Source organism: Lepisma saccharinum, chromosome 3 (genome assembly GCF_977018435.1).
Source record: "Lepisma saccharinum chromosome 3, izLepSacc3.1, whole genome shotgun sequence".
Classification (NCBI taxonomy): Eukaryota; Metazoa; Arthropoda; class Insecta; order Zygentoma; family Lepismatidae; genus Lepisma; species Lepisma saccharinum.
Window position 1 is genome coordinate 63,754,234 of NC_139231.1, and position 144,179 is coordinate 63,898,412.

General features: G+C 39.2%; 1 protein-coding gene across 1 annotated transcript; it reads right to left on the bottom strand.

Annotated features, from left to right (window-relative positions):
* Window positions 1-38,162: 38,162 nt before the first annotated feature.
* Window positions 38,163-101,124, bottom strand: LOC145985556 (uncharacterized). Its single transcript, XM_083119626.1, has 2 exons — window positions 100,216-101,124; window positions 38,163-38,336 (listed from the first exon to the last, which is right to left on the bottom strand). The coding sequence occupies exons 1-2, from the start codon at window positions 101,122-101,124 to the stop codon at window positions 38,163-38,165; spliced, it is 1,083 nt and encodes a 360-aa protein (XP_082975752.1).
* Window positions 101,125-144,179: the final 43,055 nt, after the last annotated feature.

Here is a 144,179-nt window from a genome sequence, read left to right on the forward strand (position 1 = left end):
CCTTAATATGTCAAATTCATAAATTAATTTGTTTAATATGGAATAAAGAAGAAATCCCTCAACAGTGGAAAGAATCCATAATTGTTCCTGTGTTTAAAAAAGGTGATAAAATGAACTGCAATAATTACCGTGGAATTTCTCTACTCTCAACAACATACAAAATATTGTCTAACATTCTTTTAACAAGACTAACCCCATATGCTAATGAAATTATAGGTGATTATCAATGTGGATTTAAACGTAACAGATCAACTACAGATCAAATTTTTCACATCAGACAGACACTTGAAAAAAAGTGGGAATATAATCAAAATGTCCATCAGCTATTCATTGATTTAAAAAAAGCATATGATTCGGTCAAAAGAGATAAATTATATAATATATTAGTAGAGTTTGGAATACCTAAGAAGCTTGTTAGTATGATAAAAATATGCACCAGTGAAACAGAAAGTAAAATTCGTGTGGGTAATAATATGTCTGACAAATTTACAATTCATGATGGGTTAAAACAAGGAGATGCATTATCTCCATTGCTCTTTAATTTTGCCTTAGAATATGCTGTAAGGAAGGTAAAAGAAACTAAGGAAGGACTAAAATTAAATGGTGTGACTCAGTTGTTAGCATATGCAGATGATGTAGACTTACTGGGGGATGATGTGAATACAATTAAGAATAATGCTAAATTATTTTTCAAAACTGCTAAAGAGATAGGTTTGGAAGTTAACAAAGAGAAAACTAAATATATGCTTACAGGCCGAAACCAAGTGTTAGGTAATAATAAAAATCTAATTATTGATAACAACTCATTTGAACCAGTTTCCAAATTCAAATACTTAGGAGTAATATTAAGAAATGAAAATTATATTAAAGAGGAAATAAAAAGTAGCCTTAATTCAGGAAATGCATGTTACTTCTCTCTTCATAAACTTTTGTCTTCTCGTTTAATATCTAAGAAACTAAAAGTTAAAATATACAAAACAGTAATTTTGCCTGTAGTATTATATGGGTGTGAAACTTGGTCCCTTACATTGAAAGAGGAACATAAATTGAGAGTATTTGAAAATAAGATCCTTAGGAAAATATTTGGACCTAAAAGGGATGAGGAGACAGGTGAGTGGAGAAGGTTACATAATTTAGAACTACATAATTTGTACTCATGTCCAGATATTATTAGAATAATTAAATCAAGAAGACTTAGGTGGGCAGGCCATGTGGCACGAATGGGAGAGGAAAGAGGAGTTTACAGGATTCTTGTTGGGAAACCCGATGATAAGAGACCTGTAGGAAGGCCAAGACGAAGATGGAGGGACAACGTTGAGATGGACCTAAAGGAAATCGGTAGGGATTTAAAAGAGTATATAGATCTTGCTCAAGATAGGGACAGATGGAAGGCCTGTGTTGCTGCAGCCATGAACCTTCGGGTTTAAGAAGGCTAGAGAGTTAGTTAGTTAGTTAGTCAGTCCATCCAAGCCAGTTATCAATATCCAAAAAAGTAAGTACAGAGACATTTGATGTACTGATGAAGATGAAGCTATCCTTTTGCCCATTGCGACATTCCGTGAAGGCATGTAGAGGTGGCCTCCCCGATGGCGTAGTGGTAACGCACTCTCCTTGTGATGAAGGGGCTACGAGTTCGATACCCGGTGGAGGTACATTGCACAGTAGTTCGGATCCCACTATAAACTGGAGGTCCAATCCCGATTATCCCATCTGTATTAAGTGGAGTTGAAGCAACAATTCAAACAAACAAGTATATGGAGGCAGGGCTCCATGTATTCACAATCTCGGAGGTGATGTCAGCATCACGTTCCGACAGCCTTTATCCCGCTCAACCAAAGCCCTTCAATGTAGAGACATTCCCAAATGGAATCATCTACACCCGGAAAACGAACCCCGATCTCCTGTGCACCAGGCAGATGCCCTTCTGACCGAACCACACGTACTAAATAATAGCTGAATGCATCATCAAGTATGTTGATTGGCGATTGGCTCCTTTTTTTGTCCACAACTTGTTGTAGCTTGTCTCCAAAAAGTAATAACACTGGGTATCTAAATTTTGCTCGAGCAGAAGACCTTGCCGAAAGTGGTTCGTTTGATGCAACACAAACATCTCTGTCGAGTGCTCATTCCGCCTGTTTGGCTGTGGGAGGAAGGCAATCGGTTCTCAACATCTGGAATAATTTTACCTACGTACATCAGAAATACATAATCTTCGACTTTTGTAGACTGGAAGGTATCTAAAATGCCAATATACAAACTTAAATTAGATCGAATTTCCCATATAGTTCCTAATTAAGCAACCTAACTACATTTGATACCTATTGATTTCTAAAAAAAACTACTAGGAAGTGAAAGATGAAATTTATTGTGATTAAAAGATCTATGAAGTATTAATTTACTACGACTTCAAATTATCACTATTGACCACTTCATTCATGAGTTAATGCCCCCCAAAATGTTGATATTCTTGGTTCCGATTAATATCCATGTAACATATCTCAATTGTACAATAAACTGAGATCCAACCTATTTTTAGCACTGTTGATTGGAACTAAAAATATAAACATTACTAAATTTCTAAATGTTAGTGACAATTGTTTGTTATTAGAATGCAAAGTAAATTGGACGTTATCCATTTTCTAGTGCTTCTTTTACACTATTCAAACACTATCATTCCAAGAGACTCCCTCTTCTCCAACCTTCAGATGGACAATTTCTTTTCTTACGGTACTGGGGATCGAACCTATGAGGAACCTTTGATTACAATTCCTGCAGGAAGAAATTGTTCACCTGATTTTTATTATTTTACTTTGCTTTTCAGTCACTTATGCCTAATAGCGAAAATGAGGATGATTTATTACATGATGAAATTAATGCAGGGACGAACAGAAATACAAACACAAGAATAGGACACAAGAAGTCCGTCAGAATATTATATTTGCTGTGGTTCCAGGGGCCAGAGGCTCGTTAACCTGCATAAGAGAGTCCTGGGTGTACTACGTGTAACCGAAGACGAGAGATGTTCTCTCTCGAAACGTAGTTCTAGAACAGCTGTATGCAATGGAAGCACTAAACTATGTATAATGTCCATTCAACATTGCATGCTAAGATATTCTAGTAGTTAATTTACGTGTGTAAGTACGTGTATACCCAAAAGGCTTGCCTATCGTTTTTACTGTGCGTGCTTCGGTTACTGCCTGGCTAAAACAGCAGCGCACAGAGTTTTCCATAGCTCATACCACTGTCAGTTTACTTATTGCATTCCACTGCAGCTCGGTGTTGCAGCAGACCTCGTCCACTCCCCCATTTAGCGGCTGTTCACACCGCATTCCACAGCCTAAACGTGTCGCGGGATTAATTTTCCCGTCGCTTGGCCTACTCCAGAATTCCCTCCTTGGATGTCCAGAATGTGCTTGTTGGGTTCCCGGACGGGAAAATAATTTTTCCTGCCGAGTTGGATAGTCCACTGCAGGTCATGGTCTTCTGCAGGTGGTGATTTTTTCTTAACATACGTTTCTTTCCTTCATGTTACATGTAAAGTACGACCTATTGATTTTCTGTAAACAATCCGTTTTGGAAATCACTCCTTGCCGAGCTTGTATGAACGATTTCATTTCTCATTTTTTTATGCTAGCTTGTGATGCTATGATCATGTAAAAAGTACTACTGATTAGAAATTCTTTCCACTTCAGCATTTTTGAATCACATATAGTCTCGTGTTTGGAATTTGTTCCTTTTTTTCAGCTTCGTTGAATTCTGTAAGTTTTTATTTAGATTTTTTTCCGTTTTAACTTATATGATGTCATCTACGTATTTGGATTCTCTCCGCTTCAGCTTCTTCGAATTCTGTACATTTTCCTGTTTAGAATTTTTTCTAGATTCAAGTCCTTTGAATCCTGTAAGTTTCTTATTTGGAATGCTTCCAGTTTCGTCTTCTTTGAATACTCCTGTATAGTTGTCTTCGTTTCAGCTTCTTTGAATCCTGTAGTCTCCTGTTTGTATGTTTCCGTTTCAGCTCTGAATACTGTAAAGTCTCCTGTTCGTACTATGTCTCAGTTTCAGCTTTGAAGACAGTAAAGTCTCTTGTTTGTATGTCTCAGTTTCAGCTTCGAATACTGTAAAGCCGCCTGTTCGTATGTCTCAGTTTCAGCTTTGAATACTGTAAAGCAACCTGTCTGTATGCCTCAGTTTCAGCTCTGAATACTGTAAAGTCTCCTGTTTATATGTCTCAGTTTCAGCTCGGAATACTGTTAAGTCTCCTGTTTTTATGTCTCAGTTTCAGCTCGAAATACTGTAAAGTCTCCTGTTCGTATGTCTCAGTTTCAGCTTTGAATACTGTAACGTCTCATGTTTGTATGTCTCAGTTTCAGCTCTAAATACTGTAAAGTCACCTGTTCGTATGTCTTGGTTACAGTTTTGAATACCGTAAAGTCTCCTGTTGGTATGTCTCGGTTTCAGCTTTGAATATTGCAAAGTCTCCTGTTTGTATGTCCCAGTTTCAGCTCTGAATACTGTAAAGTCTCATGTTCGTATGTCTCAGTTTCAGCTCTGAATACTGTAAAGACTCCTGTTTGTATGTCTCAGTTTCAGCTTCTTTGAATCATGCAAATAACCCCCTTCTTAATGCTTTGAGTTTCAGCTTCTTTGAATTCTGTTAAGGCTCGCCTTTGGAAATGTTACCCACTTGACCTCCTTTGATTCCTTTAAACGTCTACTTGTAAATTCCTTCCGTTTACGATATTTTATTTGATTCCTACAAAAACTACAGATTGGAAATTCTTTTCGTTGAGCTTCTATATGGAAAATCTTATCTGAAGGGAACAGATCCATTTGTTTCACCCTTTTTAACAGTAAACTTAACAATTCTGCATAGGAAAGAGAAAAAGTGGCGACTGATATTTTTGAACACACAGTCAACAACTGGATTGACAGTACAGCCGAACAACATGAGTGGGGAAAACATTAACTTTTTGTTGAAATCTTTTCGGTTGTTTGATTCCCGTTCATCACACGCAGATTTAGCAAAAAATAATGACCACGAACGGTCGAAAAGTCTTGCAGACCAATGGACCATGTCTTTTGTTCAGCGAATCCCACTTCCTGAAAATACTGCCTCATACATCATTGTTATCTGGATAATAATGACGCCGCTACGTGTCAAAACAATGGACTCCTCTTCATGGTTCCTTTGTTCGCTGCCGTGCTGTCGAACACCACGTCCCATTGTTGAGATGACAGCGTTCGTGGTGATCCATTGGCGGCCGCCTTCCGTCACGATCATTGTTCCGACCTGTCGTGATATGCCGAAGATCTACGTGTTGATTTTTCATCGCTCCGGACGACAATGAAATCACAGCAATGGAAAAAGTGGAAATGGAGGGGAGGCTATGCAAGTAGTTGCAAGTTTTCGCTTTCCAGCCTATCTGATCACTTTGATTTCCTAGGAAACCTTAGGGATCGGATTTCAATCTCTCTCTCTCTCTCTCTCTCTCTCTCTCTCTCTCTCTCTCTCGTCATGTTTGGATGCTACGACGTGTACAAACACGTGGCACAGTCACGGTTTCTAGGGAAATTTCATTTTTCGTTAGACAGGGTAAAGTCAGGAGGAATTGTTGCTGTTAGGGATTTATCGAAAAACATGCTGTAATTCTTACAACTAACCTTCTGTGGTACCGTACAACAGGGGATACACGACGTAGGTTTCAGCCAAAAATTCAGACTCGACCAGGACCCTATCTCTGGTCTCTGGCATGCCGTGTCATTGTTGAGTTATTCCATATCGAGCCTGATTTTTCCTTACGCTTTTTTACATATGGAATTGTCTCTGTCAGTGCCACCGCAACGGAGTCTGTTGCCTTTTAAACATAATGACGTCGACGGTACCTGGTCTGGTGTAGAGTTGTAAATTTCGTTATAATTTCGCACACACAGGAGATGTACTATGAAGAACTTTAAGCTAAAAATATAGGTTCGACCAGGACTCAAACCCAGGTTCCTGGCCTATCGTGCTTTTAGTCTATCAACTGTTATACCGAGCCAGCCCTGATTTTTCAGGTGAAACCAGATATAATAGTTTCGTATCATCGTAGGCCTATTTTGTATCAAATATGTTTGGCCAACAGCAAAGGAAAGCCTTCGTTAAGATAGTCCAGAAGGAATTCTAAAAATATGTAATTGTTCTGAATTTGGGACAATCTAGTCAACATTTGTACTGGGTACAGAGTCTGAAGAAGACCTTGCTATAAGGTTGAACGTTACGTTTAGTTTTTTAAATTAAATATAAAATAAATTTTCTGCCTTGGTCAGCATATTGAGTTTTTCAAATCTAGTCGGTTTTGAGAATGAGAGAAATTCTCGAAGATGTCTAGTAAAAAAGGCCAGAGGTTGAGCGGAATTCGCTTATCAACTTTTGTGTCTGACAAGTGTTTGGAAGAGGACTAACCGAAATATAAGTAATGTTCATGCATTTCCCCCGATTCTAATTCGTGATCCGTGCATTCGCAGCGGTATACAACTTTTTTCAGATCACTATGCAGTGTTCGATATATCTTTGACAAATGCTTGCTCATATGGTGCGTTTCATTCAAGTCATAAAACGTATTGCATTTGGTGGTTGAATTACTTGTGGACACTAATAATAACCATGTGAAGAGCTCAGACACAGCTCTCTCGAAATCGGCGCACCCCCTCCATTTTCTCTTCTCTCCCCCCCTCTATTCCGGTTTCGTTTGCGTCGAGCATTTACGGATTTTCTGTTATTATCCTCTCCGTCCCTTGCTTTTATGTTTTTCTTCCTGTGCGCTTAATATATCACATCGACCTCTTGCCCGTCATATATATACGCATTTCTTGTCCGCTCTCTTCCCCAACCACTTTCCGCACATCCGTCCTCCTCGCAACCCGAGGCCGGCTAAATCGCAAGCGATCACCATCTTTCACTCCTCGCCAGCAGGGATTACATATGAATGAAAAGCAGAGGGTAAACACAGGAGCTGCGCTCGTCTCTGCTCCCAGCCCCTGTGACGTTTGATCAGCCTTCCGCCCGGAGACAAATTCGAGAGGTAATAGAAAGATTAAATAAGCCATTTGTTTCCTTCAGGGGAAAACGGCGCCCCTCCTTTTTACCCGTGTTTCGTGGGGGGCGAAAGTGAGATTGAGGGGGTGAAAATCCCTCTACCTTTCTCCCACCGCCACCGTTTAAACCTGACACCCTTCTCCCTTGACAAACAGCATCGGCTTCTGGAAGCTCTGACTCACAGTATCCTTCAGGATAGCCTAGTGCCCCTCATCCCTCTCTCTCTCTCTGGAGTCAGGTCCCCGTTTCATTAGATCAGGAAGTTCCTCTCTCTTTCTGGAGGAAATTCGGTGTAATAATGTTAACATACGGTTGCCCTCTGCAACACGCCTTTCCCAGGCACACTTCTGTGAAAGGTGGCAGCCAGAGGGTGATGTGGATTAACCAGAAGCTCTGTTTGAAATGTTTTTCTGTACTTGCAATGTACTTGAATTTCTTTTCTCAGCAGAGGTAAATCTTTTGGGGTTATTGTAAGAATTTTAGATAAGAGGATATTTCCCAGTCTACATTGAAGGGTGCAAAATGGCCTAAAATTCCTACGCACCCAAACTTTCAAACAATCAATCTTTTGGGGTTATTGTCGGGGATACTTGAAAATTCTGTTTCTCAGTTTGGTGAAATCATCAATTTGCGACCATGCTTCCGATCCGATATCTTGGCTGTTTTGTATTTTTGGAAGTTTCGGCAACATTTGTTGCCCTGGCTTCTTATTTCGTTATTGTGGTCTTTCTTCATGTCCTGTTTTGTGTTTTCATTGCTTTCTGGCGATTTTCCATTTATCACAATTGTCGTGCGAACTGAGCAATTGACATTATATACCCAATGTATAGGTAGCTAGAACTGATTATAATCGAATATGTTGGTAATTATACACTTACATTTCACCGTATATGGCCTGTGTTCTGATTTGATGACCAACGGCGACACTGCTTGACTTTCGTACATGCTTTGGCTGTGTATTCGGTGTTTTATAATTCTTGGCATTTTCTTCGTGTAGGGATAATCATTAATTGCGTATTTGTTGCTAAGATGTTGAATGTTAGAAATCAATTGTTTACTTTATATTGTTTTACTCTCATAGGCAGGCGTTTCTGTTCCTCTTTATCATGCAGCTTTCAGTTATGGGGGTGCAAAATCTAGACTAATAGACAAAATGGATAAACCATAGTGAAAGACACTGAGAATATATGTAGGACTCATGAGTGTCCGCATGGAAACAGAGAAACTTCTCTGACACCCTGATGGATACATCTAACAACAATATTCAATGAATTGTTTGCAGTGCAAAAAAAACAATGAGCTGAAGCTGATGTCACAACACTACTTTTTTACTTTGTAGCACATACTGCCATTATATACACACTCAGAGTCCCCTACCAAGACATTACTCCCTACAGCCTTCGATGTACAAACTTAATAAACACAAAATGTATGATACGTTTTAGGGACCCAGGGCAGTTTGCAATGTACAGAGAAAACTGGCTAACACGTCTAATTACGAGTATACACACACCGATGGTTCCAATGACAACCAAGGGGTAGAATGCGCCTATTATATTGCTACGCCTTGTTTAGTTTTAACGTGTATATATCTTATTTCTTTGTTATTTTACCATTAATATATTTTGTTTTTGTTTTAATATTGTTGTTGTTAGTGTTATCAAATTTATAGTTTTTGGCTTTATGCATGATTAAAAGTAATACCGGAGGCGGAAGTCATTTCCGGTCTCTAGACATTTGCAAAACTATCCATTCTGAACACATAGATATATCTGTTGTTGAATGAGTTGCAATGACAACAGTGTAGGATGAGAAGACAGAAATTTGATTGTGGAATGTAAAAATATCTGTTATTTTGGTTACAGAGTAATTTAATAGAGAAAGGTTCATTGAGTTTTAATTGTGTTTGTGAAATAGTGATAATATATCACTGTAATAGATCTTAATTAGAAAAAAAAGACAATTAACTTTGGTAATGGCAACAAAGTATGTTTTTAACCTTTTCAACATCACGTCCTGAGAGGGTTCTGTGCCGCAACATAAAGGAGAGTCTCATAACTCTGTCACGCAAGGGAATTGGGCAACTACCGTGGCTCATGACCAGAGAGCATAGGCATGACCGTGACGTGGTAATTCTTTGGGTCACACCAAAAGGAACGTCACAATAGTCCAGAGAAAAATATCCACCACCGTTTCCTTTACTAATAGATTCTTACATCTTTACTGCAGAACATGCCATTCACAATTATTACAAACCAACTCCTAGTTATGTAAACAGTCTATATTTAATATCCTCATAATTAGAGCGCCGGACTTTATGTTATAACATATTTTTTATTTGGCATTGAATCGAGTACTGGGGTGATATTTTTACATATGTTATGAAAATCAGCCGAAATAGACGAACTTGATGTGGCATATTTGGACATATTTGACCAATTTCACGTTTTGACAACATATTTCTTCCAATTTTCTCGTAATGAGACTTTTTCTGTATAATTTCGTAATTGTCTTGCATATAATCGGTTATTTTATATTTTTTTCTCGCACATTTAGGGCAACGAATAGTTTATATTATCGATGGCAGGATAAGGAAATTACGGACAAAGATATTAAAAGCAGATGTCGTCTTTCCTTACCAACTAGTACAGTGGGATTTACTTAAACTGCCGGAAGGCGGGGAGTGAAGCTTCTTCTCCTTCTCCTTCTCCAGACAGCTGTGTGGATGTCGCTAGGGACGAGCCTGGTCAGGTGGTTCTACCTGCCTGTTACGTCATATCGCACAGGCAGCTCAAGCTCCTGGCTATGGTTGCCAGGAAAGAAAGTAAGCGATGATTCACATGAACGGCCCGTGACGCCTGCACATTTTGGTAAAAAACATATACTTGAGAGCCCATAATCGGTTACAGATACTACATTTAGAGCACTTTCGATTTCCTTTCTGATTAAAAATTTAGAAGCGACTGCGAAATAGTGAGTGTCGTAGCACAACTGGCCAGGTTTCGCGAGTTTTGAAACTCATAGACGCTTGAAGTTTTTTATAACGCATTTTTGGTATTTAGCGCCGCTCTCTGTCATTTTTAATCAATCACGGCGATTAGGGTGAGTAATTATTTGAAAATACACTCACAGAGAACACCCATGCCAGGATTCGAAACAGGGAACTTCGGGGTGTGACTGCGTCAACCAATGAACACACTAGATCACCTATCCGTATGGCATATATGTGTATATTTATAAAACTGGCTGGCGTGTAAAAAAAGCATGAAAATGATACATTTACTTGTATTTTAGTTTTCCCCTTAATTTTCGTCCACATACGAATTAGACAATAGTGAGTTTCTCAATTTCAAATCTTCGCCCCCCCCCCCACTCCCAACCAATCTATTAATTTTTGAGAAATTAGAATTACACTAACACAGAATATTTACCTAGTATTCTTGATATATGCCCACCTGAAAATATTTCTTTATTCGAAAGATTTATTTCGATTTGAGCAGTGTTTTGAGGAGAAGGATCGAGAAATTATTCAAACTGGTAAAACAATTTGAAATTATAACTTCACTCTTAAGTAATCGTGTTTCCAAAAGGACTACAAAAGTAGTGATTGCTGCAAAACACACACACACAAACGAAAAGGGGATACGATCGATTTACTAAAATAATGAAACAAGTCTGTGTTAGGTGATTGGATATGAATTTGTTGATTTGCATTATTTCATAAGTCAAAACAATGAACTGAAAACGTAGCTAAGATAATGGTAGTGAATTTTTATTCATGAAGATCTAAGCTACAGTTTTGTTAATATTTTCGATATTATTAACAATGCTATTCTCCCGGGGAAGAATATAAACATCTCAATATCATCAGACTATATTTCCACCCCCTTATCTGAAATTGATCTCCTGGGAAGGGAACCACTGTAGTAGGCAACTTTTCTGTGATCTTACATTACGTAAGACACCGTGTCACAGAGTAAATGTGCCCTAAACTAACATGCCGAGTCATAAATTAGTTTACAGTGGTGGGTGAAAAATAATGAATATGAATGTTTTAAACACTTCTATACTTCGCAAGTATTTATATATTGTAAATTGCGTTAACTTCTATATATTTAGCTAATGTATTCGTGCTCTTTAGCTATGTTTATATAAATCGTTGGTTCAAATGTAGCAGTCGACATACAGTGGCGCCGCTATCGGAGAAAAGTAAAACTAGACAATCCCAGGGGAAAGTATGAAGGGTCAGAATATCCTCAACCTATTGGAACCAACCTCTCTTTTGACGTGAACTTGTTATTAATATAAAATTGTAGCCTTACGTAAGTCGGTGACTCATACAAAATACTGTACTTTACCCCTATCTATTAGGACGGATTGTATGAATGAAAAATTACATTAATATTAATAATAATAATACACCAATATTGAAGAGACCTTTGTTACTTCTAAGTGATGCCGTATACAAGTGAGGTGACAAGGGGTCGAATGATCGGAATGTCGGAATGTGGCCGGTCAGTAGAAGATATCGCTATGGCTGTTGGCAGAGACCCATCTTGTGTTAAATATTGGATTAAAAGATATGAAGAGGAGGGTGAAGATGGTTTAAAAACTCGCAGAAAATCAGGCCCGAAACGAAAAACCACGATGGAACAAGATGCGGAAATATTAAATATGAATAGAATGAACCCATTTCTACCAGCATCAAAAATTTGTCAAGATCTGAACCTGCCATGCGCAGCATCAACTGTCCGGAGGCGTCTTCATTCGGCAGGTATTCACAGCCGAAAGCCAGCAAGGAAAGAAATGTTGACAACCTGTCACAGAAATGAAAGAATTGGATTTGCTCTGGAATATATGAGTAAACCTGCAGAATTCTGGGACACAGTTATATGGAGTGACGAAAAGGTATTCAGTTCAGATCAACTTGGTCAACTTACGGTGTGGCGACCAAAAAATACTCGTTACGTTCAACAACATGTTTTGGCGCAGAAAAGAAGTGGAAGGGTGAGTGCTGCATTTTGGGCCTGGATGAGCAGTGCAACTATGGGTGAATTGATAGAAATTTCTCCCAGAATGAATTCACAGGAGTACGTTTCAGTGTTAGAAGAATGTATGCTTCCTACTGTCCGTACAGTATACCCAGTTGAGGAGATGCCCATCATTAATTTTGTACACGACAATAGCAGTGTCCACACATCTCATGTAACCAAGCATTGGCTTTTAAGTCACCAGGAAATTTCAACTTTACAATGGCCACCAAAATCACCTGACCTAAATCCTATCGAGCACATCTGGTCGATGGTTGTAAGGGAGTGGGAACCACGGCAAGAACAGAGAAGAGAAGAGTTGGTTGCCCATGTTCAGGACGTGTGGAAGACCGTTCAAAACCGACCACGAATTTGTCAGAGACTAGTTCAGTCTGTTCCTAAGAGACTTAATGAGGTTATAGATTGTGACGGATGGTGGACACATTATTAAATAATACACAATATTAGTGTAGAAAGCAAAGAAAAGTTCCTGTTGCAATTGTAATTTTCTATGTAAAGGGTGTGACTTAACTGAAATAGTAGTTTGTAGAATAATCTGTAATAATTATTTGGCGAATACGGGAAAAAATAGGAACAATACAAAAAAAAGAAACTTGATGACAAAAACATGTTTCACTCTATTTGTACTGTGTTGATTTTGTATTTGCTTTATAATATTATGTTCGTAATTTTACTCATGAGTGAAACAGGAAAGACAGAGTGAGAAGCATTTGTGAATAGAATAAATAGGTTATAGTGCTAATAAATAAGATTGTAATTTATGGACTAAATTACAGACTACAGAAAAGTGTTCATTCTATATTTAAATACACTAACAAATATAAACCTACATTATCGTCTTATAATAAACACTTCCACTCCCGGTCTCTTGTAAAACATGGCAAAGGGTCCATTGGAAAAGATATCTTGGGTGCATCTAACACATGGGCATCTGGAGAGGGGGTGGGGAGCAAACCGGTTTCTGCAACTACCTTGGAAAATGACATTTTAAATCAAAATAAAAGCTAGTTAATATTGTAACCGATAAACGAAATAAATATGCCACCAGAGTAATGAAAGTATAAAATACATGAACCAGATCAAAACTTCATGTTTTCATATTCTACTACTTAATGCAAGTTCTACATGGATCCACGAGTTTTAAAAAATTGAATTATGAAGATTTTGATGTAACAAGTTACAAAGCACAAATATATGATTAAAATTTTGCTTTTAGTTTCAAAGATTTTTGTTAAACTAGCTGCGTAAAAGTTAATTACAAAATAAAATAACTACGCACTTCAGTGTATTAAATATAACGGATTTTCATTCGTGTAGTGGCTCGAATAGAAGTTTGTCCGAAGGCAATAATAATAATAGCTCAGTCATTAGGGCGTCTAACTACCATGCGAGAGACCCGGGTATGATCCCGGCGGTGGTGAACCGGGATTTATTCCACCTGTTCAATCGGCTCCGGCACTTACCTAGCGTCGTATAAAGTGGACACCTGGAGGAAACTCTGTGAGGTAAAGGCGGCCAGCGGCGTGGTGCTGTTCACATCACCCACACCTTAGGCCGGGATCAAGAAAGTGTGGGGCCCTAACTCCACACTCCCTGTGCGCCTTAATCATGGCGTGATGCAAAGCACAGGGAGCATTTTACTTTTTAAAAGTTTTAAATAATATTAATAAATATAATAAAATGATAGTTTATTAGTTATAATGACATTTATTATTGTTATAAATTACATCATTACATTTTATGTCATGGACTCACCACCTCTAATAAAATTCATGACGACTCCCATGCACGCCAAACGTATGAGCTAACATTTTGTTGCAGTAGGTTTAAATTCTGGCGTCGTGAAACACTGCAACTGATTTCTCTCATTCACAATACGCAACCGACCATTTGAAGTATCTAGCAGCTATGACAATTTCCGCTCAGTCTTAGTGTTATCGTGTTCGCAAAATTAATGTTCCTCGCCAAAATTTCTTAATTGGAGCATTAAACAAAATCAACACATTATTACTTTTTTTAATGTAGCTCTACAATGGCGAAGATACGTTGCTCGAGAAAGCTGTTTCCATATTAGTTCTCAGCAATAAACTTACTGTCAAGTGTAGATAAACAGTTGCCTACATTACAATTTCAAAATGGAAATATTGTCCACGTTGACTTGCGCAATGTAATAAACTATTTTTTGTATTTCGCCTCCAACAAAGTTGCTGTGGCTGTTGGATTATCTTATTGTAGATGGGTTTTGATTTGATTTGATTTAGTTTATTTTACTTCGCGTTTTGTGCCTCTTGGCTAATTTGCGAAGATGGGGATGAGTGATGAAATGATGAAATTGATGAATGGACATTCACAAACAACCAAGCCCGACCGGGATTCGAACCCGGGACCCTTGGCGTAGATGGGTTTTGATTATACACACGTTTAATGTATATTTTCCCAACTGTTTTAACTATTTATAATAAAATATACGCGGTAAATAATGGAAGTTGACATGCAGTTCACATGTTGCAGCTAGGTCCTCCCCAGTGTAACAAAACGAAGGGGCTCCGACGTCTAGCCTCGATTAGCCTATTTGTGCACAAAGTTGACTTGAAACTAGGCTTGTCAACCCTCTCGGAATGACCGAGAGTCTCCTGGGACCGAACTCACTCTCCCGGTCTCCAGGACAAATTTTGTTTTCTCCCGGCATGACAAGATTGAGTATTATTACATTTTCATTATTATCATTTTTCTTTTTTCAATTGGTATTCACTAACAGAGTTAAGAGACTTGTTATTGCAAAAGAAACAATTAAACTTCAAAATATTATTTCGAAGGTTCATGAAAAATTAGTCCATATTTATCTGAGTGAGATGAAGGAGGGATAGAAAATTTAAACATATTGTTGCCCCAAAGCGTTTACACCACAGGTGCAGAAAACGAAGATTTGATTTGATTTAGTTTGTTTTACTTCGCGTTTTGTGCCTCTTGGCTAATTTGCGAAGATGGGGATGAGTGATGAAATGATGAAATTGATGAATTGGACATTCACAAACAACCAAACCCGACCGGAATTCGAACCGGGACCCTTGGCGTCGCAGCGCGATGTGCTAACCACTTTTTTTTTTTTTTTTTTTTAAAAAAAAGGAAATACCCCCTACACGGAGGTATCCCCCACCATTCACTCTTTTTCTCACTTTTACACTTTTCACCACTCGGCCACAGGGTCGGGCAGAAAACGAAGAGAAAGGCATTGTCTCGAGACTTCCTTATTTCCCTGCACCCAATTTTGGTTCTTTATTCAGATTTAGTTCGTTATTGCACAGTGTGGTTATCAGTTCTTGTCATTACCAGTTTCAGATCGTGAGAAAAGAAAAGAAAGTATTACTACAATGCAATTCAATAATGCGTGGAATAGTTATTTCGATTGGTTAAAAGAGTCAGTTTGAAAAGGAATGTAGAGGCCCTATACGTGTAAGACTGTAGAGTATATTAATTTTGATCTGTTTAGTTACAAATTGTGGTTGCTCTGTTGCTTTGATAAAATTTTTTATTCCCAATAAAACAGGTTTCAAAATCCTGGGGGACGGGGTATTTCCCCCACCAAACATTTTCGGGGGCGGGGAGAGTTTTTGTTACAACAAACAAGAGATAAGCAATTACTTTTAATTTGAACTATACTGTGCTAAGAATAATATCGAATACATACACAAATTAGTGTAGTTGTGTGTGTTCAATGTTTTTTCTCTCTCAAGAGATCATTAACAATTCTACTTCAATACACACAATAAAAGTAAAACAAGAATGCAAAACAATAATAACTATGAAATCTAATTGATTTATATGAACATAAAGCAAAAACTTAAAAAAACTTACACATAATAAAACCACTTCAACTATTTAATAATTTATTAACATCTTTAACCAATTAGTAAAGGACGTAGTTTGCTACTTTATAATATCTGATATTTAACAATAACAAATTTATTTATTTATGGATAATTAATAATACATTTTTAAGTTAGTAATTTATTTTTACTTTTAATAACATTATGAATATGTATATCGTATAAATTATATGTATGTTTGTGGGGAGGGGCGTTTGTAGATTAAGATCTTTCTCCCCCACCCCCAACAGTCTTATATGATTTCGCACCCTGCAATAGAAAGTCCACAGCTAACATTCAGGGCATTAATCTTCCATAACATTTTAATCTAAAGCGTTCAAAAGCTGCAAAGAAATCTCCCGGAATTTTATTTTTTTGAAGTTGGCAAGTCTACTGGAGGGTCAAATTCCTGTTACAGCTTCCTTCCTCTTCTCTTAGCAAATACTTGTAATAATAACTGGATTGAGCAGTCATTAAAGATTCCTTTCTCAACACGAAATATTTTGATTTTCCTTTGTGCTATACCAATGAACTATCAAGGCATATAAGCTGACATGGCATCAAAATGTGTTTTTCAGAGGATTCAAACTCACCATCTAAAGCCTTCCTGCTCTTCAAATATACATGTGCATTTTTCAGTGCTGCCATTAAAAGTAACAAACACGCAGGTGTTTATTTCGCTGTATACCTCCATCTATCTCTCCCCCTCCCCCCATTCAGCACGAGAAACCGGTTCTGCAAATGTAGTTCGCCTGCTATTTCACGAGCGTTAGGTGGATGAAACCTTTCAACACAGACGTTACTTGGCTCGTACCCGGCGAACAACGTCCTACCTGTCTGGAAGGAGAGTTTCCCTCCCCACCGTCCGGAAATACAAAAGGATAGCACAGAAAAATAACAACCCCCCTTTCTTTTATCCCGCCGACAATTGATAGCCGTCCGAATATTATTGAGGAAAAATGTTCTCCAACATTGTTGTGCGGGCATGAGAATCATGGTAAACAAGTTTAAATTGTTCTCATTTTTTTTAGCCTTTTGTAGCTTCTCACAACAATCAGTCAAAAGTAAAAATAGTATTCAGTAATTTCAGCCCTTACTCTATTGGCAATCGAGTACAAGAGTTTCGGATCACTTAGCGTTTGAAGCCGGCACGTATCAGTGTGTAGCAGTGTGAGTGAATTGATTAGAATGTAACAAACAGGAACTTCTGCGGCAAGATTGTAAGTGCATCGTGGAACGGAAACGCATTTTGTGTAACTTGTTCTAAAATAAATTTTGTAGGCTGTTTTTCAAATTCTATTTAGTTAAAATCTTCCTAAAAAAGTTGTGTTTGTGTATTGATAACCTAAATTTACCAGAGCTGTTGCGAGCTGCCAATTATGCTTTTGTTTCCACGAACGTGTAAACCTCACATAAAAGTAAATGAAGCTTAGGGTAATTCCATAGACGATACTGACTTCCCGCATAATGAGAAATTCCAAAGTACTCTTGTGCATATTTTTGGCATTACTGGGAATTTTTCTGCATTTTTGTGGCATATTTTTAATTTTTATGGCATATTTTTCAATTTTTAGGACATAACTACATACATATTTTACAGTTTCATAGGACATAAAGTCCATACAGGTACAAATCGCATGTAAAAGAAATATTGACGTTTAAGTCAGTTTTGTCCAAGCACATAATATAATCACGGCAAACGAACGCATGGACGTACTGTATATGCCAAACTCGCCGGACAATAGAAAGACAGTCACGATGACAAGGATTCAACACACAAATATCTACTCTATCGAGTAAAAAACAAAATGATACTTCAACAGTATGTATTGTACGAAAAATTACAAAAATCAGGGTACACATATTGGTGGCTAGCAGAGCACATCAGGAAGAAAATGGTACTTTAATTATAATTTCCCTCGAGCAGTCTTAATTTTTATTTTACAGCCATACACTTCAGGGACCTAGGGTGGTATGCAATGCATTGAGAAAACTAATCAACACGTCTAATTACGAGTATACCTATACACGCCGATGGTTCCAAAGACAACCAAGGGGTAGAAAGCGCCTTTTATATTCCAGAGAAAAATATCCACCACTAGTTTCCTTTACCAATAGATTCTTCGTTTTTTACTGCAGGAAGCTATCGTTATTACAACAGGTATTCAAATGATTACACACCAAATACTTCTCTATACAGGCGCTTTAAGTGTATTACATCCACTAACTACATCATATCCACAGTTATGTCAACATTCTATATTTAATATCCTCATAATACTACAGCAGGTACAAATAGCATGTAAACAAAATATTGACGTTTAATTAAGTTATGTCAAAGTACACAATATAATCACGGGAAACAAACGTGTGGACGTATATGCCAAGCTTGCCGGGACAGTAGAAAAACAGTGAAAATGACAAGGCTTTCATGCACACACATCTAGTCCATCGAGTAATAAAAACAACAAAATGATACTTCAACGGCGTCAGTGGTGCACTAAAAATTACAAAAAACAGGGTACACATATTGGTGGCTAGCAGAACACGCAAGGGAAATAAAACATGGTACTTTTATTATAATGTCCGTCAAGCAGTCTTAATTTTTATATTACGGTTACTCACTGGTCGTGATTAACCAACTTGCACACACACAATGTATGATACACTTCAGAGACTTAGGGCAGTGTGCAATATACAGAGAAAACTGAAAACGTCTAATTACAAGTATATACACACCGATGGTTCCAAAGACAACCAAGGGATAGAACGCACCTGTTATATTCCAGACAAAAATATCCACCATCAGTTTACTTTACCAATAAATTCTTCGATCTTTACTGTAGGAAGCTTTCGTTATGTTGAGTATTACAACATGACATTCACAACGATTACAAACCAAATATATATATCACACAAATGCTCATATATCCCGATTGCATATCGCCACAAGAAAAACAATGCTCTGAATGTGACAGCTAGCGTGATAGACTTTACATTAGCTTACGTCGTCATAACATCCCATTACCGATTTTCCCTTCATCACTTTTAGCTGGTTCCTTCCCACCCATTTTAGTATGGTTTCTTTTCGGACTTGACATTGAGTGATTGATTGATATGTTGTTTTAAGTCCACTTTATGCACAGTAAGGCTAATCGGGACTGGACCTACAGTTAAAGTGGGATCCGAACCACTTGTACCTCCACCGAGTATCGAACCCGGGACCCCTTTATTACAAGGCGACGACGCTACCACTGCACCATCGGGGAGACCCTTTTTCGGACTTGATACTTGCTAGACGATGCAGCATAGTGATTTAAGTGCTATGCCTACATTAGTTAAGAATAGTGACTCAAAATCGTGCTATGTACACGCAAATAATGTGAAACAAGTGATCATTGATCACTGACCTTAGTGATCCAGTGATCTGTGCTCACAACACAGTACCAGTGAGCAAGGTAGACTACCATTTCTTGGATAGGATCTAGAAAGGAAGATGGAGAAAGCACGTAGGTTTTGCAGTTCATTAAATTAACTTTCTGCATCTCTGCTCTTCTTGACTATTGGATAGATATCTTTGATTGGGTTGAATTCGATTCTTGACTATCACCGAGAAGTGGACAGACCGATTATACTATATCAAGTATAATTCACAGATCTTTCAGCTCGTCCAATTTGGTGGCATGAATTATTTTGAAGATATAGTAACATAAACAATTAATCAATTGTTGACATTGTGCTACCTTGTTTGCCTCGAAATGTCCTGTGACACGTTGATGCTGGTGCTGGGTCTTCTACTTTAAAAAAAAATATATATCTTCGCATTTATTGTTTTCCGAGACATCGATAAGTCCATTTATATCGATGCTCAATAAATATCTAGGTGGATCGATTTAAATCGGGTTGATTTAAGTTGCGATTTAAATCAAGATTTAAATCAGGTGAAAACAAAAATCACTGATTTAAATCACTTGAAAAAAATAATTTATAGAAGAATGTATGTACGTACACAAGGATTTTGTAGATATCAGAATCACTTTTGCTTAGAGTACATTGATATCTTAATCATTTAATAGTGTTTATTAGGCTATAAGAAAGGAAAAGAAAGGAAACAACATATATGTACTGATGGGGTGAATGAAGCTCATACGAAAGGAAATGTAATATGTAAACTGTAAACACATTAACATTTCTCTTGATTTAAAATTCAATAATTTTTATAGGCAAAAATAGCAAACATTTTGTGTAGAATAATATACAAAATACTAATCACGATAAACATTAAATAGTATCATTATCATTAAACTGTAAATAAACATGGCACCTGATATTTTGCAAACTATCATTAAAAGATTGCCAAAATTCAGCTACAAAGACTATAAAAAAATACTTCTTCACAATTATATAATACATCGAGAATGTTATATTTTCACTAGAAGAAAAGCTACTGAAATTATTATAGTTTAATTAACACACTCAACAAACATATCAAAAGTAAATTCATATATATAGTATCAGAAAAATGTATATTTACATATATTTTTTATTTGCTTTAATCCAACTGTTCAAATATTTTACAGGGCCTTTTACCCGAAATAGCCTTTCTGAAAAAAAAAGAACAAAAACATATATGTATACGTATGGGGCCCAAAAAACATACAAGCGATTTTAAGCGTGTTTAACAGAATCGATTTAAATAATAAAAATAATTAAAAATGATTTGTGTAATAAAAATCATGATTCTTATCCACCCTGCTAAATAGTGAGGCATTTCTCTTCTTTATAAAACATTTGTCTTCAAGGTGAACTTCGATCGACATATATTTGATCCTTTTTAAGCAATCAGCCTTTAATTTTTCACAGTCTAAAACTTTCTAATTAATTTGACAATATGTTAAAATTAGTGCAACAAAATGGCGTTGTATAAATTATAAATTACAAATGATTTTCTTGAATGTACAAGACCGATACATAACGGTACTTCTTCAGCATTGTGTGGTGTAAATGCATGTTGGTGATTGTGGCCAGTTCTGGAACTAGCGCTGAGGAGTGAGTAATTCTTTGCCACATTAGACTAGTCAGGTGAGAATAAGTTACCACAGAAGTTTTGTTCCGAGTTGCAGACCTCAAAGTCTATTCCAGCTCGTGAAATAAACAAGTCAAGAACAGCGGGTAGGTTAATAAAGTTCACAAGGTTGTTAACGACTCGAAAGACACAAATTCAACTTAGATTATTCGACTAAGAAAGTGGAGAAGTGGTAAGAAGTGCTGTTTAAGGCCGCAGGTTCAGATCTCTTGTAGAACCGCCTTTTTCCTTTCCTTTTTTGGGATGTAGCAGAATTAATGTATTGTCGACATTTATTACAGACAAAATATGAACACTATTTTTCTGATAAATCTAAATACTCGTTAATGTCCCTTGGGATTTGTTTTCCACTTAACTCCGATAATATTAAATTAGTTACCATAGAAGACAAGGATGGAAATTCTATCCCTTTGTAGACCAGGTTTTTTTTCACGAGAACGGAGACTGAAGGTTATACAAATGAAACTGACTGTTTACAAAAAGAAAGCCATTCCGCTCCTTTATGTTCATATCCCTTCTTACAAATTTGTGGGCAGGCCACTATAAATGAACTAAGGATGGCATCGTATTGCTGACAGAAACTTTACTGTGCGAATTGTGGTCTCAGAGAAAGATCATGTAGCTTGCTAGCAGTAGATCTGCGCATGCTCATTTTATAGAAGATTGATTGATTGATATTGAGTTTTAGGTTCACTTTATGCACAGAAAGGCTAATCGGTAATGGACCTACAGTTTAAATTGGGATCCGAATCACTATGTGCCTCCATCGGATATCGAACCAGGGACTCCTTGATTACAAGGCGGCGACGCTATCACTGCGCCATCGGGCAGGCATTATCTTACAGAGGATATTATAAGAAGTGGTAGTAATAATTCCCCATCACTAAAAAAAATAAGATGTTTTACAAATGTACATATGTGAAGTCATTTATTATAAAAATCACATGTTTAACTGATACATTAGACATTCATGTATCTTCATAATTACGTAAAATTTCAAGAAAGCTATGTCACGGTGTGGGTTGGAAAACAAATATTGGAGCTTCCATTGGCAAGTGAAAAAAAACTGTTTCATCACTGGGGAAATATATTTTTTCTAACTCTTTAGGCTGTTTGATTTTAAAGACTGCTATAACATTTTGCTTTCTACTGCCTGCAGGAATGATTCTGGCACACGTATAGACATCACTTCCAGGAAAGGCTTGACTCTCCAAGATTTGAAGTGGCAATGACATGTGCAATTCATACGATTTGATCTTAAAATTATTCAAATTTGAATTTTCGCTCGCAACGCCATCATTTACTTTCTAATAGAACCCAAAGTGGAGATTTTCATGTGTTAGAGAAATGTCAGTTTCCCTGCGGCACCTACCACTTCCAAACTTTACTTGATGACACTATCATCTTCAGATTTTTGAGTTTCCATTATCGATTCCTCCCCTTTCGCATACACTATCACTTGGACAATTTCCATTCCTAACGTAAAGATACAAATCAACAGTGTGATCTCCAAGTTTATGGCGCTCATAAAATTACCCACAGTTCAGATTCAGTCGCTGAATTTTGGCACGTGCTCAGTTTTATTTCATGTCAATGGCTTGACAATGTGCCAGGGAACCATACAACAGGACAATCCGATGTCGGGCATTAAGCAGAGGGAAGTGTGGCGGAAGGGGGTGACTTACGGATATCCGGTGTTCGGGCGTTCTGGGCACCCGCATAGTTGACTTACCTTATACCTCCCGTAGTTACCTTGGCAACGATTAGGCTGAACTGTTGGCAATTGGAGACAAGGCTGTTTCCCCCTAGACTGCCCAATGGATTTCCATCTTTATTTGTCTGCATGTTTTCTGGCGCTGTAGTTGAGTCGTCTTTCATATGGAAGGTTCGTGTTCAATCCGGTGATTTGATTTCTTCACTGTTTTGTAGCCGAGGTAACTTGTAATCAATGATGAAAACAGAAAGTCTTCTGTGTCCGAAAACATATGGAAACCTTCACTCGAACTGTAATTACACGTAGATATTGTTCCTCGTTTAGGAATTAAATTTAATGGTGCGTTTCCTTAAGAATTAAAGTCAAATACACTGCTCAAAATAATTAGGGGATCAGGCAAAAATAAGTAGGGGATCAGACCAGATATGTTGTCAGCGCCTGTATGAGCTACAATCAGCTGCTAAAGCCCCGTAAACGAAAGTTCCAGTGCCTTAAACATGACGTAACCTTTGCACTGGTGATATCAAAGGGAAGAGGGGAGGAGTGTGTGCGTGCTGGTGTTGTATGCTAGTCGTCTCTGGTTAGCGATACAGTTCAGTTGGGAAGGCAAAGGTTCAGGTGAGAAAGGCAAAGCCGCACCAATGTGATTTACTGGAAGCTATGGCTTGGAGAGTCATAGGAAGGATTGAAGCTAGTCAGTCACAACGCCAGGTAGCACACGCCATTGGAGTGTCGCAAAGTGTGATATCCAGACTATGGAATCGTTTTGAAACAAATTCTTGGAGTGAAGAGTGGAATTTACGAAAAATCTGCAAATGGATAATCTGAGACTGAAGAATGTTAAGTTGCACTACGAATGGATATTCTGACTGAAGAATGGAATTTTAATACAACTTACAAATTGATTATTTCTTCCTAAATAAATGGGTTTAAGTAAAACTGCAAATGAATTATCTGTAATAAAAGAATTAAATTGAAACTGTAAATGCATTATCTCTGGATAAATAATGGAATTTAAGTAAAGCCACAATCGAGCTATTCCAGCACAGATGTGAAATCGCCAAGCGTCGCAAATTCGTCAAATAGATACGGAAAATAGAGGCCTATTTCGGGAAATGGCGTTAATTTTTAGAACTCGCTTGGAACAAAGACAGCTAGCTGCCTTTCTCGCTTCGGCGAGACAAATTTTAAAACAGAGCGCGCAGCGAACCCTTTCTGTTATGCAAATCTGAACGACTGTGGCAATAGCTCCGGACCTACCTCCGGGAGGAGAGATTTACGATCTCCATCGCAGAGTTCGGGGCAATAAAATCATACGAGCTCACATCGGGAGAGCCTTGATTGTGCCGCGGTCTCCTAATTTTTCAACGAGACATGAGGCCGCTGTTATGCCTAATGTGTTAGTCGTCTCTTTATTTTATACTGCACGGAATGTCTTCTTTGTCCAGCGCGATTGCGCTTTAATGTGGATCTCTTGTTTTATGCTGTTTCATAGCGAAGTTCACGTCATAGCTATAGCGTGTTTGGAGTTAGGAAGCTGGTGGGTAATACGTATATACATATACACCGTCTAGTATATAGATATAAACGGTGTAGAATTCTTAAAACATTCTAAGCGAATTATCTCTGACTGAAGATTGTAATTCAAACACCATTACGAATGCATATTATCTGAAGAATGTAATTCAAGTAACACCAGAAATGGATTATCTCTGACCAAAGAATCGAATTGAAGAAATACTGCAAATGGGTTACTTTGAATGAAGAATGAAATTCAGGCAACACCATTAATGGCTATCTTTTTTAATTACATTCTTCTGTCAGCCTTTGACTGAAGAATGTAACTCGAACAACATTATTAACAGTAGATGTAGACATTCCTAGTGGGTGGGGGATGCTTTGTCTAATGATTGATTGACTGATTTTGTTTATTTTACTTCCCTTTTTGTGCCACTTTTGGCTAATTGCGGAAATGGGGATGAGTGATGAAATTGATGAATGGACACTCACAAACAACCATGCCCAGGTTGGGAAACGAACCAGGGATCCCTGGCGTCGTAACGTGATGTGCTAACCACTTCGTCACGTAGGCCAGCCGATGCTTGGTCGAGATTGAGGATAGGTGGTGGAAGCTTGCATCGATCAATGTGGAGACAGTTCAGTATGTGCGGGATGCTTATGCAAATTATTGTAGTTGGGGAATGCTTCACAAAACGTTTCTTACCTGGGGAGGATAGCATCCACTGCCGCTCTTACCTCGATCACTGACTGACGAGAAATTGATTATTTTCGACTGACGAATTGAATCCAAAAAATAATATATATGAGCGAAGAATGAAATTCTACAAAACTTGAAATTATTTATCTCCGAAACTGAAGCAGCACTACAAATGCACTATATCTGACAGAGTTCAATTATGGAAAGGACGAGAGAACGACGACAAAGGAACACCCGTGCCTTTGCTGGGACCAAATTATTGTGACCACCTGTCAAGAATATGTTTCTGCTGAATAAAGTGTTCCCGTTTTAATTAAGATTTGAAATTTGGCAAACCGTAAGAAAATTAATTATATCGTAGAAGAATAGCTCACTGTTCACCACCTCATAAAATTCTCCATGCTTACATATAGCAGCCTCTCCCTGTCTATGTAATTGTTGACTTTGGCGTGGTTGCAGGACGCAAAGGCGGTTTTCATAGCGACATTCGTTGTCAAGGAATCCACGGCTTCATTAGATCTGATTTACAGACGAGCACTTAGAGCCGGCGAGGTGTGGAGGAGATGCTGGAAGTGGAGATGAGATCTCGGAGGAATAAAGGATCATTGTTCCCCGTGGGTGGTCCTGCAGCTCCTTTTTCACGCGTGGTTCTCTTCTGGACCGGCGACAGATGCGAGCAGAGACCAAGCGTCAACAATTACCCGGCCATTATTATTTCTAGGCTGTATGTTTTCGGCAAAGCCCTTCTATAGTGCAAGACAAACACAGTCTGTTCTTGATTGAGAAACATAATTCCACTCTATGGGGCGAGAAATGAGACATTACGTATTCCACACTAAGGATTCTGTAGTAATAACGTACGACATACATATTTTTGCTGGCTTAGCTCCCTACCATACTCCTTTGTATCTCCTACATTTCCTCTCAGCGACATATACCGCACTTACTTACCGCTATTTGTATACTGTATTCTGAAAATTTGGACTGGTTAACCGCAACAATTCTTATTTATTGTATATATATTTTTTTAGACTAAAAGAAATAAAGCACCGATGCAGACATGCAAGTAAACCAATACAAACTTCAAATTTTCCGGAAATTTATATATTTTTCATAAAATTTTTCTTTTCATTGAAAATTGGACCTGGATTTTCCTTCACCAAGAGAAATTTCCCTTCAACAAAGGAAAAATCCCTCCATGTAGCACTACTGTGTCTGCCATCCAGGGCACAGAAACAAGAAGTTTTCTCCCTCCAACGCTGTTTCCAGCGGTGGAACTAACCGCGCAGGTCACGTTTCTAAATAGTCATTCGACTACTGTTTCTTCGGCTCCCTCTCCCTCCCCACGTACAGACGGGGAGGAAACTCGGTCGTCAGAAGGGTGCGATGGAGGACAACCAGTGGCGTACAGTCTTTAAGTTCTATAAGTAAATTACTTGAGTTCTGGTTTAAAAACTTGTTTTAATATTTTGAGTAATACACTTTTAATGTGCTATTTCCAGTATATCAGAGCTATTTGTATAAAAAGATATGAGAAAAGTTGGTTAACCTGTGGTAAACGCGGTAATATGGAGAATACGCTACTGATATGCGGCTACATCTTTCATTCCAATCTTGTGTGAAATCATTCCTTATTGCATTGACCTCAGTTTGTTGCATCCTACATTTGCTTGTATTTATGGATGACCAGCTAAGATATTAATAAACTAATCGACGAGATATCGATGAGTTAGTTGAGTATTGTTTTAAGTACACTTTATTCACATGTAGGTTAATCGGGACTGGACCTTAAGTTTAAAGTGGGATTCAAACGCTGAATAATCAGTTTAATAATAACCAGTGATCATGGTTAGGCACTGCCTACTTGCAGTATTTGTGAAAGCGCGTGTGAATTGCAGGGTAAACAGCGGTACTGCAGTGTATTCCTGCTTTGCTGCTTACTGGCCTTGAGGTGCTGTGTGCAGCCGTTAAGTTCGCACTTCGCGGAGCGCTTGCTGGTCTGCTCACTAGCTCTAATTACGCAAGTACACCAAGAAAGTCATCCATTCAATCATTCATTCATTCATTAATTTATCAAGCAGTTGTTCTACTCATTATGTAATTTACTCTTATCACGTGACCAGTGGCGACGATTAAGGGAGGCAAGTAGGTCAGTTGCCACCACTTTTCCCCACTTTTGCTCCCGCACTATGCTAAACATTATCTACGAAAGGAAATATACTGTATTTGACCCCGCAGTTCTGGCACCTTGCCCCCCACCCGGTTTTGGAACCCAATCGCCGCCACTGCACATGATCTTTTTAAAGTTCCTCATTAAATGTTCTTCAGCAAATTGTCACTTCTTATGTACTTATTCTCTTCTTTGTGACGTTACTGTCATCAACTTATTTGAGGACTTCTTTATTTCTCCGTCCATCTAATTTCAATATTCTTCTGTATGACCATCTGCATGCACTTTTATCCCCCTTCCCCAAGTAATCATACATTATACGCTAGATGATTTAAAGAAGGTTTATCGAGATAAACCTATCGACTTCGGTGTCGTTGGCCATGGTTTTGCTTGATAATCGTGTGTGTCATATATACTCAAGGGGTCCCGGGTTCGATACCCGGTGGAGGCACATAGTGGTTCGGATCCCACTTTAAATTGTAGGTCCAGTCGCGATTAGCCTTACTCGGCATAAAGTGGACTTAAAACACCAAATTAATCAATCAATCAATCTGGGATAAAGAGAATACTCATGTGCTGTATCCCAGAAAGAGTTGTTCAGTGAGTTCGGACGAAACTGGGAGAAGCTAGTGCAACTGGCAGACTTTGCCTTGAAAACCATGGAGATTACATATCTTTCAATCACGTAGAACTATGCTAGCATCAGGTAGCACTTGGGTAGTCTGTTTGTCTAGTTCCATTAATTCATAACAATTTCAGCCAATGAAAGTTCATAATCCAAAGCGAGCCAATTACAGACATCTCAGTTATAGAACGAGTCCTGCCAATTAGAATCTAGGATCAGGAGGGCCAATCACAAGTCTCTTTCCATGCCTTGTGCCTTGAGTGGCAATGCCAACACGAAGAATGAATGCTACTCCTACTTATTGATTTCCTTATTCCATTTCTTGAAGATGAGAGATCACCCGAGAACAGGAAAGCTTGAATTCTTACTTCAGCTTTCTAGTGTTGAACAACTTCTTCCTAACGAAAGCGTCTCAGTATTTCAGTGAATATAAAAAAGGTCGTAATAATTTGGAGTAATCACAAATAAAGGAAGGAAACTTGGTATTCAAAAGGAGAGGATGGACTTTATGGAAGTAGGGGTATGTGTTCTTGTTATCATTACCGGCACCATCAATTTCACCAGCGCATGAAGAAGTATTTGCCCGAAATGGCCGTTTCTTGCCAATAAAGAGAAGCCGAGGGAATATCACGAGCCCTCTGTGCTTTTTCCCTGCGCTCCTCCATGCCGAGCAAAGTAATGGTCCGTAGAAGCAGAGGGAAACTTTGATCGGTCACACCTCCATTGTTTGGCTGTCCGTGGCGACGACAGTCTCTCCCTCACTGCATTGCCTTCTCCACCAACCGATATTGAAGCAATCGCCAATCCAGCGATCTCTTCTCGGTCTCCATGTCTTGATGTCGTTGGTAATTGGACCGATGACTGAGATAGTCTTTGCGGAATCGACAACGGACATTCGTCTTAGTTTACCCATGATCCTTCGCGGAGAAGTAGGATCGCCGGTTGGCTACCTTCCAGTTAATCAGCCAGGTACACTTGGCAATTTTAAGCGAGAACCGGAAAATCACCACAATAGGAGACAGCTGCGAAAATTGTGGGCGGAAGGAAATGTTTCTGGCAGCAAGCCTGTGTTTCAAGGATCCGGATTCGTTTGCTACGCTGTACCTCAAGCTTCTTCATATTTAACCTCAAAGGTACAGAATGTATAGTACCGATTGATACAAATGCAGATATGGGAGAGGGGGTACAACATCTTCACTGACTTCCACCCGTGGGAACGGGCTATTGACAAAAATAAATTTAACATACAGGAGAGTGGAAGGGAAGACAATAACAGGTAATAATAATACGAACCAAGTCATATAGGCACTGACCAATAAATAAGCTCCTTGAGATTATATCTTTTCAAAAGGTATTCAAATGTCAATTTTCCTTTTACGCAGTAAACCTTCGAAATTCATTATAATTGACAAGTTACATCTTTGTGGGTGATCTTGGCTACTCTGTACAGACACACACACACACAAAAAAAGAGTGGGGTTTCCGTAAATGCCATCTACTCGCTGTTTCGGTGGTCGACAGATGTTACAAACTAGGAGGAGAACGACGTGCAGGGGATAAAGTAGCCTGTAGCTACTTCTCTTGCTACGGCGCAACCGAGATTGGTCAGAGTCCACCCACAAAGATACAGCTCGTTCGTCACCTCTAGGTTCGTTGAATCAGAAATCTATGAGACCAATACAACATCATAAGTTTTATTACCTATTAGTGTAACCCAGTGCGTGCATCGTATACAACTCAATAGACATCTCCAGGAAATTCACACACAAGTGAACGTGTATATAAGAATTGCTTCTATAGCTGCTGTTATTCTACGATGAAGGGACGCTCTGCCAACTATCTAGACATAGATGCTCGTGCATGTTCTTTTCGACTTCTTTCATTCTGTTTCGTTTGCTTCCCGTAGCTACGGATCCACATAGGAAGAAGTTTCCCTCCGCGACGGAGAGATGGCAGCAGTGGCAGTTCTCATGCATTAGTGGAAATATTTTCATCCGCCTCGCCTATTTTTCACTTCTGTTTCCCTTAATAATCTGAATTATTTTGGACCAGCCTTTTCTACCTTCGTTTTTTAATGATTTGATGGAATGATTATTCGCGGCTGACTGGCCACAACGTAGAACCCACGCTCCTCGTGTACAATTAGCGCATTCGACGGTGTATTTCACGTTTGGATGCGCAGTTCTGGGTATTCTGACGATCCGATCATCTATTTTTTTCTTAATTCTTCACGGAAGAGCGATGCTGAAGAGTTGAAAAAAAAGTGATGCCTCTGAATTCATTGATATAAAGTGAGTATCGTCAAATGATACTTGATAACAGAAAAAAAAAATGCTTGGGTATGGCAAGCAAGGGACGGGTGGTATGGAGGTTCCCTTTAGGAAAAGAACTCTTTTCATCAATTCGCGAGGGGATTTTAGAGTTGTAGCTGTTTATTTTCATCCCCTTACTTGTAACACTACTCCCTCTTCTGGCCCTGTTAATTCACAACCCCTCCACTGGCTGGTGGCGCATTCATGACTGCACACTTGTCAATTAGTGACAGCTGCTATGAGCAAAAAATGGATGGTGTCTCCCTTTGCGATCGACTTTTGTTTTTTACACCGCCTGCCGATTTTTAAAGGGATGAAGATCGACGCACGATCGCTGATGTGAACGTTGGAGTGGGGGTGTTTTTTAACAGAGCTTTAACAGTCTCTGGCAAATGAATAGTCTTCGTCCAAATTATTTTGCATCATTTGATGCCTGGAGAGTGGGGGGAACGGCAAATTGTTTGTCAGTAAAAGAACTTCAGAATACAATATACGATAATGTCGCATACCTCACTTGTACACATGCCTTCCCCCATATTCCATGGGAGGAAGGACAAATACGAGGTGCGTTCAAATATTTACCAGAATTTCGTTCCCAGGATCGCATAAAAGAATGGATCGAGAGACGCATACTGTGTTATGTTAGATCATATTTCCTGCTTGTCATCAGTATTGTTGGAACTTTCTCTGTTGCACTAGCCAGTAACAATTAGGCTGTCTGGGAGGTAGCGTAGTGATGTTTTTGTCAAACACATATTTTGTTCCGTCTGAATTGTTTTACAGGCTGCGAAGGAAGGTGTTGTTCCGCCCGACATTTTTACGTGGTTGCGAAAGAAATCCGTTGTTCAGCTCGACATTTTACCAGGTTACGGAGAAAAGTGTTCCAACTGACGAGCGCTTGAAGTGGGAAATGTTATTTGGGGGAATGTTTGCTCGAGTCTTCAAGTTAACATGACAGTGAGAAAGCCGGGTGGATGTTTTGCTAAAATTTTGCTATCTTGAAAAGGGTGGGGGTGTGATACCATCACCTTGCAGACCCTCCTGATTTCGCACACTGCGTCTGGCGTTTTAACCAGTATACTAATAAAAACTTTGTTCCATCTCAGATTTTTACCAGGTTTAGAAGGAAAGTTGTGTTTCGTCTGACATTTTTACCAGGTAGCAAAGTAATGTGGTTCCGCCCAACATTTTTACCAGGTTGCGAAGGAAATGTTTTTCATCTGGCGTTTTAACCAGGACACGATGGAAAACGTATTCCGTCTGAAATTTTTACCAGGTTGCGAAGGAAACAGTTATTCTGGGTCTGATATTTAACCAGGTTGCGAAGGAAAACTTTGTTCCGTCTAAGATTTTTACCAGGTTGCGAAGGAAAATGTTGTTCCGTTTGAGATTTTTTACCAGGTTTCCAAGGAAAACGTTCTACCGTCTGAGACACTATCAAGCTGAGAAGAAAAATGTTGTTCCACCCAACATTTTTACCAGGTTGCGAAGGAGAATGTTGTTTCATCTGGCATTTTAACCAGGACACGATGGAAAACGTGTTCCGCCTGAGATAATGTATCAGGTTGTGAAGAAAAATGCTGTTCCGTTTGAAATTTTTTACCAGGTTGCGTAGGAAAACGTTCTTCCGGCCGAAATTTTCGCAGGTGAAGAATTAAAATGGTCCGTCGCAATAGTCAGTCATAGGAAAGGCAAGAGACTGGACCAGTTTAATTTTTATGCGTTCAGAGAGGATGTTTTTGAGCCGATAGAGTAAATGCAATGTACCGAAATCTCTTCAAGATACTGAGTTAACGTGCTCTGCCCAGGTGAGATGGTGGTTGAGTATCACACCCAGATTCTTAACAGTAGTGGAGAAGGGCAGATGCGTATCATTTACGTTGAGTTTATAGAGGCTAGATTTATCTATTTTGCTCAAAATTCAAGGGAAATCTACAAGAATACACTGGGTTTTAGTCGGGTTTATACCGCGTTTGTTACAACCTGTCCCGCTTCCCGCGCTAGTTGCTCCCTGTCTTTTCTCGGTGCTGGGGAAAGTCAAAGCCAGGCAGCCAATTAAAATACGCAACGTCCCAACAGCGTCTACGTAAGCGCCTCTCTTCTGGCTTTCATTCGCTCCTCGCTGCCCAGCAGACGAATTTTTCCTCTTTTCTCATTGGCACCGTAACTGTTGAGCGCTCCCTAGCGCGGGAAGCGGGACAGGTTCTACCAAACGCGGTATAGATGTAAGCCATGGTGTGCAGACCAAGTACTAATTTGTTTAAGGTCATTGTTCACAATTTCTATTGCATGCATTATTTCTTGCGGGGGGAAAGAGAAATATAACTTAAAATCGTCGGCATAGATATATATGGTATTTACAGTGGTTAAGCCCCGTCGGGAGGTCGTTTATACAGAGCAAATAAGAGAGGGCCGAGTACAGTGCCTTGAGGGACACCACAGGGGATGCTTTTCCACGAAGATTTTTCCATCAGATCGACGACACATTGTTGACGTTCTTGCAGATAGGACCAGAACCAATTAACCGTGGAGTCGGAAAAAATGAATAACCATGATAATTAGCAAGTAGAATTTCATGAACAATGGTTTGAAAAGCTTTCATAAAATCTAGAAGTACAAGAATTGCAAGTTGTTTATTGTCCATGGCTATCCTCATGTCATCGGTTACGTTGACAAGAGCCGTGCAAGTGCTGTGGTTAGTTACTTCAGAAGCCAGACTGGAAAGGGTCTATTAAGGAATTTCGCGTTAGGAGGTTACGGAATTTACCAGGTTACGAAAGAAAATGTTTCCATCGGACATTTTTATCACGCTATGAAGGAACATGTAAGCGCTTTTAAAGCGCAGTTGCAAAATGAATGTTCCAGACTACTAGAGTTTACTCAACAAAATATTGATATTTACTCTATCGAAGCCGTTTGATATATCTGTGTAGGTGACATCTATCTGGTAGGATGTTCAGTTGGGCAGGAACGTTTGGAAAGGAACGGCATCGTGACGAAGACGAACCCAATGCTTTGTGGGTAAAAACGTCTGCGTGCAATGAGGTTACGATGAACTGTTGCATACGTGGACGAACTTATTCGACAGTGGCGTTCATAATTTTCCATAACGTTGACATAATCGTATTGTAGGCGACAAGGTCTACATTGCTTGAGTAATAAAATAAGCTCCTTAAATAGGTGCAATACCTAAAGCATTCAATTACTTAATAAATAAGCAAATTTGCACACTTTAAGCACTCGAAATGGAGAAGAATAAAGAATGAAGAAAGCGAAGGACAATTTATACTGTATCTATCATATTCACTAAATATAATATCAGGATTTCCACAACCGCTGATTCGTAAAATATATCCCATGGAATACCAAACCGTCGATCTCAAGCTACCGGTAGTTCGTGGGGAAGTTTTCAGTTTGGCTACACTCTGCAGTTTGCTGGAAGCGATCATGAGAGAAACTTTGGCAACGTCGCTGAACCTTTCATGTCGATCCGTCTGTGTCAACTAGCAGGGGCTATAAAGGTAAATGTTCGTGGTCTGATGGAACTTACCAAATAATACCAAAATTACCCAACATAAATTAACTCCAATCAGCCTGCCTCGCCTTGAGAGACCACATATAATTTAATCCAGGAAGCTATGGAGCAAGTTTGCGCATAAAAGCAGAGAATGGGGGGAGGCGAGTTGGCGGAGCGAAGATGAACATGCTTCTGCAAGCGGCTGGTAGCTGTAGTTCCTTTTTCCTCTCACGCGTTCATTGATCGAGCCCTGTCGAGTCATTACTTGCGCAGAGACTTGTTTTCGTTCGCTTGCTCCACAGATTCCCGGGACAGAGTGTAGTCCAAAGTGGTCTGTTAATAGCCCACACATTAGTAAATGCAATGATCTAACTTTTTCTCAACCTGAAGATATTTCAAATACTAGTTTAAGGTGACATAAATTATTTATATTGGACCAATAGATTGTCATAAAAAAACATTGGTAGTTCCGCTATGCACCTGCAAATCTATGAAGTAACTCCATGTGTCTGTGAGGTTAGCGATCTCTGGTGTATGTGCATTTATCCAACACTGTATTATCTCTAAATCAGCTGCAGCTTATGAGATGCAGATAATTCGCTGAGATGCATGTAGAATGCATGCCATAATATTGATTTACAGACAAAATGTTAACCACTTGAATTGCAACTAGAACGGATGAAAAAAGTTAACACTCAGGGTACATAACACAGGAATCAATTGAACGATTAAAGTAATTTAATACAGAGAACCTATCTCAGTGTAGTGCATTTTTTCACTGCTGCAGCCGAGTGTTCCATTTGACCCCATCAATTTCACTTCCTTCCTCTCGCTACGCTTGCTTATTATAAATGACTTCGGTCCTTCTCCATTAGCATATTACTATTTGATATTTCTCTTCAAGAGCATTTCCACTCCGGAAATATGTTGCAGAGTGATTTTCCACGATTTATGCACTTGTGCACAAGCTCACTACACATGTAACTAAGCGAGATTCAGAACTAATTAAACTAAAACTTTGATGTTAATTAACTAATGCATCTCCTCTTAGTCGGAAGAGCCTCCTGAATATATAACAGTCTAAGTCTTAACCCCTTAAGTTAACGAGAATCCTCGTGTTTTGATGGTAACAATTGAATCCTATCTAATCGCAGGTATTAGCACCTAGGTTTAGTTGTAATAACAACTTAAATAGTTACGACGTTAGCATAGTAAGCTTGTGAGTAGCTTAAGTAGGCTAGGTTCGATACTCTACATTCAAGGTTTCCTTAAAATAAAGCATGTGCGGAGGTATATGACAGTTTCTTGTTTGCATGCTAAGCAAATTATAGAAAAGTGTACCAGTAACATCATAAACCACATTAAGTGTCATCTACAAATTTGGGGTCTTTCTAGGGTTAGAGTTGTGTTCCTTACTATAAATTACAAAATGCTGTAAGCCATAAGTATTGGTGTTTGGGAGGAAAATTAGTTTGTTTTCCACTTACATGTTGAGGAATAAAAAATATCTATTTAGAGAATGAACATTTGTATTTTTCCGATTGTGAATCAGTTTAATACATACACACAAACATGGACAAGTGGTTTATTGCCTCTAGCATTTGTTCGATCACTACTCTCGATGAGTAGTGAGGATGATTATAATTCCACAGGAAATATGAGTAAATAAAGCTTATATTATTTCGGTAAACTGTTTCTAAAAGCAAAGGTTTCTTTTACACTGTTATGTATCCATATCAATATTTTCATTAACAGTGGCGGCGATTGGGTCTCAAAACTGAGGGGGGGGGCAAGGTGCCAAAACTAGGGGGGCAAAGACAGTATATTTCCCTTTGTAGATAAGATTTAGCATAGTGCGGGGGCAAAAGTGACGAAAATTGGGGGGGAGCAAGTGCCCCCCTAATCGTCGACATTAATTTCGTTTTGTTTGGAACCGACGATGACGTATACTCTCCAGACACTCCATATATCCGTTCGTCATGTATCGAGCCGGGGTGGTCCAGCTCCAATAGTGCGTCTGATTACCGCGATCCGAGATACTTGGGTTCGATTCCTAGGATATCTATCGGATCTTGTCCGCTTCTGCATAACCAAGCCTCTAACATAATGGAGTACTCGGGAGCAATCCTGGGAGATAAAGGCGACCGGAGTGTCGTGCTGATCACTTCATCTCCACGATGACCGAGATCGTGAATGTGTGGAGCCCCTACCTCCATAGTCGCCGTGAACTTTCGTGAATTGTTGTAATGTGCAGAGAAAGAAGACTAAAATCAACTTCGCTTGAATGAAATAGCAACAATGAAAACCGTCTTTCTACTTGTATGATATTGTTGAGAAGTTTCTGGCTTTTTCAGAAGTTTGAAGGAAAAGGTTCAGTTTGGACCAGCACACATGAAAGAGACATTGTAAGTAAAGTGAAACTTTCAGAGTTATTTTTGATTTATAAGTTGAAAGTTTATGGGCTCATCGAGAAGTGATGTATGCGTAAGGGACGGTTTGGTTGACCGGGTATATTAACCGCATGCCACCTTGCTTTGTCTTCACTGTTGCCACGCGTATTTGCTTTCTTCCATTGCATAAATGGTAATTGGTTTTCATTAAAAAACTTTTAAAGTTATTGTAATATATCAGATAATGTTAACCCAATGCTGCTATTATGAAAATTTTCGTATTTGATGTTTTTTGGAGTGTACAATTTCACATCAATCTAATTTTGTATTTGTCCATTCATTCAACCAATCCTAGTATTTTTGTAAATTGACGTCTGATGAACCAATGGAAATAAAAATAATTTATGTGATAGATATTTAAAATATTCAGATATGAAGGGAATATTTGCATGAAGAAACGGATATTTTTAACCTAGGTGAGGTTAAATTGTGATCAGTTGTGGCAACACACATCTTCATGTTTAGTAGCATACAGAATCAATCATTCTAATGGTTTCGATAGCTCAGTCATCAATCTTTTTCATCATAACTTTATAATTTTCTTAAAATCTAACTTTGCACGATGAACACATGTGAAAATCTCAGCTTACAGCTTAACGCTTCAGTTTGCCTATTGCCGTTCTTTTCGGGAAACATATGTTGTTCTTTAAGGGAAAACTGCGAGCATGCTTAGATAACGAGCTCAGATATCTTTTTCCCCCTTTCGTGTCGAGCACCCCAAAGGACTGGAAGAAAAAGTCACCCCTCTATCGGAAAAGGGGACGAAAAAAAAAGTGGAATCGCATTTCTTTTGATAAGCACTTCGTTTGGTGCAATCCCGTTCCGTCCCCGTCTATCCTCCTAACAATCTATTGTTTGTTTGCGTTTTCTCGCCTCTCCTCTCGCCCCCAATTCTCCCCTATTTGATATAACCGCTTCCCTGACCTTTTCTCTTTCTCCCTCTCTCGTCTTCAATTCATCCTTCCCTCCATCTGTCCCCTCTTTCTTAAAGACCCTTTCTTGTTCCTTGTGGTGGTTGGCTTCCGAAGAGACGGACCCCACTTCTCGGGCCGGGGGGGACACCACTTTCATGAATCTAGAGGGGGTTTGGGGGCGAAACAAATGAAGGACGAGTGATGTTAGTTGATGGTGAAGTCGCTGCGAACCCCACACGCCATGTGTCACCGCGACAGCACCCCTCCCTTCCTATTTACCCGATCCCCAACCCCCTCTCGGCTGGTAATGCCTAATCAATCGTTGTCCCGACCCAAGGACCCTGGAGGTCCCGCGGAATCATTAATAACGCTGGCTTATCTACATTAGCTAAACTCTTGCTTTGATTTTTTTTCCTTTTTGGACTTGCTCTTTCCCGAAACGTGGGCTCGTTCTTCAAGATGATACGGTCGACGAGTGACACTTCTTGTGCGAGGAACATCTGTCTCATACTTTCCCTTGTTATCAAAGTGTCTTCGCCGGAATTGACAATAAGTATTGAGGACTCGGCTTGCTTGTTACAATAGGTAGAGATATATAGCGATTCCAGTGACAATTAATGTTGATATTAGGTTATTAGTAGTGGGGCGAGAAAAGAGATATATTCTCTGTAGACAAACAAATGCCTAACTATCTTCCATGTACAGTCACCTGCATAAAAAAATGAGACACGTCGATCCTGAAACATTCGCTTTCTGCGATGAGCAAACTTTAATGGCAACTTTTTAATAGTAAGTTCTGTCGTCGTCTTAGGGTTAGGCAGCACACACAACACATTGCAATGAAGGGAGTATTTCATGATCTATCGGTCTCATCTTTAACGCAGGTGACTGTATATCCTGCAAATTGCATTCTTACAGGCTAACGAAACAATAAACCTGCAGCTAGAGACATGAATATTCTCTGTGGGGTTGACTTATCCTGCGAGTTGTTCCTACATGTGTTGAGTTCAGTACAAACTCTTCACCAACACATGCCGTCCCGCCAATTAATATTTCCGGCAGTTCTTGTGTGAAATCGCAATGGAATTGTCTTCCAGGGTTAGATCATTCTCAAGAGAACTTTCTACACTTGGCAACACTGCTAAAAATAACGACACGACAACTTCAGTCTTGGAACTCAAGAGTAGCATCAAATTTAACCGCCTTCTCATGTTGATTTTCGATAAACCGTTTCTGCAACATATGATCGGGGTCGGATTCCTGAATGTTCTTGAAGTTTGACAATATCAGGAATAATACCACATTGCTAGGGCTCGGAAGTTGAAGACCTATAAATTGCTAAAAAAGAGACCCATAAAAAGACCTAAAAATATCAAAAAAAGAACGTAAAATCGAAAAAAGGACGTATAAATGTGATCCAAATTAATTAATAACTTCAGTTTTAATTACATATTTAATGAATAAAAAAAAATCTGGTGGCATGGAACACACAGTGCGAAAAAAACTATATGAATGAAATGCATCTTCTTTCAGTCCAAAAATGTTTTTATCTCGTTTCAGGGATGGTTCAAATATATTTCTTTTTCTTTCTTTCTTTTTTTTGTTTACTACAGAAAGGATGTTTAAGAAGTGAACTGATGATGATTCGAATTGAGAATGGGCAGTAAAATCGTAGTCGAAAGAAGGTGAAGTTTCACAAAGAAGCCGTTAAGACCTAAAAAAGGCTACAAAAGGACCAATAAGCCCAAAACACCGAAAAAGGCAAAGGAGGACAAAAAAAAACCCACCTTTTTCTGGCCTACAATGACCCTGAACATATATTAGATTGTGCCTCGTCTTCGGACACTAGGAAAAAAATTGATTTTTCCTCAACTTCCGAGTCCTACACATTGCACTGTCATTCACGACTCAGAGGACAAGAGGTTTCCCACTCCACGAACGTGATAGTTGTCTCTCTAACTTTCTTCTTTTCGGCCCTCTTACAACACTACAGTTTCGCCGGCTCCCGTGGCAGAGTGGTTAGCACATCGGGCTGCGACGCGAGGGGCCCTGGGTTCGAATGGATGTTTGTGAGTGTCCATTCATCAATTTCATCATGTCATCACTCATCTCCATCTTCGCAAATTAGCCAAAAGTGGCACAAAAGGCGAAGCAAAATAAAAGCAAATCGATCAAGCTACAGTAGCGCTGCTCTCCCTGCAGTCCACGCATGCATATTCAAACGCTATTTCACAAATATGGAGGGTTGACTTGAGCTTACGTAGGAAACTTGTGTACACAAACTTTTAAGAGACAAGCGACAGATTCACAGACTCGAATTTGTCTCAAGAGGAACTGCTACGAGTTCATTGATCTAATCGCATCGTTCTTGCTGACTTCTGCGTAATATTTCAAGTACTTTTGGGTCGTGCTTGATGTGCCTCCTACCTGCTCCCAACAGCAACACTTTCCCTCAAATCCAAAACCCCCATATTGAAACACAACCGCCTGAGAATCTGTCTTTGTACTATTTGCTCGAAGCTCATTGACTTATTTGCACGAGTGGCCAGTGGATTCGAACTGAACTCCTGGATAAACTTGAGAGGGAACTATTCTGGTGAAATCCACTCAGTTTGACTTAGTATGCGGGAGTTCCTGAAGCCACTGCTGCCTGCTTCGATTCAGTCTTCGTTCACAAAGGAGTCGAATAGAGCCGGACGTGTTTGTTCAAGAAGTGGTTTGCTCGACCTTACAGCTGTTTTGCCGAACATTTGGAATTGATCATTGACGTGTGGTTCCGCATGCATTGGAATGGGATGTGAGGCTGAAATTCGTAGCACTGGGGTTCATTTGTCCAAATTTCATACTCTGGGATGCGTGTGGTGAAGCCCTAATATCTGCCCCCCCCCCACACCTTTAACAACCATAATGCTGTTCGTTATGGAGTTATCTTCCAGTTATTCTGGTCGATTTCTGCCACCAGCAGATCCAAATTAAAGTTATTAGTTCCGGGAGTGCTTGCCCTTCGGAAATTTTCATTGAAAGAATCACTCCACTCCCTAATTAGAAAAGTGATATCTGTTGAATTGACTATAAGCATTATGTGAGGCGAGTCTCACAATAAGTAAAACAATTACGACTTTGAAAGACTGTAGCTGCCAAACTGCCCATTTCCCGCGGTGGTGTCCATTAGTACTTTTCATCAGTAGGCTACCACGTAAACAATATATCTAAATTTCTGCCTATTCGGCGGAGACCACTTTACCATAAGATTAGAGTGTGGTCTTATAGTGCCTACTTCTCTCAAGGCGAACTTTTAGAACACGAATCTCCAGATTCTATATTTATTCTAGACACCCCATTTTGGACACACTCTTTTTGATATGTCTTTCGTTATCTTGTATCTGATTGCCTCCTATATGATTCCTTTGACTAATGATCCTTCGTCTGTTCTCTAAATTCCAAGTCCTTTTCAATTAGTAACCATGCTCATATATTTAACCTTATGAGGTAATTTAGTCAACATAAACAATTATAGTAGATTAACACACATTTTTCTTTCTGGTAAAACATACAGTCAAAAAAAACTTTTTTGTTCAATTGAAACAAATGAGCTTGTTAGATTGAGATACATTCAAAGATAGTCCTTAATTGGCTTCCTGGTCATTATATTACTTGAGAGTTCATCTTTGATAAGTTTCATAAAAATGTTTAAACATTTCACTTCTGCATGTCATTTTCATAAACACTTAAAATGAACACTGATCCAGTGTTATCTTGCATTCTGATTTTTTGTTTGAAATCCACTGTATGCACAGATAAGCTAATCGGGACTGAACCTACAGCTTAAGATGGGATCCGAATAATGGTGTCCCTCCACGGTTATCGAACCCAGGACCCTTTGACTACAAGGCGACGGCTTTACCACTACGGCATTGGGTACAGATGAGAAAAGGTAAAAGGTAAAGTTCCCTGTTCATATAGAACCGTGCCGTGAAGGCACATTTAGCCGTTGTGGGGCCCCACACATTCGCGATCTCGGTCATTTTGGAAGTGTTGTGATCAGCACCAGGCTCCAATCGCCTTTACCTCCCCCCCCCGGGTTGTCTTCAGGTACAGATTTTTGTCAGGCTGAGTGAGCCGCAGAGCAGCTTTATGCGGGGACAAGGCCGGAAAGATTCCGACCTTAGATCATCAAACCCGGGTGGCAGTCAGACTTTCTACCGACTATACCATCGCCGCTCTGTGAAATTAAATGAACTCTCACAAAAGTGTATCATCATTTTTAAAAGCCTTTTGTTTTCTAAACTGGATAAATTGATGTCGTTTCACGGGATCTGGTATGCGTTGAGGAAAGTCCTCAAAAATTCACTATGATGCTGTAATTCGAGACAGGAGCTCCATTACCTCGGCGTGAGGTTGAGTAGATTCTGTTTACAAAGGCGGTTGCTGCAATCCAGTGTCATTTGATCCGACCGAAAAACAAGGGTTACAAACTTTAGTATGGTCACCGTGCAAAGAATTCTTGTGGGTGCTGCTACTACATACCGAAAGTCCTTTTGGAAGGAATTTAATTTTTTTATTTTATTTTTCTCTTCTTTTTCGAATGGCGACGCGGATCTAATTCCGAAAAGCAGGAAGCCCCGTTTCGCAATCTGGGAAGCTGGTGGCAATGAAAGGAGGAATGTGGGGTATCGCGGTTTTAATGGGAGAGCAGTTGGCCAATACGATTGGATCCTTTTACAGAAATGACTTGGAGGAAAGGGAGCGAGATGGAAAATATCGCAGCTTCTTCCCTTCTCTGTGGCATGCCGTGAACTTTTCTTCCATCCATCTTTTCCTTTCCTTTTTTCCTTTTTCGTCCGCTGGGGGAAGGAGGAATTGGAATTATCTAGTCTTTCTTTCCCTCTGTTCTTCGGGATCAGTTACAGAAGGCATTTCAACAGTTCTTGCGGCCTCGGTTGATGTCCATTGGGGGATGTATGTGGCCACAGCCAAGGGGGAACTCAGTGTTGCCAAGTTCCAGGGAAATGAAACGAACTTGAAAGTCGTAGCGTGGGCAAGTCAGACATTGGCGTAACCAGATATAGAGTTACACCTTCACATAATTGAGTAGTTGGGATTCAAACAGCATATTCTGCATGTGTTGTGTCGCTAAATAATAGATGATGCAATTTTGTAATTTCAGAAAGTGGTTATTGACTAACCTGTAGATTTTTGGTTACCGAGAGATAAGTGGAGGGATGCTGATCCAGTGTTATCTTTTGTGTTGTTTTGTATGGACTGTTGTCAACTGGAATTGCAGTTAGGTTGTTCAGTTATTATTTCCCGTCCCGTGTTTCTTTTAATGTATGAGATATATAGAACGAATATTAATAGTAAATTTAATATTAATATTAAACTATCCCCACACCACCTATACACCTTCATGGCGTGGTGCTAAGCACAGGGGAGCACTTTACCTTTTTTTTCTCCCTAGAACATAGATACCTGTAGGTATGAGATCATGTGTTATGTAATTTTCCTTGGCGTCTTAAATGGTCGTCACTAAGGGAGTGAATTATTTTTTGCCCCCGTAAGACTACAATAATCACCGGACTTTTGGGAAATTAAATTATTGCAGATTTACAAAAACAAAAGTAACTTATCTTCAGAGATTTTATGAAACTGAATTCCAATGATTTATTGATTGATTCATGTTTCATTATAGACTGAAACCAAACGCAAATGGTTTAACCTAATTTTCCCTATCACGATCACCCTGCAAACGTTAATCTTTTCTCGAAATTGCAAATAAGTATATAAAATTACATGGTAAACACATTTTCATGCTGTGTCGCGAAATGCAAATGTAGTAGGTTGCGTGATGTTTTTGTTTAACCGTTTCTCGTAAATTTGACCTCATTTGTCGGATATTTTCTACGGAACGCTGCAAAGGTTTTAAATTTTCTACTATGTGAATTCGTTCTCCGCTTAATTCTGGCAAATAGTAGTGTTTTATGAATACAATAGTTAAAAATAATATGCATAGTGACAGGAATCGTGCTATCAGTATTATTACTCCCTAACAATTTTCCATCACTTATCGAAAGTTGCACTTTTCCCGAAAAAATCAAAAATCATGACCACCCATGAAGTCAGGACAAGATGTTAGTAAGCGCAATGTAATACTAGTAACCCACATGCTGCTTTTTTGTAGCCAAAATATGCGAAATATGTATAAATATGTAGTAAAATCCATGAAATCTTCTAATTATATAAAAATGGATGTATGTGTGTGTGTGTGTGTGTGTGTATGTTTGTTCCGGCATAACTCTCGAACGCCTAGAGCGATTTCAACCAAACTTGGAACACATACGATTTGCAACCTGGAAAGAAATACTGTGGGAGCTAGACACCCTTGGTGGTGGGGGTGGGAGGATGTAACATGTAAAAATATTGGGAAACGCGAAATCGACAGACATTAGTGTGGAATTCATAGTTTTCGTGGTCGCTAAGATGAATAGTGACACTCCCAATGCCGTTCAACTCCAATACACCCCTGGTAGCCCTAGAGTTTGGGGTGGGAAGGGGGGTGACATGTAAAAATAACTCAAAACGACCGATTTTAGTGTGGAATCCATAGTTTTCGGGGTCGTTAAGATGAATAGTGACACTACCAATGCCTATACTTTAAGACACCCCTGGTACCCCTAGGGGTGGGGGTGGGAAGGAGGTAACTTGTAAAACGACCGATATTAGTGTCGAATTCATAGTTTCCAGTGTCGCTAAGATGAATAGTGATACTTCCAATCCCATTCAAATCCAAGGAACCTCTGGCACCCCGGTGGGGTTGGGAAGGGGGTGACATGTAAAACGACTGATATTAGTGTGGAATTCATAGTTTTCAGGGTTGCTAAGATTAATAGTAACACTCCCAATGCCGTTCGACTCCAATACACCCCTGCAACCTAGGGATGGGGTGGAAGGGGGGTTACATGTAAAAATAATCGAAAACGACCGATATTTATGTGGAATCCATAGTTTTCCGGGTCGCTAATATGAATAGTGACACCCCCCAACTCCAAGACCCCCTGCACCCGGAGAGCTGGGTGTGGGAAGAGGGTGATATGTAAAAATAATCGAAAACAACCGATTTTAGTATGGAATCCATAGTTTTCAGGGTCGTTAAGATGAATAGTGACACTTACCAATGCCGTTCAACTTCAAGACACCCCTAACACCTCTAGGGGTACGGGTGGGAAGAGGGTGATATGTAAAAATAATCGAAAACGACCGATATTAGTGTAGAATCTATAGTTTTCCGGGTCGCTGATATGAATAGTGACACCCTCAATCGCGTTCAACTCAAAGGGGTGGGGGTGGGAAGAGGGTAATATGTAAAAATAGTCGAAAACGACCGATTTTAGTGTGGAATCTATAGTTTTCAGGGTCGTTAAGATGTATAGTGGCACTCCCAATGCCGTTCAACTCCAGGTTCATTTTACACTATAGTTAGAATTCATTTTTTTCCCTGTCTAATAGAAGTTTGAAAAAAATAAATACCCGGGTAATGCCCAGCTAGTATGTACTACAATGTAACATTATTTTTTTTGTACTCTTAATTTTATTCAATCCTCTGCTACTTTTTATGTTCTTGGCATTTAAAAAAGTAATTATTCCAAATTAAATTTTCCATTTTTTAAATAAGTTATTTTGAAGTAAAGACCTGCTGTCATTATCCTCAGAAGTGCTACTACACACACAACTTTATTTTTTGCTTTGTAATTTTTCCCGATTTTAAAAAAAATTGTGAAAGAAACTGATAGGATTGGCACAATCAGATAAGACTTATTGAAATTTTGAGATTATATATTGTATTAATTTTGACAGTATTTTCTATGTTTTCCGACAATTATGTACTCATTACTCAATGGAAAGTAAAGAAATTGCCCAAATACCTTATAGCTAAGTATGTGTGTTCTAAACGGAGAGCATATATGAAACATGAAAGTCTCGGCGATATTTGTCAATTTTGATGGGTTACATACAAAGGAAAATAATATTTAATTACATAGACACAAAACAAAATGTCAATGCCAAATTAGTGGTTATATTCCCAATGAAAAGAAAATAAGATCGACAAAACCGTGTATCAAATTATGTTGCATTGAAGGTGATATTTTTTCACATTTTGCGTCTCTTTTCTGCCATTTTAGTCGAGCAGCGGCTATTAGAACGAAGTTCGTTGGCGACACTCCCACGTCCAGGCTGGAACTTGAACCTGCAACCTACGTGGTGAGTCGGTCGCAACGGACTCTGTCACCCAGGCGACTGCATTTAAAAGTGTGTGATGATATGTTTGGGCATGAATCGAAAACATGCATATCATGTTTTCCCCAAGTCTGAGCAAGATATTAGTGCTCTGAGTCCAAGGATTAACGTGGCATCGGAAACAAGACCCTTCAGTAACCATGGCAACGCCAAAAGAGAACTCTCGACTGTAAATTTTGTATAGATGTTGAACAGCATCGAATTTTCTGTCTTTTCTCGGAAAGAAAAGTCAGGGATCAGAGGATAAACATTTGTGTTTACTGGCAAAATGTGCAACAAGAAAAAATGTGCTATTATTCTTGTGCTTTAGTGCAGCGGTTCTCAAATTTCTTTCTCATTGTACAGTCACGGACAGTTCTGGGTTGTAACACTCCCATTAACATTCAATGTAATCACTACAACCCAGAAGTGTCCGTGACTGTACCCTTTAGTCGTAACTAAACGTCTGATGTACCCCCATCACAGGTTTTCTCCGAATAGTGGGTTTTGGGGATTTTTTTCAGCTGCCAGATTGGTTGGTCGTGTATAGAACAAAATTACATTTGGGCTATGTGTGGAAAGATGGTAAACAAATAAAAATCAGAATCCTACGTTTATTATTTTATTGGATGTTCCTACGTTTACAATCTTTATGATTAGTTACAATAATAAAAATGTGAAAAACATGTACATGCTAGTACATAAAGAACTTTAATTTTCATATATTCTTTCCAGAGTTATTGAGACAAAGTAAAGGACAGAAATAAGTTTGTAAACAAACTGCCAAACACAATTTTGGAGTTTTTATTATAAATCTTCAGAGTTTCTAGTGAGAAGAATGTGCATTCATAGCCTGACACAGTTTATTGATGTCTAGTTGTGTATTAGTAACTTTCAGACGGAGATTAGGCTCCACATTTAGTCTACTTCGGTACTTGTCATTTAGGTACACCATGGATGAAAAAACACTCTCACATAAGTATGTAGTGCAGAAAAGGATCAACAAATTTATTGCGCGGTCAGCTATATGAGGAACGAGAGATTTCGAACGAGTATTTTATTTCAAAACATATGAAACAAAGATAAGATATTTTCCTGTTGAATGTTAAAGCTATGAAGTCAGAAACAATGAAGTCTGCTCTATACACCTGCAGCAAAAATGTCATGTGAGTATTCTCCACATTTCTCTTCCGAGCTAGTGGCGTACCCTCTTTAAGTCTTTCATGTACACTGCTTTAGTGTATTCTTTAAAACATAAAATGGCATTCTACACTTTGGAAAAAATTAACTTTGTTTGTTAGTTACCTTTAATTATCACATAAGGACATATTTTGCTTCGAAGTTCTAAAGCTAATTCATTATGAATTAAAAATAATAACCCGTAGCGCAACAGCTCTTGAGGGCCAAGGTCTACCTGTCGACTGCCCGTCTCACTTCCATATGTCTCAGGTGAGGTGGCCGATCATCCAACCAGTTACGGGTTGACGTGTGGTCAGCACGACGAACCACCAGTCGTTGTTGTAGGTTTTCCATGACCGGGATACGCTACACATTCGTAGCTCCCAAATTTCCTCACGACGGTAGGTGGTAGAAATCTCAGGAGGGAAGTTGTTACGCCTCCCTCCAGGAGACTCGAATATTTGCACGTCCCGTAGCCCAAGCTCATGTCTTAGACTTGATCTTTGCACCCAACTGAAAGATGAATTTGGAGCACTCAAGTTTATAAGGAAAATTACATTAACCAAACTCTGTTGATGTATCGAGGAGGTATCTAGCTGGGGAATATAAAAATATGAAACAAAATTTGATGTGGAATATTTCGAAAAAATTGAAAAATATTTAATATTTTAGAATATTAGTTTCTGACACATGTGCGGGTCTTAGAACTACAAAATCAGTGTTATATCTCTCATTTGGAACGGGAGATAATCGATAATATATGTAACTTTTTTAATCTAAAAAATTCAGAATGTCAGAATTTCTAGGAAAAATAATTACAGGTACAGCTAATAATATGAGAGAACAAACAGCTGATAAACCGGAGGTGTGATGGCAAAGTTGACCGTTAGTTGGACATTGACCTTTATATGTATATTTCAGATAAAAATGTGTCTCGGATTTCTCTAAATGTATTGTCGATAGTTTTGTAAAATAAATCAAAACAAGGACGAAAAAATTACCCTTCAAAACCTGGAATCTTTTGCTCAATATTATCTCAGCCGAATAGGTAACCATGTAGAAAATGGTAAAGATCATTAAACAAAATATAAATTTTAATTCGAAACAGCAGGATTTAGTTCTCAGCTTATGGTACAGTCATGTTCAAAAAATCTGTCGCATGGATTTTTTCTAAGTCCAACGTCTTACGAAATTATGTTGGTAGCTCTGAAACAAGGAAGTGTTGTGAAATATACGATCCTCCAATCAGAGTGAAGTTCGATTCTGAGGAGCAGGAGGCGTGACTCACGGTCTTTTCCACAGGAAGTTCAACCAATGCAGAATTTCCAAATATGAGATAACGTCCCCATTGGTTAAATATTGTTTCAATAATGCAAATCGGCAGAAAGATTGCGCAAAAGTTTACTTTGTCGTTTTAATACTTTTAATCGTTTCAAATTAGTATTAAATTGTCCCAATTATAGTTCAAGAGCTTAATATAATGTATTCATGTATGTGTTTGACAATCATATATCACTCATTAGAACAATTTTCACACTGTTTTCACTACGTGAGATGACATTTCATTTACATTTACGATAAAATAGTGGTTTGGGTGTAATAACAGTTTTCATTAATTAATTTAGAGATGCATTTTTATTTGTTGAGTTAATGATTAGGTTAATTCGTTATTTCTCGCGAAAAGAGGGAACCACAGCTGAAAGAAAATACACAACTTGTATTATTGAGGTCAAGAGTTCGTTTTAACATCACTTTTTGCACACATAGGCTAATCACGAAATGGAATACATTTAAATTGGAATCTGAAACATTATGCGACCTGACTGGAACTCGGAAAGGACACACCGATTACAAGACGTCGATACATTACCACTTGGTCTGGCGAACGCCAATAATAATGAGGGGTTGTGGGAGTGGGAGAGGGGTGACGGAAAGTAGAAAATAAATAGTATTTTGGGGGGTATTTAATGTTATATTTATACACATACAAACCTAAGAAAATATTTATTTTGATACATGTGTGTGGGGGGTGGGGAAGGGGGAAAAATAGGGACAGAAAGATATTGGGAGAGATGGGACGAAGAGGTGATAGTGGAAAATGTTTTATTTAACGTTCAGTAATAAAAACAATCAAATCAATGATGATTATCTTATAAATACCATATTTAATGTAAATTTGTTTTAAAAATGGGGGCGGGGAGCTGTTTGTTTTACGTTCAGTGCAGGATAACAAGTGGAGACACATAGTGGTTCGTATCTCACTTTAAACTGTAGGTCCAGGCCCCATTAGCCTATCTGTGTATAACGTGGATTTAGAATTCAGTAGAAAATAACGTCGATCTAGTATTTTGAATTTTAGATGCGTTGAGACCACTAAAATTTCCAATTCTTATAAGAAGAAACCTGTCCTCATATTACCATTTTGAAAGAGATAAGAGTTAATTGTATAATCTTTCGTTGTTAGTTTCAAAGAAGACTAATTCAAATAGTAACAATGGGAACGAATAAAGCTTACGAAAAGTTTTTGCCACCGTGCGCATTTGAACCTACGACCATTAGAGTGACAACCCAGTGCGATAACCACTACCCCACGAGTTCGTTCCTTTTTACGGCAAATTAAATTAATTAATGAAAACTGTTATTACACCCAAACCACTATTTTATCGTAAATGTAAATGAAATGTCATCTCACGTAGTGAAAACAATGTGAAAATTGTTCTAATGAGTGATATATGATTGTCAAACACATACATGAATACATTTTATTAAGCTCTTGAACTATAATTGGGACAATTTAATACTAATTTGAAACGATTAAAAGTATTAAAACGACAAAGTAAACTTTTGCGCAATCTTTCTGCCGATTTGCATTATTGAAACAATATTTAACCAATGGGGACGTTATCTCATATTTGGAAATTCTGCATTGGTTGAACTTCCTGTGGAAAAGACCGTGAGTCACGCCTCCTGCTCCTCAGAATCGAACTTCACTCTGATTGGAGGATCGTATATTTCACAACACTTCCAACATAATTTCGTAAGACGTTGGACTTAGAAAAAATCCATGCGACAGATTTTTTGAACATGACTGTACCACTGGAAGCAGCTATCTGGTTGGAGAAGCGCCTCACCCTTCAAATTGGCCACAACTCTGCGAATTAAGCTGAGGAACGTGCACTATGCGTCGGTGGGATTGGAACCTTGATGTATTCTATCAGTGGGATATAACCTAAAGTTTCTTCGGGTAATGGCTTAGCGAGGAGGATTGGGGCGAGGGGAGGAGGCGTGGGTTACGGCGTCCCAGATAAAGACTACGGAGGAGTATGTGTGACAGAGAGGGTGGCAATTTTGCACAGGTCATATACTCTGCTACGGAAGATGCTGGAAAGATGGGGCGAAATGGAGAGAGGGCTCTCTGCGAACGGGCCATTGGTGTCAGGGGAAAGAGGTTGGATGTGCGTGACGCAATGCGTTCATCGGCCTCTGCTACAAATTTTGGTCCGCAGGATAGGATGAGCTGCACCACAGTTTACACACCAACGTTTGGTGTCCTCTCAACCATTTTTTCCGTGTTTGTGAGATTATTTAACGCCACATGAACAAAAGGTTGGTAAAATAAACGCTTCGGACGCCACCTTCAGTCTTCACAATCTTTAAGCAGTATCTGGAGGAATTTTTTTAACCATTTCTCTGGAAGGAACATATTGATGTTGATTTTGAGACATCGCCAACAGAACCAACCACATTGGTTTGGGGATTCATATGTTTGGCATGCCCCCCCCTAAATAAAATAAAATAAATGCTTAGCTCTAAGATACATCACTAGATCTTCTTGAGTAAGAAGTATAATTGTATTTTATATTTAATATGTATTTTATGTATTTTATATTTTATAATCAATTGTTAGTTATCATACGCTACAATAGAAGTTTCAAACTGTGTAGCTAATAAAGTACTTTTATTAACATCAACAAGGGAGTAACGAACTTTGTAATGTGGAACATAAACTATTAACCAACTCTTGCATAGCGTAGGAGATTATACAAGGTAATCGTATAATTAGTTTCTACATTTGCAATAATTATATCATAATCTCCATGTGTTCACGTTCTATTAATGTCAAACATTTGAAAAAAATTTCCTCCATATGTTTTGGAACTAAAAATTGTAGAGGTTTGTAATTGCGCTAAATATTTAATTACCGAACGAGGCGCACCATAATAGTTACCGAGCTCATTTATGTATTATTATTGTTATTATATTTTATTATTGTATCCTAGGTGGCTCGATTCGTTTGGTGCTGAACTCTTCTCATAGATGCTTCATTATGTTTCCTCTCTCTTCTATTTGTTCAAAAGTGAATTGTTCTAACAAATATCTTAATCTTCAGAATAGATTTGCACTTCTTTTTTTATTTTTTTCTATTTTATTTTTTCATGTATGCAATGTAATATATAAATACCATAATTTGATAATGGTTGATCCTCTCTGGAGACACATTGCACACTAGTTCGGATTCCACCAGTCCCGATTAGCATACGGGCATGAGACAAACTTAAAATACACGTTTTGACATTTCTAAGAAACATAACGAAAATTAAAGAAGTGTAAATTCAAAACATTTACTATAAATTACATACGTATGATATGAACATTTACTATGTGCTAATAATAATTTACTAATATCATTAAAATTGAGAAACGTGAATCATATATTTATCTCCTTACCAAAATAATCAGTTTGTTCTGGTAATTAACCTTAGTCTTGGAAATATGTACTGGACATTTAAAATTTTATTAACAGGATAGAGGCACAGGAACTGATAGTGTAGTGGCAATAAAACTTCGCGTTCAGAAGTACAGGATATTGAGTGAGTTAGTATAAAATTTATTTTCTCTTATGCTCAAAAGACATACAAGGTTTCCCTGGTAGTGTAGTACTTAATACTATTACCTGGTAATCAAGAGGTCCTGCACTTATTCTTTGTAACAACACACATGGTGGTTAGAATACGTCTTGAAACTATAGGCTCAATCCCGAATAGCTACTCATCGCAAGGTGGACTTGAAATGAACTTTGGCATGCTTTGTGCAAGAACAAAAATAAATGCATTACCAATTTGTACATTATTTATAAAAATATCAATATTAACTATAACATTACTTCGTAATTAGGTATACACGGGAGATGTACTACGTAGTATAAATTCTATCAACTGAACTAGCCTTGGTTTCGTCTGATTTTTTTCGCATTCGCTATTTTACCTGTGTGGAATTGTCTCTCTCAGTGATAACGGCAACGGATCTCTTTCCTTTGGAATATTGATCACATCTGATGACGACTGTCAATTACATAATGTATAAGCTGTATATTTTTACTTGGCACACACAGAAAATGTAATACAAACAGGGTGGATAAAAATCATGATTTTAATTTAAAAAAAATAATTTTTAAGATTTTTTTGATTTAAATCAATTTTTTTTTATTTAAAAAAAAAAACTCGCTTCAAATTGCTGGTATGTGTTTTTGCACCGTACATATAGCAATGTTTTAATTACAGAAATGCTTTTTCTAGTAATGGCTCTCTAAAATATTTGAATAGTTTGATTAAAGCAAATAAAAAATTACATGTAAATAAACTTTTCTCTGTTTCTGATACTATATATATGAACCTGCTATGGAAATGTTTCTTGAGTGTGTTATTGACACTATAATAGGGGTGAGTTGCCGAAATTGGACCAGTTGGTACTATTTTGCTTCCGCATCAAAAACAAGACACAGAAAATGAACGAAATTGTAGGTATGAGAAGCACAAACTATTAGCTTTCACTTCATATATATGTATTTGAACAAAATATGCAGGAAACAATTAAATAGGGTACACAAACGAAAGTAGTGACATCGGTCCATTATAGGCAACTGGTTTCCTAACTTGGACTACAAGTTGCTTAGGTTGAACTTCTCACAAAATGCATGTACGTCTGTATGTCTACGGTATCTAGACACCTGCATCACTCACTGCACACACCATTGTGGTATTTATTTTACGTTCGAATGCTTGTAACAGCACCTACCTGTGATTTTCCTTTCTTTGCTACAATTTTTTGTGGACGTTTCTGGACTGTGGTGAAACCATACTTATCCACGTTGAATATTCGGTCAACTGTAAAACCAAACAAACCATACCTTCTACTACACTCGTTCCAACCTTAGTCCCCATTATTGTATGCTGCTATAGCCATTTGCAATTCCATCTCTGTCCACAGCTTATACTTTCCCCGGTCCAATTTGGGAAACACGTGGTGGTCCAACTTAGACAAATATACCCCGTTAATAAAAATATGACGCTACACGAACATACGCAACTAAACCATAGTTTTACCACATGTAGTTAGTGGTTAATGAACGGCACTTTTATAATATACTACAGGACATTTGATTACTTACCCCTAGTCTACACAAGAACTTAAGATCCGAAGCACAATAATTGAAACACGAACAATGGAAACACAATAATAGCACTACTACTTCGTCCAACGTCTCTAGTTGACTGACCATTCAGTCATTTGTACATGGCACTGACGCCAACCATTAGTGCCAACTCACCTCTTTCAAATACTCGTCTATAGGCAAAAACAAAGGCGGTCCAACTTAGCCTACGGTCCAATTTCGGCAACTATCCCCTACATAATTTCACTAACTTTTCTTCCAGTGAAAATAAAATGGCTGTGCTCCATAATTGTAACTTAAAATGTTTTTAAAAGTCTTTGTAGCTGAATTTTGGCAATGTTTTAATGATAGTTTGTAAAATATCAGTGTGCCATTTCTATGTATAGTTTAATGATGATAACACTATTTATGGTTTAACATGATTAGTATTTTGTATATTATTATACAAAAATTATTGAATTTTAAATAAGATAATTCAAGTGTGTTTACAGTTTACATATTGCATTCTCTTTCGTATGAGCTTCACCTCACCAGTACATATATTTTGAATCTTTACCTTTCTTATAGCCTAATAAACACAATTAAATGATTACGAAATTAATGTACTTTCACCAAAAGTAATTCTGGTATCTACTGAATCCTTATATATATATATTATTATGTAAATTATCTCTTTAAAGTGATTTAAATCAGTGACTTGTTTTTTTTTTTAAAATCACCGGATTTAAATCTTGATTTACATCGCGATTTAAATCAACCTGATTTAAATCAATCAACATTGACTACAAATTACAAGGTAATATTCAGCTCCATGCTGAGAGATACACTGATGTTTGAAAGGCAACAGATCCCGTTGCGCTATTACCAATAAATTCCACGCAGGTAAAACAGAGGAAGCAAAAAATCAGGCGAAACTAGGTATGGTTCGGTATCTCGGTTGAAATAACAATTGCACTGTATCCCAGAGACTTCGGATCGAGTCCTAGTCTAGCCTGTATATCTCGCTTAACTTTCAAACTGTAATTTTCTTGTAATGTTAAATAAAATATGTAATTTCAAAATCCGTTTTATTCTCGTGTACAAAGAAAATTAAACATTTCGCGCACATAATAGAGGAAAAGGTCTAAACATGGGCCTCCCTTTCTATGTTTTCATATTCGGAGGAGGAAAAAAAATAATATATCAAGCACCTGCGTCTAAAATACATATCTATGAAATATATACTTAAATATAATAGCATGCTAAAGTATAGAAGGTCTCAATTTTTTAAAAAAATGAAATATCCAAAAAAGTGGTAAAATGATGTGTTTCAAAATTGTGGTCTAAATATGGGCTACCTGTGGCAATATCACATAAAGCAATTAAAATTAAAAAAACAGTCATTTATCGCTAAAGGATTATAAAATTCAAATTTATGAATAATCTGTTGTTTTGAAACTTACGCGGAATTGGAAAAATCGAAATTAAGAAAAACAACAAAATATTTGTTGAAAATGTGATCTCAACATTAGACCTCATGTCATAGCCCATATTTAGACCACCACGCGATTTTTCTTCTTCAATTTATTTTCGTTCTCTGTGGTACATATTTCACAAACAAATCATGGAATTATAAGAACTCACGTTTGTTTTTATGTACCGCTAATATCATAACCTATACAAAATTGAAGAGAATTCAGAAAACGCTGAGTTAAAACATACCTGTAAAAGTTTTCGGAGGTCGCTCGCAATTCTATAACAGCGTCCAAGGCCGAAACTAACCACCACTTTCTCTTGTGAATTGGCGCCGCAACCTTTGTCCTTGACAGATAACCAGTTCCCATAGCGTCTGTCAGGCTGCAGCACCCGGAAGCGCTGATAACTCCAAAAGCCAAAATGAAACCTTCCCCCATATTTAGACCTTCTCCTCTAAGTATTTCCCCCCTCAAAGTGGTAATGTTTTTCTGCATATGCCGTGAAAACAATCCTACCGTATTTTTTTATGTTTTAGGGCATCCGTTGTTACGCAGGTGCATGCATATTTGTGAAGAATGACATTTACGAGGATGGTGTTAAAAATAGGATTGACTTTCAGTTGGAAGCTAGGCGAGAGGTATGTGTGTATTTCTGTTTGTGTTTTCCTTCGTATATTTGAATAGCAAACGTGCCTGAATTAATGTTTTTGTTTTTGGGGAATGTCATATTCATACTTGGTTTCAGGTGTAAATAGAAAAATGCATATATTTACAATGATATTCCTTCCTCCGCAAAATATGTAATTTCCTTTAGTTCATTTTTTAAGCTAAATATATTCGTCTACAGTATGTCCCAGTAGTTTGTGGAACAAGACCGCGCATAGCTGTACGGAAGGTGAGAAAGCAAATCGGCACAGTAAAGGAGTGCACGCTGCTGCATATGGCTGGTAGCTGCAGTCTCGTTGCCCCCTCCATGCAACCCGTTTCCTTCTTAAGCGTCCATTGGTCGAGCCCTCTCGAGTTACTACTTGCGCAGAGGACTTGTTTTCTTTCGTTGGCTCCAGAGATTCCTGAAACAGACTATGTGTACGTGCATTGTATCGACTGGCTCGCGGAAGACCCGGGATCGATTCCCAGGGTGGGTGATCTAAGGTCGAAATTTTTCCGGTCCTTGTCCCAGCATAAAGCAGCTCTGGGGCCTCCCAGCCTCAAATCAATAGGTACCTGGGGGCAACCCTGGGCGGTAAAGGCGGCCGGACCGTGATGCTGATCACATCACCTCCAAAGTGGCCGAGATCGAGAATGTGTGGAGCCTTACCTACACATCGCCTAAATGTGCCTTCGTGGCATGGTGATGTATGCATGGGAAACTTTGCCTTATCTTACATCTTATCGCTGAGTAGATTTTCTCAATTCTTATACTATATCATTAAAATTGGATGTATGCAACCATACATATTATACCGAGGGATAATATTCTCACACTCCCTCAAAACATAGTTTTTCAATTACGCCACTACTCTCTGCTAATGTTAAATCACTGTTACTACACTCTAAATCATTTTGATGATTTACAGATATAAGCAAGACTTGGCCAGTGGGGCGGTCAGCCCACAACCACCACTCCGAAGTCAAGAAAACTTATTAAGTTAGCTCAAATATGCATTTTTGTATGGTATTTTGGGGAATATCTGTATTAAGTACATTATTCCCGCCTGCACCGTACTAATTTTTTCGGCGTCCCTAGTAAAAAAAAAAAAAAATGGGTATTTAACCCACCACCAACACTAGCAGCAGAGATAAATCTCTTTATTGAAATTTTAACGACAGTCGTGTCTGCTGTTTCCGCATTTATCCTGACGATATATCCTCGCTTTCATGCAAAAGCAAATGAATAATTCATCATAGAACAATTCCGCTCCTATCTCGACTCAAGGCTTCCATTGTCATCCTCCGAACACTGGAGCACGACATTAAGAAAACTGATAACAGAAAACAAAACGGAGTTAATGGGGAGGAATATTGACAATTCGCATCGAGAACCATTTCGCAAACAAGTTCTCAACGAGTGACAATATTTTAAGCAGCTTGCTTTCCATTTGCAGAAGGTTTGGAGAGTGGAGAGAATATCGATGAGTACCTTGTTGCGAGGGCGCAGTTGCAATGAAACTTAATGCCTTGGTGCTTTTTCTCAAGAACTATGGGAAATTTGTATTGGGGGAAACAAAAATTGGCTATTTCGTTGGAAATATTTTTGTTTATTCTGCCCATCAGGATGAATGAAAAATCGATGTTTGATTTTTCGCGTAACTAGAAACACATTATATTTTATGCATATTCAGTCAATTTGTCATACTTTAGTAAAATATTGCTGTCAAAATATTAGCTTGTATCCGTAGGGACAAGGTAACTGACAGCGCAAGAGGAGGAGCAATAGGGGCTTCATCCACTCTCCCTCTGTTATTACTCCATTGAAATAGATGTAAGGTCACGTGACGATTAACAATGTTTTACCCCAAATATGCACGTATACTCATGTGCAATATTTAGGAGTGTAATAATTGTTACTGCCCAAACGAGTAACACTGTAATATTAAACTACATGTTCTTGAATAAATAAAACAACGCCACAAGATCGCATTTGTATTATCTCAATTGATCCTTTAGACAGTCGCTTTTAAAATACCATACCATGTAAGCATGTCACATGTACACCATTGCTTCACAAATCATATCAACCGTGTCACAGAATATAAACCTCTTAGTTCAAATCTGGCCTCGCTTCCTAGAACATTTAGCCATCTTTAATCATGGCAAACACTTTATTAGTTTAGGCACAGCTGTTTGTTATCTAGCAGCTACTTTTTGGTGTTTCAGGGTGTCAGAGTGAAGCTGGTGCGAGCAACACTGCGTTTCTAACGTTTTAAATCTCTGGATCACCTTAAAAGTTCTGCGTGTGTTTGTGCATGTGTATAAATATATTTATACATGAACACACACATTTACTCTGATCTCCGACTCCCACAACATATTGCCTATAGGGATTTAAAAAAAAATAATTGCTTATGATTCTCTAAGACACCAAAAAAGTAGCTATTAGATTACAAATAGTTGTTCCTAAACTAGTAAACTGTATGTCATGATTAAAGATAGCAGATCTGTATCTAACTACTGTGATAGTGAGGCGCCAGCGAGAAAGTGATTGGGAAGTTAATCCATTCGTGGGCAGTGATATTTATAAAACCTCTAAATCCACTGTGCGAATTAAGCTTTTTGCTTTGGGGGTACCCACTGAGTGTCATACTTGTAATTTTATTTTAGAGGCAGGTTTTCATTGGCATGCACATTTGTATATATGTTACTAGTCAGTAAACTAATCTATTTCCTTGCGGTTTTAAGTACCTTAGAACGTTGGTTCTAACGTTGGTCATTAAATCCTATGATACCATTTACACGTAATCTAGAAACACTTACTATATTTATATTCTAAGAAAACCCAAACTCATACACAAGAAGAGACTATCGAATTAATAACACAGAAAACTTGACCGAATTTCTATTGTCAAGTTCATCTAATCTACCTACATTTCTTATGAACACTTTAATATATGTGACCTCCCCAATGGCGCAGTGGTAGCTTCAACTCGTGCAGGAAGCAGTTCGTAGCGAGCTCCGCTCTTCGCGTGAGAAGGCTTACTGATCGAACTGTCAGAGTTAGCTAGGGCCGTATACGGTTTGCTAGTGTTGTGTTAGTTTTTTTTTCCTTTGGAGTGTAAGCGAGGTTTTGTATACAATTACCGAGAGCCAGGGAAGATACGATGAAATAGATCACGATGAACACACAAAGAGAAAACACCTTGAAATTTGTTTTCACTGATGTAAAAACGCGACCCACGTCATTGGATTTTCATCGATGGTTTCATGATGTATACCAAGTGCCTAAGAACCAAGTGCTCAGTTTTTAAATAGATTACTTTCGTAAGTGTTTGTACGTGAAATTTGTGACAAAAGTGGTAGGAGAACGGTTACTAAATTTTGGTGCTGAGGTAATCTATAGTGACGTAGATGATGACCATAAGGTTGAAGTAGAATGGGCCCACCAGCGACATGTAATTGTCAGAATCCATGTAGTCCCAACTGAATTAAGTGCAGAAGTGATAAGTCGAGTCATGAGTTCTTATGGGGAATTGTTGAAACTTGATGACGAGACATACTCTGCGGATCACATTTACCCTACTCGAACTGGACGTGTCTTGATCAAAATGATACTACGTAAACCCATACCATCATATGTAACTATGAATGGAGACTCGTATTGGGTAACATACCAGGGGCAGGCCCGTACGTGCCTCGCGTGTGCAGAAGTGGGTCATAATAAGAGGAGACAGGTACGAGACACGAAGTTAGTGTGGGGAATACACCAACAGGAAGGGAAGAGATGGACCAGCCAACCTTGACCACTTCAGAGGAGATGTATCACATACCCTCACCCCCCCCTTCAAGTGCTTTCTTCCCGGAGGCAGAATTCCCCGTGGTTACCTCCCCTAGGAAATCACGGTCAAGACTTGTATCAAGGTTACGGTCAGTGGCGGAAGAGTCAATGGTGCTACGTAGAAAGAAGAAGAAAAATAATGAATGCGTACGTTCCACAATAGTTCATAACGAATTTAGAGTAGAAACTGGTACCCCAAAACAAGATGTTCCAAAGGTTAGTTTAACAAGTAATTCAGTAAATGTAACTAAAGAAAAACCTTCAATGAGTAACAAACTTACCCCAGATTTATTTAATGGAAAGCATAGTTGATGTATTCTAGGCAGAAGTTGGAGATCTGTAATGTTGAAGAATTTAAGTAACTTTAGTTTTCTGTTGTGGACAGTTATAATCATTCAAACATTTACCTTGGCATCTATAAATTTGAATCAAATGCAAAGTAAGACCAAAATAATTGCTCTCAATGACTTTCTCATTAAATCGTCTATTGCAACCTCTTGAAAAAGCGCGACATCGACATTCTGCACTGACCATGTTTAAAGCAGGTATATAACAATTTTACCCCCGTTACACAAGGGACTGCCATAGCAATTAGGACTACATTTGGATTTAAGTAATGTAGTGCCTCATCCCACTGGAAGACAAATAAGTGCAAAATTAGGCTCTGTTTTTCTCTGTAATGTGTATGCTCCGTCAGGAAGCCAAAACAAACGGGCAAGATATTTTTTTTTCTCTACAGTCGTAGGGCCCGAGTTGACATCCCACACACTGGACACTATGCTAGTGGGGGATTTCAACTGTGTAACTCGTTCACAAGATCAAAACCCAGGATACAACTTCTCACGTACGCTATATGAATTAACGCAGGGGTTAGAACTGCGTGACGCTTGGATACACGTCAACGGTGAAAGTCCAGGTTACACACATATCACCTCCAATAGTGCGCCAAGAATAGATAGGTTTTATGTCGCACCAAGATTTCAGGAATATATAATTAGTGTTCAAAATTTTCCAGTATGCTTTATTGATCATAGTTTTCCAATTCTAAAAATAAATTTAGATTAGATCAAACCCCGACAAGGTAGCGGATACTGGCTTTTAAATAGCACATTATTACACAATGGTAGTTATGTTCAGCTAATCAGGGAAATTTGGAACGAACTCAATGCCTGTCGACCAGTGCAAAAGACCCTAATCGAGTGATGGGAAACTCGAGTTAAGCCTAAATTTCGTCAGGTCAGCAAATTCTTCAGTGCAGAGGTTAGTAGAGATCAAAGAAACAAATATAATTTTTTGTATGCAGTCTTGAATGATCTCCATCGTTTAGCACTGCAAGGTAATTTCGATCGTCCTTACGAAAATGAAATAAAAGCGCAATTACTTTCTATACATAGGAAACGGAAATTCGCAGCAGTAATAAAGAGCAAGATTCTTCCTATAGACCCTGACGAGCAAGCCACACTAAGTCACATTCTTCAAGAACATAAACACGCCAGGAGTCACGTCATTCATAAATTAACTTTAGATTCTGGTGAAGTTGTCACCAGCCCTCATAGTATACACGACAGGTTTTTGCAATACTATAAAGATCTTCTTGGTCAAGCCTTTAAAACACCAGAAAAGCAATGTAATTCTTTGAACTACCTCCCTGCATCACTGACGGAAAATGAAAGAACTGAGTTCACACAACCGTTTAGTAAAAAGGAGGTTCATAATGCAGTATTCAAAGCTCCGAGAAATAAAACTACAGCCGAAGATGGATTACCATCAGAATTCTATCAATGTTTCTGGGATTTAATAGGAGACGAATTAACGAAATGGGTCAATGAAGTGTTGACAACAGGGACAATAGGGAAGATCAGTAGCACGGGGGTTATAGTGTTAGTACCCAAAAAGGCAAATCCAAAGTTCGTCACAGATTTTAGGCCAATTTCAATATTGAGTAGTGACAACAAACTTATAAGTAGGTGAATAAATCGGCGATTAAATAAATATATGGTTAAACGTATTGGCAATTTACAGTTCGCTTGTAATACGTCTCAAAGTATACATCACTTGCTGTAAACGATAAGAGACGTAATTATTACCAAACAAAATAAGAATGCATCTGAGGCAATTCTATCCTTAGACTTTTCCCAAGCATATGACAGAGTGAACCATGAATATCTGTACAAAGTCTTAGAAGCATATGTGTTCGGAGACACTTTTATTAATTGGATCAAGACCTTATATAATCACACGCTGCTAAAACTCAAAATAAATGGTTTCTTGACAACAAGTTTTAAAATGCGACGAGGTGTACTACAAGGTAGTCCCTTGAGTAGCACATTGTACGTCCTCACAATAGCCCCCTTTCTGTTTAGTATCCAGCATCATTTACAGGGCATTACTATGGCTTCCACAACAATACAAGTAGGCAGTTTCATGCATGACGTGACCATTTTCCTCAAGGATGAAAGAGATCTGTACAATGTTCAAAGCCAAATACGTACTTTTGAGCACACATCAGCAGCAAAACTAAACAGTCGAAAGTCCTTCCTGATACCCCTTGGCAAGGAGAAAAGTTTTAGGTATAAACTTCTATGCAAATATCGATGAAACGATCGAAGCAAATAGTAAACTCAGGTGTGAGATAGCAATTTGCCTCCTCAGAGCGAACAAGATGCGCTTTCAGAGTTTAAAAGCACAGTAAGATTTATCAACGTTTTTGCTCTCTCTAAATTTTGGTATGTAGCAAAAATATTTCCCTTCAAACCACAGCACTTAGCTAAGGTCAATAAAGCTGTTGGCTCCTTTATGTGGCATGATACAATTTTCCGAGTGGCAATTAGTGAGCTCACGTTATCAGAGAAGACAGGTGGGTTGGCTCTAATACACGCGAACACACAGGCAAGAGCATTGTTTGTACAGACTGGCCTTCAAACAACTTTCTCACTGCACGAGTCAACGACCCAAGAATGTATACAGACTATAATACGGAACATTCCATTAGAAGCTCCCATCGATATCCAAAGTATCCCAAAAAGGTTTTTGTTTTATAAGGACATTGCTATACTAGTATGCTATCAGTTATTACGACATGAGACAATTACACCATCTGTTAAAAAGTTATATAGTGAAATCCATAGTTTGAAGAACACAGCACCACGAATAGTCAGGGATTTCTACACACATAATTGGCCACAAATATGGGAAAATATCTCCGCCAAACACCTTTCAAAAGCGGGCCAATCAATATGGTACAAAGTGGTTCATCGTGTTATAGTGACAAGAGATAGGACATACCAATATGGAATCAGTGACTCTCCTAACTGTATATCATGCAACGTGCCTGACTCTTTAGCCCACAGGATAACGATGTATCGAAACTCCTCCACGGCATGGAACAAATTGAGAACAATGCTCAGTCGTATATGTCGCACCTCATTAACAAAGTTCAAGGATACAGATATAGTTTTCCCTGATTTCAAATTTTTTTCCACCAACAAAACAACGAGCAGTACAATGGTTGATAACTGCATACTTATTATATATATTTCACAATGACGAGAGCAGTTTTCAGAAAAAAATCAGTATCTTCTTACAAGAACAATACGAAAAAAAATCATCTCCAAACAAGGAAGAAATGGTATGCAAATTTCTTAATAGTGCTTTATACTTAATTAAGGTCAAACAAAAATGTAAACGTTCTAACCAGATAGAAATACAAATTGTAATAGCAGTAATACACTTATGTAAACAACAATGTAATCCCACAACTTGTATATCAGAATAAGACAATAATAAATATATAGAATAATTTATCTTTTGCTGGGCATAACATTTTTGTGAGGGGGAAATCTCCGAAATCCTCTCCGTTAATTCGAACACTGTCTAAATCTAAGAAATATTATACATATTTTGGGTAAAAATATTGTTAATATCCACGCGCTTTTACATATGTTTGAAGGGAGTAGTAGGGGGGCATAGAGTGGATGACTAGGCGCAAGTCCATGTTATTCCCCTCTGACGTCGTCAGTGGCCTGTCACTAACATCATTTTTGTCTCCAATATTGCACATAATTATTATTGATCACTATGTGTATAATTTCCGTGCCTTTAATGATAATGTATTCAAATAACTTGCACAGTAGTCTGCACATCAAACGAACGAAAACAAGGTCTCTGCGCAAGAAGTGTCTCGAGTGGGCTTGACCAATGAACGTGTGAGAGGTTAAGGGATTGCCTGGAAGGAACAACGCGACTGTACAGTCCGGCCAAGGAAGACGAAACTACCTGGAAAGGACGATTCCAAACGCGAGAGATGAAGCAGGGAGAAGCACTCGCCGAACTACCCTGTGGTATTTCGCTTGCGTGGGTTCACTTGTTGTGTTTATTACCGCTTTCTGTGTTGTGTTTGTGATGGCTCTTACAATTGGCAACAAACCGTTTCGAAGTGGAATGAGGAAAATTGGGACGTTTTGGCCCCTGTTGCACATTCTACAAAACACCCTCGTTTTGCTAGAAAATTGTCACAAGCCATTCAGTTACTACATTTATACTTATAATACTATATACAACAATATTATTATTATTAAATACTATCCTGATTAATGTTGTGTACATTTGTGCTAATTATAATATTTACTAAGAAGACTAATTTAATTGAATGATCTAAAATAAAGCTACTCCTTTACAAACAAGTTTATCTACTAATGTGACGATATGAATACTTTCCTGATATGTTCTGTTTGCTGATATAGTATATGACTGGCTTACCTAACCCTTACATAATTCGTAAACATTTCTGTGTGTATTTTGGCGGCGATGTTACTACGTTGAAACTTCATTGCTGTTTCTACAGCAGACGATTTTCAAGGAACGCGCTTCCTGTCCAAATCTCCGTCACCCCTATTTAGCCACTGAACGCGTCCGGTTGGCGCATGCGCACTTCCGTCCATGGTCTCGGCTAAGGCAGCCAGACAGTAGCCACCACCCGTTCCAGCAGCCCTCACTGCTTCGCTCCACCCATTCTCTTACTCCCCTTCTCTTCCGTCATGCACGGCATTGCTACACAGATTTTTGGGACAGACTGCAACTACCGAGTTATTTTACAAAATACGATAATTATGTATGAAAAGTATAATTTAAGAGATAACAGCTGTACTTCTGTAACATCCATCTATGAAACACAATTAATTCAAAAAACTTGCAACGTATTTGTCTTTGTTATGGAGCTTGTCCCGGGTCTTGTCGCTGGCGCAAATAGTCACTATGTACCTGTACCGCGAAACGAGAATGTTAGAAAAAGAAGAGGGAAGGATAAACAACTAAACAAGGACTTCTTTTGCGCTGCGGCACAAACACACAACACACTCCAAACCATTGGCAAAAATATATTGCAGATTCCTACCACTCCGTTTGACGTTTTTCTCTTTTTCTCACTCTCTTTCGTTTAATTTAGAGTACAAGTTGCAGCACGCACATCTGCTTGTTTAATTTAGGGGTCGCCGGAATAAGTTAAGAACAGTTGACGCTCGTAGATTACGTCTCCTCCGAGAGCTTCCCTCCTCGGAGAATACCTGGCTGATCTCCCAGCATCCGAGGAAGGAGCAGCCGTTGAAGAGGAGTCCTCTCCTAGAGAAAGCATCCTAGACGTCCCGAAGAAGTATTTTCGTCCCGTCTAATGAATACCCTCGGGCGCTGAATAGGGAACCTTCAGGAATTTAGTTAAATTCGCAGCTTCTTTGAAGTGGCAATTATACGACAGGTATTTTTGGGAAGGGAAAAAATACTTCTGCTTGTTTAATTGTGAGGCCGATATAGCTTTTCTTTGAAGGTTGTAATAGCCGCCGTCCTATGTCAGCGGCGCTTTCTTCCCTGGGTTTTTGTCTGCTGTGCTGTTGTTAAGTAAATTTTTTTGTGGATACAAAGGTGGTCCTCTTCCTGTTTCGTTTCTTTCTTGGGTTTTTCTGCCAGCAGCAAAGAGTTACAGGAATTCCATGAACCTTTCTTTCTTGTACACGCCTAACCTATCTCTCTCTATCCATCATACTATGGCTTATCTCACTGTAAAGTTGACTGAAGAAATGAGTGTCTATTTCCTCTGCCATCCTACTATCGTAAAAAATGCCATGACCGTTTTTAAAGTATACTGCTATTAGTTAATACATGGCTCACACAACAGAAAATTATGATCATTTTCTATCATTATGCAAGATAAACTATCCAAATTTAAATTTGAAAGTTTACCTTATGTACATCTTAAGGTTGTGCTTAAGGCAATTTTGTGATAGAATTTCGATAACAGATGGCAGCACCGTTATGCCAATCAAATGCCATGTTGCCATATCTGTGCTTAAATATAACCAACGTTGGTTGATTAGGGTACTCGTTGATGGGAGACGTTGTACTATACACCTATGTATACGTATAACGTCTAAGTGTGTGTCTGTGTATAACATTCAAATTATTAATGACGCCATGTTGATTTCTCATTCTAGTTACAACATGAGAGGATTACGTTGCGAATGAGCATACGCTATCGTAAAGAATGGTTGAGTCTTTTTTTCTATGTAAATTAGTAGGCAGACTGTTAAATTTCAACTACAGAGTATTGTAAGTGTTACGATAACTTCTAACAGTGTATTCCCATGGTTGTCTATACTGTACAGAAACAAATACATATGGCCACATTTGGTAATAAATATCACACTGTACCTTATCCAGTTGTTAAATTCGCCCATACAGAGGATAGGGGCAACCATTTTACGCAGGAATAGGGCACAAGTTAATTGAATATTGTGTATACGAGAAATATACAGTGTTAAAATACATTTGCAAGCACTACTTAACTTTGCCAAACTTTGCGTTCTTCTTTGAACACCCGAAGAGTCATTACGTCGTTAAGAATGCTCCGATTACGTAGTGGCTTATGTTTTCGCCTTGCAATCGAAGGTTCCTAGGTTCGATCAGCTGTGAAGACACATTAGAGAGTGCTTAGGATCCCACTTTAAACTGTAAGTCCAGTCCTGATAACCTGCCTGAGTACTTAAAAAGTACTTTTGTCTCTGGAAGTTAGCCCAAAACTATTGTGTTTGCATACCTAGAGAATAGATACTAACAGCTTGTAGCAATGAAACTAAGCGCTGTGGGGATAAGGTTAATGGAAAATGTTACTTGCTTTTATGGCATCTCTCACCACCCGCCACTTACTGTAGTTTTTCACCACCCTGTATTACTTACTTGTAGTCTGAGCAAATGTAATTTGTTGTGTATGTATATAATACAATATATAGGGCCATTCAAGAAGATGTCTAGGACTTTACATTGAAACATTGATACAAAGTACCAATGTCAGTTAACTCATTTTAAAAAAAAAATCGTTCAAAGTGTTGCAATTTTAGTCTTTACTTTAATATAGTCTAATACGCAGTTCTACAAATATCAAATAGGTCTTCCACTCAAGGTGGTGATAACTAAGACTATCGGATACTGAATAAATCTCAATTTGTAGATTAGCTGAACAAATATAATATCCTAAATCTTCTTGCGTTCCATTAAGATATTAAGTACTAACCTTTTACATTAAATGTTGTTAATTTTAACTCTTGGGATATTATTGGAACATACTTTAGAAACAAGTTAAAACAACTGTTCCCAAATATTAAGACCTCTAAGGGATTTTAGCTTCCATTCCTGTAGCTGTTAGAACTTGGAACAAGGTGGAAGCGTCGCTCAGGGTTTTCCTCATAGGATTGGAATCTTGGATGGTGTCTGTTGTATTGAATTAACATAGTCGAAATTTCCCTAGCACCCCTGCGAGATGCTTCGAAGGGATCTTTGTCGTCTACGGTTCATTTCACCCTGACGAATGGCCGCTGCTTCCAACGCCGGAACGCCAACTTACCGTTGCACCTGTCTTTGATCCCCGCTAAATAGTAGCTCTCTAACCACCCTCCTCCCTAACTGCTCTTTGGCTACTGGTGCGATCAGAAGAGCGGCTGTCGGTGAGGCTCCAGCTACACGAGATCAGAGATCAGGCGCTGAAGTGAAGTCACAGAGCATGAGGCAGGCAGGGAACCCCAGCAGGGGAACCAACAGAGGGGGTCAAGTGGGGATACTTGACCCCAGAATATGGAAGATTGCTAACTTACAAATTTCTTATATTTGCGTAGCGAAATGTGATAACCACTCCGTCACGTAACGAATGGTCGACTTTCAAATGCGTCACAGAAAGACCGGGTTGAGTGAAGTCCTTACCTGAACATAAGTGCTTCTTTGCGAGTATCCTTTCATCAATATTACCTAATCATAAATCATCCTCATCGTCACGATTAGTCAAAAGCACCATAAATGAGACGCAAAATAAGAAAAAATGAACACATCTCGTATTTGTAATTCATATTTATGTAACACTTGTCGCATAATCGGCGGTCCACACATTACTCGTTTTTCACGTATAATTAAAAAAATCTGTACGATCTATGTTTGAGAAAGTAGTCTTGTTAATTTTTTAATTACTATTTCCATAGTCTTGCTTAAAACGGAAATTCTTTGGTCGATGTGAATTTAATAACGTGTTACAGTATTTATAAAAGCATAATTGATGTGAAAGTTGTAAGTGTGAAAAAATCTATAGTGATCTGTTAGCCTGATGTATATAACAAGCTATATACACAGTGTTTTTCATAAAAAAACCAACCATGTAAAATGATCTGGTTTTCCAATTGAGATATACATTTTCTCCCTATCTTTTGGCTCGTCTTAGGATCATTAGTATGGAAAACTCTGACCACAGTCAATCTAAGGTGATGCTGCTATGCTCTGACATACACAGACCTCCAGATAAAGGCCTCGAAATTGGATAAGAAAGTTGTTTTCAGTCATATGTATCTATATTTATATAGAACTTCATACCAGACAGATAGAGGGCAGACATCTACCATCAAAGCCAACTTTCTTCACGTCCCCAGAGAATCGAAAGAGTGACATATTCTCCATTCATTTGTTTTTCGTTGTTTTTTAAAGCAAATTTAAGCTATCTTCTGTGTGTTACGTCATGGCATAACACAAGTAGGTGTGAATGTAGGCCCCAACACATTCCCGATCTGGGGAATAATGGAAGTGACATGAATGCCACAATGCTCCGCTCGCCTTTACCTCCAACGGTGTCCCCAAAAGTACCCATCAATTAGTATCTAGGTGTACCCCAGAGCCGCTTTATGTATGCATGTTGTGGAGAAATTCCTATTTGAGATCTAAATATGCCATATTTTTAGGTCAAAATATTTGTCTTATGATTTTATTGAGCGTAAGGAATACGGTTGGAAAATTGCTACTTTCAAATTATTTTCCAGTTATTTTACGTCACTTTTGTACCTCTTGGGTTAATCGTGACGACGAGGATGAATGATGACGTAATGATGGGGCTAGCAGAATGATACACCCATGCCTTACCAAGGGTTTAAACCTTGTACATCAGTCATTGTTGCACTGACCACTAGATAATCGTTGTTTCGGTATTAAGAGGATAGAGGATAGAAACTAGTTAACCGTGGTGTAGTGGTTACTGCATAGACTGAAACAAGTGTTTGAAAGCCGATTCGCGCGTTAAAGGGGGGGCGGGGAAGAACGCGAGCAAGCACCGAACGCCTGCTCCCCCGCACCAGAGCGAAAATTAGCGCGATTTCATCTGAGCACAGAATTTAAAATTCCTCTAAAAGTCGCATTTGCTCCGGCATGAAATTTCACACGGGCTTCCCGGAAAGGATTATTCTGTTAGACTTCAAATACTAATTGCTTAATCCTAATTGGCACGGCAGTGCTGTGACGTCACTGCGGCAGGGGAGTTTTCGTAGCTCCTGTTATTAGCTGGAGCGTATTGCCCGGACTCCCGCCCTTGTTCGGGCGGCGATTTATGCTTTCATTTCGTCCCTGTTCCATTGGACGGCCGCCAGCCCCTCCGCTCGCTCCAACACGCACACACAGATACAACCACGTGGATGCGAAACTAAGCCCTCTGGTGGTTGTGTTGACCCACTGCAGGGTACCTCTTTAAAAATAATAATAATAATAATAATAATAATAATAATAATAATAATAATAATAATAATAATAATGCTCTAGTATAGAGCAATAGGAGCAACTAATTCCACACGCATACCTTCTCCAACTTCATTTTTAAGTGTACATCTACCGACAATAAAAGTGTGACACGTACTATTGGATTAAAAATTATAGATACTCGAGTTTAGACTGCAATTAAAAATTCACCAGTAGACCTACATAAAAAATGGTTATATCAAAATTTAGTTTATTCAATTGTGCGTTAATCTATGCTAACCAATTTTTTTTTCAACTGGGCCTTATATTTTTTATCATCCTGAGAACAAAAAGAGGGCCGGTTTTTTTTAGTTTTGCAAACGATCTCCATCTTTGAAATTCTGTAAATTAAAAAGGCGTTGTCCGATCTTTATGAAATGTTGGTACAGTGGAGGCAGAAAGGTTTTTAACAGAATTCTTAACTTTCAAGTTTTCAAAATTTGTCAAACAACAGTTTTCTTCAATTTTGCGAAACAACTTTATCCCAGTATTGGGCAGCCCTATAAATAAAATATTGTTCTTGTTTTGAAGCTCTTTGCATCTGGTTTTAAAATGCACTATCATTGTAATTTCACATTGTGAAACCGATTTTATACAGATTTTTATTCAGCGGAGTAAATCTGTACGCGGAACGTGGCAACACCGCAAGAATTGACTCGCAGCGCGTTTTTTTCACGATTCAACGGACATCGTTGTGTGTCGTGTTGCCATGTTCCGCTTTCTGCAAGGCGCTATGTGTGTTGCCTAACCTTACGGCGCTAAGTGAATTTTAATAGGAAATTTTAAAGAGCGACTTCTACCACCACCGTCGAGTTAAGCAACACACATAACTCACTGCAGAGTTGTCCCATTTTTATTGCAGCTGACTGTACATTACGTACATATAAGTAAATCGGGACTTGCAGTGCTGTAAAGGGAACCTCTCCGATGGTTTGTTGATTGATTTGGTTTATTTTACTTCGCTTTCCTGCCGCTTTTGATTAATCGCGAAGATGATGGTGATGATACGATGAAATGGATAAAGGGATACTCACCAATAACACCCATGGTTGATCGGGATTCGAACCCGGGACAACTGGAGTCGTAGTGCGCGGTGCTAACCACTCTGTCACGGACATCGGCTCCAGCAGATGGTGGGGACCTCGTTGTCTTGTATTAAGGAGTCCCGGGTTCGATTCCCCGTGGAGGCAAATTGCACAGTGGCTTGGATCACACATTAAACTGTAAGTCAATTGGTATATAAAGTGGACTTAATTGCCAACAAGCGTTTAAAGTAGCTTCATAGCCGGTGATTGGTTACGGAGTGAATTTATTTTGCACCAAGTCTGTTCCCTGACCATTCAAAGGTGTGATGTGATGGTTCCTACTGGATTTCACCGTCTGTCTTGGATGGTGACCCCTTATCGGCGAATTCTTTACGGATGTTCTATTGCACTTGTTTGTCACGGGTTCAATCCCCGCGAAGGCAATTTGCACAGTGGTTCACCTTAGATTTGAAGTCTGGTCCCGATTAGCCTATCTGCGCATAAAGTCGACTTAAAACAACAAATCAATAAAACAATCAAACATACCTATCCGTGCATTAACCGACGTTTGCCACGTGCACGCATTTTCTGCAGTAGTACGAATTCAAGACACGCTGAACGAACTTGATTTGATTGTGTTTTTATTTAGCGTCGCTTCTGTTCCACTTCTTGGCCAATCGCGACGATGAGAATGGGTGATCATATGACTAAATTGATGAAATGGCACTCACAAATAACACCCACTGCGCTTTACAACGCCAGCAGTCCCGGGTTAGAACGCAGCATGGGCATTGGTGTTCTTTCTGAGCGAATTGCTGCTACCGCAGACGTTGATATAATCCCCCGACACTTGGAGTATACTGACGAAGAAAATAATGTAACGGAGATAAACTGGATAAAAGTGCTTTATTTATCATGTAAGTACTAACTTTACTCTGTATAGTACTCTGATGGAAGATGTATTATTTGCTGAACTAATATATACCTAGGTAAATATACACTATATAGCCAAAAGTCGCCGGACACCCAGTGCTGTTTTTTCAAACACACCAGCCAGGTAATTAATAAAATGTTGGACCACCCTTCGCTATAACTACAGCATTAACTCTTCGGGGCAGGCTTTTCACTAAGTTCTGGTATACTGCTGGTGGATTTTTTCCCATTCGTCCTGTAGCCTCGTGAATAGTTCATGGGTGGTTTTCGGTCGAGTGGGTTCATCCCAAAGATATTCTACCGGGTTCAAGTCGGGACTTTGAGCGGGTTAGCTAAGCACATCCACCTCATTGTCCTCAAAGCACGATGCAATGGATCCTGCTTTATGGCATGATCGTGCTGATAGAGAAAAGGGCCAATTCCAATCTCTTGTCACTGTGTGGCCAGCACGCTATTGCCTAAAATGTTCTCATAAGCACCACTGTTCATGTTGCCATTGACCAAAACCAATGACCCGAGCCGAAACCAGAAAAAAACAGTCCCAGATCATGATAATAGAGCCACGTTCATTTGGGTGTGTTGTGACTTTTGACTATATAGTGTATGTTTAACTTAGCGAGAATATACTGTTACAGACGAGATGTTCCTCTTCTGAAAATACACAGGGATCCATATCAAGAATTAGGTTCTAAAATTTGTATACAAGCCCTAACATTGAAGTAAACAAGCGAGTTCATTTCCCAGCCTTTATCCGTAATTGAAAAAAAAAAATGGTTTCCACGAAGTCGAGCAAACATTGTGATAAATATTGATATCCACCTCGGGGTCGAAAATTCCGTTCCTTTATCCTGAAACGCCGCAACCGGCAACTCCGTCCGTTTCCACGAGAGCCGAAAGAAGAATGCAAGTCTTCCAGACTGCATCCATATTGCATCACCTGTCGCCGTCCACTACCATAATTTCCCATTGAGCTTGGCATCCTCATCAGGGCGCAAGGACTCACGGGAAGTTTCCTCACGGCGCCAGCCGCACTACTAATTTCTCATTCTCTCGCTAGAGGGCACGCTCTCCTTCCCGCTTCCTTTTATAAACAAACAACAAAATAGAACATGAAAGCCTAATATGTGTATACCCTCGCACAAAGGGAGGGGGGGAAAAGGCCGGATGAAAAGATAGAGAGAGGAAAACTTACGTCACGGTCTACGAAAAAGCATAAAAGTGTGTTTCAGCGGAGTTTACATTCAGGTTACGCAATGAATTTTGCACAGAGGGAGAGAGGGGGCGCCCCCGGGGTTGCAAAAGCACCAACTGTGCCATTCACGTCATGTTTTTAATAACGCTGAGGTTTTCTCTCCCTCCGTTGGGTTACGTCACTCTTTCGACGTTTCTGAGGCCTAAAAAGAATGCAATGTACATTACGCGCCCCGCTACGTACGCATGGAAGAACTTTTGGCAATATATTCAGTTTGCGTCAAGCCCGAAAAGATCCCGTGTTATGTAAAGGCATGCGTTTCACGGACTGGACGCAGGGTAATCTACTCGCCCTGGCTCACTTCAATAGTATTTACGTCTGGATGTTCATTTCATCATTTCGAAGAGTTCATATTGTAAAGATCTTGTAATATGAGCCTGTCAGTCCGGTTACACGTTAATACTTTTACTTTACTACCATTTCTTGCACTTAATTACCCACACTATCGCTCTTTCATCAGATACTCTGCGTTTACTTGAGCCTAAGACCATTCCTCGTGGAGGCACATTGTTTCAAATCCCACTTTAGACTGTAGGTCAAGACTATGGATGTAGATGTATAGCGGATAATCTGAAATCCGAATTCTCCAATATTCGCTCTATCCGAATTATCCGATATTCTGCTTATCCTAATTATCCCGATTATCCGGATGTCCTATACCCGGATATTCGGATTATCTTATATGTCCGGATATCCGCTGTGTACATTATCCGGACAGTTTTATGTTTTGCTCGTTTTACGGGCTATCCACATATTATTTTATTCGTCATGTTTGTATTTCAATGTACTGATTTTCTACAAATCCTTCATCAAATTTGTACTATCCCGATATTCGATATAACGGAACACAACCACCGCAAGGGAAAGCCTGTGATGAATGAGGTTGGTAGGACATACAAGTATTAAATCCTTACCACAATGTATTCCTCGCCTCAGTTTTTGATAAAGTTTTGCGCAATAGCTAGCAGATTGCAACTCCAATGTCAAAGTGTGTTGCGAACGGAAACTTAATATTGAAACATGTACCCAAATCTATCCAGCTTGCAATTTCGTAAAAGAAAAATTAATCAGTCAATATATACAAACTAACAATACTTCATAAATTATGCATTCACAAATAAGACAGTAATGAAACTTTTGAACAAAATTATATTCTTCACAAATTATCTAATATATATTTGGAATGCATGGCCATGCCTACGTGTAATTTTACAATTGTATAACAAGTACGTCACAAATGTACCAATATTATAAGTTGACAATATTGTTGGCACGCTTAGATTGCCATATTTGTATTTTTTAAAAGATCTATCTTCATATCAAACTTGTTCTTTGCTTTGTAGTTACTGTTAAAGTATATAGTATGTTACCAGAAGATTCCAGCCTCCCTTACATGGAGCTGGCTTTTAAAAACACATATGTCTGTTTCTAAGCCTAAAGATCACTTATACTTCACCACTTCTGCTATGTAGATATCTGAGTATAAAATGATGTCACTGTTTGTTCAAGAACAACTATTCAGCTTTTTGTCCATGATGTACGCTAATTTGGACATGTTACAGCCAAATTTACCATTTTGTGGCTCTGACGCTTATCTGGGCGTCTTTTTGGAAGCCATTTTTTCCCCAGCCTCGAACCGGCTATCCTTCACTTTCAAGTTGTGATATGGACACACAGACTATTGAATCATTACTTTTTTTTACATCACGAATGTACCTTTTAATAGAAACTGCTGTAAACTTATTTTACAAGTTCAAATATGTAATAAAATTATGTTTCATACAATTTTAAGACATTTTTCTATTATTTACTAACCCAATTGAATATATTTTGTATGTTTATTGTCCTTATGTTATTGCGATATTTCCGATCTTTGTACAAAGTGATTTGGCAACACTGCAAAATAGCCATGAACTAAGTTTACTTGAGAACAGCCATTCACTGATCTAAAGCAAGGTACCTTTATAAGGTATGCCATTCCCGAGGTTCCGAGATTTTTTCCCATGATTCTGTGCGCGCTATGACGTCATTAAGAGGACAGAATGGAACTTACTTCGTTAGCGTATACGGAAGCTTGAGATAAATGGGTCGATTATTTACTTATACACATATTTTCTTGAATGCCGGTAGAATGAGAACAAATCAGCCTGTTTGTGCTCTTGCCACGTGCAATAATAATAGAAGAAAATTTCCTGGAATAAAGTGATCATTGCTTCCCAAAAAACAAGTTGCTGTAGCAGGATTGATTCAATTTGTTCCTCCAAATTTCGGATTTACTCAGTGGTGCAACCACAGGTGGAGGCAGGGACATTGCCCCCCAACCTTCGATGGAAGTCAATTCTAGGAGGGGCAAACATTGATAGCCAAAGGCACCTGCAGGTGGCACAGAGGAGCAATTGCTCCGTTCTATTTCAAATTTTATACAAATAAAAATACATTTCGTAAAATTTTCTTGCTCGCTTCGCTTGCAGTGCCTGCATTTCTCAGTCTCGTCAAGTTCAGAGCCGTAGATAGGGGGCGGCGGGAGTCGGCCATGGACGCCAAATGATCTAAATTTAAAAAAAAGTTGTGAAAGAGGGAATGCCTTGGCGCCATGTGATATTATTTGCTCCCTATAAAATCAATATTGTTTTAAATTGTAAAAATTGGATCTAAAAATTTTCTTTTTCCCTTCGCTCGCAATATATTTGTTTTCTGTAATGTAACGTATGTAAATAATACGTTTTGTATATATGTATTGAATAAACTTTGAATACGTACATAACTTAGTGTTAGCATCTTGCATATGTATTTTCTTATTTTATGTCGCTCCATGTTGCATATGTGTAAAACGTATGTTGTACATGAAAGTTATACATGTTATATGTACAAAACAATATCTTCGGCATGCATTTATCATTCATTTTCTGCCATTCAATAATACAGCTTGTGCTTATGGTGTTGAAAAAATATTTCAAATCGTTTGTTCCAAACAAATGCTTTAGCACAGACATCTAGCCCCCTTTTGCGTAATTTATGAGGATAACGTCTTTGATACTACTACTACTACTACCACTAGTAATAATAATGTCATTATTAATGTTGCTATTATTATCATTATTATTATTGGTGGGTTTATTCTGGTACTTGCACCCTCCAGACAAAAATTCCTGGTTGCGCCTCTGGCCTTACTTCCACACTCGCCTTCCGTACCATCACGTATGCAACTTTCAAAAACCATTACACAATCGGAACTCAGTTTCTAAGTATTGCTTCATTGAATAGTGAGTGCAAGATAAGATTTTATTAGCTTTGGAGTTGAAACATCGCCCGCGAAAATAATACTTTGAAAATCTCGTAGGTAGCGAACAATAATTAACAATTGCACTGTGTTACTTTACTTTATGTGCGTTTGTTGAGAAATTGTTCTTTAATTTCTTTTATATGTGCTTTAAAAAGCCTCGTTGGTTCAGTCGGTAAATAATCTGACTGTCAAGCTGAAGACGAGGATTCTGTTCCCAGGGTGGTTGGTCTCGAGAGGGAATTTCTCAGCAACGTCCTTGCATGAAAACTGCTTTGAGGTTCACAAGGGGTCTAAAAAAATAGTATTTTTGGGGCCCGGAACGAGATGCTAACACCACCATCATAAATGGTCGAGATTGTGAATCTTAAACCCTATATTCATTCATGGCATGATACAACGCGTAGAAGGTACTTTTGCTTTTAAAACATAGTACATATTTAGTTGCACACCTTGGCCGTTCGGTCTAAGACGTCATGCTTTGAGCTCTGGCTACGGAACGCGCAGGTTCGAGTCTTCTTGGGGAAGCGTAACAACTTTCCTTCTGAGGTTTCGGACTGTATGTGGGACCGGTGGCCACCCACCATTCTGAGGAAATTGGAGAGCTATGAATGAGTAGCGTAATCCGGTCATGGAAACTTACAAAAATGACTGGGGAGTAGTCGTGCTGACCACACATCATCTAGTAACAGGTTGGATTATCTCCCACCTCGGCAGGTGGAAGTGAGGTCGGCAGTCGCTATGGTAGGCTATAGCCCTGACGACATCTATTGCATTGTACAATGTCTAACGATGAATAAATATATTGTATTGTATTGTATAGTACACATTTGAATACATATCGAGAGAATACACATTATGAAATTTGTTTGACCCAACTCAAACATACTGCAGAAACTCTTTCCACGTAGATTTAATAGCCGGCATCCGTGGCAGAGTGGTTAGCACATCGCGCTACGGCGCCAAGGGTCCCAGGTTCGAATCCAGGCCTGGGTATGGATGTTTGTGAGTGTTCATTCATCAATTTCATCATCATGACTCATCCCCATCTTCGCAATTAGCCAAAAGTGGCAGAAAAGTGAAGTGAAATAAACCAAATAAAAATAAAAAACTAGATTTAATATTTCATATTTGTGTTGCTTGGTGTTTTTTGCACAGAAAGGCTAATTGGGACTGGACCTACAGTTTAAAGTGGGGTCCGAACAACTATGTACCTACACCGGGTATGGGACCCGGGACCCCTTGACTACAAGCAGGGACGGCTCTACTGGCAGGCTAGGGGAGCTGAAGCCCCCCCCCCCGTGCCCCCCTTAGATTTTTGTAGTACGGTAGACGCATTTCGACCGAAAACGTAAAGAGTAAAATTTACATTTTTTCATTATAAACTTCCATTGGGACAAGTACAACATTCAAGTACATTTTTTAGTTCGGTTAGATCGCAATTACTTTATTACGATGTGTTCTGAAATCAAGGGGTCACTGATCATTCGATACTATTAAAAAAAAGTCATATGCCAAACATGAGTTGCCAAACTTGCTACGAAATCTGTTGCCTGCCTGGTAGATGGACGTATTCAGTGGCTGTGAGATTGTTTTTTGATTGTTGTTGGCATATACAGCTGAATGTGTTCAATTATTATCCTCTGTAAATCGTATCAATTATTTTGGAATAGGTCTAACAGGTGTGAATTTTTATAATAGGACGACGTTCAAAAACTAAAGAAGCGTTATGTTTCCCTTCTGTTTGTTAGTTCCTTATTGGAGTTCCGACAATTGCATGAGAGTTAAAGATGTTCTTTCATTAGTCTCATCATTATATCTATCCTTAAGTAACTAACTCTTCAGCATTCTTAAACCCGAAGGTTTATGGCTTCAGCTACACAAGCCCTCATATCCTTATCGCTGTAAATATTCGAGAGGGAGAAATACGATGTTAACGAATCAAGGAGTGCACAAACTACCTAATTCCTAAATGCTAAACATTGGAAAAATTTCTAGAACGTTCCGCAGATAAAACGATTCGTTAATGTTGCCAGTAGTTCGACTCCTTCTCTTATTCAATAACGTTCCCTCTCCCATCTTCCAGAGATTAAAAAATTACAATGAATCGCCCTACGTGTGGCGCTACGTTTGCAGCTTCCAAATGCTGACAAGTCTTTGCATAGTGCTGCGACAACACCGAAAGCACAAGAAAAGTTTTAATGCAATATTATCAACAACAGGGTTATAGAACATTCTCCGTGTTGCCTTGGTAAGTATTTCTTTCCTTATATTATCGGCACACTATTCATGAAAAAAACAACCTAATTTTATGTAGTGTAAACTGAAAAATTTTAAGGGGGGGGGGCTCCAGTCCCCTGATCCCACCTTGGAAACGCGCTATTAACAATAACAGTGTTATAGAACATTCTGTGTCTTGCCTCGATAATTATTTCTCTCAAATTATCATCACATTATTCAAGAAGCCATGGACCTAATTTTATGTAGCGTAATTTCCTGAAGGGGGTTCTGGAGCCCCCTGATTCCCACCTTGGATACGTGCTTGATTCGATAGTTATTTCTCTCCTTAAATTATCGTCACATTATTTTATTTCACACCACAAGAAACCAAAAAACTAATTTTATCTAGTGTAAACCGAAAACTTTCGGGGGCCTCGAGCCCCCTAAGCCCCTCCTTGGATACGTGCCTGCTGCGAGTGTCCATTCATCAATTTAAACTAATCATCACTCATCCTGTTCGTTGCGATTAGCCAAAAGTGGAAGAAGACGCTAAATAACAAAAACAAATCTATCCTCATCGTGGAGATCAACTGGAGAATCTGAAAAGTAGCGTAAAATTATTAAAGGGAAATTCCAGGACATTCAGTAAAAATTCATATCATAATATACCCGGAGAAGAACTTTCCTTAGAATTAGACATTTAAAATAAATGCAATAGCATAGCTGGAAAGAAAAGCCGGCAGTGGACTACAGCCTACAGGGACAAGATATCATGCATAATAATGTCTGAAAAATAAACTATGCATTGTTTCGGAATAAGTGTATTCTTCTATCGCGTATTTGATCTCTTGTTGTCAAATTAAATTAACAGCTTTGGTGTATAAAATCAAAAGATGCATGAAAACACAGCGTTTCATGGGCCATCTGCTACATTCTACGCATAGCTTTCTACCGCTCGTGTCCGCTTGGTGACGTCACAAGCTCTAGCCAATAACGTTCAAGTCGCGGATTAGCCCCCTCTGGATCTAAAGTACCACTCAATCATTAGATATTCATTTGTATACCATCCATTCAGTTAAGTACATTTCTCCCTCCGTTGGAATACCTCCCCATCATACTGTTCAACCGATAACGCCCTTTCATTAGATCTAACTTTCTTTTAGGATTACGGCAGTGTGACTCGCATTTACTTAAGCTAGATGGGTCCGACTTGGTAATCGAATTTAAAGTGGTCGACTATTAGATCGACGTTTACGGGTTCGAATCCCCGCCTGGACAGAAAAGCGACGCTAATAACGAAAACACAAATACAGTTAACCTCAATTGGAAATACAGATTAACCACAATGATAATGCCTACGAACTAAAGCGCACGGCTACTTGTTATCGTCCCTTGCTTCTCTTTTCCATCGTGCCTTTTTACAGGGTTGCACAATTAGGCAACGCAAGAACACGGTAACAATGCAAGCATCTGATTGCATCGCCCACGCTCCGTCTGCTCTCTTGCGGTTGAAAATTCGTCTACAGTGCCACAGAGGCGTTATTATTTTTGGTCCAGCTTTATCATCACTTTATTGGGTCTATCGAATTTCTGGCTGGTGGGAATTACTGTTCACGTCGTTGAGCTATTTCTCGTTCTATTTGGTTATGGTATACCCCATACTAGCTACCAATCACTTTGATCGGTCATTTGGTTAAGCATAGCCTAATGCTTTCTTTCTTGCTAGTTACTGTCTTTCAATTCTTTACATCTGTCACCCCAGTTTTTGGACTTCATTCGTTCTGTTGCCCCATTCGTTGTATCTTCCGATGTTTAATTTGTTGAAGTGTGTTTCCTTTGTCAAAATTACCCTCCATTTAGCTTTAATTTATCGCCCCATTGATCGGACTATTTGGTGCACCATAACTTCTTTCATAAGTAGAGAGCACGACATACAATGTTCCCTTTTGGGGTGACAATTTCTGAAGGCACCCAGATGGCAACCTCTCTTCCACCAAAGAGATGGCCACAAAGTACACCAGACAATTACACTGGGCCCACAGCCAATTTAATACTCTATGGGGCTTACGTATGCTATGTCCTGCTCGTGTGTTTTGGCGTTGTTCTTTCATCAGTATCATCTTTGATCCCCATCTTCGCGATTAGTCAAAAGAGGAAGAAAAGCGAAGTAAAATAAAACAAGTCAATGTTCATTTATGACTGGTTCAGTAACAGATGTTTTGACAAACCTTGTTAAATGCACATACTTTCTCAGGAGGTAAATTCAACGATTTTTTTGAGTTTATTCTCTAAGTTCACATTGTTTACTGATAGTTTGATAAGCAACTACACATATAATTTAAAGTGGCATTTGAACTACTAGATGACTCCACTAGATATCGAAACCGGGACCTCTTGATTAAGAAGTGACGACGTTAGCACTACGCCATCGGGGAAGCACAGCAAATTCAACGAAAACTGTTGGTTGGTTGTCGAAACTTGGTACAAGGATGCCTGCAGATGTGCATCAGAAGGGTCAGTAGATCAAGCTTGCCGTATTCCCCTGCAAGAAAAACGTCAGAAATTTTAGTCATCGTCATTCTGCTCCTCCTCTATGAGAACAAGATGAAATTAGTTTCATTTTCTTGTCTGCGGACATTTGTATATGTATGATAATCATACAAGGTTTCTTCTATTGTTACTGCTAATTTGACCGATAAGGAATGAATGTATGAACCCTACCTTGAGAATGTTTTAAGGTGGAGAGTGACATTTTCGCACCAGTTCTGCATTTCTTTCAATACCGTCAGAATGGGCAACTAATTGGTAATGCTACTTCAAAAGAATATATATATATATATATATATATATATATATATATATTGTGCAAGAAAGCATGAATCTCCCCTCCCCTCCCCCCCCGTTGCAAGTGGAAGCTGTTTTTAAAGTTGGTTATTAAGCTAGATACAATCTGTATAAAACATGATGAATAAGTATTTACAGAATCCCATGTATTCTTTATAGAGATGCAGCTTCAAATTAGTACTAATTTAATGGAAGTTTCGAGTTCTCCTACCACAAACAAAATTTCCAAACCTGCCCTTTTTCTGTTCATGTGTTTTTCTACGCAATCAAAAGTTTGATATTCCCAAGAGAACAAACAATGCTAAGTTTTCTCCCCGCACTCGTACAACCATCCAGCGCACGGATCTCTCTTTTCCAGCTGACCGCAAGGAAATGTTACTGAGTGGAAGGGGGGTGTTTATGGTCTTTCTAGAACCTCGTGGCTTTTAAGTTGAGGATACGATGTCAGGTGCTATCCTTGATTTCATCCCTCCGTTTAGGTTACTATCCCAACCTAATCAAGCTTTTCGTGCATTCTTATGCATTTCCTTTTGAATTATTTCAGATGAACAGGCCTGTGAGAGGGATTGACAACTCTTGAGACATGATGGACACAAAAGGTGGTACTCTGAAAGGTAAGTGTTGAGTTTCAAGTTCTATGATTGTATTATATTGCAGTACCGTCTACTTAACTGTAAATTTTCACAACTTAAGTTCCGAAAATGAAGTTGCAGATTGCAACACTAGCAGTAGATGGTACAGGACGAGTAATGACTCTACTCTCCTTAGCAGTAAATCCTCGCAGAAAGTCTCCTGTGGATATTGTATGTGTTTTTCTTTTCACAGCATATAAAGCAGCGGAATGAAATACGTCTCCCCTCGTACATGCTTCGTCTCATCTAGTTAAACTCCTTCCTACAGGTCAGTACAAAAATTAATGACGACGAAGCTGACGTAATTAACGTGCTACCAACCCTGACGTATATTTTCCCCCGAAACGCCCACAAAAAAACATTTCGGACATTTCTTGCTACTGGAACCTCGGCCAAATGCAAAACCCTTTTTGCCTTTCTTCACGGTCACGGTTGTCTGAATGCCGTAGAATCACCGTAGCACATAACACAGATAGACAAACACGTAGCTAGAGAACTGCGGGAGAAATCATTGCTCTGTGGGAAGGATGCTCTGCTGTGAGGTGAACGGGAGGATTTTTTCTCACTGCATTAGCGAGAGGTTCACAAGGGGATAAAAATGGTTATATTGTCGTGAGGATCTCTGCTTGCAGATGTAGCATAAAATTGCGGCCGACACGTTAAAAGCATTAATCCTGCTGCAATATGTGTTAGGTGGAACAAGAGAATGACGCGGTAGCTCACTGGAGAGAGAATTGTAGAAATGAAAAAAAAGAGAGTATCAAATGATATAACCCCACAAGTCTAACTCTACTATTCCAGTAAAACGAAGATGAAATTGTTATTATACATGAAAAGTTAGTTTATTATAGGGCATTTGTTATAGTAGGGCGGCAAACTGGTCAAAACTTGTCACCTCGTGGTAACGTCACCGCCACAAGCGGCTAACACCATTTTTCTGAATGAGGTCATCATGGAGAGTGAAAAAAGTGATGTTGCCAACTTCGCAACCTGGGACAGTGGCCGCCATATTGGATTCAAAATAGCTGCAAGCCAAATACACTTCGCTTACTATTTCTGACTATTGAAACATTACTATGCTACACAGATTTGCTAAACTAGTGCCACTCCAAAGTGAAAGCTCCAACGCAGTATAAAGTTACCACAAACTAAGTTTTCTTGTTATCCTTTGAATATAGAAACAAAAAACTTTCAAATATATATATTTTTCTCGCTCTCGAAATTATAGTGGTTCTGGAATATGCACACACTCGGCATATTTTCTGATATGACTTCTTTGTTGAAATAAATATGGCGGACACTAATCACACTTTGAAGGCAGATGTTCTTAAAAAGTTTATCATGAGAGGTATTACAATCAATCCAAACTTCTCGGAAATAAAAATATAGTTTCGTAAACTGCAAAAAAAGTAATCCTGGATAGCTAGTGTTTTTAAATACTATATATTTCAAATGGAATGAACAAGAACTTGCAATAAAATTTAAGTATGTACGTATTATTGTTTATTTCTGGAAATTGGCCTATAAATTAATAACTACAACATTGAGATGACAACAGTGTTTTTTTTCAATTTATTCCGGACATATTGTTGCACTCAAAAAGTTTTTTGCAGAGAAATATAAATTAAAATTGTCTTTCTGCGTTCAAATGAATCTTTTTCAGACACTGAAGTTGGCCGTTGATTGATTTGTTTATTTTACTTCCCGTTTCTGCCAGTTTGGCTAATAGCGAAGATGGCAATGAATGGTGATAAGATAAAATGGATGAATGGACAATCACAAACACAAATGGACAGTATAGACAAGTTCCATAGAGGATTATACTGGACATGGGTCCAGACACCAGAGCCTTCCTAGTCTGCAAAATGCAGTTCAGAGTGTACTAGGTGGGAGTGAGATTGACATTTGGGTGTCTAAAGGAAGATTCACCCCTTACACCCCTGAAGTTGCCCGTTTATTGTTTTCTTTGTAGCACTCTTTTCCATAACATTCACAACCTGAACAGTAAGGGAGTTTTGCCGATGTGCAAGAGCGTCCTAATCCTTTAGTACATTTGCAACATGTTACGTTCAGTAATTCATGAGGAAACTATTTACCAGTTGCCATTACCGGCGCATACATCTTGTCTTGAAAGTTCCATCCACATTCTGCTCGCGTGATTGTTTGAATTGGGATGAAGAGCATTTCTCCAAATAAGAGTTTGATAATTGTCTCGTGTTATGTACAGTGGAAGAGCATCTTGGGTAGGAGAAATTTGTTCCATAAAAACTTTCCACGCTGACTTTTTGTATGTCTGCTAATATGACTCAAGGTACGGAATCCTAACAATAACATAACCCGTGACGCAACACCCCGTGAGGGCCAGGGTCTACCTACACACTGCCGACCGCACTCCCACCTCCGAGGTGGGAGATCATCCAACCAGTTCCGAGATGACGTGTGGCCAGCACGAAGTACTCCCAGTCGTCGTCGTAGGTTTTCATGACCGGGTTACGCTACTCATTCGCAGCTCTCAGATTTAATCACGATGGTGGGCGGCCACCGGTCACATGCAAAGGCTGAAATCCCAGGAGAAAAGTTGTTACGCTTCACACAGGAGACTCTTATCGTAGTCGGAGCCCAAAGCATGACGCCTTAGACCAAACGACTACTGTGGAGGACGGAATCCTAATAATGATTAACGATATTATTCAGGCATAATTGCTGCACTCTTATGAATGAGTTCTACTTTAGTACTGCTCCTTTTCAATAATACCCCATACTCCAAGAACTAGATTACACCATAGAAGATAAGACATCGGTAATGTCACAACAAAGCACAAGTGAAGTGTAATTATGATCAAGTGCATACTTCTCTTTGAGTATTATTTTCGTGTCTGCATCTTTTTGTTGTCAATGAAATTCAGCAATGCTTACTTCTTTGGAGTTTTCAGCACTTCCTATAGATCTTTTCAGTTCTGACGGCGGGCGCACTAGAACAGGACATCGGTATGGAGACCATTATGATCGTAGCACAGCTGAATTTTGCTGCCATGTCCTGGAAGATGTTTTGCGGAGATATTCCGGCGTCACGTCCTATCAGCATCAGAGGGTTCATTAACGCGACAAGGACGGTACGGCTTGCGCTTTAAATCAACTTTCATGTGTTTCATCATGGTCGAACGATTGCAAATCAACAACAATTAACCATACTTTCCGACGAACAAACAGGGGTACGCCCACTTCGTGGCCACCATGTACAGGCTGCTGCGTTTCTTACCGCGCAGGATTTGTTGCTTCCCCGCTCCCAACTTCCCTTGCCAGCTTCTAGAGCGCCCGCTGTAAGAACTGAAAAGACCTATAATGAAAACCATGCAACCATTACTTTTTGGTCACTTCTGAGTCTTTTTCATGATATTTTGAGTTTCCTCAGCTCAGAAATTCTCTTTATTTAATTATTTAATTGTTGCTAATGCCTTCCAGAGGAAATTCTTCCATTCAGAGAGGAAAATAGGTTTTAATTTTATTTCTGTGTCTATTATGTAGACACTTCAAGTCTCATATCATTGCAAACCGGACCTTTGGTATTTTACGAAACGTTTTTAGCAGGTATCAGTAGTTGTATTTACGGTACGGACAGCGCGAGAAAGTACGAACCCCTCTCCAGCAGCTTTGGCCATACTTAAAACTTGCTCAACATGCCTATATGAGTTTTTTGAGCAAGTGTGGAATCTTGTCTAATTCAAGATATTTGTAAAAATGCCCTCGGGAATTTTTCAGAAAGTACGAGCTCATCAGATTGACTTGCACACACTTACAAAAGTTGCATCAGCCAGATTTTTGTTCATAAATTTGTCAATTTTTGGCTACACCAGAAATTAAGCTTATAGTATGTTTTTCTGTCAAAATCCCAGGAATCTTGAATTGATATCTATTGGGTTCTGAGACCGAGTGGAGTGTGGAGCATGGTTTTTATTGCCTTGTAATCAAAAGGTTCGGGTTTGAGTCCTCATAAAATCTGATGGCAAAATGTTAATATTGTTGTTTTGTAAACAAGGGGCTTTGGGTTCGAGTCCTGATAGATGTGGCATTCCATATGTGAGATTTTGCTCTGTTGATAGCTCCCAGATCTTAAATTTGGTAAAAAATGTTATACAACAGAGCAAAATTATTCTCTATTAAGAATCACCATAGTTTTGTTATCTGGGTATCAGCTCAACAATACGGGGCAAAACTGCATAATCAATACAATAGAATGGAGGTCAAGTAAACATTGCATGTTCTTTCCAATCTTTTGATCAGTCCCATGTTTCGGCCAACAATAAATTATTGCATGCCCGTGAGTTGTATGCCAACAGATATAATCTACACTGCGTCTTTTCAGAGTTATTCATCATCAAAGAGTAATTGCCTTCTTTCTGTATGCCTGAGTGATTATATCTGTTGATATTACCTCTATTGTGCCTTTTCCGAGGGAAATTACATGTCATTTGTCATGGAACTCAAAGAGAAATTCTTATCTATACTATGCCTTTTTCAGGGACCATCCATCATATTGAGGAATTGCCTTCTCGGATATTGTCATGCAAAGGTTTGATCTTGTCGCAACAGAATAATTGCAATGGCAAATGTGCTGTGTTAGTAGGTAAAAGCTTTTCTGCTCGTAAGCATAGGTGCATAAAATGGGTAGGTAATATATTTTCTGACGGTAAAGTATTGTTTTATATCCAAAGGGTTTCTGTGTTTGAATCGTGTTTCTAGTTCGAGTTGCTGTTTTAAGTCCATTTTATGCACAGTAAGGCTAATCGGGACTGGCCCTACAGTTTTAAAGTGGGATCCGAACTACTTGTGCCTCTACCGGGTATCGAACCCGGGACCTCTTGATTACAAGGCAATGACGCTACCACTGCGCCATGGGGGAAGCCCTGAATCGTGCTTCTAGAATTGCTCTGTGACCCGCTCATTTCTTACATCATAAATATATGATTTTTCACCTATGAGAATGACACTGCATATGGTGTCTTCAGGTAATGCCTCGTGGAATTCACAGATAATTTTAATGTTTGTCCTGTCATTAACCACAACTTGTTTCCTTTTTGAAGTGTTAATTACAAACATGGGTCTCCGTGCTTTGAATTCATCTGGTGCGTAGTACAGGTCAGTACTGCCAGTAGTGACTCTTTTGAAAGCCGAAAAAGCTTCATATAATTTAAGAAAATCATCCTTGGAAATGTCTAAATTATAATTTTCTCTAGGAAATACCTCATTTCTGCCATTTTTAAGATATATATTTTTGATGTTGCAGTTATCAAATGTACTTGAATTTTTTTCCTGATTATTGTGTCTCCCAGTCTGAAACAGTACCACTACAAAATCGGGCATGTCAAATTGAATACTGGAGAATAAATTTGTAGCATCAAATTCATAATAAGAACCAGTGGCAACCTTCTGTACGCATTGATATGTGTAAAATTGCAGAGGAACCTGTGGATTTTTTATTATATCAGCTTTGTATTTCAGAGCGTAACTGGCTTCATATTCAACAACCGGAATTCTTAGCTCCATAGTCTGAATAATGCATTTGCCTGCATCTGGTAAGGTATTGGGCAGAGCTTCCCCTGTAGAGTTTAATGTGCTGTACCTCATCAAAGCATTATTATCATTTGCAGCTCTTCTAAATGTAATTCTTAAACCACCCTTCCACATAATTTCTTTGTAATCCGAGAAGAATCCTGGCAACAGGCGCATGGGGAACAGCACTGTATGGTTCTTGGATAATATCTTATCACCAGCTTCAAATCCCCCTATTTTGTAGTATGAAGCCTCTGTTTTGGATAATTTTAGAGTGGCCAAAGCCGTGGAGGTAATGCCGGGATAATCTATTCTGTTTATAACAACCCCATGCTTTCTGATCTCAATTTCAGAGAACAGATGTGGCACAAAATTGTCCACCAATCTTATATTTGAATTTGCCGGATAATCTGTTCCATCGAGCTTTACAACATCAAATTTGATGTATAGATCTGCTCTGTGGGGGTGTATAAAGCCGTCCCCTACATCAAGATCAACCTCTATTTCTGTGTTGGGTTGATTTAAATTTGCAAATGTCCTCCTGTTTGGAGGGAATGATTGTAGCTCATAACTCTCAATATTTTCCATTGTATGTATTTTTATTTAAATATTAATCTCTATGATAGCAGTTGTTGTGGCTCCAGCAAAATCAACTAATTCTTCTTTTTCATTAGTGACCATCAACTCAATGTAATCTATTCTATTATGGCACACAGGAAAATATAATGTTGGGGATGGATTGTAGATGATGGGCTCCATGAATTCGGAATTAGGTTTGAATGTTGCAATGATGCCAGTTTGTTTGTGAGTGCCTATGCCATTTGATTTGGTGATCATACCCTCGGCCACATTACAGTGAATATTCAGAGTCTCTATGGCTAAGAATTTGGGTATATTCATAGCAGTGTGTTTGATGGCCGCTTCAAGTTTTGTGTTGTTCTCAAATCCTAACAGCTCTCCTATAGTACCCAGATGCACCGTTTCTGTAGCAGATGCGATTTCTACTCTGTGAGTGACAGAATTTTGACTTAACACTACACCTCTGGGTAAGTGAGCATTTAGAGTGGACAGATTATATTGCCCTGGAGTGATGACAATTTTTTGATACCCTACTGCAATTGTGTTGTTGTGGTGGGTAATATTAGGGATTAAGTACATGCCGTAAAATGCTCTGAGAGCTATTGTTTTGGGATACACTATGTCATCATGTAATTTGAGTTTCAATATTGAATTTTGGCTGGTGAGATGGAATACCCCCATGATGTTTTAAATACCACAGGGCCTTTTGAAAATTTTCAATTGATGGTTTATTTATTTGAGACATATATCTAAGAACAGATAAACACAAATGTCCGCAATTAACATCTTTGAAGTTTTGAAGACGGGCATTATTGTAATAAAGATTAGCTGATTTTAGATATTTTACTAAATTTTCAGGTGGAACACCTCCAAATGAATCAAACACAAATGCCTCATTGTTTAAATATTTAAGATAACAGATCCAGTGAGTGCCCTGATTTTTGTACTCATCCAAATTAACAATGCCACACTCTCTGTTGAGTGGTTGTTCTGGCAAAGAATCAGACATGTACACACCCCTAAAATGTTTGATGCCCAGTGGCTTGATTAAAGCTTCAATATCTTGGTTTGTAAGCGGCTCTTGTTTTTTTTAAACTTATTCATGGCTCTCTTAACACCTTTGCCTTTTTTCTCCATGGCCAGGTTATGGCGCCTCTGCTCATCTAATTCTGCCCTATTTTTCTTGGCATCTATTACTGTTTTTGCTATGGCAGCTGATCCCCCAGCCAAGCTCCCCACAGCCCCGAGAGCAGCTAAGATGGCAGGGATGGTAAATATGAAACCCCCTGTATGTGATTTTTTTCTTGATTGTTGTAATTTTTTTAATTGGGGGGTGCTAAGCAACAATTTCATACCATGTCCCTTGGCAATACAAGAGCTTTTTTTCTTCCGCTGCTTTTTGGTCAAAAGGCTATCAATATTTTTAAGAGATTTGAGACCTGCATAAGGTATTTGATACATAACACCCTTGGCCTTCATTGTAGGTTTATTATATACATATTCACAACCCCCACCCCAGTTTTTGTTTGGTGCTCATAGCTATGGTGGTTCCCAATGCTGATATTCTCTCACTCAAAGAAGCATCTTTGCTTACAAATCTACCAAATGCAGCCTCTTCTAATTTCTTGTCTGCAACATGTCTCTTGTCAAGATCAGTATGTGTGTTGTATGCTATGTCATGGTCTCTACAAGCAGCATCTAGGGGATTAACACCAGGATCACCTCTGTTTAATCTATGATCCAATTTTGTGCCTGGACCACAATACTGATAGCCTGGAATATGTAGTTCAAATGGCAGCTTGTTTATAATGTCATTAACAAGGCCCCGACCCTCAGAAAAATTCCAAAATTTAGGTGGTAGAGTATTAATAATTTTTATGAGATATCCAATCCCCTTAGGGTCATTCACTATAAAATTAGACAATTTTGTACTTATCATGTCCATAATTCCAACCTTTTCATTGTAAAAATTGCGGTTCCCAGCATTCTCCTCCCCAGCTATCACCAACAACCTATCTACAAGTTTCCTGACATCATCAACCCACACAAATTCTTTAGGCAGGGTGTTGTATTGTTTGATTCCACTGCCAGTCTTCATTTGTGACCATATGGGCTTGATTAAGTTGTTATACTTTGCCCCACTGCTAGACTTGACTCTTTTTTGTGTGGGATCATTGTTCTGGTATAGAGCATCTGATTTTATTAATATTTCTTTGTAATCCTCATAATCTTGATCTGTATAGCTGCCAGGCCTCTTCCTAGTTATCAATTCCCACAATCCAGGTGTTCCGGTGTACTTAACAAAAGCACCTTTTTCTCCGAGACGAGATTCAGAATATACAATTATATCATCTCCCATAAATGTTACTCTGAAATTGCCAATTCTATGAATGATGCTCCCGTCAAGCTCTGTGTCAGCATATAAGCCAAAGACCTCATCTTTGTTGTCTTTAGGTGTGGTTAAATATTTTTGAGCAAGAAGACCCAATTCAATAGGATCCTGAGTAGCTTCAATTCTTCGAGGAGCAACAGGACTAGGTGTATGAATACTGGAAAGTGGTGTGAATGGATAATCTAATATGTTCCTTGCAGCTACAGGTACAAGCTCTGTGATCAAATCTTGATTTTGCTCTGTAACAGTTTTGATATTCTTACCTAAATTATTAATAGCATCAATTACAGGCTGTTCTGTTTGTTTGTGTTTTTCATAAATTCCTCGGTTCTCTGATTTCCATCCCTTAAATTTTTTTACAAGATAATCTCTTAACTTAAGATCATCAATGACTGGTCGTTTCATGGTTATTTATATACGTCTCTACGTCTAGAAAATCGTTGATTTTATTTCTGTATTTTCCAGTATTAGGTGTTCTTGTCATATCAATTGTGACAAACCCATAACTGTCCTGGTTCCAGCACTTGCTGCAAAACTTGGAAAAATCATTGTAGCTCAAGTCCCCACCTACATATTCATCATGTATGTGTTTGAGGTTGGTATGATCTTGATGAAACACACATATAAAATTGCTGTTGTCTCGGATCAGTTGCTTCGGTATTTTAGAAAAAGTCTGTGCCAGGTAGAAGCAATCAATGTTTTTGTGCCGGCCCTGTGTAAAGAAATTCCTAACCTTGTTTTGATTATCCAGTATAATGTCATCAAACACAACAACAGAATTATCGAGACAGTCATGAAGTGGCTTAACATCTGGTACAAAAGTGGCAATATCCAATCCATCATATAGCTTCATCAGCTGCTGATATTTTAATTGTTCCAAGCTCTTAGAAAAGACATACAAGTGCCTGTTTTTCCAGTCTAACCAGTTGGGGGCCAATAAAAAATTATCAACCATTAGTGTGGTTTTACCACAAGCAGATGGCCCAACAATAAGACACCTAATATTATCAGGCAGCAAGTTGCCATTTCTCTTATTCTGCTGTTCAGGTTCTGGCAGCCTTTTTATAACATCCCAGGTGCTCATATTATCACTTTGTTTGCATCGATCCAGCTGTTTTCCGGATGACCCAGCCATTTGACAAGTAACTTCTTGCCTTTTCTGCGGATGATTTTTTCTATGAGATATGTGTCAGGCAGTTTAGTTTTGCTGAGTTCTTGTTCATAGAACCTGCCTTTGAGAATTTCTCCTCGGTGATCCTTTATTATATATGTGTTAAGGGTCCCGGGTTTAACTTGAACCACTGTAAATAATTCAGTACTCCAGTTTCTTGTAAAGCCTCTCTTGAATAAGTGCTTATATTTGCTGATTCTTACTTGATCACCCACCCTGTATTTGGCCCTTCTTGTTGTTGGCTGGTATCTAGGATAATAAACAGTCCTGATCAATTTTTGCTCATCAGATGAAGTTACTTCAGAGGGTTTCATGTTGATTGTGGAATGGACCGAGTTGTTATATTTATGTAGAAGTTCTGGAAGAATATTAAGCCATTTATAATTACCTTGAAGTGTAAATTGTTTATACATAAGATTTTTTAAGGTTCTGTTGAATCTCTCTACAATTGAGGCTTTGAGGTCACTGTAACTCGAGTAATGTTTTATTGCCTGGCTTTTAATAAATTGTTGAAACACTGAATTATAAAATTCTTTGCCATTATCTGTTTGCAAATAGCGCGGTGATCTTCCACTCTGATTGATGATTGTCCTGAAGGCTTCTGTAACACATTTTCCAGTCTTGGATTTGAGTGGCACAGCCCATGCAAATTTTGAAAATGTATCTATCACAGTGAGTAGATACTTGTAGCCCTTGTTGATTTTGTCTAAGTTTTTCAACTGTCCAGTTGCCAACTCAATCAAGTCGCTCTGCCATAAATCATCTATGCCCTTTGTGACTACTGGCAGTCTCTTAAAATTATGTCTGGCCTGTCTGTGTAATTCATCAACAATAATTTGTCTAGACATAATATGTAAACAAGAATATTGCAACTATGGGGTGTTCAGCAGCTGATACTGCAGGATTTTCTAAATATAATTTGTCCCCTATTTGTATTTTAAATTCCAAAGAGCCATCATCTTCAGTATAGGCTGTTTCTAATGTATTGGGGTCTGTAAAATCCTCTAATTCTACACTGGTGATTTTTGGTTTGTTCTCAGCATTTGTTATTGATAAGGTAGGGTAGTGGTGTGCCTGTGGCTGATGCCAATATTTGATCTTGATTGGTCTCAATGTGCCCCCAACAAAAAACTGGTAATAAAATTGTGCAGGGGACAGCATATATATTTTGCCACCTGGTGTAAATGGAGAATCATATTCTTTGTTGGGGATGCTGTACAATTCAAGAATTACTGTATGTTTTGGATTCTCGATTATGCCTGTTATTTCTTTTTCTGCTGTAAGCAATCTGCTTGTTACAGATTCAAGATGCTCATTGATGGTCCTAACAACATCATCATGGCCTGGCTTAATTTTTATGTCCACAATAAGTTTCTTGTATTGTTGCACAATCTCTTGAAGCTGGGTGGCAAAAACAGACAGAGCATTTGCTTGATTGGATTCCATGGTTCCTAGCTGTTGCTTTATATTAGCTACAATTTGTTGCAAATTTTCAACAACTGCCAATTTTGAATTTTGAGCAGTAAGATCATGGACCTGTCTTCTGATATCCTCAAACAGGGCATGCAGTTCATTAATATGTTGATTGGTTGGTAGAGTGGCCACTGTCTGAGTGAGATGTTTGATCTCTGCTTGGATATTCTTGATATCTTCTGATTTCAATATCCTATTCACTGCCCTCTTAATATTTTTAAGTTCCTGTGATGTAGGGAGATTTGATACAGTATTTTGCAAAAATTCAAGTGCCAATTTCACATTGTTTAATTCAGAAGCATCAGCCACATTTTGCATAGCATTTTGGAGCAGGGTTATATCTGCCTGAGTGGGTGTTGATTGTTGTAAAATTTCAAGTTTTGTTTGGATATCATCGATCAAGTGATGAAAATGAGATAGTTCAGATTCAGTGTTGAGGTTTTCAAGCTTTGTGATCTGTTCCTGGACACTGACAAGTGTGTCTACAATCCCTGGCAGGCGAGTTTCTTGTACATTTGCCAAATCACTTTGCACTGCTGCTATGATACCTTCAAGATGGGTTATGGTACTTTGAATTTTTCCAAAATCTTCATATGTTTCAAGTTGCAGCTTAATATTTGCTACACTCCGAGTTATTGCATTCAAAGCATCAGAAGATGGCAAATTGTTCATAAAATTTTCAAGTGTCTCAATTTTTTCTTTAACCTCGGCTATGGCATTGTGCAGAGGATCCAGATTAGGTATCTGGAGTGACTGAATCTGTTCTTTCAGAGTGGAAATCACTAGATCAAAATCTTCCTGTGATTTTATGCTTTTGACAATTGTTTGGAGCTGTGCCTGGACATTATTTATCTGCTCTTCTAATTGTTGTTTCAATTGCTCGGAGTTGTTAGCCTGGGTCTTAAATTTGGCTTGAAGAGCTGCTAAAGCTTCTTCTAAACTTTGAAAATTATCTAATGTGGCCAGATCAGTATATTTTTGAAGCAGCACTTTGAGTTCAGAATCAATTTTAAGAAGAGGGTCCATGCATTGTGATTGTAAATTTGTAATTTCTAATTGAAGACTGGCATTGAGTGTGGTTTGTAAAGCTTGTAAATCACTTCTTAATTTCTTGACTCTGACATCAAGCATCAAAATCTCATCACTGTGATCTTCATGCCTTGTATGGCCAAATATATCATTAGGCATTTTTGTTTTATTGGTTATTTATTATAGAGTATCTGATTCTTAATTCTATAAAAAAGGGTATAAGCTTGTCATATGATCCCGGGACCTCAATATATAAGCAGTCACCAGCAGAAACAGTATAAACAGTGCCAGAAATCATGTTTGAGTGCTTAATTCTATAAATATTTCTCCCTACTGAAATCTTGACATCACCCTCAGGGGTTGTAATAAATTGCAATTGCCCACCTACAGGTAATTGGTAATGATTTAAATTATTGTTAAATATGTACAATATTTTGCCTGTTTCTTCATCATTATCTGTAAATATGCTGTTCAGATGAATAATTAACAAGCCACTCAGTTTAGACAGCATATCAGGAGAGGGTTGTGGTGTAGGCAGGTCCATAATAGCTTGTTTTTTGAACCCAAATAAGTTCATAGGCATGTTTATTTATTTCAAATCATGCTCTGTAATTGGGCATTGTTTGCCACTTTTCAAATCACAATGCCCCCAAGGTAAAGTATGCATGTCACATGATAAAATGCATCTCTTATCATCATGTGGGTCCAGAGCCACTTTTCTTACAATATTGCTAGTCAGCAAGTGATTCTCACTCTGAATTCTATTTTCTGATGTTCTGATTGAATTCTGGGATTTGATGCAATTTTTATAATCTTCAAATTCAAGATCTTTTTCCACAGTAACTCTGCCAATTCCCTTGGCTTTTTTGACAACCGCACTACATGTTTTAAAACTGTACATCTTGGCACTTAACCCAGCAAATTCCACAATAACATCACCAAGTGTCTCATCTTTTAACTTGCCAGGCACCTTTTTGTTGTGGGGTTGAATTCTTGTATGTTCACTGGTATCAAAGTATGGAAACAATTCAGGCTGTGACATATCTTGATAAACATCTTCTGTTTGAATATCAAGAATAAAACTATCCGTGTCCATGTACAATAATTTTACACGATCACCATAAAAAGGTTTCAGCACATCATAATACAATATTAACATATGTAATTTGGACAATTCCAATATCACAGCCCCTACATAAATAGGTTTATCAAATTTGATCTTTGTTTTCATCATGTTGAAAAGTGCCATGTGCTCATCATAAATTCTTCTATAATTGAAGTTGGGCTTTGCAACCAATTTTTTGCTCCGGCTGGGGTCAGTAATTATTTTAACATCGGTATGTTTCCTGACATTTTCAATTGTTTTGCCATACACTGAATTCACCATCAATTTAAACAAGCCCTTATCAAATTGGCTTTTTGCAGATGTTCGAAGCTCTGTGTTTGTATCAATATATGGTTTCAACCATCTTGAGTGCCTGAACCTCAAAACTTTTCTAACTTTGGTTACTTGGACACCATGTTTCATCAGGAACTGGAGGTTTTTGTAATATGTAACATAACCCTGTTTCGGCTCCAGAGTCATCATGAGCTTCTTCTGTTTAGAGCCAGGTGAGCACTGAACCTCGGGAATTGGGGGCAGATCAGAAAATTTGTTGTGCAAATGATCTGGAAATATCAGATCAACCTCTAAGAAGAGGCCATGTTCACGGTCATCAAAATTCTGAAGATCCTCAATATTGAAATCTTCAACCCATTCAAGCCCTGCATATGGCAATTTATCCATCATAGCGTGACCATAGAGGTTGTTTGCATCCACAAAAAGTATATAATTTGATGGCCGTGCTGGATCATAATCAGGCATATGCTTGTTATTTGCTCTGGCATATCTCTGGGAACATTGCACCATCCCTCCTCTTATACATTTCTCCATAAACAGATACATATCTTGATCGTGGATCAGATCCAATTGCTTTTTGGTGTTGAAAAACGTTGCGGCCCATGCTAGGCCTGGGGCACTGTAAAAATACACTGGGTCCAGTCCATAATTTTGCATGGAAGATTTTCTGAATGCTTGCAGTATATCAGCTAAGAGGGTGACATCAAGTTTTAAATATGCCATGTGATAATCACCAAATGTCTTGCATTTTAAATTGTTCCACATCAACTGAGCATGGTGATAATCTTCATCACTGATTCCAGATCCTCTGATTTTGCTATAAAATGCTTGTTGTGGTGGCAAAGAACACTCATCAAATTTAGAAAAATCTGTGACATAGTCATATGGATATACACCCTTCCGCCTAATTAATTTCAGGTCCTGATTTGGAAACATTGCACGTGTGATTTTGAATTGATCATCAGATAATTGATTTGCCAGTGTAGGCAGGCCAGCAGATAAAAATCTGTAAGAATCAAGAAATCTTAATTGAATAGGAGCACCATCAACTTTAATTATTTTGCTAATAGATATATATTTTTCATCATTTTCAGCTAAAATATTTAAATTCTGCTTGTCAAACCCCTCGTACCTGATCAGATGATGGAAATCATAATTGGATGCCCCATGGCAAAATATGGGGATAAATCTTGGTCTCTTGATCTTAATATTACAGCTATTACACAGGGCCTGTTTATATCGACCATCTGTATGAGAATGGTGATGTACCTTGATATTTGTATCTGAAAATTCACAATCACATACCGGGCATTTTTCTGCATTGTTGAAATCCTCAATCTGTTCCTCTGTTAAAGGCAACATAGGCTTTGATATTAATAAGATGTTAGATGCTATGTCACGGCACACATTTTCTATTATATATGCAAATATTTTGATGGCATTTGGTCCCTTGTATGAATATTCTTTAATAACAACACCATCCCGTACAACCACACAACAAAAGCTGGAAGGTTCATGTTGCTGGTATGGTGTAATTGAAGATTCTTCGGGATCTGGGCTACAGAATGCAAGAGATTTGAGATTTGATTCAGAATCCCAGACAATATATGCTGGGTGTTCCAACAAGGCCTCATACTTTTTGAATTTGCAATTTTCACTTGGATTGGGCATCACCATATGAACAGGTTTATGGTTGCCACAGTATTTCAGATGCTCAATTAACTTATTTTTTGCAATTTCTGCACTCTCTTCCCGAACCCCCTTCACTATTTTTTGACCATCAAATACAGTTAAGCATCTTCTGCACAACTTGAATATTGTATGAGTTTTGTCTAGTTGCGTTCTCACTAAAGCTTCAAGATTATGTATTAGAGTGTAATGGTATGTATCATCCCCTTCAATTAAGAGCAGATCAATCGGAATTGCAGATTCATCATCAATTGTACTGATTCTGAGAGGTGCTATCGGGCAATTGCCAGTGGAACAAATAAATACATTAATAGATAATTGTTTGCCATTGATGTGCCTGGCCCTTTTTTCAAATTTATCAATATTCTGAACAGACATTGGATATTCCAAACCCTCCATTACATCATCAAAATCGTGCTCATGTTGTTTATAATAAGTTATTCTCTGAGGATCCCTTGAAACTGGATACAAAGCAGCTAATATACACCACAAAAAGCATTTCTGGTCGGCGTTTTTTATATTGACCACGGCTCTTTTGTTTTTGATATTAGCAGGTAATGGCACATAAGTGGATCCTTGTAATGGAGTGAATTCAGAAATATTAACATAGAGCTTGTGTGATGAACCGCATAGGCTCCATCCTGACTCTTTTGCAGCAAATTCAGAGTGTTTAATATTCAATTGATTTATCAATCTGCTTATTATTGTATCTGAATTTGAATTTGAATATACAGGTACAGTTTCTGTTATGTGGGGCTGTGTAAATTTTGTGCCGTTTGGTTTCTTATATTGTACAAACAATTTGAGGGAGAGCTTATAAGAGCCATTTTGTGCATTTAGAATTGCCTGCAGATCAGAATTTATACTGTTCAAGAAATTCTCAATGCCACATCTTGGCTCTGATACAAACCGGTGATCCCTTAATTGGCCGTTAAAACTGCTACGGATAGGTGCATGGCGTGACTGCTTTGCTGCTCTGGCATTAAGAGGTGCTTCGTGCCTTCTTTTCAGACCAGATGTGGATGACTGTACAGAGCAAGTATCTTTATGTTTATATGTGAAATATTCCATGTTATATTTTCTATTGCATTTGGGGCAAATTTTTGTGGGAGTTTTGTATTTGTCTGGATTACAAATTTTTTGATGCTTGGACCAATTAGAGCTGGATATATTCTTATTGCACTGATTACAATATTTTTGATTCGGCATTTTTGCTGTTGTTTATTATATACAATTTCCTGGGTTTCAATTCAAAACTTTATACTGGATAAAAAATATCAGTTGGGTTCAGCTGTGTGATTTGTATGTGTGTGTATGTGTGTAGGTGTGTATACACTTAATATTTTTGGCTTTGGTATTTATATAAAATTTCCTGGGATTCAAATCTAATCTCTATGGATTAATATTAATAATATTAATCTTATGACAGGTTGTAAAGCCAATAGCCCACAAGTGGAAAATCATTCACACTGTCCCAGCGCAAATGCCTGCACAAACATGCTTATCTTGAATAGCAATAACCTTGTTATGTATAACAGGCTGGGACAAATATAAGCTTGACTCTAAATATGAGTGGATTACAACAAATATCAGATTTTATAATGTTCAATATAAATTTAAACCAGTAAGTATGAGAAGCACTGTATCAACACATCTGTTCCCCTCAGTCAGTCTCACATAACTGGCTGATGCAATAATCGGGAATTTCTGTAAATACTGGCACTGAGGAAAAAAATCAATACTACCGTCTCGGGAATTCCACACACTGACGCAGAGGAGAAACATGCAAACACGGAGCAATTCTAGAGGTAGGCTCTGCATATTGTTTTGTTTTAATATTAGATAAGCAAATTGAATAGTATCCAATTAAACTTAAACCTGAAGTAAATATGTATAGGTAGGTATAGATACAAGTTTATAGACAAACTAATGCAATTTTTGTAAATCTGCTTGAGGGGGGTTTGATATTTTCCGAATTATAAAATTCTTGGGTTATGCAGGTGCTACACTTAAACAAATGAACATGTTGAGCAAGTTTTAAGTGTAGCAAATCTGCTGGAGAGGGGTTCGTACTTTCTGAAAAATTCCCGAGGGCATTTTTACAAAAATCTTGAATTAGACAAGATTCCACACTTGCTCAAAAAACTCATATAGGCATGTTGAGCAAGTTTTAAGTATGGCCAAGGCTGCTGGAGAGGGGTTCGTACTTTCTCGCGCTGTCCGTACCGTAAATACAACTACTGGTATCTCCCACCAAGAACTTATCACGTGTCTTGTTCTCATAATGACCGACTGAATTGGTAACTTTACTTTTTGAACACCCCTCGCACATCAATTTAAAGTAATAACATCTCAAAGACTGTAAATCGTTACGAATGAAACATGCATTCAAATGTCCATGAAGCTTATGTGTCTTCTTCGTTATAGATATAAACTGAACTCGAGAGTATGAAATACTTACTTACTGGTCGGCGCTACAGTCCATGTAGGTCCTTGGCCTTCCTGACTACCTCTCTCCATTCGTCTCGATCCTCTGCTTTTCTTCTCCATCCTTTGACTCCTAATCTTCTTAAGTCCTCTTCCACGTCCTCTATCCATCTTTTCCTGGGCCTACCTCTTCTCCTTCTCCTTTCCGGTTTTCCATTGAATATTTTCTTGACAACCCGTGCTTCTTCCATCCTCTGAACATGCCCAGCCCATCGTATTCTACCCTGTTTGATCTTCACTACAATATCTGGCTGGTTAAATAATTCCTGTACTTCCATATTTGTTCTCATTCTCCATCCCTCTTTATCTCTTACCGCTCCAAATATCCTTCTCAGTATTTTCCTTTCCCACCTTAACAACCAATCTTCCTCTCTTACCGACATCACCCAACTTTCTGAACCATACATTACTATGGGTCTTAATATTGTTGTATATATTTTAATTTTTGTATTCCTACTAACATTCTTAGATTTAAACACATTTTGCAAAGAAAAGTAGCATCGATTTCCACTTGTTATCCTTTCCTGTATTTCTGTAGCTGTCTTGTTATCTGCTGTTATTATTGAGCCCAAATATTTAAAGGCTTCCACCCTTTCATATTCTTTTCCATTTATTATTATGTAAGGTTCTCTTCTGCCTCTTTCTGGATTCCCATCTTCATATATTTTGTTTTATTTGTGTTCACTTCCAGTCCTAGTTCTTGAGCTTTCTCCTCTAATACTTGATAACTCTCTTCCATAGCTTGCTTATTCCTTGCTATTAAAGCTACATCATCTGCATATGCTACTATTTGTGTTAGTCTATTTAATATTATTCCTCCAGGGTTGATTGGTAGTTGTCGGATTACTTTTTCCAATGCTAAATAAATAGTATTGTAGAAAGTAAATCTCCCTGTCTCAGTCCTTTCTCTACTTTAAACATGTTTGTCATTTCCTGTTCTACTCTGACTTTACATTCCGTTGTCTTCATTGTCATTTTTGTCAGTCTTATCAATTTCCTTGGGATCCCAAACTCTTTCATTATACTGTAGATCTTATTTCTTTCCAAGCTGTCGTATGCTTGTTTAAAATCGACATATAGTTGGTGAAGTTCTTTTTTATACTCATAGAACTTCTCCAACACTTGACGCAGTAAAAATATCTGGTCCATCGTGGAGCGATTTTTTCTAAATCCTGCTTGGTAATCTCCCATGATTCTTTCCATCCAATCTTCCAATCGTGTTGCTAAAATTTTACCAAATACTTTATAAGTTCCATCCAGTAGTGTTATTCCGCGGTAGTTTTCACACTTAGCTTTATCCCCTTTCTTATGTATCGGGCATATTATTCCTACTGTCCAGTCTCTGGGCATTTCTTCTTTTATCCAAACTTCTTCTATCACTTCATATATGGCCTTCTTCACTCCTTCTCCACCATATTTCAACAGCTCCGATTCTATGCCATCTTCTCCTGGCGCTTTATTATTCTTTAGAGACTTTATTGCATCTTTTACTTCCTTTAAAGTTGGTATTATCTCTTCCTTCTCTTCCTCACTTATTTCTTCCTCTTCATCACTTTTACCCTCTTCTTTATCCTCCTCATTGGTTCCGTTAAGTAGTTCACAGAAATACTCCTGCCATCTTTCGATCATCTTTCTTTTGTCTCCAATGAGGTTTCCTTCTTTATCCTTGTAGAAAACCGCTCTGGGTTGGTATCCTTTCTTCAGATCTCTTGTTCTCTCATAGAACTTTCGTATCTCATTTCTATCTTTCATTTCATCTAACTCTTCTATTTTATTTCTCTCAAACTGTCTTTTCTTAGCTCTACATGTCTTATCTGCTTCTCTCCTCTTACCTCTATATTCTTCCACTACTTGTCTTGTTCTCCGTTGAAGCATCCTTTTTCTGGCATCGTTTCTCTCCTGTATTAATATTGAGCATTCTTCATCAAACCACTGTTCTCTCTTCTTGTTTTGTTTCTTTCCCAATGTATCCTCTGCTGCCTTACCTATTACTGTTTTTAGTATTTCCCACTTACATTCTAGTTCTCCTTTCTCCCATATATCCTTTTTGGTTTCTAGTGCCTCCATAAGTTTTTCTTGGTATTCCTCTCTTACTCTGGCATTCCTGAGTTCCTCTACATTATGTTTCATGTTCTTACTTTCCTTTTTTGATCTTTTCACATCAATTTTCTGTCTATACTTGATTCTCACTAGATGGTGGTCTGTGTCACCATCAGCACCTCTACAACTACTGATCTCCATAATATCTGTGGCATGTCTCCTGTCTATTATAACATGATCTATTTGGTTTTTTTGTGCGGCCGTCTGGAGACACCCAGGTCTCCTTTTTTATGTCTTTTCGTGGAAGCGAAGTACTTTTAATTACCATTTCCTTACTGCTTGCAAAGTCTATCAATCTCATTCCGTTATCATTGCTTACTTCATGCAGGCTTTCTTTGCCAATTATGCTTCTGTACATCTCTTCTCTTCCTATTTTGGCGTTTAAGTCCCCTAATATGATTTTTACATCGTGTCTTTGTACATGATTTATTTCTTCTTCTAATTTTGAGTAAAAAGCATCTTTCTCCTCCTCCTCTGCTTCTTCTGTGGGGGCATACATACAAAACATTGTGATATTGAAGAATTTTGCTCTAACTCTGACTGAGCACATCCTATCATTAATTGCTGTAAAGTTAATAATACTTGGTTTAATAGACTTTTGGATTAGGAAACCTGTACCATTATTACCAGTTTCTCCTCCACTATACATCAGTATATGTTTTCCAGACCGTTATCATTCCTTGTCCTTTCCAGCGTGTTTCTTGTAATGCTAACACTTTCACTCCGTATTTTTCTATTTCTTCTCTTATTTCTCTCAGCTTTCCTGGTCTCTTCAATGTTCTTACATTCCAGGTTCCGAGCATTATATCGGTTTTCCTTCTCATTAACCTTTTCTTTCGCCGGGTCGTCAACAAATTATCCGATCTTCTCCGAGGCAAACTTGTGGTATCCGTAACAAGTTCTTTTGACGGGGTAGGGGAGTTAACCCTGCGCCTAACCCCCAACCTGGAGGACCAGGATTTATTTAGGGTTTACTCCCCTAGGTAGGTTGGTGTTGCTTTGCCTTCGGAGCCCTTCCTACCCCTTGGTTTTCTGTCAGGGTATCCTTCCCTTAGCCTTTCGGGATCCCTCCCCTCCCTGCAAGGCAGCAGGGGCTGTGCTTATTTAATGGCGCACTTCTTCGCCATGTCACAGTGCTGTCTTTGGGCATTTCTGGGTTTTAATGGGAGTGATCCTGCCACAGAAGCTTATGTGTCTTCTTCGTTATAGATATAAACTGAACTCGAGAGTATGAAATGCCAGGTGTAAAATCTGAGTTATAATACTTGTACAACGCCAACCAATTTTTTTTATTCATAACTTCGGAACGAAGAAAGATAATATCCTCAAACAACTTTCAAAATAATAACCAGAAACTATCCTTTACTTTTTATCATAACTATATTTTCCATCTGATTGACATTTACAATGTTATGAGAAAAAATAATTGAAGAGCGAGAAAAATATATATATATTTGAAAGTTTTTTTGTTTCTCTATTCAAAGGATAACAAGAAAACTTAGTTTGATGGTAATTTTATACTACGTTGGAGCTTTCTCTTTCGAATGGCCCTAGTTTTGCAAATCTGTGTAGCATAGTAACGTTTCTATCGTCAGAAATAGTAAACTAAGTGTATTTGACTTGTCGCCAGTTTGAATCCAATACGGCGGCTAACGTCCCAGGTTGCGAAGTTGGCAACATCACTTTTTCACTCTCAATGTTGGCCTCTTTCAGAAAAATAGTGTTGCCGCTTGTGGTGGTGCCGTTCCTACGACGTTCATTTCTAGGCACATTTTCTAGGAAAAGTCGCCCTACTATTAAACAAATCGTTACAATTGCTATCACAAAGAGTTAGCAGGAAGAACGGCGTAACTCAGAAGACATAGTTTGGAGACAGTGAACGAAAACTATCTGCACACTGCATCTCTTGCTGGGAGGGCCGTCCTAGGTGGGTTACAATAAGCGCAGGAACTGTAATTTTTGTTCCTTATTCTGAATTACATCTCTCTTATTCGACCACAATATAAATATTACTGCAATGTATTATCAATTAATTTATAGAGGGTGTATCAGAAGTGATAACGCAAACTGAAAGGGTGAAACGTTCTCGACAGTAGAATCAAAAAAGTCTCAGTAAACATGGGGTCGAAAATGTATGGTTACGATCCGTCACTGACTTATTTGTTTGCACACATCGTATGCTTTTCACGTGTGAAATGCCATAGTCCTACTTAGTAAAAAATAACATAATTAAAATGTTCACCTCGCTAGACAGTACTGTTGGTTTTATTAGCAAGGACTATTGTAGCGGATAGTATGTTACATGCTACAGATTCAGTTTTAAACAAAGAAACATCAGATTGCGCAAGGAGACAAGAGTACGATGTGTACAAACAAGTCGGTGGAGGATCGTAACCATACATTTGCGACCCAATGTTTACTGAGACTTTTTTGATTCTACTATCGTGTATGCTTCACCGTTTCAGCTTGAGCTGTCATTTCTGGTACACCCTGTATATTTCGTATTATTACAATAAACAGAACATGTTCAAAGCTAAATCCAAGGATTATGGGAGGCTAATAAATGTTTTTAAATTAGGGTTTCTTTTCACTTCCGATGTGCCACTGGTACGACGTTCATAGCTGGGTGTGTTCAATACCAAACTCTTATTTTACCTATCAAAGTGACAATTTTAAAATCATATCCAACAAATATACGAATAGTACATATTAAATATAAGTATTTGTACCCGATGTTTATGTAGTACTTTGTTTAGAATATAATTTCAGTAATTGTGGCTATTTTGAAGTTTATCAGAACAATCCACAAAGTCAGGAAAACCCCGATTAGTTCTTTAATTGGAAGCACCAGGGTCGTATACACTCGTAATAAACCGTACCCAAGCAATTATTTGTATGTGGCGCAAGACCCCCTGAAGCGTGGGGCCTCGGGCCAGTGCCCGAGTTACCCCTCTCTAGGGCCGGCTCGGCTTGCTGGATATGACAATATTCATGTATATTGTAGGTTTACACTTGTGATTACAACGAGTTTTATGGTTAATGGTGCAATATACTGTAGTACGAGAACGGAGAGTTGCAACATCTTGAATTACGTCCATCTTACGGAAGCCTTATGCAGAAAGTTAAAACGCTTGGGGCACAGTCGGAAGATACCACCCAGTCCCAAATTTTGTATAGGGTGTTTTAGGCACCCGACTGGGAGGTGACTTTCTTTACCTTAAAAGAAAAGAGGAAAAAATGCGAATTTTGAACCAGGTTAATTTTGCACACTATATGAAAAGAGATGGGATGGGATGGCAGTACAGTTTTCATTTGACTACCCAACTATTATGTTTAGTCTTACGAACGGCAAAAACAGTGTACATAAAATGATCTTGCACTGCGCGACCACTTTTGCGATCGTGCTGTTTGCGCAATATAAAGGAAACAATAGTGGGAGGAAGCTTGTTTTAACTTTTTAAAGTCCATTTTATGCACAGACAGGCTAATCTGGACTGGATCTACAATGTAAAGTGGGATCCTAACCAATTTGCACCTACACCCGATATCGAACCCGGAATCCCTTGATTACAAGGAGACGACATTACCACTACGCCATCGGACAGACCATGGGAAGCAATCATCCTGCATGACCGATTTTTAGGCGGTTTTTTCCCCTAGATTTAAAATTAAACACAGAGGGGCTTTGGTATTGAAATTCTCGACCAACTAGAACTCTTTGTTGGTAGCACTTGTCTGCTTGGAGTACGTTCTCAAATTCTCCACAATTCCGGATCCCCGTCACCAGACAAAATGGACATGCAGCAGTGTGCAGGGGAAGGGATTAGAAGGTGAAGAGGACAGTACTTTCTGGCTTCTTCTTTGTTATAGAAATATTGTTGGTCATGCTTGCTTATTGGCTTGTTGCTTGTACAGCGTCTTCGCCGGAAAATTTCGTTCATGTGGACTCGAATCAAAGGTGGATGAAAATTTTCATGTACATTCTGTTTCGGGGTTCATGACTATTTTCTCTCTCTCTCTCTCTCTCTCTCTATCTCTCTCTCTCTCTCTCTCTCTCTCTCTCTCTCTCTCTCTCTCTCTCTATATATATATATATATATATATATATATATATATATATATATATATATTTCCCCATTTTTCTTGCTCTCTTTCTTCCTTGTGTTCACTTTTCATCTCTCTTACTTTCTATTTCTTCTCTTCCTTTGTTTCTCTATCAACTCCTTTCTCTCCCTCTCTCTATATCTTCAATGTTTCTTTACCTCTCCCTTGCTCTTTCTTTCTAGCTTCCTTTTGTTCTCTACTTCATTCTTTCTTCCTTTGTTTCTCTTTTTCTTTCGTTGTTTCTGTATCAATTTATTTCTGTATTCCTTCTATCTTTCCTTCCTTCTTGCTGTCTTCCTTTATTTTGTTCCGAAAACTTTGCTCTGTAACTTAAACCAGACTTATAGGCACCGCCACGACAGTTTCCGAAACCGTCCTACAGAGGGCAGCATGTGTCCACTGAATCACGTCCTCTGAAAAATGCTCAAAAATTTTCAACACTCGTACACTTTGGCAAGGATGGTTTTGAATGCGGTTATTTCTCCCCCAACAGCAGTTAACACTGTACAGACAGATGGCCTAACCTTTATGCTTCATTTTGCCTCCCTTCCTCCCACAGTCTTTCTGCCAGGCTCCCAAAGTATCGACATGCATTGTTAATGACAGTTAATAGTAGCTAATGGCTCGGAAGTTATAAATGGCGCCCAGTGGAGGAGACGAGAAGCAATTTTTCCCCTCCGGTTTCCATTCGTATGCATTAATGGGCACTCGCATGGCCCTGCCGGAATGGACCTGAGCTCGTATCGAAAGGTGCTGGATCGAGCTTTGCTGGTAGGCTTTGCCTGGCAAATATTCTGGCCTCCATGACGAAATGGTCAGCGAACGCGCTACGAAACCAGTTCGTAAGTTCGAATCCTGGTCAGGCACATATGTATCTGTCCCTTGGTCCATATCACCATTCCTCGTCATTGTCACGATAAACCCAACAAGTAGAAAAGCGACTTAAAATTACCGATATTGAAACAATGCTTTTAAGTATATCAACACTAGAAGCATACAACGCTCGAAGTTGCTTGGGAAGTAAAACTGTAAGTGCTAGTTTTATAAGCAGCAACTCTTACAGTGCAGTATAAACCCAGCTGAAACAAAAGGAAAATCTTTGCTCTTCCAGTATTTGACAAACCGTTCATGTACGAGGGTGTATCAAACATTCCTGCCATGTGAATTTTTCTATAGGTTGCCAACACTGCTTGTTTATATAAAATCATCTACTGGCGTGTTAAAAGATGTGCTCAGTCCAGGTTTTAATTGATTTTCTTCCCTCCTTTTGTTTACATAATAATTTTTAAAATGCTGCATATTTGCATCAAAGATGGGATAGAAATTGTCTCCGGCACTAAAACACATCATGGAATTCTAGTAGATATGCAAATCCATCTTAAAAGAACGTTGATCATTGGTAGTTCGTCTGTTATGCCAATTCACCTCCGGTATTTGTTAAATGTGATAATCCGAAGTTGTGGCTGGTCATTCATTCTTCATACTTAATGTGTGTCCCGCCATTTCTGAAGTTCTAATTCGCCTGAATCACTATTTTGGGATACCACACTCTTACATACTGCACAGATGGCCTGGATGAGTTTCATCACTGGAAACCCCATCTGCTCCCAAGAAATTGTTTCCGGCTCTTTTAGTGCAAACTACAAGTATGAAGTGAAGTAACCATATTAAAATGTCCATACAGACAAAAGGAAACAATTTTGACATGCACTGAGAACATCTTACTACTGGCAAAAAATGATTTGGTACTGAGGAAAGTCACCAAAATCAATATGCCATTTTGTTTTTTCACCTTTGACTCGGAGTAGAGGAGGAATTTTCCGAAAAGGAATTAATCAATTCCATGCTCAACTACGAATGTAAGCTGTGTAACAATTCTATTAGAACGACATTTTGTTTCACAAAATAGTTTTTTTTTCACGAAAGGTACAATTATGTCATCTGGGGAAATGGGTTCCTAAACCAACGTACCTGTTTAAATAAGGAATTAAAATACAAAGCAACACAAGCAAATATACATGTATGTAATAATATAATAATATTTTAACGGCTTCTATTAGAGAATAAAACAATTTATTTAATCAACATCAACAGTTAGCCCTCAAAGGCAAGTCATTTAGAAAAAACACAGACGTATAGGTCATGTTATACACCTGCACATTGAACTTGAGCCCAAAAGATTGTACATGATACACATTATCCATTCTTCACCACTGGCATCTTCAGAATAAAGTCCTTCACAAAAATACATTCTGCATCTAGGACATTTTCACCTGGCGCAACAGTTTATTGATTATAACACCATTAAGCCTTGTTTCCATAATTATGAAAAACTAAATATGCTGACCAAGGCAGTAATTTATTTTAGTCTTTTGTACTTGATACAGAGTCTGAAGAAGACCTTGCTAGAAGGTTGAAACGTTACGTTTAGTTTATGTTTTTAATAAAATAAATTACTGCCTTGGTCAGCATATTTAGTTTTTGGTTTATTGATGTATGTCGGTTTAGGAAACGACGCCATCAATAGCAATAACCTAAAAAATCCACAAACACCACATCTTCACAACTAAAATAAATGTATGTTCGGAATCGTTTCTATTTGCAATAACGTGATTAAACTATAAAACTTTACTCACCCTCCAGTAAGAATAGAAAAGTATTGAAATCATTCTAAAAATAAATTCTCTCCATACACAAAGATAAACCATCACTAACGCTCGTTTCGTTGGTCGCACAATAACATGGAAGCCTAAAGTATAGAGTTATCCTGTTACCGCAAAGTGGGAGCACTTATCGGCTGTGAAATATGAGTGTGCTGATTTAGGAGCCTTGTGTCAGTTTTATTGTCTTTCATCTACTATTTTTTTGTGTTCTTTAGCGTTGTTTTTATGCAATGAGATTGATTTTTATGCTTTCGTGTATAATTATAGGCTTCTGAGAGATATTTGACATTTAACTGACATGCACGTGGAATGTCGTGTAGCATGTCACTTGTTACCGAACCTCTTTCAACTTCTCCGTCCATTACATCTCTTGACTGTATAAAGAAGCATCGCAGTGCATTCACAAGTTCACTATTCATAAACGTGTGAGCAAGCATCACTGAGTGATGCTTCTTCCTGCTTTTTCAGATTTTAACGAATATTTTAACATGGAGAATGTATGGAAGAAAAGCTCCTTTTCATCGCTTATGCAAACAGGAAAGTACATGATGATTAATGCGCCACCATCTGCTTGCGTACGCTCTGATAAGTGCACGTTGGCGTACATTCCCATACATGATTTAATTGAGTTACGACATACGTGAACTTTGCGATAACAATATACATTACTAGGAAAGGACATGATACACTTCTGTCGACTTTACCAGGTAATAGTGGGATTGCATTGCTTTTTTCCTCTGTGAAGCACCTGTCACTGGTTATAAATGTCCTTCAATATTTCTGAGTGTGGGTGTCGAGGAGGCTTTATGTCTCCTGGGAAAAGGTCGCTAGTAATTATTTCTGCTTTTCTGCACTTTGATCCATAATCTACGAAGTCTCTTGTGACAGCGGTTTCGTTCGTCTTCTGGGTCTGAGCCCGGGGACTGCTCGACTCATGACCTCGTCACCAAAACTTTCGGGTTCGAATTTCTGTCTGTGTGTACAGGTATTTAGCTCCTAGATCAATTTACTCTAATCATAGTCGTGCTGGACCCAACATTGCCAGAACTGAGAGGAGAAGGTCCCTTCAGCAATGCAGGTGGTTTGATAAAGCACCTTTGTAAAATTGTTATATTTCTTATGCGAAATCATTGGCACTCCTTCATCCTATATCTCTGTGATAAACGACAGTTAGAAACATCTCCTTTATGGCTTTCCAGATGCCGTAGTGATAACACTGTTGACTTGTAATCAGATGACCCATAGTTGGATCCCCGGTAGAACTACATACAGGTTCGGATTTCAGTTTAAACTGTAGGTCCAGTTCCGATTAGCATGTCTGTTTAGAAAGTGAACTTGAAACGAACTTTGAACTTCGACATGCTCAATTGATACAACCCTTTTGCATCCCATTCAAATTCATGGAGCGGAATACTACGCACGCTGCAGAAAAACGTGTCAAGCAGCATGTCGTGTCACTCTAGTGTAAATTGTTGCATTAATATCTTAGGCTCGTTTCGAAGTTTAATGTCGCTTGTTACTTTACTGTGAAAGCTCCGTAATGGAACTGGTGCTAGTTCATCAATTCATTGAAGACATGCTGCATTGCAAGAAAATTGAAAATAAAGGATGTGAAATGTGCATTCATTTTTCAACTCATGTTTTCCAGATAAAAGGGCCGACTATTGATGGACAATTTACACTTCAAAATTCAATTAAAAGGGGGAGGAAATTAAAAGGACAATAATGCTCCTCCTACTCACTCCGGACCCAGTCCCCCCAGAATCCCCTCTTAACAAGTATCGAATAAGTCAAGCAATCGCACCTCACCCTACCATCAAATGCGTGACACTCTTCTGGATTACAAATTAGCCTTACACAAGTCTCCAGGGGTAGGAGCGAACACGCCCCGCACGGCCGAAATTTCTGAACCAACAGATGACATTGGGGCGGCCCCCTTTGTGATGACGAAGTAGAAAATCGATTTTTCGGGAAGGCGCCCTTCCTCCATCCCTTCGGCACTTGTAGATTGCAGACCTTGGAAGGGTGGCTTTCCTAAGGGGGGAGGGTGTAAGATGGGCACTGAACGGTCTGTATCAGTATTCCCGAGGGAACCCATCTGGGAGGAGTCCCTGACAGGGTAGGGAATGGAGGAACTGAGGGGAGTACTAAAATCCAATTTCCATTCAAGAAGTCAATTTACGATCCTCATACTCGACTCACTCATCCTACCGATTGTGTTTGCATGTGCTTATGAAGGCATCCAGGAAAAAGATGGATGGAAATCTGCGCCAGAAGGAGAAAGAAATGTCTCGCGGCGTTTTAAAAGATTTTTCATTGCCGGCGCACTTGCCAAAAACAGAAACAACCAATATGGTAATCTGAAGCCATTCGAGCGTTCCGACCCTATAACGTAGTACGATTGGAAGTTATTTTGCTGTTGGTAACTAAACGCCTATCCACTGATCAACGTTTTTCTTTCCACGTACACTGATATAGCAAAACCTAACTTTTCACCAATTCTACCCTAACTGTCAACAGATGTTAACTTAAACATATCCAACGTTTTGTTTACAAATTGGAACCAAACCAAACCTAACATTCAACATATCCTAAGTTAACCGAACAGTCGGTTAGTTATGTGGGTATGGATGGATAAGTGGTCTTTGTAATATCAGTGATGGTGAAGATGATTTGCGAATGAAGGGTGGCGGTGCTAAGTAATACTATTTTGCTAGTGTCAAAAAATAAATACAAAGATTTTCAAATATCCTTAGTTTTATCTACAATGATGTTTGTTCTCTCGCAGCTAACAATGAAGTATGTCAAATCTATCAAGAGACTCGACAATAATGGAGTGCAAATGATGTATAAGAATAACTCAAGTGGTATAACATTGCAAGTCTATTATTATTTCACATATCTCAAAACCAAATTCCCGAGTTCGAGCCCCGGCCTGGGCATATGTTTTCTCTTTGCGTCCATTTCATCAATTTCATCATATCATCACTCATCCTCATCGCCTTGATTAGTCACAAGTGGCAGAAAAGCGATGCTAAATAACAAAAATACAAATACAGCGGCAAGGGCAAATTTGAAATGTTTACAGAGACTGAAAAACTAAATTAAAATCATGATTCAATATTTACGTTTTATTCATATTCACGCAGAAGGGTAAGACTTCATGGTGTCCTTTAAATTATTTTCCGCACACACAGACATAAATACATTAGAAACCACGAGGGTTTAGGAGTGTGCTGTGATACAGTATCTTCATTTTGTCATTGTGTTACTTGAATGCGGACCGTGTGGCTACTGGAATCGCACCGCTTGCCAGGGAAATCGAATGTGGGTAACCCCTCAACTGAATTTAATTAAAATATTTCACAATTAAAAGTCAAGCAGTCAAATTATCTTGTTACAGAATACGTTGGAAATGATGTCCTTATACTATCACACATATTTCAATCTTTTGAGAAAATTCCCTTAAAAATTGTCAACTCACACTTGTGCTTCACAAGTGTGCTTTCACGGGATGACCTTCCACGTAGTACACCCAATTGTCAACCTCACTTCCACGTAGCACACCCTCGACTGCATTTTGCAGACGAACGAGGCTCTGGCGACTGGCCCTGGCCAGTATAATTATGTGTGTTGTCCTGTGTCTTGTCTTTGTGTGTCTCTTCCAACGTTACAGTCATGTTATTATTTACATTTTAGTGGAGGTGAGGGGCTGGACCCCGTATAAAGTGACGGGTGCAAAATAGCTTAAGTGCCGACGCACGCAAAATTCAAAATTCAAAAAAAGAAAGTTTGCTTTCACATAAGAAACGTACATAGAAATTCTTTGTTGTAAAGTGCAATCACGTTGCGGCATTATAACAACACTAATAACTTATCGGTTTATTACTTATAATGTTAGCAAACTACAGAGAAGCGAATATAATTATTTTTTCAACACGACGCGTCCACTCGTATGAAACCAAACACCGACATTCACGACAGACAGAGAGGTGGTAAATTCCGTTGGCGTGGAACTAATTTCCATAACGTATGTCTGATCAGAGTTAACTATTGCAGTGTTCTGCAGTGTGCTTGAAAAGCTTCAGAATGTGCGCTTGAGCTGAGAAGAAACATCAAATTTAATCGACAAGCGGCGTGGTTCCAGCCATTACACAGGCCGCGTTAAACAACACCGTAACTAAAATCGTATATTATGTATTCATTCAAACCCTTAATGGCTGACCGCATACCATGGCACATACAATTGTTAGGTACGCATACATGTCCTGCCGGTTGATTCTTTCTTTCATGGTTCATGGCTATACTTCCTGTTTTGTTCATTTCTCCGCTGGGCAATTTCAGTGTTTCAGATAGCACTCTGCACTGTACGTCTAGTACCGATTAGCCTATCAATGACAAATGAGCACTTTAGCATTTATGTGATATGTAAGTAGATTTAAACTGGTGTGCTAATCATGCAATACCTTCTACACAACACAGTCAAGCGGTTGCAAAAATTAACATCTTCCGGCAAGATTATGCGCGGCCCCATCAATCTTCCCCTTTCCCCTTCGGCGACGACGGCCGGGAATGGACGATCCCTTGGGACGGGCGAACAAAGGCTCTTTCCGTTTCGTCAGACAACCTTCGTCCATTACGTATCTCCAGATGGCATACGTCGGCTTCCTTATTTGCTTTCTGCTCCACCCGTCCATTTTTTATGTCCGCTCTGTGATACCCTTCAACACAAAAGTCGTAGATTTAAATTAGCCAGCTTTTGGTGCCGAGAATTAGCTTGCACTGCGGGTAGACCGATCATTAATCTTTCTCTGTTTGCGTTTTTTTTAATACTGGAAGCTGCGCAATGCCCAATTGTAAAAGTGCTGCCTGTTATTGGTGCGACGGCTGAGAAGGAAAGCCACAATTAGCAAGGGGAGGTGGATGAAGGGAGTTTGCAAATTGGATGTTGCAATTTTTGCCATTCAGTGTGGGTACTTTTTTTTCAAGCTTCATCAGTTTCCACTTGTTTTTCTGAGAAGAAAAAGCATTTATTATTTTTTTCAAAAGTGCTAACAATGACGGCCAGATTCAAGCAGAGAAAGAAGATGAATATTTTAGCTTTTAGAAGTACTCGGGATCTATACAGCGTTATCTCTGTCGGGCACTTCAAGTTTAGGCTCATTTTTCCGTTGATTTAATTACCATTGGGTTAACTGCGACGAGAAAGGCTACAGGATTAATGTCCTTGGAAGAGGAGAGGCAAAATTGGTAGATGCATCTCTGCTCATCCCTGATCGATTATTACATTCCTGCATCATTATTAGTTTCACGACAGTCCCACGTGGGCTTTCGCCTTCCTCGGAAGTTCCCGCCAGTTCTCCCTATTTGTTGCTAAGATCTTCCATCCATAGTTTTCCCTGGATATTTAAAAATACGTGTCTGACTTTAGTTAAATAAATATTACATCCCTGCACTCCCCTGGAAATGAGCATCTGTCTCTGGCCTTTGTTCAAAAACGTTTTCACCCTGAATTCACCTGGAATTTGATAAAACACAAAATATGTCTCTGGCCTTCGTTGAATAATGATTCCTCCTTTGCATTAACATGAAAATCGAAAAACAAAAGATACTTCTATGGCCTTCGTTGGATAATGATTCCACCCTTCATTCACATTCAAAGTTGGAACATGAGTGTCTGGCCTTCGTTGAATAATGATTATACCCCTCCATTCACATGAAAATTGAAAAAAATTGTCTCTGGCCTTGGTTGAATAATAATTCCACTCCTGCATCCACATGGAAATTGTAACATGAGTGTCTGCCCTCATTGAATAATGATTCACATGGAAATTGTAAGATGCACCTCTGAAATTAGTTAAATAGTGATTCCATGCCTGCATTCTCTGGCAACCACTAAATATAGCCACGAAGAACATCAGTCAGAATGGTCTGCTGTGATGTTCGAACACACGCCTTACGTTTTGTTAATTAGACCGGCTATAAATATGCCGGAGGCCAGCTACGAGTAATACGAGAAACAAGATCATCTTTGATGTTGCTATTTGTTATGCTCCTTAAATGTAAATGTACGGTGCATTCGTGATAATTAGTTTTCTTTGCACCAAAGGATTCCATTTGCATGCCGTAGTTTTAGATCTAATTAGTGAAACAAATCCACAGACTTCAAAGCACGGTCGTAGATTTCTAGTGAAGGTATTTTGTAGAAATCTTTAGTTAATTTTACTTGCTGCGGCGACCCAAACCCATGGCGTCAGATTGCTACACTTGAGACCCCGGTTCGATTCTCGATCAGACTTCTTCCAGGTGGGAATTATTTCGACAATGTCGATGCAATAAGGTGGCTCTGGTACTCGCCAAGCCTCTAGTCAATGGACACTTGCGTGCAACGTTGCATGTCAAAGCTGGCCGATTGTATTGTTTCAAGTGTCGTATTTTGTTTTGATCTTATTTAGTATCGCTTATTTGACACTTTTTGGCAATTTTTGAAGAAAAATGATGAAAAAAGAGGGAAGGATGATGATGAGATTGAAAATAGGACGGATGGTTGTGAAATTGAAAATAGAACAGATGGTGGTGAAATTGAAAGTAGAACGAACAGTGGTGAAATTTTAAAATTGAGGATGATTTTATGGCGATGAAATTGAATGATATAGAATGAACGGGAATGAATTTGAGCAATTGAGGATGAATGGTGATGAAATTGAGCCAATGATGATGAATGATGATGAAATTTACTAAATGATGCACATAAAGGAACACCATGCCAACGCTAGGACTCGAACCTGGTGCACATCACCTATACTATGATCGATAATATGTGGAGCCTTTCCACTGTGTGACTTTATGGTACGTACGATGCACAGGAGAGAGAGTTATTACTGTAAGAAATTTTAATAAACAAGATCAGTTTCCTTGCTCTAAAGAAAACGCAAAAATGATAGTTCCTCCACCGTGAAGGGAAGTTTCCTTCAACCAGCCTCGCTCGTTGCTTGGTGCAACTGCCGGGAGATGAGCAGTGCATCTGTCGGCCATTCGGAGTCACGGGGAAGTTCTGCATCAGCTGCTGTGCGGTTTGCATCGGTTCCAGGGGGCTCGGTGGCCAGGCAGTTGCGGGTTCCGCGTTCACCCATTGGGGCCACTTTTGCCCGACTGACGACGCCACAAAGGCGAACCTCATGTATGTGTCGTACGGGGCGGGATGCGATTTGTTGCTTCCTGTCATGGCTCGTGGCTCTTCGTGCTGTCTGCTGTCTGTGGTGTATGCTTCCGGGACCAATACGATTACGATCTTTTCATAAAACAAGACCTGCAATGGGATACGATGGAACGCCTTGCGGAGCACATATCCGAAGTGAAAGACATGCCAGTCAGGGTAATGAAATGGGGTATATCTAAATCAGGATTGCCCAAACTTTTTGTATGCAGAACCAACCTATTACTAATTCAGTATTTATATTAAAAATAATGACAATCAAACTACAGGTGTTATCAGTAGTAGTAAGGCGCACTGTAAAAGATTGACTGTATAAATTACGATAATAATTGAAATTTGATTTTATTAAGAAGTCTCTTACAATTTCTGTAAATAACAGGCAGACATAAATTTTGACGCTACGTTTTGCGGCAACTTACAAGAGTGAGGACAGCATAAAAAAATCCTGGCGGACAGTGTGGGAGCACGTGACTTAAACGATCCTTTCTTGCCTGAATACCTAATCATTGCCACATTGAAGACACACTAAATTATATATTATTTAGTCCTGTGCTTATCTTACTTCGCTTTTGTGACAGTTACGAAGAACACCCGACTCGAACCCGGGAGCTTCGAGCCTCCCCTATGTCGTAGTGAAGACGTAGACGTAGTCCCTCGTAATCAGAGGTTCCCGGTTTAGATACTCGATTGAGGTTGGGATCCAACCGTAGATCCAGTCCAGATTAGTCTGCCTGTGCATAAAGTGGACTTAAAACTTTGACGGTAGGGTTTCGAGTACGAGTAGGGAACGTAACTCAAATGGTTGGGCTTTGAGATGTAAAAGAATACATTTGGTTGAATTGGTAGAGTAATAATACTAAGTGGGAGAACCTGTGGACACAATTATACACATAAATAATGGTTAACAATGGTTGCTGATATATGAGGATTGTCTTAACCTAAGAGTGTTAGAGATATGAGAGCTGCTTGGAAATAAAGGTAGGTTAGTGATACTTAGTAGGTTGTACGTGAAGATCCTTGCGTTCTTCTAGTGCCTGAAGACAGCCTGGACTTGGCTGGGTGGATAGCCTGGGACGGAGACTGGTCAGCGCCTCCGACCGCACTTCGGTTCGACTTCTACACCTCTGGTTCTGCGATTAGGATTTATATACTTCGGGTGTGGCCGAAGCAACCACTGGCAGGGTTATTTCTGTTGCCTCGTGTCGTTCTCAGGAAGTCTAGAAGGTCAGGGATGCGTGGACAGAAGATTAATCGTATCGTAGGGTTGCTCTCATGTGGGGTAGCTGATCGCAATCTGTTCCAAGTAACCAACGCAGTAACCAAAGTTTTCCTGTTGTTGCTGACCTTACTTCTCTGAAGGGTAGATAGTGCACGTGGACTGATGACTGGCGAATATTAAGATCCACAGCGCCTTGAGTGCTTCCTGTTGGTCACCGCACCCAAATCCAAGTTTGAAGAAAATCATGACCGTACGTTAACTTGCACGTTACAAAACTAAACAACAACAGGGAAATTCTGTAGCGGGATCGAAAGCCGACCACGACACTAAATTAAAATCAAGCAAGTTGGAAAGAAAATTGGTAATAGAGAGAGAAAATCGGAACATGGTTTATTGTCTCGGGTCAATGTCAAATACCAGCTTCCTGCTCTACGCTGCTTCTCTCTTCCTCCTCGCAGTGTTGCCAAACATATGGACATTTCCATCGGCATGGAATTATCTTTTTCATGGGGTGCAAGAGGTCAACCTCACTTCCATGTAGTATACCCGGATAACTGCTGTCTTGCGGGCATCTGGATCTACGGCCAGTATATTCTTCTGTAGGGTTGTGTGTTGTCCATGTGTTTTATACTTATATTAGCCGATTACCCGGCGTTGCCCGGGTATTTATTTATCCCAATCTTGTATTAGACAGGAAAATAATAAATTCTAACTATAGTGTCAAATGTAAATAATTTTAAATGTGATCGTGAATGTCACCAATTAGCTTAGCGACTCCGAAAACTATGGATTCGACACTAATCTAGGACATTTGTGGCATTTTATTTTTCACCCCCTCTCACCCCCCATGCCGATAGGTGATGATGAACTGGGAAGTGAACGGCATTGGGAGTAACTCAGAAAACTATGGATTCCACGCTAATATCGGGCATTTTCGCAACACAAAGACATATCAGCCTGAATTTAGACAACCCGAGAAACACTATCGTTGTGCGGGAATGCATAGAGTCACGGATGTCTGTTTGTGCGGAATTTAATATCGATCGATTTCGATTATTTTTATATGTCACCCCTTCCCACCCCTATCCCTAGGGATACCAGGGGTGTCTTAACCCCAAAGTTTTCTTTCCAGATTGCAAGTGATACTTGTACCAAGTGTCGTTGAAATTGCTCCATGCGTTCGAGAGTTATGCCGGAACAAATATACATACACACCTAACACCACACACGTACATACATACATTATATATACAGGGTTAGTCAAAAGTATCGGGACAGGCCAGTAATAACGAGACCCGTGGACGGAGGAAAATCACATGTTGCAAGTGGGTATTGGTGCGGAAACTGCATTGAATGGGGGTGTGGATATCATGGCAGCCATCTTGGATTCCGCCATATTGGATATCATACAATATTTTCAAATGGAAAGGAGTATGTATGACACATCAATTTAGGATAGAATCGTCTCACAAATGACAATCCGAACTCATTTTGGACCTATCGCCATTCGTGGAAGAGATAAGGTGTACTACGTTAGACTGCTAAAAATTAGATTTGTCTGAAAGAATTGTCTACTGTATTCTTGAGGGTAACTGTACACTGCAAATTACAGATAGCATGAACAAGAAAATATGACATTGACTTACAGAATGTCTCGAAGCAAGTGCTCACACTGCTTCCCGTCGACTGTCTGACAATACTATGTCAACCGATCGTAAAAACTTCAAAGTGCACGTTGTAGCACATCCCGAGAAAGTCCTCTTGTTTCATCAACAATGCGATTCTGTAGATCATTCAGGGAGTGTAGTTTGGTGAGATACATTTTGTCCTTCATGTGCCCCCATAGAAAGTAAACAATTCTTTCAGACAAATCTCATTTCTTGCAGTCTAACGTAGTACACCTTATCTCTTCCACGAATGGCGATAGGTACAAAATGAGTTCTGATTGTCATTTGTGGGACGATTCTAACCTAAATTGATGTGTCATACATACCCCTTTCCATTTGAAAATATTGTATGATATCCAATATGGCGGAAAAAATGGCTGCCATGATATCCACACCCCCATTCAATGCAGTTTCCGCACCAATACCCACTTGCAACATGTGATTTTCCTCCGTCCACGGGTCTCGTTATTACTGGCCTGTCCCGATACTTTTGACTAACCCTGTATATATATATATATATATATATATATATATATATATATATATATATATATATATATATATATATATATATATATATGATGAGTGCCCTTTTACAGCCTCGGCTTTTAACCTAGGAAAGGGGATTTTAGTCCTCAGAGACAAGTGCTGATTTTAGTTATGTTTAGGTGTTTAGACCCGTATAATATGACGAGTGCAAATATCCTAAGTGTTGACGCACCCAGTTTTTTTTATTTCAATCAATAAATCATTTTTCACATTACGTCACCTCTGTGACCGATCACGTTAAAATAAGAGACTCAAGACCTCGCTACCAAATGCTCCTTGGTCGAATCCCTGCCTCGTGTTTCTTTCCAAGTCTCCTTCCTCAATTTCATCCAATTGTCATCATCTTCGTAACAATTAACAAAAGGAAAGGTATACAAACTAACCAGAAAAATACAATTTTCTTGCCGATTTGCGCATTCCCTCCCAGTTTTTATAGTAAATTTGTCTTGGAAATTTTCCGTTTGACGAAAAACAGAACTTCTCCTCTACATAAGGAGAAGAAAAAGTAAAGCATTCAATTGCTTCTAGCCCTTCTAAGGCACATGCAGAAATCCACGCTGTAAGATTCATGCACTCGTTGATTTGAACAATTATCCCATCATACAGCGGAGCTCCGTATGGAGACACGAGGGAACAATCTCACGGGCGGAGTTTGGTGCTCGCTCACAGTGGCGACGTCGGAAGAAAATGTGGCCTTCAGCTGTCGATTTACCGGATGAGGAGAGGCGTGTTGAGTATTACAAGGAATTATTTACTTTAAAACGGTTTCGTTTTTCTGTCTTGTTTGGAATTTCGTCACACGAACTTTTTGACCTTTTGGAAAGTTCACGTTCTGGAAACAGAATGTCTAATTCGTGTATGAAAGTCATGTCTTAGTATGAAAACTGCAGGTTTTTGGTTACTGAAAGGTCAGTAGGTGAAAACATATACATAAAATGCATGCAAAGATCGATACAGCTATTTAATTTTTAGGGTCCTTCAAGACAATAGCCAGTCTAAGACTGAGCAGGCTATACTCGGAGGCAAGTGTTGCCCAAACAGTTACAATACATTTATAGTTTTCTTCATTTTACCTGAGGTTTATAAGTGATATAACTTTGAAAGTTTAGGGCCTCCCCGATGGCGCAGTGGTAGCGTCGTTGCCTTGTAATCAAGGGGTCCCGGGTTCGATACCCGGTGGAGGCACATAGTGGTTCGGATTCCACCTAAAACTGTAGGTCCAATCCCGATTAGCCTTATGGTGCCTAAAGTGGACTTAAAACACCAACTCAACTCAAACTCTAAAAGTTAGACTTACTTGTAACTGATGACGTCAAAAATATTTGTTGCTAAAAATCGAAATTTGAATAAAAAGAAAACGAAAATATCCTTGGAGCGAAAAACTACAGTATATAACCTATGGTATATTGACCACCTAGATGATCACCCACCTCGGGTGAGTGAGTACGTAGGATCAGATGGGAGTGAGGCCGGCAGTCAGTAATTAGGCCTGGGTCCTCAATGAGCTGTTGCGCTACGGGTTATTATTATATTGACCACCAACTACAACTATTGAGCGCTAGAGTATTTGCAGTTTCAACAATTTAATTATTTCACATCTGTGTAATTAATATCAGCAAGGCAGCCTTCTTGAATAAATAGCTTTGGACAACTGTTAGGAAGTCTTCTCTTAATGGACATTCGTCAAAAAGTGATAAGCAGCATATATTTACATAATGATAAATGTATTATTTGGCATCGACTTCATTTTAACGCTGTCGCCCCCTGCATGATGTTATATTGCACTAACTAATAGTATATCCGACAAAGAAAGTGTCTCTGGCAACCCTGAGTATGTGCTGCTAAAATGAGCATTTTGGAAGGATCGTAGTGTCAGCAAATGTCTAAAAGCTAAACAAGCCCACGACGTGCAAATGCCCTCCAGATACTGTGAAGGTTCGTCGGTGTTGTTCTGAAGGCGATACAGATTTCGAGACAGTGGGTTCTATGTATGCATCATGGTTCTTTCATTTAACGTCGTTTATTTGTAGTATTAGGTTAATCGTGGTACAGAAGCGAGAAAACTGTGACTGAAGAAAACAAGGAAAGCCTACCATGATGTCCAGGCGTGGAATTGGAATCGGTGATTGCCTATAAAGTTATTTTAAATAACCGGAATACAAACTCAAGCACGGAAATGGTGAATAATACATTAAAAATGATCGGAATTTTATTGCTAAATAACTGACAGCTAGGGCTCCAGTGATATTACCGTAAAATTACACTGGTTGCACCGTAATAAAACAGTACCTGCAGAAACAACATAAAAATTTACCATAAACACAGTGAAATCAATACCTCGTTTCTACTTTCATTTGTTTGCCTGCAGTGCTCACCAGTGGCCGTGTACCATAACATAGACCCATTGTTATTTGAATATAAAGTTTAAGGATTTTAGTCGTCAATTAATTATATTGATATACACTTTACTGTAAATATATAGTACGTCGTCTCGTGATAGTAATAATGGTTTTACAACAGTTTCCCAATACTTTGTATATTATTTGTTGTTATGTTTGCAAAAGAAAAGGTAATTCACTGTTTTTAAGCCTCTCTTATTTATGGTGAAAAGACTGTAGAATTAATTTACTGTGAACCACCAGTAAATTTTTACTGTGTTATCACCGTAAAGTTACGGAAATAATCCATGGATTTTCGCTACTGTGACTGCACGCGGCGAATTTTTTCTGTGATGAGTTGATTTTGGTGGAGGGTTTCAGGCAGTCGGAATCGGTTTTTACGTTTCTGTAAAGTGAAACCAAACTAAATTCGCGACGGGAATGGTGGAGGATGGACAGGGAACAAAAGGGCAAAAAGAAAACGTTCGATTGAAACGCTCGGTTCATTTAACACCGAAGGCACCCTGCAGATGACGACGCGTCCATAAAGCACCGCAACTGAAAACGTGACGTCAAAGGCCGGCGGATGTTGGGTTTCGGGTGTGTGTTTCGGCTCTCGACCGCGGAAATTCCGATGCAAGCGGCTAAATGGTTGCAATTCCATCACACCGCAGAACGCGCTCATTAATAAGCGACCAGGGAAACTACCCCCCCTCCCCTCTCCGCATAACAATGCGAACGAGACCATTGTTGCCGATAGGGGTTCGATGCCTGCGAAACGCGCTGCGGAAAAGGAATGCGAACGTAACAAACAAGCGATCGACGCCGCAATATTTATCTGGAGCTCAAAAAGAATGATTACGGCGTTTAATTTCGTTCGCTGATCTCTGACGGGCATCGAACACCTATCAATCTGCACCGTCCGAACAAATCGCGTGATTCCCATCGCATCCAGATGCATTAGACGTGTTCTTCAATCATTCGGTCGGCCGCGCGGGATGTCAACGCTTTCAGACTGCAGGATGAGGTGCTATTACTCTTTCGCATTCCCCTGCGCCGCATGTCAATTCGAGGTGACGGCAAGACCGTGCACGTAACCTTGTAGCGCTTGCCTGAAGGTTGTAGAGAGAGAGAACGCTCTCACACTTGCTGACATTTTTCATTGAAATTTAATAACCCTGAAACGGGACAACAGTGAATGCAAGGACAGGACCAAACACGCGTGGAGTAGCTGAAAACAATATAGACGGATAACTGGAAGCAGAATTAAGTCCGGGAGGCTTCTGACCGGATTAACCTCTGAATGAATGGTTGCGGACAGGACAAGGCCTGAAGGAATGAATGACTGCGAACCGGACTAAGCCCGGAATGAATGACTACGAACCGGAATAAGCCCGAAAGGAATTGCTGTGGACCGGATTATGCACGGAAGGAATGGCTGCGGACCATATAAAGCACGGAAGGAATGGCTGCGAACAGGATTGAGCACGGAAGGAATGGCCATGGACAGGAAGAATGGTTATAAACTGGATTAAGCAGGGAAAGAATGACTACGAACTAGATTAGGCCCAGAGGGAATAACTGCGAAAACGATTGACCCTGGAAGGAATGAATGTGACTCGAAATAAGCCAACAAACAATGAGTGCAAGTATAAATAACCACAAATGCAATAATCACGAGTTTCGGGTCCCATTTTAGACTGTAGGTTAAGTCCCGATTATCCTTCTGTGCATAAGGTGAACTTAAAACTTAAAACTCAAAAATACATCTTGCTCCAGTGGTGAAGGAATGGAGGTTTATTTGCAGCAACTTAAACGTGTGCGAAATGCTTTCTGGAAAACACATTTTTAAGTATAGTGTAGTGTAAATGTATAAAAATACGAAACGAAAGGAAATAATTGTAAATTTACTAAAGGAATGGAGAAACAGTGAACTGCTACATAAATCGGAACGAAGTATTGACAAACGTAATGAGCAATAGGATAAACGTCAAAAAATGACGAGGAAAGAAAATTGTAATGAATGGAAAGGTAATACATTATGAAAAGGATAATATAAAAAAATATATATGGGAAAGGCAAGGAGTAGGCACAAAAGAGACGTGAACTGTACTGGCAAAGGCAAAGCAAATTACAAAAAGATAGTAGCGTAGTAAATTTTAACGAAAAGACGTTAACAAATACAAAACGAATAGGAACAAAAAAAAATAGAATTTAACAATGAAAAACAATATAAACAAGAAAGTAACAAAATTTCAAAAGCAACAATGGATGACAAAACTAACGAGAAAAATAACTGAGGAAGCAATTATTTTTCTACTTAATTCGAAAACCCAGAAGGCATTTCCACACTCGTGGACACATTCACAGACGCACAAAGACTTGAATAGAACTTATTGCTTCTCTCAAAGGGGTTGTCACCGGCCAACCCAAAATTAATAAAACAAAAAGTTTACATCGGAAGTTAATGGCCGTTGATGTGGTATTTGCGAAAGACGTATTGGAAACTCACTTCATAACTTATTGAGTTCATAATAAAAAGGGACTTTAAGCTCATTTCGCTTGTGGACAAAGGCGAGATCAGTTATCAGTTAAACGCATGCGGCGTTCGCCGTGTTAAATTAAAATTCGCCACCGGCGCTGTACGTTTATTTCGACGCGTGCTTTACGAAGACTTTCAATAACCCACCATCCCCTCCCTGTGTCTGGTCCGCTTTCATTTCTTTTATGCCAGCACAATAAAGGCGACAGGGGGAAAAAAGAGTGTATATTTTCTTTCTTTTTTTATGTTACGTTAAGGGGGGAAGTGCTGTAACGTATTCATGCATGCTAAACAAGTGACTGCTTCCTTCCTCTTCTTATTGTTAACGTTGTTCAGGGTTTTCTCTATTGTTTGGAGACAGTGTTACCAAATGGGCGATTATTTTACTCTTGGTTTAGTTTTGTCGACTTGAAGGCTGATCAGGAGAGAACTGAAGGTTGAATCTTCTAACAGCGGATCTGTACAGTCACCGGCAATGAAAACAAGACACCTACATCTTGAAATACTAGCTTTCCTGTATGGTGTTACGTGTGTTGCATAACTTTATTCAAAGTTCATATATAACGCCATGGAGTTAGGCAACACACACAACGCTATGTTGGACCAGCGTATTTCAGGATCCAGTGTCCAATTTCCTTTGCTGGTGACTGTACCCTCCTTGGAACTGGAATCTAGGAACATTTGGTTATAAGCGGATATATTTTCATTGTCGGTTGATTATCTTCAACCATGTTGGTGAAGAATGGTAATTTTAATCATAGCAGAACAGGTCTAAGAGTGATAACGCTAGGAATGATGTATTCTTTGAAACGGAGAGGGTACGTGTCACTCCACGGCAAGGTGCATTAATTTAAATCAGGTTAATTTAAATCCCAATTTAAATCAAGATATAAATTACTTGAAATAAATAATTTATAGAATAATGTACATAAGGATTTTGTAGATATCAAAATCACTTTTAGTGAAAGTACATTAATCTCGTAATCATTTAATAGTGTTTATTAGGCTCTAAGAAAGGAAAAGTAATATGTAAACTGTAAACACACTAAAATTTATCTTGATTTAAAATTCGATATTTTTTATAGGCAAAAATTGTAAGCAATTTGCGTAGTAAAGTATAAAAAACACTAATCATGCTAAACCGTAAATAGTGTCATTATCATTAAACTGTAATTAAACATGACAGCTGATATTTTGCAAACTATCGTTTAAAAATATTCCAAAATTCAGCTAGAAATATATTTTAAGTTACAATTATAGAGTACATCCAGAATGTTTTATTATCACTGGAAGAAAATATACTGACATTTTGTATTTGCTTTAACGAAACTGTTCAAATATTTACAGGGCCTTTATTAGAAAAAGCCTTTCTACCAAAAGAAACATATCTATATGTATGGTGTCAAAAACCACAAGCAATTTTAAGTGTGTTTTTAAAAAAAGAAATAAAAAAATCGATTTAAATAGGAAGAATCATCAGAAATGATTTTGTTTTATTAAAAATCATGATTTTTATCTACCCTGCTCAAAGGTTATTCATACCACATTGTGAACGTGTTTGAACTAGCCAATTAACTTTTGTTACTCTTTTTCAAGACGCTATCTGATTGGTTATTCCGTTGGGTTCATTGTCGGCAGGACAAAGCTTCACAAAATCTAGTCCTGTTCTACTTGGATCATACCAAAGCAATATGTAACTGAACATTCCATGCAGGAACGTCTTAGGAATCAGTGCAACTTCTCATTCCAAAGTGGCACACGTTAGTACGGATTTGAGAATCAACATATCGCGTGTTAGGTTCTGGCCGTAAACGCTCCACTCTAGTCAGATTCGAATAATTACAACCAGAAGTCTCTTTCGTCTTAATTTTGAAGCCGTTTCCAAACCTTTGCATTAGCTAAGACATTACTTAAACAATGATAGACACAAATATATATCTCCTTTTGAGTGCGATTTATTTTAAGGATGATGAAACTTCAAGTTCTTTGATAAAAGTTTGGTTGAAAGTCACACACACACACACTAGATATTTATTTGCCCGCTAGATGGCAACTCTGCTTGTGTTGGGAAGTGGGGTAAGAATGGGCTGCCTTGAAAAAGGACAATAGAATAGGTGGTGGCTGGTGGTTTTGTTGCGTGGGTTGGGGGCAAAATGTTCGAAATGTCTTACGTTGACACCTAGTACTGTGCCCATGTAACTGAGATTTTCTCACTTCTTCGTTGGGTTTTCCCAAGTTGTATTAACAATATGCAAGAAACATATATAATACTATGGTTTTTAACTATTTCTCGGGATGACGTTAAGAAATTATTAGTTCTTCTTGATTTTTCTCTTTAGATTTTCATTTTTCTGCAACTCAGATCAAGAAGTATATGCTATCAGGGCGAAATAAACATAGTACTTCACACAACCTCCCCTGCTGTCTTGCATTTCCTTACATTTACGCAGTGTGCGAATTAACTGGGGGGGATGCCGAGGATTATTTTTATTCCTGGGAGGGATATTTTTATTCTCCTCAAAGAAAATTGAATTAGAAGCACATAGTATACCATTTCTTAACTGTGTAACAAACACAATTGAAAAAACTTCGTGTCCATTTATGGTCCATTTTCCCTGCTGAAAAGTATGCAGCTTTGTGGTTTATAGAAGGACAACATCCTTCAATTGACCAACCTTACCGAGTCGAGACAACAGGTACTTCCCAGATGGCTCAGTGGTAGCGTCGCCACATGAAATCAAGCGGTCCCAAGTTCGGTACCCTGTGGAGAAACATAGTGGTTCGGTTCCCACTTTAAACTGTAGATCCAGTCCCCATTAGGCTTAATGCGCATAAAGTGGACTTAAAACACCAACTCAACCCAACCCAACTCAACTCGAGACTTCAGCAGGCCGTTTTCCACTTAAATTTTCATGCCATAGGGCTGATATTTTGTGTGTATTAAAGTGTCCACAAGGAACTTGAAGGTAGGTTAGACGAACATTAATTAACTTTGAACTTGGCAACAGAAATTTGGTCAAGCTCTTTTCGTGTACGACTTTGGATTTTCTTAGAACGTAAATATACTACGTGCTTCTGATTTACGTTGAAATATTATCATAAGATTTCATTACCTAGGTTAGAACCAAGGGTATAAGGTACTTTGAACCACAAGGTAATAGTTAAGTTTACCGACTGGTAATATATACAAATTTGCATAATAAAGAAACAACATAAAAACCTACCTCCCGAAATGAAGGCACAATAGTCCCCTGAGTGGGCATCCCCCCACAAAAGCAAAAGGCTTAATTCGCCCATTGCATTTAGGGTTTGAATTGAAGGTTCGGCCTGGCCAAAGACGAAGTGGCCCTCCTCTGTTAACTTTGAATGCATCAATGTATTGAAGATACTATCCACATTAATATCTTAAAAGAAACTTATGCACTGGCTTCTAAAGATCATCTAAAGGTACCCAAAACCTTATTTTGAAGTCCAAGTTATCGTTAATCACCCAGGTACACTCTTGTTCACAAAGTTGCACATTTTATAGGTTTAAACAGTTGAAATATGTGCCACCTTTTGTGAACAGGAGTGTGCAGCGAGATGTTGGAGGACTTTTCGAGTCAGCATCCTCTGCGGAATGATATGTTGATGCTGACGATCGATAGGTCCTTTACTCATTTACAACCATGGCTTCATAAGTGTACAATCATTCTAACAAAATGCATGTACAAGTAGGTTGGTGGCTTAATACATACATTGCTGAGATCTCGGATCTTTCATTTTAAATTAATTAACCTGTCACCTGAGATATAATATAACTTAACTGGAGACACTAAGTAGAAGGAAATTGTCGTTCCTTGACAGTTTTTTTCATTGGAAGTTCAGCTATCCACATCGTCTACAAAGTGACGACCCCCTTTCACCTCCAGACCACTCCAAAACCTGCCACAATCCTCCTATACTTGGGGCCCACCTAGTTCTCAAAGTTGATTTTTTACAAGAAGATATATTACTTCGATCCAGAATATGGATCATCTTGACACACTTGACCCGTTAAAGCACCCCTTGTTGCTCTATGCTTGAAGGATTAATTATATCACACATGTTCCAAGACTTTCTTGCTCATAATTGCAGTCAATAATAATTACACGAAAAATAAATGAGAATTCACTAAGTTTTCTTCGTAAGCCGCCATCTAGTAATTACGTACCCGAAAGATGTATCCTCATTTCTTTCGCCACTCTCTCCGTCCTAGACGGGAACATTGATGGTAATTTATCTTCCCTCTTTCCGACTGACGTGAGGAGTCAGCTGGCGCTCTGCAGGAAATCTCTGTGGTCGTTCGGATGATGAATACGCGGGATATAAAGCCAGCGAAGACAAAGTTGCGATTCCTACCAGACGAGCACGCTCTCGGTTTGAAAAATTGCGAGAAAATCATTCTTAGCTTCCCCCTTCCCTCCGCGTTGTCCAAATATAAACAGGATTTCCATCACTTCCATCTCGTCTCAAGGCCCTGTGAAGTTCCGGAAACGTTTTCAGTGGATTATTGGGATTACTCCTTTGCAATGTGCGGCATACGCCGGCGAGCTAGCACAGTGCCGCGTGAGGGATCTCATTTCTTTCCATATCTTATCTGCAAACCATGTGAGTGCGTAGCGTTTTTCCAAAGGGAAGGGGCAAAGAAGGAACTTATCCATAGAAACACTACTTCACTTTGAAATTTTCGCGTTTCTGCATCGATCTGTTTATTATCGACTGTTTTAGTTCACGAGCCTCATATTTCAGAAGGTAAAGTAAATGAGCATTAGAGAAATTGACGATTATCTTTGCGTTGGTTGTAGAAACGCAAGGTGGGAGCAGAAGTACTAGAACAATGAAGGAAAACAATTATTCATAAAGTACCAACGCATGTTTTGAGCAGAGGTAATATAGAAGTGAAGAGATAACAGTTATTCACGAACACCAACACATTTTCGCACATTACTTTGACTGAAATGAAGTTATATATGTGAAATACGTACATAATTTTAGGCTCATGTTAATTTTTCATGGTGAAAGGGCTAGGTTTAGAAGTCTTTGCATTTAGTTTTGGCGTTTTTTGTAAGCTGAGTGTGCTCACGTGCGAGGTCAGTGCTCTAGTCAGCAGTAGCTTTCGATTCGCACACGGCCTAATCCAATCTAAGGAAACTAAATGAAGCGGAGTGACATCTAGCGAAACAAATTTTAAAGCTTGATGTGGTGTTAGATTTGAATAATTTGTTAGTTCTGTCTTTGGCGTTATTAATGTTACTTTAGGTCGACAGGTTAAAATCTCTTATTAATTCATTCTTTATTTTGGACCTAACATCTTTTATGCCGTTTTATGTCCATTACAATATACATATAAACTATAATAATAATCCAATAGCGCAACAGCCCAATATGGGCCAAGGCTTACCTACCGACTGCTGGCCTCCCTCCCACGCGAGCCACCAAGAGGGCGTGGAGATCTGCAGCCATACTAGGGGGACGGGTAGTCAGCCCGACCGACCCCCAGCCATTGTAGGACTTCGCGACCGGATTACGCTCACTCACTCGGAGCTCCCCAATTTCCTCACGATGGTGGGTTGCCACCGGCCCTATACGCAGGCCGAATAAATTCCGACCAGAGCCGGTTTCGAACCTACGCCGTCCCGCAGCGAACGATCTCAAGACGAGTGAACGCCTTAACCCGCTCGGCTACGGAGGAGGACACATATAAAATATACATAATTGTTTTACATTAAAATTATAAGACTTCCCCCCCATTTTACAGATATTATATTAAAATAAAAGAGAAAACTTTGCTCTTTACATTTGTATGTTACACTTCCTTATAAAAGTTAACAAACATCTGCACATCTGAATTAATAACCAAACTTAACAATTTTATTAGAAACTGAACCTTTAGATTGTATAAAGTTTTATACAAGATATTTATCTCTCTATTATATTTTGGGCATTCCAGTCGTATGTTGCTCGTCTGCACTTTCCCAGCCACTTTCACATCTCTTTTTGTTCGTTATTCTAATTCTGGATAACTGTTGCCTAGTACACAAATGACCCGATCTCAGTCTCTTAATTAAAACAATTACATTTCTTGTACCACTGACATGATGTAACCATGGTTTGTGTGGTTTGAATTCAGCAAATGGCCTGTATGATTCTCCAACTGTTACAAGTTCGTTTCGACACCAATCAAACCATTCATTCAAAATTTTCTTCTTTAGTATAGGGAGAAGATCAGTATAATACAGATCTCTTAGCATGTAGTTTTAGCGTTTGTTGCAACCTCGGTGTGCCCCGCAGCAGACCAGATTTCACGGAGGGTCAGTGCTCTAGTCAGCAGCAGCTGTCGATTCGCACACGGCCTTAATCCAATATAAGGAAGCAAAATGGAGCGGAGTGACATCTAGCGGAACAAATTTTAAAAAAAAAACAAGAACAAGATGATATGGTGTGAGATTGAAGAATTTGTGACTTCTGTTTGAAGTTATTAATGCTACTTTTGGGCAATAAATTTATAATGACCCTGTACTATATATACGGCTTACCTAGGAAAAGAAACAACGATCATACCAAAACGGCTTTGTTCGAACAGGAAGGTAAAGAAAAAAAGTACCGTCATGTCCCCACGAACATTTCTTTCTAGAAAGTCAGTCAGGAGAGATGCCGATAAATTGAGCATGTGATTTACATAACATCCTCTGTCGGGGAATGCAGAACAAGAAAGAAACGAAAGAGAGTAAAAATCCAGCCCTGTCACGTGAGAGCTTAATAATGGCCTCAACGAAGAAACAGCCGACGAGTATTTTTAAAATTGTGAGTCAATACAATGGCGGAGAAGTAATAGACACGGCTCAGCAGTGCCTGGGTGCATTTGTCTCCACGGCCAGTGAAATATTGGTCGTCAGGAGTCCCTTGGAGACAAAGAGAGGTGCCTTGTTCCCATGTTGTTTGGCCGGGTTGATTTGCTCTCGAGAGTTTGTCGGTCGCAAGAAAGTAGTCCGCTGTCCACGGTTGTGTCATTAAAATTTTCAGACACAGTTGTTACATGTCTTCCCCCTCCCTACTCGCCTTGTTTTTTGGTAAAATTAAATCGTCCTGATTAGGAACTTCTCTCTCTCTCCCCCCCTCTCTCTTTCCCTCTCTTTCGAAAAAGAAGACGAAAAACATGCAAAAAACCAGACGCGGTGTTGCTTTGATGTTCACTTTCCTTCCCTTAGTTACATTTCTGCTTGAGATTGATTACGCTTTCTTCATTAAAATAAAACTACTGCCTAGGTTTTTGAAAGTTGATTTTAATTAAGATATTTCCATGAATTATCACGGTATTTTTTCGTTAAGTGGAATCTGTAGATGTATTTTTCTTTACAAAGAAATACGACTTATTAGCACTAACGTTTGTTTCCCTCAAAGCACGAAGCGTGATATTCATATTGAAATAAAAAAGCAGGAGAAAATTACAGCATTCACACTGAACTGATGTAGCACCATTCTATACTCTGTCCAGGGAACCTGTGGAGCAAGGCCACGCATAACGGTAGAGAAGGGAGAAAGCGAGTGAACGGGGCGAATCAGTAGGCACTGGTGCTACTACCTGGTAGCTGCAGACGAATTTTCCTCTTTATTCACTTACTTCTTCTTCTCACGCGTTCATTGGTCGAGCCCTCTCGAGTCACTACTTGCGCAGAGACTTGTTTTCGTTCGCTTGCTCCACAGATTCCCGCGGCAGAATATACTTCAGTTTTTTCCTGCCCATTTTTATAAAACGCATAGCACTTCGTTCTTCCAAAAGTGCATAGTACGTAGCTGCTATTCAAACGTATGAAGCTGCTAACAAAATAAAAACGTTTTTGAAATGTTTCTCACAGTTGAAGAAGAGATGGTAAGATGGAAAGTAAGTTTCCCTGGGGTCGTGCACAAAAAGGAAACATTATTTCATTCAATGATGTATTGCCACAGATGCAGCACTTGTCCAGTTACATGCCAATATACTTCCCGCAGGAATTCAGGTACTTTTCATAGCGTGGAACCAACTTCTGTATACCTGAGTCGTAGAAGTCCGGCGCCTGGGCGCCGAACTACTGTGTGACAGCCGTCTGAACCTCTTCGTCGCTGTGAAAATGTTGACCTGACAGGAACTTTTTCAGGTGCAAGAACAGGTGGTAAACACTGAAAGCGAGATCCGGGCTGTACGATGGATGATCGATCACCTCCCAACCGAACCTGTCCAGAAGGGCTGCAGTGCGCCTAGTCATATGCGGCTTCGCATTGCCGTGCATCAAGATCATCCCGGCACCTAGCTTACCGCGTCGCTTATTCTGAATGGCTCGTCGCAATGTCCCCAGTGTTTCAAAGTAACGGTTAGCGTTTACCTCTGGGCAGAAACTCGATGAGCAGAATGCCTTGTCTGTCCCAGAACACCGTGCACATCACTTTTCGCGCTGACACAGTCTGTTTGAACTTCGTCCTGCATGGAGATCCACTGTGACGGCAATGCATGGACTGCTGCTTGCTTTCTGGGATGCTGTATGCAACCCACGCTTCATCCCCTGTGATGATCCGGTTGAGAAAATCGTCATCGTCATGGTAATGCTGCAGAAATGTCAGCGCCGTGCCCATGCGTGGTGTTCCTTTGTGTTCGGGCGTCAGTTATTTCGGCACCCACCGGGCACACAATTTCCGGAACAAGAGGCGTTTGGTAACAATGTCGTGCAACAACGACCGAGAAATCTGCGGGAAATGGCTGCTGAGTTCCGTGATCGTGACGCGACGATCCACCAATATGCGCTGCTGCACCTGCTCCACAAGCTCGTCCATAACGGCCTATGGCCGCCCACTGTGCTCGTCGTCATGTATATTTTGTCGGCCTTCAGTAAATGTCTTGCACCAACGACGCACCATCTGCTTGCTCATGACGTCTGGCCCATACACCTGGCACAGCTGACGATGAGTTTCGATTGGCTGTATGTTTTGTGTGTTCAAGAACTTTATTACCGAACGAACCTCGCACGCGCCAGAAGATGGAATAAGAGCCGCCATGTTTAATCACTGCCGCGACGCTACTGAGGACTTTCGGGAGGCGTCTTCTAGGACATTCATTAGCCAGGGCATGTGCCTCTCACGCATGCGCAAAACCGGTTTCAATACACATGGCCTGCCACCTGTAGGCGAGTGGGAATCTTACTTTTTGGATGCGCCTAATATACACTGACCCGAGACGACAGATTTACTTTGTGTCTGAGAACATGAGACGTAACTAATGTTAAAATCTCATACACTGTTTTATATTTAAGATTTCTAAGATCATTGAACAAAACAATATAAAAATGAACAAAATATGGTAGCAATGTCTATCCCAATAACACAAACTTTCAGTTTATCAACGCATAATACTAGGATTAATATTCTTTGTCCAACCGATCAGAAGATTCAGCCCTATAATCAACACTTAGCTCAGTACTATAACCTTTTAGTTAAATAAAATAATTATTTTAGAATGGTTACACATTAATACAATGTTACACATATAGAACTTCATTTCTTAAATCAACAAGAATTATAAAATAATAAAAAAAGAAGAAAATGGACATACGGCTCAAGTGGCAGTTTCAGTCCATAATTGTGTTTCTTATTATAACACACAGTCTATCAATTAAAAAAAACAAGATACATATAAAATATAAAATCGCATATTAAATAATTTGATAGAATTGGGCTCGTCTCAAACATGGCATGTGTTTATGTGACGAAACAATACAAAAAAAACCAGACAGGCATGTACAACTCGAGGCTGACCACCTCACGCATGATGCGAGAGACGAGACTGCCTAATCTCGTCTCGATAATATATTTGAATTGAAGCTTCCTGTGGCGGAATCTCTCTTGGAAAGCAGGAAAGTATGCTTAGGAAGATAATTTCATTTGATTAGATTTTTGTTATTTAGCGTAGCTTTTTTGCGAGTTTTGGCTAATTGCAACGATGATTATTTGATTATATTGATGTAGGAATACTCACAAAGAACACCCACACCCAGGCCAAGATTCGAACCCGGAATTCCTAGTGTCGTAGTTGCTACTTAGGTCGACAAGGAAGATAACATAAAGTAAGTTAGTTACCTATTTAACGTAGCGGTACATGTAAGTGCCTTACTTCTAAAACCAGTAACTGTGGTGGTAGTAAAGGAGTTACTTACAACAAGTAACTTTCCTAACAGTATTAATTAGCGTCTAACGTGGTAGAATTTGTTTGAAGTTGGTCCAATCTTGACAGTCTCGTTCATTTGGACTCTTTCCTTCCTACTGTTCTTGGGAGCATTCCTATTGGCTCCCGACCTGGCCAGTGCCTCTCGCGAAGGTAATTACTTACAGCAAGACAATAGCTACCCATCAGTACGTCCTCGGATGCTCGGTTTCGCAGGACACAATGGTTTTACGTGGGAGAAGGCAAGTTTCGCTCCAGCGGGTTATCAAGTTACTATGCAGGTAGATACAGCCACCTTAACAAGACGCACTTCGCTTATTCCGCTGCACCAATCGAAAGAGGGGCCACATCGACTGCAGCAGCGCGCACTCAACTGCGGTGAAGTTGACAAGTTTAGTCGTTAAAGTTTCCCCTCAAGAAGACCAATGAAGCGACACTTTGACAAGATCTACTTTTTCTTTTGCTGGCGGCGAAGGATGAAACAAAAGACCCTCATCAGGGATGCCAACTTACAAATAAAATTCCTAAAGTTTCCCGAAAACGCCATAAATACATAGTGTGTGGGAAGGTGGAGTTATTTATATCTTGCTCCGACCGCCTTTATCTGACAGTATCACTCCAAGTTAACTTGGTATTCATTAGACACTCAATTCATTGTTGCAACGAAACTAATCGAGTCTGGACCTACAATTTAGAGAGAAATCCAACATGTTTCCTCTCTTAGAAACAAACGAGAGAATGCAAAAGACGGAAACGGTCAAAAATCTTTCGAAGAATCTACATCAATGCTAAAGTCAGGTCGGGGGTTGGCTTTCAGAAATTTTGTTTCCATCCGTGGCATTCCTGTTTTGAAAACTTAATTATTTTGTTATCAATATGTTATGACATAATTATATATATAAAAAACTACGTTCATAATTAACTTTCAGGTTCTGGAAAAAAATGCAAATAAACTTAGAGATGATAAATTGAATATGAAGTTTCACGACGTGAATACAAGAGCTAATAAATATGAATTTAGATGTTTCCTTTATTGCTTCTAATAATAAGGTATCCCAATCAATCTTCTCTCGTCTCCTCCTTCAGAGTGGATTGAGCATGAGAAAGTAGTGAATAATGTGTTCACGGTGTTTATACAATATATGTATTATATAAAGAAAAAATCACTAAATGTTATTTCATTCTTATAAGAGAGATTTATGTATCCAGCAGATTCAATACAGCAAACCACTTGGCCTCTGTATGTCATTGCTTTCTGTAATCCGATGCCAACCTTAATGTAACCTTATTTTGAATAAATATCAGTCTACCATACTATTCCTACATCGCTTACTTAACTTCTCACAACCCATACACAAAACTCTACTAAATATAATATGTAACATTCCGCACTTTCTACTAATTGTAAGCAAACTCATATTCCCATCAGTCCGAACCCAACATCCAACTCGCACTATATTCCGAACCCAACATCCAACATCCAACATATTTCGGACCAAACATTCAACTCTCACTATAGCCCGAAACCAACATCCAACTCCCACTATATTCCGAACCCAACATCCAACTCGCACTATATTCCGGACTAAACATCCAACTCGCACTATATACCGAACCCAACATTCAACTCCCACTATATACCGAAACCAACATCCAACTCGCACTATATTCCCAACCCAACATCCAACTCGCACTATATTCCGAACCCAACATCCAAAAACCAACATATTTCGGACCAAACATTCAACTCTCACTATATACCGAATCCAACATCCAACTCTCAATATAGCCCGAACCGAAATCCAACTCCCACTATATTCCGGACCCAACATCAAACTCGCACTATATTACGAACCCAACATCCAACTCTCACTATAGCTTGAATCCAACATCCACCTCTCACTATAGCTTGAACCCAACATCCAACTCCCACTATATTCCGAACACAACATCCAACTCGCACTATATTCCGAACCCAACATCCAACTCGCACTATATTCCGAATCCAACATCCAACTCTCAATATAGCCCGAACCGAAATCCAACTCCCACTATATTCGGACCCAACATCCAACTCGCACTATATTCCGAACCCAACATCCAACTCTCACTATAGCTTGAACCCAACATCCAACTCTCACTATATTCCGAACCCAACATCCAACTCGCACTATATTCCGAACCCAACATCCAAAAACCAACATATTTCGGACCAAACATTCAACTCTCACTATAGCCCGAAACCAACATCCAACTCCCACTATATTCCGAACCCAACATCCAACTCGCACTACATTCCGAACCCAACATCCAACTCGCACTATATTCCGGACCCAACATCCAACTCGCACTTTATACTGAACCCAACATTCAACTCCCACTATATACCGAAACCAACATCCAACTCGAACTATATTCTGGACCCAACATCCAACTCGCACTATATTCCGAATCCAGCATCCAACTCTCACTATAGCCCGAACCCAAAATCCAACTCCCACTATATTCCGGACCCAACATCTAACTCGCACTATATTTCGAACCCAACATCCAGCTCTAACTATAGCCGGAACCTAACATTCAACTCTCACTATATTCCGGACCAAACACTCAACTCGCACTATATTCCGAACCCAACATCCAACTCTCACTATAGCTTGAACCCAACATCCAACTCGCACTATATTCCGAACCCAACATCCAACTCGCACTATATTCCGAACCCAACATCCAACTCGCACTATATACCGAACCCAACATTCAACTCCCACTATATACTGAAACCAACATCCAACTCGCATTATATTCAAAACCCGTCATCCAACTCGCACTATAGCACCAATCCAACATTCAACATGTTTCGGACCCAACATTCAACTCTCACTATAGCCCGAAACCAAAATCCAACTCCCACTACATTCCGGGCCCAACATACAACTCGCACTATATTTCGAACCCAACATCCAACTCGCACTATAGCCCAAACCCAACATCCAACTCCCACTATATTACGGACCCAATATCCAACTCGCACTACATTCCGAACCAAACATCCAACTCTCACTATATTCCGTACCCAACATCTAACTCGCACTCTATACCGAACCCAACATCCAACTCTCACTATAGTCCGAACCCAACACCCAACTCCCACTATATTCCGGACCCAACATCCAACTCTCACTATAGCCCGAAACCAAAATCCAACTCCCACTATATTCCGGACCCAACATACAACTCGCACTATATTTCGAACCCAACATCCAGCTCTCACTATAGCCGGAACCTAACATTCAACTCTCACTATATTCCGGACCAAACACTCAACTCGCACTATATTCCGAACCCAACATCCAACTCTCACTATAGCTTGAACCCAACATCCAACTCGCACTATATTCCGAACTCAACATCCAACTCGCACTATATTCCGGACTAAACATCCAACTCGCACTATATACCGAACCCAACATTCAACTCCCACTATATACCGAAACCAACATCCAACTCGCACTATATTCCGGACCCAACATCCAACTCGCACTATATTCCCAACCCAACATCCAACTCTCACTATATTCCGAACCCAACATCCAACTCGCACTATATTCCGAACCCAACATCCAAAAATCAACATATTTCGGACCAAACATTCAACTCTCACTATATTCCGAATCCAACATCCAACTCTCAATATAGCCCGAACCGAAATCCAACTCCCACTATATTCCGGACCCAACATCAAACTCGCACTATATTACGAACCCAACATCCAACTCTCACTATAGCTTGAATCCAACATCCACCTCTCACTATAGCTTGAACCCAACATCCAACTCCCACTATATTCCGAACACAACATCCAACTCGCACTATATTCCGAACCCAACATCCAACTCGCACTATATTCCGAATCCAACATCCAACTCTCAATATAGCCCGAACCGAAATCCAACTCCCACTATATTCCGGACCCAACATCCAACTCGCACTATATTCCGAACCCAACATCCAACTCTCACTATAGCTTGAACCCAACATCCAACTCTCACTATATTCCGAACCCAACATCCAACTCGCACTATATTCCGAACCCAACATCCAAAAACCAACATATTTCGGACCAAACATTCAACTCTCACTATAGCCCGAAACCAACATCCAACTCCCACTATATTCCGAACCCAACATCCAACTCGCACTACATTCCGAACCCAACATCCAACTCGCACTATATTCCGGACCCAACATCCAACTCGCACTTTATACCGAACCCAACATTCAACTCCCACTATATACCGAAACCAACATCCAACTCGCACTATATTCCGGACCCAACATCCAACTCGCACTATATTCCGAATCCAGCATCCAACTCTCACTATAGCCCGAACCCAAAATCCAACTCCCACTATATTCCGGACCCAACATCTAACTCGCACTATATTCCGAACCCAACATCCAACTCTCACTATAGCTTGAACCCAACATCCAACTATATTCCGGACACAACATCCAACTCGCACTATATTCCGAACCCATATCCAACTCGCACTATATTCCAAATCCAACATCCAACTTTCAATATAGCCCGAACCCAAAATCCAACTCCCACTATATTCCGGACCCAACATCTAACTCGCACTATATTCCGAACCCAATATCCAACTCTCACTATAGCTTGAACCCAACATCCAACTCTCACTATATTATGGACACAACATCCAACTGGCAGTATATTCCGAACCCAACATCCAATCGCACTATATTCCGAATCCAACATCCAACTCTCAATATAGCCCGAACCCAATATCCAACTCTCACTATAGCTTGAACCCAACATCCAACTCTCACTATATTCCGGACACAACATCCAACTGGCAGTATATTCCGAACCCAACATCCAATCGCACTATATTCCGAATCCAACATCCAACTCTCAATATAGCCCGAACCCAAAATCCATCTCCCACTATATTCCGGACCCTACATCTAACTCGCACTATATTCCGAACACTACATCCAACTCTCACTATAGCTAGAACCCAACATCCAACTCTCACTATATTCCGAACCCAACATCCAACTCGCACTATATTCCGAACCCAACATACAACTCGCACTATATACCGAACCCAACATTCAACTCCCACTATATACTGAAACCAACATCCAACTCGCATTATATTCCGAACCCGTCATCCAACTCGCACTATAGCACCAATCCAACATTCAACATATTTCGGACCCAACATTCAACTCTCACTATAGCCCGAATCCAAAATCCAACTCCCACTATATTCCGGACCCAACATACAACTCGCACTATATTTCGAACCCAACATCCAACTCGCACTATAGCCCAAACCCAACATCCAACTCCCACTATATTACGGACCCAATATCCAACTCGCACTACATTCCGAACCCAACATCCAACTCTCACTATATTCCGTACCCAACTTCTAACTCGCACTCTATACCGAACCCAACATCCAACTCTCACTATAGTCCGAACCCAACACCCAACTCCCACTATATTCCGGACCCAACATCCAACTCTCACTATAGCCCGAAACCAAAATCCAACTCCCACTATATTCCGGACCCAACATACAACTCGCACTATATTTCGAACCCAACATCCAGCTCTCACTATAGCTGGAACCTAACATTCAACTCTCACTATATTCCGGACCAAACACCCAACTCGCACTATATTCCGAACCCAACATCCAACTCTCACTATACCTTGAACCCAACATCCAACTCTCATTATATTCCGGACCCAACATTCAACTCTCACTATAGCTTGAACCCAACATCCAACTCTCATTATATTCCGGACCCAACATTCAACTCTCACTATAGTCCGGACCCAACATCCAACTCGCACTATATTCCGAACCCAACATCCAACTCTCACTATAGCTTGAACCCAACATCCTACTCTCACTATAGCTTTAACCCAACATCCAACTCTCATTATATTCCGGACCCAACATCCAACTCTCACTATATTCCGTACCCAACATCCAACTCGCACTCTATACCAAACCCAACATCCAACTCTCACTATAGCCGGAACCTAACATTCAACTCTCACTATATTCCGGACCAAACACTCAACTCGCACTATATTCCGAACCCAACATCCAACTCTCACTATAGCTTGAACCCAACATCCAACTCGCACTATATTCCGAACTCAACATCCAACTCGCACTATATTCCGAACCCAAGATCCAACTCTCACTATATTCCGGACCCAACATCCAACTCGCACTATATTCCGAACCCAACATCCAACTCGCACTATATTCCGGACCCAACATCCAACTCGCACTATATTCCGGACCCAACATCCAACTCGCACTCTATTCCGAACCCAACATCCAACTCGCACTATATTCCGAATCCAACATGCATATCTCAATATAACCCGAACCCTAAATCCAACTCCCACTATATTCCGGACCCAACATCCAACTCGCACTATATTCCGAACCCAACATCCAACTCTCACTATAGCTTGAACCCAACATACAACTCGCACTGTAACCCTAATCCAGCATCCAGCGCGAACTATTGCCCAAATCCAACATCCAACTCGCAGTATAGCCCGAACCTGACATCCAACTCACACTATATTCCGATCCCAACATCCAACTCGCACTATATTCCGATCCCAACATCCAACTAGCACTATAGCCCGAATCCAACATCCAACTCGAACTATAGCCCGAATGCAACATCCAATTCGTACCAGTCCGAACTCAACATCAATCCACACCAGCCCCACTCAATGTAAACTTCCGTCGGCCTCAATCCAACAAAACTCTGCATTAGATGCGTCCGGATCCGTTGTGGTTTGTTCCCACATCCCCGCTGGCCATTATCTGGCTGTGGGTGTTTCGCAGTGATTCCCAACGCGAATCTTGATAGCCTCCATGGACTTGAATTCCCCTCAACAAGCCTCTAACCACCTACGTATGTTACTATCATGACTTTTTAACTTTTGCATAATGTAATGAAGTTGATGGCCACCAGTATCTGATCGGTGGTGGTAGTTCAAGCATGGACGTAAGCTGGGCTGAATACGTTTACCAATCGCAACATTACGCCACTGCATCAGAAACATCCATCTGCAACAATCTTGCCCTTCCAAGTTGGCACCCCTGCTGGGGGAAGGGGGAGTCCCCGGTACAACCCCGCAGGCAGTCCCCTTCCTTCGAGGCCCCATAACGATCTATTAGTTTGGAAATTATCGAATTTCATACGCGAACGCTCCCGATGTATCAAAATCGGAGCTCGGCAAATTGTTTGAAAACCCCGTCTCCTCCGCTCCCGACGCCAATTAAAGAAAACCCGGGTGTCTCGCCCTGGTGTCGGTGGGGCCCAGGCAAGGGACTGATGGAACGATTAATCGAGCCGACAGGGCGGGAAAGTTCCTTTCTCCCTTCTTTTCAACATTCTCCTGATCAGTGACAGCATAATCGAAAATTTAAAATAATCGATTATAACAAGATAATCGATTCTAGAATGTCTGTGTGATGTGTTAGCTCAACTGCTACAAGTGACAACAAAACTATTATTTCGTTCATATGTCGTGAACCACTAGGTGTACTAAGATAAAACTTTGTCAAATAGGAATTGGTTGAAATTCATGAACACACAGAGGGAAATATGTTATTATCTTCACTTTTTGATATATTTTTTAAACATTACGATGTAATATAATTAACGTTACTGCTCTACCAAGCAGAACAAAAAAAAAAAACCTAAGTGGATGAAGGGAGCACGGAGATGCAATCAGCGGGTTGCCATGTAACTCTGCTCCTACGTTGCCAAAATATAGGGCGTTCTTCAATAGATCGTAGTCACGTTTCAGTGCCAAGTGTTTGTATCATCATGAAGAGAGAAGCCGTACACAGCTCAAGCAGACCTAGTATTGAACGTTGTTAATTTTTTTTTGTTAACGAAGCCAGGGAGGAAAGTTATAAATGTGGCAACACGGCGGCACTCGGGCACATGCCAAGGGGAACATGTTTGTATGTGATGACTGCGAGAGGAAAAAAACAAATGACAATCTACTTATTTCGAATATTAGATACTTCTCTTGTTGGTGCGGCTGTCATCAAACATGTTTCGTTCTCAAAAGAATAAGAGCAGTCGTGTAGTATTTCCTGTATATTTATATATGTAAAAAAGAAACAGCCCTGTTTTTGTAAAGTATTAGAATGACAGTGGTGTAATTATCCCTTTCCGTTTTGAAAACTAAGTTTCTATAATCCGAATTTTGGTTGAACATTGATGATAAATGGCTATGATATCACGGACAATCTTAGAAGACATTTTGAAATGTTTATCCGGCTTTCCCTCTCTTTTAGTTCGAGTGCTGGATCTCAACACTAGCTGAACATCAAAGACTATCACTCTCTCTATCCCTGACTGCCTGTCCGTCAAAGTAAAGAAAATAAATCTTCCCATTTCGGCTATTTTACATAGCTTTACTACTTTTTTCGTCAATCGCTATATTCAAGATGAGTGAAAAATTGAGGAGACGACAAACTCAATGATACATATGAGCCTTCTCCAGAAATCGAAACCTGGAACTTTGGCTTCGTAGCGCGTCACGCTGCCCACCGCCCAACTGTAATATCTTTCCTGCCACTTTTGGCTAATCGCTATGATTGATCATGTGATGAAATAGTGAAGTAGCACTCCCAAAGAACACCCATGCCGGGAATCAAACCCGGAATCCCTAGCGTCGTAGCATGCAATGCTAATCACTCAACAATAGAGGTCGGAGCTTAACAATATAAATCATTGAACCTGTCAATTTGACGTATTTTTTCTTATTTCATGTCGCTTTCCTGCCATCTTTGGCTAATCGCGGCGAGGAGGATGAATGTTCACTAGATATAATCTACACATAATGGTCGGCACATAATTTTCTAACGTTGGAAGCGACCCCGGCGTCCACCCAGCGTCGAATAACATGGGTACCTGGGGGAAACCCTGGGGGGTAAAGGCGGTCAGGGGCGTGATGCTGATCACATCACCCCACTCACAACCGGATCAAGAAATTGTGGGGCGTTACCCCCACACCCCCTATACGCCTTCATGGCGTGGTGCTATGCACAGGGGAACACTTTACCTTTTTATGGTCGGCACTCGAAACAATAAACATCAGTAGCAAGATTGTGGGTTGACCACCCAAAGTGCTCGACTACCGTTGCAGCAAGATAATTTCTCAGAAACGTTTAATGCTAGGAAGATAAAATTTTGTTGGGCTAAGTGATGAATGAAATGCTACTTTAATGCAATTGCTTTAGACGAAATTGCTAAAATATGCAAACGACGAACACACAGAACGAAGATAGGTATGTGGAGATTAAGGCCAGTATATATCCAAGCACTATTATATGCCGATGATATCGTACTGATATCAGATACACCTGAGAGACTTCAGCAAGCAGTGGAAGAATGGTATGAAGAACTTAAAAGGAAAGGCATGAAGATTAATATAGAAAAGAGTAAGATCATGCGGGTGACTAAAGAGGACAAGGAAAATGAAGTCCTGAATATAATATGCGAAGGGAAACAACTAGAGAAAGTAGAAACATATGAATACTTAGGAACTATCATAAGTAACAGTGGGAAAATTGATCAAGAGATAATGAATAGGACAAAGAAGGCAGCATCAGCATATTATCAAATGAGTAATACTTTGGTGGGAAAAAGAGAGATCAGTATAAAAACAAAAATGCAACTCTACAACTCAATTGTAGTTCCCATCATGGGCTATGGCACAGAAAGCTTAGCACTCCAAGACAAACATCTAAGTAAATTTCAAGCAATAGAGATGAAATATCTTAGAAGAACAGTGGGGAAAACTCGAAGAGACAGAATAAGAAATGAAAGAATAAGAGAAGAGGTAAAACAAAAGAAGACAATGACTGACGTAGTAGAGGAACGCCAGCTGAAGTGGTATGGACATGTAAATAGAATGAATGAAGATAGGAAAGCCAAGCAAGTGATGGAGATGAGGGTTGAGGGTAGAGTAGGAAGAGGCAGGCCAAGAAATACATGGGAAGATAGAATAGAAAAGATAGGATTAAAATACGGAAAAACTAAGAACGAAATGAGAAGAATGAGTCGAGACCGGACGGAGTGGATGAGATGGACAGAACGAGGTACCCGACGCTTAACGGCATAAGGGAATGGAAGAGAAGAAGAAGAAGAAGCTTGTGACAGTAACATCTACATATTTTGAAGTTGTTTTTAGATCGCGTCAGACAATCAAATTTGTCTTCCTTGGCTTTGAGTGTTTGCGACAAAGAAATTGTTGTTTAATTCATGTTTTATTGCCCGAAAGATTGTAATATATCTTTGATGTACGAGTAAGTAAAGGATTTTTTAAATATTTTATAAGTGTAGTTTTGATTTTTTTACTTTCCATCGTGAAGCATTCTATAAGATTCCGATATAATCGAAGAAAGAATTGATTTAATCGATTCTTTCATATCGTTTAACTTTGTCTCGAGAAACATGCCAAAGCGATAGAAGCCATACTGTGCCTCTGGAAACTGGAGGGTCTCCTCAACTTTAAATCTCCAATCACTCGGGTCTTGTCTCCCTCTTC

Bases quoted from the DNA above. Each gene is read 5' to 3' on its own strand.
- LOC145985556 (XM_083119626.1), bottom strand. From the start codon at position 101,124: ATGGAGATCAGTAGTTGTAGAGGTGCTGATGGTGACACAGACCACCAT. The intron at 38,337-100,215 runs GTAGGAATAATA...TCTCTTTTTTAG, and splicing joins AAATGCCCAGAGACTGGACA to CAATTTATAGGTCTTCAACT.